We start from the raw sequence: 144179 nt of genomic DNA on the forward strand, positions 1-144179 counted from the left end.
GTAGGCATGTGAAGTATTAACCAAAACTGTCATATTGGAAGCAGAATCAAACACATTTGTTACGTTACTTGATATTTTCAGGAGAAAAAGGCAATGTTGCTTCTTATTACTATAATACATTCAGAGTTACAGCAGTATTTGACCAACCATAACTGATGCTGAATGTACATGTCGTCATATAATATGAAGGGCTTATTTCGATAGTGGTACAAGTCCATTACCTCCACTTCTCTGTCTATAATGCTTCTGAAATTAGTGATCCAAACAAACATAAGTAAGGGTTCATCTCTAGCAAGAAGCCGTATGCTTGAATATTTTTGGTATCTCAACTGCAGATTTTTTAGCGCTCATTTAACTTTGCGACTCTGTATCTCAAATGAACAAAAATGGACTTGTACCACTATTGAAATAAGCCCTTCATATGCACACACAGCACATCGATCTCGTGAGGCACAAGGCTCTCATACCGAAGTACGTACGTCGGTCAACAGATGACACTAGGAAAAGTATGTTAACTGCGCTTTTTAGTTGCTTCTTGCGACTCTTAGTTGCGATTTGTCACAGAAATCGCAATTTGACTCAATAGTGTATCGCAGAGATGGATGTAGTACGAACTTTGACCCACAGATGGAACTGTTAACTGCGCTTTCTAGTTGCCACTTGCGACCAGCTTGCGACTCTTAGTTGCGACTTGTCACGGAAATCGCAGCTAGACTCGATACCGTATCGCAGAGATGGACGTAGTACGAACTTTGGCCAACAGATGGCACTGTTAACTGCGCTTTTTAGTTGCTACTTGCGACTCTTTGTTGCGACTTGTCACGGAAATCGCAGTTGGACTCCATAGCGTACCGCAGAGATAGACATAGTACGTACTTTGGCCAAAAGATGCCACTGTTAACCGCGCAGAAAGCAGTGCTAAATTCGACCAATAGATGGCTCACGTCTTTGAATGTGAAATACTACTTGCGACTGCTAACTGTGACTGATTCTGTAAAGTTGCTACTGTGATATCTGTGACTTTTCAGTCACTGTGATTTCTAACAGATACGCGATTTCCTGCCCACCACTAGTAGCCATGATGGCCGCGGTAATGTAACGGAGGAGTTTGGTTGCAGTGACAAGTTGTGGTACCTATTTTCAGTTTATTGTTGAGTGGAAAGATTTATTTAATTGGGACCATTTGTCAAAACAGGTAAGCCTTTGTTTCCAGAAATATACAGTGTTACGAAAATGCATTCATTTCTATGTATACCAATATTGAGTTCAGTGAAAACAAACTTGTCAGTGTTATTGTTATCGTTCCATGCTTACTATACGTTAATTTTCCCGCATCATCCCACTTCTCAAATCTTTTTCTGTTATTAGAAAACGGAACTGGACCTATATGCTTATGCAGAGGTCTGAAGCTATGTATTCAGTAAGAAATGTCATGCCGTCACGTTAATTAAGGATAGCTCCTATCTAGTAACATTCCAGAACCTATTCGGTCTTGCTGTGTTGTGTGGTCGAGCATTTCTCAATGACCTCTTCTGACACATCTATGTGGAGGTCCGTCATTCAGCAGTACCGATTCTTTCCTAGACTCCACCAAATGCATTTGTTTGGATTTACTTGCATTTCAATAAAATGGTCTTGGCTGGTTAACGTCGATGGAACTTCTCTGAAGCATTTTGGATAGCGTCATGCCCTTAACTAGTTTAGAGTTTGATTGACACATTTAGTTTGTTCCTTTTAAAAAGCAGCAGATTCTACACATGCTTGTGGAAGAGCATTTGTCTAATGTGACCCTGAAGTACGGGTCAAGTGAAGTGTTCGAATCCAGTTGATATTGTTTTTGGTTGATTTTGGGAATGTTGTGGTTGTTTTATTTGATCGTTTTTGTCATTTGGTTTAGTGGCGTGTGTTTATTTTTAGTTTGTCCCCACGCAGAAACCCCCTATTTCCACCGCTTGTTCCGTTAGTTTGATTATATTTTTGGAGGAATATGTGTTTGATGGTTTTACGATCTATTTTTGTGTTTGTTGTCTTGTTTATGTAATGAGATCATAGTCTCGATTGGGAGTTATTGTGAATGGTTGTTTCCGCCATATTGGTGACGTCATTGGTCAAACCAGACGGGTGGAATCGGACGTTTCCTTTACAGTATGCCCCTGTTGTCTAGTCCCAGGATTTTGCAATGAATGTCATTATTTCCTGAATTTACTGCAGTGGCCGTCTGTGGTTTCATCTTGGATTGTAGGCCTGCTTCCAACACCGTTTAACAGTGATATTCAGCAGGCATGCTGTTGGTGAATATTTGACATGAGCATCCTTCCAATTGTGAAAAAAACTGTTGTCAGTGAGTTGGACAGTTGACCGATCACTGTTTAATAGTGACTGGAGAACCATCTCCTGTGTAAAAAGCTAGATATGAGTAGGTTGTAACAGTCCAGTATGCACGCAGTCTTTTGAATCGTTCTGCATAAATTCTGCTTTCAGACTTTCCCTACATCTAAAAAGATTTCAGCTGTTGACATTCATACATTGAAGTTCCTAGTGATATATTCAGCGTTCTTCAGTTGTCTTTATCAGCCAACCAGAAAGTTTACCAAGTAAACTTACAGGGCATTGGTTTGTAGCATTCATGAGGTTACTAGTGACCTTCAGTATAGGTATCACCTTTCTTCCATTTCACTTGTCAGGGAAGTATTAGGTTAGTTAGCAAGCTTGTATATTCGAGTTGGGCCTGGTGTTCCAGTGCTAGTGCCCATGCCTGGAAACCAAAATGAAGGGGGATCAAATCCTGCTTGTGTAATGGAAATTTTTCATTCTGCATTTCAGTTATTCTTTCTTTCACAATTGAATGAAGATCTACCAGGGAAGACAAATGGTTCAGCTTCCATGTTAAAACAGTAGATCCCTTTTTTCCAGTAGGATTACTAGAGTAGATTAGGTACACACAAGTCAGTGAAGTGGCTTCCCATTGAAAGAAGTGCACCAGTTGAGTCAAACAAAACATAATTATTATTGTTATTATTATTATTATTATTGTTATTATTGTCTTGTTCCCCCTGCCACCGAACTTCACTAATTCCACTATATCTAACTTTAACCTATCCATTTCCCATTTTAAATATTTGAACCTACCTGCCTGATTAAGGGATCTGACATTCCATGCTCCTATTTGTAGAACGCCAGTTTTCTTTCTCCTGATAACAATGTCCTCCTGAGTAGTCTCCGCCCGGAGATCACAATGGGAGACTATTTTACCTTCTGAATATTTTACGCCATCATCATTTAACCATATAGCAAAGCTGCATGCCCTCAGGAAAAATTATGGCTGTAGTTCCTCCTTGCTTTCAGCCATTCGCAGTACCAGCACAGTAAGGCCATTTTGGTTAGTGTTACAAGGCCAGATCAGTCAATCATCTAGACTGTTGCCTCTGAAACTACTAAAAAGGCTGCCGCCCCTCTTCAGGAACCACATGTTTGTCTGACCTCTCAACAGATACCCCTCTGTTGTTGTTGCTCCTACGGTACAGCTATCTGTATCACTGAGGCACGCAAGCCTCGCCACCAGTGGCAAGGCCCATGGTTCATGGAGGGGGGGGGGGGAGGGGGCAGGTCTACAATGGTTTTGGCAGGAAAAATGTTTGCTCACCCCAAAGTTGTGGTAAAGGTCTCTGCTTTACATAGTTCATCTGTTGACAGGCCTTGTGTTGTAGCATAGGGTTCCTATGTCTCTTTCGAGTAAAAGTTAGGTATTGGACACCCCCCCCCCCCCCTCTTCCTTTTTTTAAAATGTCACAGCTGTGAACATTAGGGTTTGCTACCAGCCAATTTGTTACTACTAACAGATTTTCTGCATTCACATTCATTGGCTTCATGAGGAGGGGGATAGTGTGAGCCAGGTCTTTGGACAGATGATCCAGTGGCTGCACAACAAGATGAAAGGCGTTCAGAGGGTACAACATATAAGAAGTAGGGAGTCGAGGAAAGGAGAGAAATGTGGAGATAACAAGAGTGACAGGAAAGAAAGAGGAAAAAAATATTTTTTTTGGGGGGGGGGGGGGGACTTGGAGGAGAAAGGGTGGTGGGAGAAGGCAGTAGGCAGTACATAATCTGACCAGGAAAGGAGTGTCTGGGCAGAAGCAATAAAGGAAAAGGTAAGAAGAGGCAGTAGGAAATAGGTTAGTGGAGTTCAAGCAAGGGGGAGTGCGAGAGTGCAGGATGTGCTGGAGAGAGAATTCCTATCTGTGTAGTTCAGAGAAACAAGTGCTGAAACACATTATGCATGTTGCCTGCATAGTGAAGCAGCTGGTTTGAAATCACTTGTGTTGTTGTGCATAGCATGTTCGGCAACTGGATGCTCAAGTTTGTGGATTGCCACGATTTGGTGGTGGTCATTCCTGTGAACAGTTGGTTACTTGTAGTAATTGCAAAATAGCTGATTTACAACATGGCTGCTTTCGTGCATGGCCCAGCCTTTTATAGGGTGGGAAATAGCGGTGACTGGACTGTGATAGGAAGTGGTGGGTGGGTGTATGGGACAGGACTATCACTTGTGTTTACCACAAGGGAGTAATCCATGGGGTGCAGGATTGCAATAGGAATAGGAAAGAATATTCTGATATTCTGGAGGTTGAGTGGGTGGCGGAGCACTAATTTGGGTGATGTGGGTAGGATTCTGGGTAGAATATGCCTCATTTCATGACATGATGTGAGTTAGTTGAAGTTCTTGTGAGTGGTGTGGTTGTGCTTTTCAAGTCAAGCGTGATACTGGATGATCAGAGGAATGGTGTTACGAGGCTGGTTAACAGGTTTATTGATGTCAAGAGAAGGAGATGGCACAGGTGATCTGTTTATGGATGAGGTGGATAGGATATTATCTATCAGTAAGGGATCTGGTAAGATTATCAGTATATTTCAACAACTCCTGCTTTCCACTGCAGATGCAATGTCCATGGGTGGTGAGGCTGTAAGGAAGTGACTTTTTGACATAAAATGGGTGGAGGTACTGTTGGTGATAGATGCACTTGATATTAACAGTGGATCTATAAATATGCCTCAGAATCCTCCTGCCCTAAGTCTCCACTAACCTGTTTCGTACTGCCTCACATTACCTTTTACCACCTCTATTCTCTCCACACCACTCCTTACCTGTTCAGATTCTCCCTCTCCACCTCTCCCCCCTCTGTCTCCCTTTCCCCCTCTACCCTCCTTCCCTATCCCCCTCTCCGTCCCTATCCCCCTTTCCCTCCCTACCCTCCCTCCTACCCCCTATCCCTTTCCCTCCCCTCTTCTCTCCCTCCCTACCCTCCCTCCTACCCCCTATCCCTCTCCCTCCCCCCTCTTCTCTCCCTCCCTCCCCCTCTTCTCTCCCTCCCTCCCCCTCTTCTCTCCTTCCCTCCCCTCTCTTCTCTCCTTCCCTCCCCTCTCTTCTCTCCCTCCCTCCCCCCTCTTCTCTCCCTCCCTCCCCCTCTTCTCTCCCTCCCTCCCCCTCTTCTCTCCCTCCCTCCCCCTCTTGTCACTCCCCTCCCCTCCCCCTCTTCTCTCACTCCCCTCCCCTCTTCTCTCACTCCCCTCCCCTCTTCTCTCACTCCCCTCCGCTCTTCACTCACTCCCCTCCCCTCTTCTCTCCCTGCCCTCCCCTCTTCTCTCCCTCCCCTCTTCCCTCCCCTCATCTCTCCCTCCCCTCTTCTCTTCCTGCCCTCCCCCTCTTCTCTCCGTCCCCTCCCCTCCCCCTCTTCTCTCCGTCCCCTCCCCTCCCCCTCCCCCTCTCCCTCTTCTCTCCGTCCCCTCCCCCTCCCCCTCTTCTCTCTGTCCCCTCCCCTCTTCTCTCACTCCCCTCCCCTCTTCTCTCACTCCCCTCCCCTCTTCTCTCCCTGCCCTCCCCTCCTCTCTGCCTCCCCTCCCCTCCTCTCTCCCTCCCCTCTTCCCTCCCTTCCCTCCCACCCCTCTTCCCTCCCTTCCCTCCCACCCCTCTTCCCTCCCTTTCTTCAGTTCTCTTAACTACTTTGTCTTGTTGTGCAGCCACTGAGTCATCTGTCAAAAGACCTGCCTAACACTACCCCTCAACTCTCTCCTCGCTTCATATGTCGTTCCCCACTCCCTCCCCACCTCCATCCGAAAGGCAGCTGTTTTTAGTAATTGCTAATCAACAGTTAGTCTCACCTCAGGTCTGTACATTTGGGTGGCTTGTTAGTAGTATGAGAGAATGTGTGTACATTCATTACAGAAAGAACAAGAATGCGAAAGCTACTGCAAATAATCTTTTCTGTTGCATGTACTAGGCTGGTACCTGAACTTGGTCTTTGTCTTGCCAGGCAATATTTTAACCAGCTTACCTAAACACGGCTGATCTGGCATACAGTTTTGATTATTTTGGAAGTTTCAGTTTTGTTCTTATCTGTCAAAATATTGTTTGTAATTTAACTTGTCTATGCACTTAGAACCAAAACTAGGGATGTAAAATTGGAGGTCAGTTAATATTTGCCTTTATTGTCTTTCCTTCTTGATACTTGAAGGCATTGTGTATTTATGGAATCATATTTTTGCAGTTTCAGCTTAGAATGGCTCTACCACCCAATTATAAACAAATTGCTGTTGTCTCTCCAGTCCAGTCTTCAGGGTCACGTAAGTACTGACTGTGTGTTTAATGTTATCACATTGTGAAAGTGATTTGTTTTTAATTCATGGTGATTGATACAATTAGAGGTACAATACGTAGCCTTCTTTTGAATTTCTAGACCTTTGTCATACCATAGTATCAAACTTACAAACAATTAACAGGATTTAATGTGTTTTAAGGATGAGTTTACACTCTTGTAAATGTCTTACGAAATATATTCCCGTTATTAATTCAGCAAACGTGCAACTTTAATAAAATTGGTTACTTGCTCAGTGGTTTCACTTCTTCAGGTGAATGTTCAATGTTTCATGCGTATTTGAACCCCCTGCGGCTTCGGGGGCTATAATAGGCCCTAGGTATTTCTGCCTGTCGTAAGAGGCAACTAAAAGGAGTCTCACATGTTTCGGCCTTTATGTGATGGTCCCCTGTAGGGTTTGACGTCCATTTTTCAAAATTTTCCCGAAGAGCGAGGCAATGGGGAAGGATGCCTTACATGGTGCATCTTGTCCATCGTGCGCTGAGACCTATCGCATCCTTCGTCGACGTGGGTCTGCACTTCTACTCATTCTGCAACTGTTGGGTGAGGTCACCCTCCTGGGTGCATATATTTCCATCAACTGCAGGATTGTTTTCTGTGCTTACGATGATAATGGACTTGTCTGCTTGGTTGCACCTAATATCCAGCACGGTAGCCAGTCCGTTGTGGTTGGGCCGCCATGCACCCTGTTGGTTGTAGCTCCCTGACCACACAGGGATTGCTCTGCTGCGCCGTTAACTCCCCATGTATGCTGAGGAGTAGATGCCCGTCACCTTGGGGCATCAGGACTCCCAGAAATGGCCATCCTGCCAGGAGGCCTTTGCTGCGGCTGGGTGGCACTTTTGGGGAGGGCCCCTGCTTGGAGTGGGTGGCATCAGGGCAGATGACATGCGATGAAGAGTAGTACATCATCTCTTGCTGGTGGTCGAACACCAGCAGTCTCTAAGTGTTCATGGGCTCAGTTCAACGAACAGAAGAATGGTCCCAAATTGTTCTCCTCCCTGTCCACACCATGGGAGGAACTTCAGGCTAAGGATGTCAGTGGCTCTTATTCACCCTTATACCTTGTATGTTCGAGAGCTGAAGGGGAATCTTTCATGATGATGAAGCCTCAGTTTTTTGTTGAGCATTTAGAGGACAAGTTTGGGGAGGTGGAGGGCTTGTCCAAAATGAGATCTGTGTCAGACACGGCCGTTACTCACTCGTGACAAGCTGGGGAATGTTTCTGTAACCATCACGCCCCATAAGAGCTTAAATATGGTCCAGGGTATCATATTTTACAATGACCTTATTTTGCAGTCTGACGATGAGCTGCACTCCAGTTTAGAGCGGCGAGGCGTACATTTCGTTCGGCGTGTTCACTGTTGTCCGAAGGATAATCAGATTGCCACCGGTGCCTTCATCTGGGCCTTCAAGGGAGATACATGACCCGAGAAGGTCAAGGTGATGGTCTGCTGCTGTGATGTAAAGCCTTATATCCGTCCCCCAATGCGGTGCTTTAAATGCTGAAATTTCGGCATTGTCTCTCCCCGCTGTACTTCCAGCGGCACATGTAGAGATTGTGGGCGCCCATCACATCCCAATACTCTGTGTGCCCCGCCTCCCATCAGTGTCAATTGCAGAGAGAACCATTCGCCTTGCTTGCCTGACTGCAGGATTCTCCAGAAAGAAAGGGAAATCATGGAGTAAAAGACCCTGGACAGACTGATCTACACTGAGGCTAAGAGGAAATTTGAACACCTACATCCTGTACGTACGACATTGTCTTACACTGCCGCTACAACAGTTCTAGCACCATCAGCTTCGCCAACCCCAGTCACTTCTCAGAGCCGAAAGACTACACCTGCCCCCTTGATGGTGGGGGCTCTTTCCTCCCGGTTGCTCCTGCACCACCTACTTCGGGAGCAACCCCCAACCATCAGGGATATCAGTCCCCACTTCTGCACCAGAGAAGCGTAAGTCTTCTTTGGTTCCTCTCGCTAGGAAAAGGTCCCTTGGGTCACTCCATTCCCAGGTTTCTGCTAGTGGGAAAGATGACACCCACCAGTGTCTGAAGAGCCCAAAAGCAGTTGGTCATAGGGCTTTACACTTACCCGCAGTCCCGGAGACTGAGCCAGTGAACACTGGACTCGCATTCGGGAGGACGACGGTTCAATCCCGTCTCCGGCCATCCTGATTTAGGTTTTCCGTGCTTTCCCTAAATCGCTTCAGGCAAATGCCGGGATGGTTCCTCTGAAAGGGCACGGCCGATTTCCTTCCCCATCCTTTCCTCACCCGAGCTTGCGCTCTGTCTCTAATGACCTCGTTGTCGACGGGACGTTAAACACTAATCTCCTCCTCCTCCTGAGCCAGTGAAGTCGTCCCAGCCAGGAAAACCCAAGGAGCAGCGAGAGAAATAAAAAAAGATCATCTCCAAGACCAAGGGAACTGCGGTGGCACCCACACCACCGCTACCTACAAGCTCTGCGCCTGCGGATGAGGTGGAGATTCTGGAGTCTGCTGAGGACCTAGATCTCACCGGACCCTCAGACACAATGGATATAGACTGCTCAGGCAATAAGTCTGTGGCAGCAGGTGACCCTGTGGCGTAAACTGCTTCGTTGATTGTTCCATGCCTTCCCAGTCTCACGATGATGTCATCCTCCAGTGGAATTGCAGCAGTTTTTTTCCACTGCCTGGCTGAGCTATGGCAACTGTTCAGCTTTACACCTGCTTTCTGCATTGCCCTCCAGGAATATTGGTTCCTGGCAGTGCGGACCCCTGCCCTCCGCACCTATATGGGATATTACAGGAACTGTAGCGACTATAATTGAGTGTCAGGTGGAGTTTGCGTTTATGTTCTAAACTCAGTCTGTAGTGAAACTGTGCCCCTTCAAACCCCTCTTGAAGCTGTGGCTGTCAGAATAAGGACGACACATGAAATAACTGTCTGCAATGTATATTTTCCTCCAGATGGTGCAGTGCCCCTGAACGCATTTCCTGCACTGATTGATCAACTCCCTAAACCTTTCATACTTTTGGGAGATTATAATGCTCATAACCCATTGTGGGGTGGCACCATGTTTACTAGCCGAGGCAGAGACGTCGAAACTTTACTGTCTCAGTTCGACCTCTGCCTCTTAAATACTGGGGCCGCCACACATTTCAGTGTGGCTCATGGTAGTTACTCGGCCATTTATTTATCAATTTGCAAGCCAGAACTTCTCCCATCTATCCACTGGAGAGCACATGACGACCTGTGTGGTAGTGACCACTTCCCCATCTTCCTGTCACTGCCCCGCCGTCAGGCCCATGGATACTTGCCCAAATGGGCTTCAAACCAGGTGGACTGGGGAAACTTTCACCTCTGCTGTCGCCATTGAATCTCGCCCACATGAGAACATCGATGTGATGGTTTGAGCAGGTGACTACAACAATCCTTTCTGCGGCAGAAAACGCGATCCCTCACTCTTTAGGGGTGCCCCCGGCAAAAGGCAGTCCCTTTGTGGTAGCCGGAAGTTGCTGAAGCAATTACGGAGTGTCGTCGAGCTCTACAGCGGCTTAAGCGGCACCCTTCCGTGGAGCACCTCATAGCCTTTAAACAGCTCCGTGCCTGCGTTTGTCAACTTATCAGACGACAGATGCAGTAGTGTTGGGAGAGATATGTCTCGGCCATTGTGTGCCATACGTCACCTTCCCAAGTCTGGGCAAGGGTCAAACATGTTTTCAGGTACCAGAACCCAACAGGTGTTCCCGGCGTTAACATAAATGGCGTATTATCTACCGACGCAAATGCGATTGCCGAGCACTTTGCTGAGCACCATGCTCGAGTGCCTGTGTTGGAGAATTACCCTCCGGCCTTTCGCACTCTCAAACAGCGGCTGGAAGGGAAAGTCCTCTTGTTCACTACATGCCGCAGTGAATAACGCTCCATTTACAGAGTGGGAGCTCCTCAGTGCCTTTGCTCATTGCCCCGATATTGCCTATGGACCAGATCGGATCCACAGTCAGATGATTAAACATCTCTCATCTGACTACAAGCAACATCTCCTCATCATCTTTAACTGGATCTGGTGTGAAGGTATCTCTCCATCGCAATGTCGAGAGAGCACCATGATTCCAGTGCTCAAGACAACGGTTCAATCCCGCATCCGGCCATCCTGATTTAGGTTTTCCGTGATTTCCCTAGATCATTTCAGGCAAATGCCGGGATTGTTCCTTTCAAAGGGCACGGCCGATTTCCTTCCACATCCTTTCCTAATCCGAGCTTGTGCTCCGTCTCGAATGACCTCATCAACGGGACGTTAAACACTAATCTCCTCCTCCTCCTCCTCCTCCAGTGTTCAAACCTGGTAAAAACCTGCTTGATGTGGATAGCTGTCAGCCCATCAGGCTCACCAATGTTCTTTGTAAGCTGCTTGATAGTATGATGTGTTGGCGGTTGCGTTGGGTCCTGGAGTCATGTGGACTACTGGCTCAATGTCAGGGCAGTTTCCACCAGGGTAGCTCTACCACTGATAATCTTGTGTCCCTCGAGCCTACCATCCGAATAGCCTTTTCCAGATACCAACATCTGGTTGCCGTCTTTTTCGATTTACGAAAAGTGTATGACACAACCTGGCGACATCATATCTTTGGCACATTATATGAGTGGGGTCTCAGAGTCCTGCTCCCAATTTTTATCCAAAATTTCCTGTCGCTTCGTATATTCCATACCCAAGTTGGTGCCATGGCTTCCTCACCTCCGTCAGTTTAAGCGGAAGTGCTGCCAGCACCTCAATGCCCTCCACAGCCTGAGCAACACCAACTGGGCTGCAGATCGCTCTACGCTGCTGCAGCTCTACAGAGCCCTTGTTCAATCCCGTGTTGACCATGGGAATCTGGTTTATGGTTCAGCGGCACCCTCAGTGTTGCGTTTACTCGACCCAGTGCACCACTGTGGCATTAGCCTAACGACAGGAGCTTTTAGGATGAGTCTGGTGACCAGCGTCCTTGTGGAGGCCGGAGTCCCTCCATTGCAGGTTAGGTGTGCACAAGTGCTGGCCAGTTACGTTGCACACATTCATTAGTTCTCCTGTGCATTTGAATCACTGTCTCCTTCTCTCACCCACGGCGGTTCATCTCCCGCATCAGCAGCCAAGGTCTGGGCTTCCAATTGCAGTTCGTGTCGGATCCCTTCTTTCCGAACTGGAGTCCTTGCCTTTACCACCTATACTTGAGGTCCATTCATGTACACCTATGCCGTGGCTTCGTTTGGACGTTTCACTTGGCCCTAAGGACTCAGTTAACCTCACGGCTCTCCACTGCCACTTCCTCTGGATTCTTGACATCAAGAGGTCAAGAAGTGGTTTACACTGATGACCCAATGGCTGATGCTCACGTCGGCTTCATGTATGTCCATGGAGGACATATTGAATAGCATTCCTTGCCCGCTGGCTGCAGTGTTTTCACTGCTGAGCTGGTGGCTATATCTCGTGCTCTTGAGCACATCCATTCATGCCCTGGGGAGTCGTTTCTTTTGTGTACTCACTCCTTGAGCAGCCTACAAGCTATCGACTAGTGATACCCTCTTAAGCCTTTGGTAGCGACCATCCAGGAGTCCATCTATGCCATGGAACTGTCCAGTCGTTCAGTGGTGTTTGTCTGGACCCCAGGTCACATCGGAACACCAGGCAACGAACTTGCCAACAGGCTGGCCAAACAGGCTACAAATGTGTGGCAGTCCTCCATGTGGGCCTCTCAGAGAGACTCTGTGGTTCTCTGCCACATTGGCCACACTTGGGCAACCCACGGCTACCTCCTGCGCCATGAAGACCCGCCTGAGTGTCGATGCAGTACCCTGTTGACAGTGGCCCACATTCTGGTGCGCTGTCCCACTTTGATTGCCCTGCGTCGAAATATTCTGTTACCGGACTAGCTGTTGCTAATTTTATCTGACAACGCCTCATCGGGTGAGTTAGCTTTACGTTTCATTTGTGAGGGTGGGTTTTATCATTTGATCTAAGTTTTAGCGTGTGTGTTTTGTCCCTGTGTCTTCCACCCTAGTGCTTTTGGGGTGGAGGTTTTAATGTGTTGCAGAGTAGCTGTCTTTTCCTTTTTATTCTCATGGTCAACAAGCTATTGTAATTTGTTTTGCCGTTTTAATCTCTTCTACCTGTTTCTTGCAATTCTGTGCATTTCTTCTAGTATTTCGTCCATTTAAGTGTTTGTTACCCTTCCGTCATTCTTGTGGTTTTTTTTCTTTCTCTCCGTTTTGTGTCGTCAGTCTCGCTTGTTTTATTGTCACCCTTGTGGCATTGTTTTATTCAGAACAAGGGACCGATGACCTCACAGTTTGGTCCCCCCCCCCCCCCCCCTCCTCCTCCTCCTCCTCCTCCTCCTCCTCCTCCTCCTCCTCCTCCTCCTCCTTCTTCTTGTTTTTAAAGCCAACCAACCAACTTATTTGAAATGACAAAATTAAAATACGAGTCATTACAGAGCAACATCTACACACTTCAGTTGTATGCTGCAGGAAACATTCCACTCTTGCTGTAACTAATACTTTTTGTGATGGTAAGGACATCTTGTAAAAGAGTTCAAGTGAAATAATTGCCAACTGTCAGTGGATGATTGCTTATTAATAGTGGACCATATCATACTCAAGGCAAATGCTGAAGAAAAATAAAGGAAATTTCAACTAAGTATCAAAAGATCTTCTGACAAATCAAGGCAAAGAGGTATACCCATAATTTTTGTTGGTTGTGTTGCAAGTTAAAATTGTCCATGACTTTGTAATTAAAGACAGTTATCTGTGACTTAGTAATTAAAGACATTGCAATCCAAGAACTGTATGTTAACAAAAAAAGTTGTGAGCAGTCAAATTTGAGATAGTTTCTGTGTTGGGAAGAAGATTACTCCTATCACAAAGGTGAATGTAAAATTTTTTTTGGTCATGTGACGGAATGTCATCACAGCCAAACATGTGCATTACAGCCAGATCTTGGATATGTAAAGTCTAGGTCATGCCATATGCCACCTCAGTGGTGACAAGGGCACTGGAATTTTTGTGTGCTGTAGCGTCAAGGATTTATGGCATGTACCATATTTAAGGAAAACCATCACCATTATTTATCTATTCAGGGAAACTACGTATTGATGGCACGGGGTAATCATCAACTGTAACAGACTCTAACAGAGCCAGAAATATTGAATTTAATGGTACCACCACCCTGCTTTGACCAATGAGGCCATCAGAATGGAATTAAAGTATGTACTGCAACATGACTTAGTTATTTTCATTACATTATATTTGTTGGTTTTATGAGGTAAGTTACAGATAAGTATCCCATCGCCAAGCAATATGGGGTGGAATGAGCATGTGAGAAGTGTGGTAGGGAAGGCGAATGGTCGACTTCGGTTTATTGGAAGAATTTTAGGAAAGAGTGGTTCACCTGCAAAGGAGATCGCATGTAGGATGCTGGTGTGACGTATTCTGGAGTACTGCTCGAGTGTTTGGGATCCATACCATGTCAGATTAAAGGAAGACATTGAAGCAATTCAGAGGCAGGTTGCCAGTTTGTTACTGATAGGTTCGAACAATACGTGTTACTGAGATGCTCTGGGAAATCAAATGGGAATCCCTGGAGGGAAGGCAAAGTTCTTTTTGAGAAACATCATTGGGAAAAATTAGAGAACCGACATTTGAAGCTGACTCCCAAATGTTTCTACTGTTGCCAACATACATTGCACATAAGGACCAAGAACAAGCGAAATAAGAAATTTGTTGGTGGAACAGGAAAGGACAACCAGTTAATTAATGCTACAGAGCAGCAAAATTTTCCCTCATGTACCATCATTTTCAATCATTTATTCTTTGGGGTGTTCTTGTGTGTCACACAAACAGTATATTTACTCCTGTTCCGAATAATTTTTTTTCTAATTTTGGCTGATATCACTATCAGGTTGTAGAGTTGACTATAAGTTATGTCACTGATATTAATTTATGTAATAAGAAACAACAGACTTCAGTCATCAAATAGGTTCTCTCATGCAAATCTTCTTCCAGAAATTGCTATCCCATCAATGAAATAATGTAATTGGATAGATACAGAAATCTACTAACCAAGGGGTGGCGGAGGAAAAACACACAAAGGTTAAAGAAATGTGCAAGCTTTCGAAGCAAGTGGTTCCTTCTTCTGGCAGAAGGGTTGGACAGGAAGGAAGATGGATGAAGAAAAAGCCTGGCGAGGCTTGGGAAATGGGATGGGGGGGGGGGGGGGAGTTAGTGAAAGTTGCCCATATTCCCTGGCGCGAAGTTCTGAGTGACTTTTCAAAACTCTCCCCCATTTCCTACACCTCAGAAGCCCTTTTCCTTCATCCCTCCTCCTCCTCCTTCTTCTTCTTCTTCTTCTTCTTCTTCTTCAACCCTTCTGCCAAAAGGAGCCACTGGCTCCAAAATCTTGTATGTTTTATTAACCATTGTTCCCCCTGTGGCTCCGGGGTTAGAATAGGTCCGAGGTATTCCTGCCTGTCGTAAGAGGCGACTAAAAGGAGTCCCTCCCCCTCAAGGGGGTAGTTTGTGCCTGCGTCCGGAGACGGACGGTTCAATGACTTACATTTGAAGTCATTTTGGTTTTTCGCTCATTCTGGTTTCTTCCTTCCTTTGTTTGTTTCCTTTCTTTGTCCTTCTCCCTCTCTCACTGTCTTCCTTACTTTTTATTTTGCCTTATTCTCCTTGCCTTATACACCCTATGGTCTCCACCTTGGCATTTGGGACAATCTGTCCTTTCTCTCCCTCTTTCCCTTTTTCTTCCTATTCTTCTTTCCTCCCTGTGCGTGCCTGAAGGCCGATCCACGTGTTCGCACGCCTAGCCAGTGAAAGGGTAAAGCGTAATTCCCCGCCCTGGGTATACAAGTAGGGCCCGTGCGTACCCCCTGGTAAAGGCCAGGCCCAGGGAGGGGTGATTGCCCAAGCTGACACCTTCCGACCATGCCGATTGGTCCCTCCATCCGTTTATCGGGAGGTGTGACATGAGGTGTAAATATTCACTTAAGGCGGGTGCGCCCTCCGAAAGGGTTCCCACTAGGAAGGAGCGCACCTTCGGAGACACTGGCAATCGTGGGGGATTCATCAGCAATGGATTTCTCTTCTTCTTCTCTCTCGACTTTTGCCCAAAACCAGAATCCTGACCAGCCACCAGTGACAAAAGTACTATCGCCTGCCCCAAAGTTCCTCATAGTTTCTAGATCTGAGGACGGAAAGGATTTTTCATCTGTCAACCCTTTCGTTATTCAGAAGGGCGTAGATGCCATAGCCGGAGCTGTCAGGTCTTGTACCAGGATGCGTAACGGTACCTTGTTGTTGGAAACTGAGAGCCCCTTTCAGGCACAGAAACTCCTTCGGGCCACACTCCTGTACACGTTCCCTGTCCGGGTGGAGGCTCACCGCACTTTGAATTTGTCGCGTGGTGTTGTATCTACTAGATCACTCGATGGATTGACTGAAGAGGAGTTTCAGTCTTTCCTCGCTGAGCAGGGCGTGACGGCTGTCCGTAGGGTCATGAAAAAGGTCGACAATGACCTTGTACCGACCTGGACACTTTTCTTGACTTTTGATAGTGTTCAGCTGCCGTCACGCGGCAAAGCGGGCTATGAGGTTATTTCTGTTTGCCCCTATGTCCCGACACCTACGTGCTGCTACCAGTGTCAGTGTTTTAACCACACCCGCCAGTCTTGTTCTAATGTGGCTAAATGCGTCACTTATGGCAGGGACGCCCATGAGGGTGACTGTCCACCTCCGTCTCCTCGTTGCGTGAACTGTCAGAGTGACCATGCAGCATCATCTCGCGACTGTCCCATCTACAAAGATGAACGCTGTATACAGGAAATTTGGGTCGAAGAGAAAGTGTCCACCTCGGCTGCTTGCAAGCCTTTTGCTAATAGGAAGCCCACACAGCTCCCCGCGAGGAAATACAGTACCGTCCTCGCCTCTCCTCGGCCTATCAGGGCGGTATCAACGCAGACATGCGATCTGACCTTTAGCGCTACGGTCGTCCGTTCAGCCAGTCCTAAGATCAATGTCTCCTCTTCCTCCCATCACCCCTACGACACAAGAACCTTCATTAGCTTCTCCCAAGACTTAAGACCCAGAAGTCAGATGCACAGGCCTTCAAGAAGGAACCGTCCCGTGAAGACTTCTTACGTACCCTGAACTCCCAGCCATCGACCAGTACTTCGACTAAACGACCTTCCAAGAAGGCTCATAGGAAGAAAAGTTCTCTTTCTCCGCCATGGCGCGTTTCTTCTCCTGCACCACCCAGCAGTTGCCGCCCAGGCCATCATCCATTTCGCCTGGCCGCAGCACTGGTAGCCGAACATCTGGCTGTTCACCGGCGGAGGAAGCTCCCTCTCCTGACCATCTTAACATGGCGGCAGACGATCCTATTGAAAAAATGGACGATGACTCTCCGCCTATTGATAGCGGCAGCAGTGCTTGCTCGAAGCCAGGCCCTCAGCGGCCTTCGAGGTGACCCATTCTTGCTTCTCCTTTTTCTTCTCATGATGGCACTTCTTCATTGGAATATTTGCGGCATTCGCTCCAACCGAGAGGACTTAAAGTTGCTGCTACGCTTGCATTGTCTGCTCGTAGTAGCTCTCCAGGAAATGATGCTACGCCCATGCGATCGTATTGACTTGGCACACTATACTGTGCGTTTTGACCTACCCCCCTGTGGCAGATATTCCGGCTCATGGAGGGATTATGTTGCTGGTCCGGGATGATATCTACTACGATCCCATCACATTGCACACCGATCTGCAAGCAGCTGCCGTCCGAATTACTCTCCCCACTTTCACATTTTCCGTTTGTACTGTTTACACTTTGTCGTCATCTGCCGTTACTAGGGCAGACATGATGCAAATTATTGGTCAGCTACCTGCACCATTTTTGTTGACTGGAGACTTCAACGCCCACCATCCCCTTTGGGGCTCTCCAGCATCCTGCCCGAGAGGCTCCCTGTTAGCAGACCTTTTCAACCAGCTCAATCTTGTCTTCCTCAATACTGGCGCCCCTACTTTTCTTTCGGACACAACTCACACCTATTCCCATTTAGACCTCTCTATATGTACTATCCAACTTGCACGTCGGTTTGAGTGGTACGCACTTTCTGACACGTATTCGAGCGACCACTTCCCTTGTTTTATCCATCTCCTGCATCATACCCCCTCTCCGTGCTCAACTAGTTGGAACATCTCCAAACCAGACTGGGGGCTCTTCTCTTCCAGCGCGACCTTTCAGGATCAAACCTTCACAAGCTGCGATAGTCAGGTCGCACACCTCACAGAAGTCATTCTCAGTGCTGCTGAATCTTCCATCCCTCATTCTACTTCTTATCCACGTCGCATACCAGTCCCCTGGTGGACCGCAGCGTTTAGAGATGCTGTACGTGCTCGCCGATGTGCTTTACGCACCTTTAAACGATTTCGAATTGTATTAATTACAAACGATTATGTGCGCAGTGTCATCGTGTTACTAAAGAAAGGAAGAAAGCCAGCTGGGCTGCTTTCACTAGCTCCTTAACAGTTTTACTCCTTCCGTTGTCTTGGGTAGCCTGCGCCGGCTATATGGCACTAAGGTCCTTGTGGCCCCTGAGGTTGTCTCCAATGCCTTCGGCCTATTTTTCGCAGAGGTTTCGAGCTCCACTCATTACCACCTTCCTCCCCCGAAAATAAGGCCACCTAACTTTCGCTCCTCGAATCATGAAAGTTATAGTGCCTCATTTACCATGCGGGAACTCGAAAGTGCACTTGCCTGGTCACGGTCCTCTGCTCCGGGGCCTGATTCTATTCATATTCAGATGCTGAAGAACCTTTCCCCTGCAGGTAAAGGTTTCCTTCTTCGTACTTATAATCGTGTCTGGATTGAGGGTCATGTTCCCACATGCTGGCGCGAATCTATTGTTGTCCCGATTCCTAAGCCGGGGGAGGACAAGCACTTGCCTTCCAATTATCGACCCATTTCCCTTACCAGCTCTGTCTGTAAGGTGATGGAATGAATGGTTAACTCTCGTTTGGTTTGGCTGCTCGAATCTCGACGCCTCCTTACCAATGTACAATGTGGCTTTCGTAGGCGATGCTCTGCTGTTGACCATCTGGTTACCTTGTCGACCTTCATTATGAATAACTTCTTGTGAAAGCGCCAGACTGTGGCTCTGTTCCTTGATTTGGAGAAGGCTTACGACACCTGTTGGAGGGCGGGCATTCTCTGCACCATGCATACATGAGGCCTTCGCAGTCGCCTCCCTCTTTTTATTCATGTATTTCTAATGGATCGACAGTTCAGGGTACATATGGGATCTGTTCTGTCCGTCGCCTTTCGCCAGGAGAATGGGGTGCCATAGCGATCAATCCAATAATGAATTGCCTCCCAGCTGATATATTAAGCTCCATTTTTGTGTATGATTTTACCATCTACTGCAGCGCGCAGCGTACATGTTCCCTGGACTGCTGTCTTCAGCGTTGTCTTGACCGTCTTTACTCCTGGAGTGTCGCCAATAGCTTCAGTTTTTCTACTGAGAAGACGGTCTGTATTAACTACAAAGAGTTTCTCCCACCGTCCTTACATCTCGGTCCCATTCCTCTCCCATTCGTGGAGACAACAAAATTTTTACGTCTTACATTTGACAGGAAACTTAGCTGGTCTCCACGTCTCATATTTGGCTGCCCGTTGTACACATTCCCTAAATGTTCTCCGTGTTCCCAGCGGTACGTCATGGCGAGTGGATCGAACCGCCCTACTTCACCTATATCGGTCGATTGTCCGCTCAAAGCTGGATTATGGGAGCTTTGTATACTCCTTTGCACGGCTGTCCATCTTACGCCGCCTCAAGTCTGTACAACATCGGGGGCTATGTCTTGCGATCGGAGCGTTCTATACTAGTCCCGTCGAGAGTCTTCATGCTGAAGCCGGTGAATTGCCACTAACCTACCGGCGCGATATACTGCTTTGTGGGCATGCCTGCCGGCTATTATCAATGCCCGACCACCCGTCTTATCGTTCCTTTTTTGACGACCGTCAATACGGGTTGTATGTATCTGCCCTGTTACCCCCTGGAATTCACTTTTGTCGCCTCCATCAGCAACTTGATTTTCCACTCCCTGCAACCTTTAGAGTGGGCTAGAGCCAAACGCCACCTTGGCTCCAGGCTCAGGTTCGCGTTCACCTTGACCTCTGCTCACTCCAAAAGGTGGTTACCCCAGCTTCGGTATACCGCTCGCAGTTTGTCGAACTTCGTTCGAAGTTCATTAATATGATCTTCATTTATACAGTTGGCTCTAAGACCAATGACGGTGCGGGTGTTCTTTTATTGTCGGGGCACACAGTTTCACATACCAGCTCCATGACCATTGTTCGGTCTTCACAGCTGAGCTATTCGCCCGCTATCAGGCTGTTCTTTACATCCGCCGCGACCGACATTCTGCTTATGTCATCTGCTCCAATTCCCTGAGTGCCATCCAGAGCCTCAGTGATCCGTATCTGGTTCACCCTTTCGTGCACCGGATCCAACACTCTCTTCAGCAGCTGGCGGATGACGGTTCTCCGGTTACCCTTATGTGGGTTCCTGACCGTGTTGGTATCCCTGGGAACAAAGGTGCAGATACTGCAGCCAAGGCTGCAGTCCTCCAGCCTCGGACAGCTTCTTGTTATGTGCCTTCATCTGATTTTAGCAGGGTCATTTGTCAGCGCATTTTATCGCTGTGGCATGCCAATTGGTCTACACTTACTGAAAACAAGCTTCGGGCCTTGAAACCTCTCCCCATGGCTTGGACGACCTCTTCACGCCCTTCTCGGCGTCAGGAGGTCATTTTAGCCCGGTTACGGATTGGACACTGCTGGTTCAGCCACCGCCATCTGCTGATGGCTGCGCAGGCGCCGTTCTGCCCATGTGGGCGATTGCTGATGGTACGCCACGTTTTAACGTCCTGTCTGAATTTTAATACACTACGCATTGATCTTGGCCTGCCATGTACTCTGGATGAAATTTTAGCTGATGACCCATGACCAGCTGCTTGCGTTCTTCGTTTTATCCACTTGACAAACCTGTCTAAGGACATTTGATTATGCTGTTTTCTTTTAATCCCTTGCCTGTTAATGTGCCTTTTATAGTGTTACCCTTTCTAGTTGCTGTTTTAACATTGTGCCTCGCAGTGCATTCATAATTTAGTCTGGGCGCTAATGACCCCTGTAGTTGTGCGGGGGGGGGGGGGATGTGTTTCCTCCTGTCACCACCTGTTCATTAATTTTTTTATTTATGTGATTATATTCTCAAAAATAGATTGTTTTTGTTTTATATCCTATCAGATTTGTATGGAAACAGATGGCAGTTATCAAGAGTTGAGGTTATGAAAGGTAAGCAGTGGCTGGGAAGGGAGTGAAATAGGGGTATAGCCTATCTCCGATGTTATTCAGTATGTGTGTGTTGAGCAAGCAGTAAATGAAGCAAAAGAAAAATTTGGAGTAGGAATCAAAATCCAGGGAGAAGAAATAAAGACCTTGATGTTAGCCAATGAATTGTAATTCTGTCAGACACAGCAAAGGACTCGGAAGAACAGCTTGCGGTGGCCCGGTGTAATGTTAAGCTCTCTCTATACAGCTTAAGCGTTTTCGTGGACTTACTTGTTGAATGCTGGTACTGCTTTCTTGCAGTGCCGATGTCTTCTGCTAGCACCGGACACTTCTCCAAAGATTTCACTGCTAGGAAGGGGAAATTTTCACTCTCTCGCTCTCTCTCTTCTTATTTAAAAAATACGCTACTCTTGGAATATCATTGAATGCACCAGAACATATTTATTTCCACTTTGTACAAAAAAAAAAAAAAAAAAAAAAAAAAAAAAAAAAAAAAAAAAAAAAAAAAAAAAAACAACTAAACTTTATGACGTAAGCCCACACATTACCGGGCACCCAGAATCAGTTAATTACACATTTTTGAACACAATTAATACATAAGCTTTTATTATGGCTGACTATCCATGTCCAGTCCACGTACTCTCAACAGCAGTTCAACGTCTAATAAACATTCACTATTTCGAGTCTCTCCATTTGTTTTTTAACGGTACAGTGCTACATTACTCTTTGCAGCCGGCCATGGAGCTTCCGGGCCGTATTTGCTTATTCTTGGGAGGTCGCGCTGAACGCTTGCCAGCGCCGACGAATGATCTCCCTTCCAGTTTTGCCTGCACAAACAATAAATGGGTGCAGTATCCCATGCTCATTCTTACGCCCTGCTTTAAAATAACATGTGTTCGAAACGGCTGGAACACAAGTGTCCCCAGACTTTCGTAAAATTCTGGGGGCACTACAAGTTGAACGAAACGGACAGTGTCTTGAAAGGAAGATATAAGGTGAACATCAACAAAAGCAAAATGAGGATAATGGAATGTAGTCAAATTAAATCTGGTGATCCTGAGGGAATTAGTTTAGAGAATGAGACACTTAAATTAATAGATGAGTTTTACAGTTTGAGCAGCGAAATAAATGATGATCTGAGTAGAGGATATAAAATGTGGAGTGGCAATGGCAAGCAAAGCATTTCTGAAGAAGAGAAACTTGTTAACATCGAGTATAGATTTAAGCGTTAGGAAGGGTTTTCTGAAACTGTTTGTATGGAACTGAAATATCGACAATAAACAGTGTGGGCAAGAAGAGATAGAAGCTTTTGAAATGTGGTGCTACAGAATAATTCTGAAGATTAGATGGGTAGATCACGTAACTAATGAGGAGGTACTGAATAGAATTGAGGAGAAGAGAAATTTGTGGCATAACTTGACTGGAAAGAGGGAACAGTTGGTAGGACACAGTCTGAGGCATCAAGGGATCAACAATTCACTATTGGAGGGAAGCGTGTAGGGCAAAAATCATAGAGGGAGGCAAAGAGATGAATACGCTTAGCAAATTCAGAAGGGTGTAGGTGCATTAGTTACTCGGAGATTAAGAGTCTTGCACAGGATAGAGTAGCATGGAGAGCTGCATCAAACCAGTCTTCGGACTGAAGATCACAACAACAAATGCAAATTATGAACTTGGCATTCAGATGAACGTTGCACATTGTTTGGAACAATATTTTACTGATGTTCTCTTTTTATTCTGCTGTTGCTGTCTACACTGTAAAACAAAAAGACTGAGGAAACGTCATTAAACTGCAATTGAAATACTCATCTCTTGTAAAGGTTCTTTAACGAGATGGATAAAATAGAATCATACTGTTGCACTAAGGATCTAAGAATCAAACAATGGAAAATTCAGGATGGAATGTAACAATAGGGTGAAAAGGAGAGTTGCTACTCACCATGTAGTAGATAACAGTATTTTTAATTTAATAATTCTTCTGTTGAATGGCAGTGTGAGAACGTCTTTTTACAGTAAATGTTATACTTAAACAGTATAACGAGTTACAATTTTTTATTCTCTATCAACAAATGTGAATTCTTTGCTCCATCATCAGAAGGCAATGATATTGCTGTTCAGAAAGTACACAACGAAGATGTTTGAAACTGCAGATATTTCGGGTGCATTGGTTTCTTAGGAGTTGTTCGCCTGAGCTAAACACTGGAAATGCCTTCTGGTGAGGGAACAAATCCTCCAATATGCATCAGAAAATAGTGGCTAGTTGTATTCTGTCTTTATTTGTATTTTGAATGTTATGCAGTAATTGAGTGTATCTTCATGTAAATAAATTGGATGTTATATTTAGTGACAAAGAAACTGTATTCATCAGAACTATTTATATAATTTATTTAAATTTATGTATTGCAGGAGATCTAGGGGTTAAGTGATAGATGTAGTGTTGCCACCAATGTTATAAATGTCTTTTGGGATCATTTCACATTTAAAGTACTAAATGCAATATCTTAGTTTCAGCATAAATTTGGAGTATGGGGTACAGCATAATCTTATGTGCTAAATTTTTTTATACACTGTTTTATAATGTCTGAACTGGCTTTGGAAGATCATGTGTATAATTAGTGTATGGTAGAAAGCAGATGTGTTACTTCATTATACACCACTTACCACAATATTTGTTCCAGTTCATGAGTGATTTATATACTCTGACATTTAAACACTGCTTCTGATGATGTATGGACTTACATATTATGCTTGTGAACATCCATAATACAGTTTATATTTCAATAGAACATACACATTTCACCATATTTAAGTTGTGATATTACATCATGATTTTAAATTCCAGATAAGGGAAGCAAAGGTAATATGCTGGGTGATTATTTGGTTTTGGCTGGTGTATTACATGTTGTTGTGATTCTGTACATGATAAATTGTGATAGTTTTGTATGACAGCTGGTGCTCAAGTGCAACATATTTGTTCAGTACCAATATGATTTAGAATGCTCTAACATCAGTAAACAGATCAAGTAATATACTTACCCAAAATGTGCTACACACACTGATAGTGTGATGTACAGAAAACCACTGCAGATGCGCACGCTTAAGACAATCCTACTGCTTAAAGGGAAGATCTAAAGAAGTGGAAAGCCTTCAGTACAATTGAATCAAAAAGTATTAAAAAGGGCAAAATTACATTGGATATTAGAGGTTTCTGTTAAAAAATGAAAAAGGTTCTCCTTAGGTATCCAACATGTCTGCAGAAAGTACTTTCCTCCATGGGTCTCACCACTGATCGGTGAATTCGCACTTGGCTACCATGGGGCCCCAGCCTGTGTAGCATCTGTTCCCTTTCCATGCTGCATGTCTATCTTCCTCCTATTCTTTTTCCCCTCCCTTGGGAAACATATCTGAGGTATTTTCGAGAATGATTTCTGAAGTGTTGGTAGCAAGACATCAAAACAGTCCTTCGTCTGTTTTTTTGGTTGTTTCTTTGTTCTCCATCTCTTCCCGATCTGCTGATTCAGCTTCTGAGGTCTCTTTTTGTTTCTTCTTCCTCAGTGTGTGCTCCTGAAGGTTTGCCAACATGTTTGACATGTAATGGATGACTGGGTAGTATGTAATTCCGAGCCCTGGGTCGACAAGTTGGGAACACACATACCCCATGGTACAGACCAGGCCCAGGAAGGGGTGACTGCCTGAGCTGTTACCTTCCCAATTGCCTAAAGATCCCTTTGTCTGGAGTTAAAGAGATATGGACTTAGTGTGAACAGTCATCTAAGGCAGGTGAGGCCCGTCTGAGGAGGCCCCCCAGTCGGAAGGAGTGTGTCATTGAAGGCGCTGGCGGTCCTGGGAGATACTTTCACAATGAGCCAGTCATCTTCATCTCAGTTACATCTAATAAACACAAATGAAAATAAGCTAAAGATTCAATGACTCCCAGCCTCACTTCGGTTCCTTGTGTGGGGTCATGTACCGAAGGAGGTCAGTCTTTTGCTACATTTAAACCTTTTATTATTCAAAAATGTGTTGATGCAATTACAGGCCCTATGAAGTACTGCTATAACTTATATAATGAAACTTTGCTTCGGGAGACCAATTGTAATTTTCAAGCCCAACGACTCCTAACTGCTTCACTCCTAACTGCTTCACTCCTAACTGCTTCACTCCTAACTGCTTCACTCCTAACTGCTTCACTCCTAACTGCTTCACTCCTAACTGCTTCACTCCTAACTGCTTCACTCCTAACTGCTTCACTCCTAACTGCCTCACTCCTAACTGCCTCACTCCTAACTGCCTCACTCCTAACTGCCTCACTCCTAACTGCCTCACTCCTAACTGCCTCACTCCTAACTGCCTCACTCCTAACTGCCTCACTCCTAACTGCCTCACTCCTAACTGCCTCACTCCTAACTGCCTCACTCCTAACTGCCTCACTCCTAACTGCCTCACTCCTAACTGCCTCACTCCTAACTGCCTCACTCCTAACTGCCTCACTCCTAACTGCCTCACTCCTAACTGCCTCACTCCTAACTGCCTCACTCCTAACTGCCTCACTCCTAACTGCCTCACTCCTAACTGCCTCACTCCTAACTGCCTCACTCCTAACTGCCTCACTCCTAACTGCCTCACTCCTAACTGCCTCACTCCTAACTGCCTCACTCCTAACTGCCTCACTCCTAACTGCCTCACTCCTAACTGCCTCACTCCTAACTGCCTCACTCCTAACTGCCTCACTCCTAACTGCCTCACTCCTAACTGCCTCACTCCTAACTGCCTCACTCCTAACTGCCTCACTCCTAACTGCCTCACTCCTAACTGCCTCACTCCTAACTGCCTCACTCCTAACTGCCTCACTCCTAACTGCCTCACTCCTAACTGCCTCACTCCTAACTGCCTCACTCCTAACTGCCTCACTCCTAACTGCCTCACTCCTAACTGCCTCACTCCTAACTGCCTCACTCCTAACTGCCTCACTCCTAACTGCCTCACTCCTAACTGCCTCACTCCTAACTGCCTCACTCCTAACTGCCTCACTCCTAACTGCCTCACTCCTAACTGCCTCACTCCTAACTGCCTCACTCCTAACTGCCTCACTCCTAACTGCCTCACTCCTAACTGCCTCACTCCTAACTGCCTCACTCCTAACTGCCTCACTCCTAACTGCCTCACTCCTAACTGCCTCACTCCTAACTGCCTCACTCCTAACTGCCTCACTCCTAACTGCCTCACTCCTAACTGCCTCACTCCTAACTGCCTCACTCCTAACTGCCTCACTCCTAACTGCCTCACTCCTAACTGCCTCACTCCTAACTGCCTCACTCCTAACTGCCTCACTCCTAACTGCCTCACTCCTAACTGCCTCACTCCTAACTGCCTCACTCCTAACTGCCTCACTCCTAACTGCCTCACTCCTAACTGCCTCACTCCTAACTGCCTCACTCCTAACTGCCTCACTCCTAACTGCCTCACTCCTAACTGCCTCACTCCTAACTGCCTCACTCCTAACTGCCTCACTCCTAACTGCCTCACTCCTAACTGCCTCACTCCTAACTGCCTCACTCCTAACTGCCTCACTCCTTCTTAGATATCCTGTTCATGTCAAGGCCCATTTTGCACTGAATTATTCATCTAGTGTTATTTACACTTCACTGGTAGATGGTAAGACCAAGGGGGAGATCCGACATTATCTCTCTGGTCAGGACATCACTGCAGTCAATCGGCTAATGGAAAAGGTTGATGGAAACTGAGCGCTTACACACACTCTTTTTCTCACATTTGATTGAGTTGTGCTTCCATTGGAGATAAGGCAGTCTATAAAGTCATCATAGTCTGACCATACATTCCGAACACAATGCGTTGCTACCAGTGTCATTGTTACAACCACTCTTGCATGTCCTGTCAAAACAGTGCGAAATGTATTACTTGTTACAGAGGTGTTCATGGGGGCAACTGCCCCCACCCTTCTCCCCTCTGTATCAGTTGTAATGCCAACCATGCCACCTCATCCCATGAGTGTCCTGTGTATCTTGATGAGCAGTCTGTTCAGCAGATCTGGATGAAGAAAAAAGTACCTTACCCTGTCACTCACAAGTTGTTGGCTAGTCCAAAGCCCAGCATTTTACCATTTGGCAATTTTAGTACCATTCTTGCTATGCCTCGCTCTACGAAGGACATGACCATGCATACTTGTGACCTCCAACTCAATACTGCAGTTGTGAAATCACCCAGTATTATGGTAGTGTCCCTATCTCCTCCTCCTACAGCTGCACAACAGGCCACCAGATCTTCATGCCCAGTATTTCGTTTTAGGGGGGGAGTCGTGCTGCTCATTCAGGATGAGGTCCATAGCCAGACCATCTCATTGAACATCTGGCTGCAATCTGTTGCAGTCTGCATTTTCCTTCCCCGTTTCACCCTTTCTCTTTGTAACAGCTACATCCCTTCGTCACTTGGTGTCACCAGGGCAGACTTACTGCAGCTTATTGGTCAGCTCCCTCATCCCTTTTTGCTGCTTGGTGGCTTTAATGCCAACAGTCCCCTTTGGGACTCGAACCTGTCTGTGGGATTCTCTGTTAGTTGACCTTCTCAGTCAACTCAGCTTCATCTGTCTTAACACTGGAGCACCCAGGTTCCTGTCAGACTCCACACACACTTATTTCCATTTAGACCTCTCATTTTGCAGTGCCCAGCTTGCCTGTTATCTTGAGAGGTTTATTCGCTCCAACACATACTCGACCAAGCATTTTCCATGTGCTATCTGTTTGTTGACTCCTACCCCATCTGTGTGTTAACCCATTTGGGAACTTTCTAAGGGCACTGGAGATTTTACTCCTCCCTGGCGACCTTAGATGAATAATGATAATCAGGTAGAGTACCTTAATGAATGTTATCTTTCCTGCCACAGAATGTTAATACAGCGCAGTTTTTGTTTACCACGCCGTGTCGCAGTCCCCTGGTGGACTGACATATGCTGTGACGCAGTTCGCGCATGGAGATGTGCCCTCCATGTTTTTAACTGTTGTCCTACGATGATGAACTGTATTCATTATAAAAAGTTGTGTACACAGTGTCTTCGCATTTTTGAGGATATCAAAACAGGTAACTGGGCTTCCTGTACTAATTCTTTTTTATCAGTTTCACTCCCTCTTCTGTTGTCCTGGGCAACCTCTATTGGCTCTCTGGGACCAGGGTTTGTTCCCTGATTTCTGGCTGGACTGTAGCAGTCGATATCATTGTGGACCCTGTTGCTATCTCCAACACCTTGGGCCGCTATTTTGCAGAGATATTGAGCTCCATGGTATCATTCTCCCCTCAGAATCGTGAATTCTGCCGTGCCGCCTTTATTATGATGGAGCTTGACCATGCTCTTACCTCATCCTGATCTTTCACCCCAGTGCTGGGTGATGTTCAGTCAGATGTTGCAGAGCCTCTCACCACTTTTGGGCAGATGGTATATTTCTCAGGTGCTGGCGTGAAACCACTGTCATACCCATGCCTAAGCCCGGTAAGGACAAACACCTTCCTTTTAGCTACCACCCCATTTCCTACACTGGCTGTTTTTTCAAAGCGATGGAACACATGATTCATGGGTGGCTACTATGATGGCTCAAGTTTTGCAATCTACTAACCACTGCACAATGTGGATTTCGTGCACACCGTTCTGCAATTGACCATCTTGCCAATTTGTGAACCAAAGTCACTACAGAAATACCAGACTGTGGCTGTATTTTTTGATTTGGAGGAAGCCTATGACACCTGCTGGAGGACTGGTATCATCTGTACTTTATACTCGTGGGGATTCAGAGGTCGCCTGCTCCATTGCCTTCACGAATTAAAAAAAAAAAAAAAAAAAAAAAAAAAAAAGTATGTGTGAGTTTGGCCTTGTTGGGCACCTTTATTCAGGAGAATAGGGTGTCTCAAGACTCCATCATGTCATCATCCTCTTTGCTGTAGCTATTAACCTTATTGTGGTCTGTCACCCAGCAGGCATTTCTGGCTCCCCTTTCGTTGACAACTTTGTGATCTGTTGCAGTTCTCCATGGACTAGTCTCCATGAGCGGCATCTTCAGCAATGTCTCAATCTCTTTACTCGTGGAGCATCGGCAATGGCTTTCACTTTTCCCCTGAGAAAACCATTTGTTTGAATTTTTGGCGGAGAATGGGTTTTATCTACTGTCTTTACATTGTGAGCCTGTTACTCTTCCGTTCTCCGACACTACGAAGTTCCTTGGGCTCATGCTTGATAGGAAGCTTTCTTGGTCTTCCCATGTGTCTTAACTGGCCACACGCTGTACCGGGTCCCTCAGTGCCATACGTGTCCTAAGCGGTACTTTCTGGGGAGTGGATCCGACCACTCTCCTCTATTTATACTGATCCCTTGTCCGCAGTCCACCATTGTGGAATACGTTTAGTCAATGGAGGCGTTTACACAAGGCTGGTTGAGAGTCTTTATGCAGAAACTGCTGATCTAACACTGTCATACCGTCATGATATCCTCCTCAGCAGATCCACATGCCGTTTGTCTCCCATGCCTGACCACCTGTCTCGTGCCATCTTTTTCGATGACTCCCTTGACCGCCAGTATGGGGCGCGCCTTTCTTCTCTGTTACCTCCCAGAGTTCACTTTCAGCTAGGCCTACTGGTTTGGCAGCTTAACTTCACGCGGCATGTCACATTCCCAATAGGTGTGGATCCTGACCACCTTGGCTCCATGCAGCAGTCCATTTTCATCTTGGACATCATTTGCTTGCCAAGGATACTACTCTGGATTCGACCTCTTGCTGTAAGTTTCTTGAGCTTTGCATGCAACTTAGCACTAGCACCTCCCTGAACACTGGTGGCTCTCAAACTGACCATGGTGTTGGGTGTGCCTTCGGCGTTGGCACTGACTGTTTTTGGTATTGGCTTCTATAACAGTGCTTGATTTTTACAGTAGAGTTCTTCGCCCTCATATCAGGCCACGCAGTACATCCAACAACATGGGCTTTTTGATTGTGTAATGTGCTCTGATTCTCTCAGTGCCCTTCCAGAGCCTCTCTGTGCTGTACACTGGCCATCCCGTAGTGAAGCGAGTCCCAGAAAGCTTCCACTTTCTCACCATTGAGGGAACCACTGTGATATTCATGTGGGTTCCTGCCCATGCTCCAGTCTTCCTACCTCGGCCTGCTAGCTCTTCCATCCTCTCAAATGACCTCTGTGTTGCCACCTGTCTGCAGACGGTGTCAGTTTGGCATCACGACTGGTCTTCTCTTCATCGGAATAAGCTCCGGGGACTTAAACCTCTTCCCATGGCTTGACTGACACCCCCTTTCGGCCGTCCTGTCACAAGATCGTTTTAAGTATGTTACGTATTGGACACTATCTTTTTAACCATCACCATTTGTTGAGTTGTGCTCCCTACCACTTGTCATCAACCTTTGGTGGTTCAGCATGTCCTGATACTTTTTTTTTAACTGCTTATGTTACAGTGTATATTAGCCGTCTGATTTATTGGCTATTTCTTTGATTAGGGACCTCTGCTGTCTCTATGGTGTATTTCGTTGACTTTTCTCCAAGGGGAAAGTCCTTCTTTTTAGCTCTTGATCGTTTTATCAACTGGGCTTGGTGTATAGTCGCATCTAACTTCTTTTACCTATTGGTGTTCTAAGATTGACATAGGTGCTTATAACCTTGGTCGTTTTTGTGCCCTGAACCCCCCCCCCCCCCCCAAAAAAAAGGGAAGGAAAGTACTTAACATAACAAATAAATTAGCAGGTACATAACAGAAGAGATTCTATCTCCTCTCAAATTGTGTCAGAATATATCACAAGGCCGTTCCAATCTATTGCAAGGCACGAGCAATCATCTGGGCCCTAAGACGGCAGCTGGTGAAGCCAGCACAAGGACTGTTGCATAGTCAGTGGGGTGTGTTTCTGAGTTTCACAGATGCGTGTAGTACTGCACCTGCTAGGGCACCCTAGTCAGTTTGGAAATTTTGCGAACATACATACTTGGGGGGGAAAAAGGTTCAGAGAACTGACTGAAGAAGGAAGACATCCAAAGGGTGAGGAGAACCACAGGACAACCTGTATCAAAAGTATGGCTCCTGTAGGAGTGGCAGCATTCCTGGAGCAAAGCAACAGCGGAAAAATAACTTCACTGTTTCCACTTGAAGAAAGGGAAGTGGCCCAATTTAAAACACAAGCAGCCCACTTTGATAGTTAATTACTATTCAACAAACATGGAGCATACCTGTGCTGTCTCACAAGGATAAACCAGAGATCAACCAATACGCTCTGATGCCCTGTTATGCATGTGGCTGTAAGGGACTTCGGCTCATGTGATGTGGGTGTGTAATACAATCAGTGGAGACAGATGATGTCATGAATTTTTTCCCATATAAAATTGTGCTTTTGATGTTGGGAGGTGAAAAGTTATGGCACATATGTAGTGAAAGTTGCAGAGTTTCCTGGAATTGTCAGAAAATGACCTGGAAGAAACAAGTGGCAGCAGTTGTGGAAAAAACCAGGGCAGGTGCTGCAAGAGTTGGCCACAATGCAAATCATAGTGTGAAGAGATGAAACAGTTGTGGGACTGATGTACGATAAAAAGATTACCAACACAAGAGGTCACTGTGTTTGAGAGTACTTGGGCATAGTGCTTCTGCTGGCTATAGCAATTACCTCTTGTGGAATGCCACCGTGTTACGGTTCTGGGGACGTCAAGTGGCTTTGGCATGTATGGTCACAGGGAGTGTTATGGAGTGGCAATGTAGAACTTTATTAAAGACAAGAGGGCTGCACCAATCGCATATGTGGTAAGATGAAGGACATAGCTCATCTGCATACAGATCAGACACAGTCTCTTGGACTCTACTTTTTGTGTGCGTGAAGGCGAGTTTGGGGGGGGGGGGGGGGGGGGGGGAATTGGCGAAGCCCTTAGATACCTTTTATAATAATACAGTAAAGTCCTGGTTAACCAAACTTGAGTTAATCGAAACTTGGGTTCTATAAGTATCAAAAAGATAGACTATGGCAGATAGTGCCAAATGAATTGGCGTACAGTGAACAGGGGCCTATTACAGGTACTATAAAGCAAAAATGATCTCTTTCTTTGGTCACATTGTGAGGACATCAGAAATCAGATTACCGAGAAAAATCATAGAGAAACTTTGGGACATGAAGCAACAAGTGGGATGGATAAGGAAATTGGAGAAGATATTAAAGAGTTAGAATTAACCCTGGACAATTTTCAAAACAAAACAGAGAATTTAAGGAAACTGAAAAACATAAAATTAAGATTTAAACCAAAAATAGGCAAACAACAAACAATAAAAAGGACATTGACAGATGAGGAACAACAAAAAAGATCATAGCAAATGAAAAGATACTGGGCAATACAGAAAGAAAGCCTATTGAAAAAGGTGACCAGGAAACTATTGACTGAAGTGGTCTAGTGAAGCTGGGAAAGCAGAATCAGAAGTAGAAAGAATATACGACCTCTCAACAAAGAGATTCTTTAAAATTTGTTTGACGTTCATAGCTTTCAAAAATACATACAGTACATACTATTGTGGTACACATTAGATATTCATAGCTTAACCAAAAATATTGGTATCCAAAATGGCTTCCATCACTTAATTTCAGTTAACTGGCGTTCTGGTGTGTGTGTGTGTGTGTGTGTGTGTGTGTGTGTGTGTGTGTGTGTGTGTGAGAGAGAGAGAGAGAGAGAGAGAGAGAGAGAGAGAACACAGTAATTCTATTTTGGTAATCACATCACAGTATCATCAGTTATTATTGCACGTTTTCTAAAATTATTCCCCACTTAGCATTTATATAATTTTCGTTACATTTATTAATTTTATATTAACTGCTTATAAGTTGTCAGAAAAAAATTCTGGCTTTAAACATACGTTTCTTGGGAACCAGGGAAGGCTTTTTTTCTATGAACAGAGGAAAATGTCTCATCTGTAGTTAGTTTCCTGCCAAATCCAATAAAGCAAGTCTTCTTGTATGATAACTACTTCTATTATCCGTTGTCGCAGGTCAGCTTTTCTCGGAAGCAGAGCAACGAACACTCTGTCTTTAAAACAACCCTGTGCCCAGCAGTCCACTGAGTTAAATCAGGTGATCTTGGTGATCAGGGTTTGTTCCACTATGTCTAATCCAAATTGTCCAATCCCTAACCCACTGTCCTGTGGGATGCACAGCCACTTTTGTTGAAGCAATTGTACAAATTATCAACAGTTTGTCTTTGAGGTGGTGGCTTGTGACATTTAGTCTTGAATTGTCTTTGAACTGTAGTGGCAAATTTGGATTCATGAAACCATAAAAAATGCAGTGCACACTCTGCACCATTATTCGACTCCATGATGACTGTTGGAATAACCCATTTGTGCATGGCACGTAGCGGAAATATCTGGAACTAGCAGATTTAGGTGGGCATAAAATTCAAAAATGTATTGCATTCATTGCTGTATTAAACATTTGTGTAAACGATTTACCCTTTTCACAGATAAAGGTTACTTTTGTATATGTCATTTCGAAAAACACTGATTAGCCTGTTGGGTCCAGCATATGAAGTTGGTAATGAAATATTGGAAAAAATGTAACGTTGGAATTGATATAATTTTGTTACATAAACATGATGTATTTCGAAAATACTAATGCTTTACACATAATGGTTTCTTTTTGCACCAGATTGTGGTAAATCAGAAAATTTAGTTCGAGCTACTGATGTATGTGTTGATTTTGAAAAGGCTATACGGACTGCCCAAAGTTTTTATAGAAACTTGAACTTACAAATAATGCTAAATATGAATCAGTTAGAGGCACTAAAAGCTTAAAATCTGTTACAAGCCCTTTCGTGGCATTATTTGACGGGTAATAGTATGCTATTAAATTAAATTGGAACAAGATATAAGAATGTAGGCTTCCGCAATCGTAGGCAATCATATTAGAGGGCCAATTAAGTTTTAAAACAGTGACGTCAGACATCGATAGTCTGTAATAAATAGAAGCACCAATCCCCATGCAAAACCAGTCGTGCCCTGAGGAAGGCCATTGCGATTTGGCCGAAACGTCGGTTTTAGTTTATTATTGTTGTTAGTTTTTAGCAATGATGCGGCATAATACCCAGAAGAATTTTAATCACTATAAATTGGAACAAGTATACCATCACTCTGATTTGAACAAATGTCCTCCAAATGTTGTGCTGTTAACTGGATCTTGTATTTGATAAGCAAAAGAACAAAAAGAAGAAAAATACATATCAGAAAAAAACCACAATCATAGCTCCCATAGTAGAGGACACTTAGGGAATCCCGTGATAGCCAGGTAGTTAAACAAGTGCCACACGGTGTGGCACCGTGAAGTAAATTGTTATTTGTGATAGATCTAAAAAAAAAAAAATTAATTCCATCCCCTTCAGTATAGATGCCAGACTGAGATTCAATGGAAGTATCTTAAAGAAATGCAACTGACCGATTCTTGAGTATTGTTCATCAATCTGCAACCTTACTAGGTAGGACTGATGGGGTGGGGGGGGGGGGGGGTGAGGAGAGGGGGGGGGGGGGGGTGAGGGCAGGCTCCAACAAAGAGTAGCCATTTCATCATGGGATCGTACAGTCAGCGCAAGAACGTTATGGAGAAGCTCAACAAACTCCAGTGGCAGACACTACGACAGAGGTGTTGTGCACCACAAAGGGTTTTACTATTGAAATTTCAAGAGATTACTTTCTGGAATGAGTTGCATAACATATTATTTCCTCCCATGTACATCTCGCCAAATAATCATAACGAAAAAATTCGAGAAATTAGAGCAAATACAGAGGCTTACCAACATTCATTTTCCCCACATGAGTGGAACAGGGAAGAGGGGATCAGTTACTACTACCAGAAGTACCCTCCGCCACATGCCGTCAGGTGGCTTGCGTAATATTGATGTAGGTGTAGACGTATGTGCTGCAATACATTGCACACTAAAAAATATGACTGGAAATCATAAATTACTAAAATTCTGTAATATGATATACCATATGGATGTGAAAACTGAACCCTCTCTTGAGTGAAAAATTGAATATACAGACAGTGGGAAATGAAAAATTGCTCTGTGATACACACTTAAGAATGACAGTATAAGTGCTTAATATATTAATGCCAAATGATAAAAGGTTGGTATGGAACAATAAAATTTACTTCTACTATTTTAATTTGTAAGGAGATAGTTACTTCCTTTGGGTTAGAGGGCTGTTCAAAAAATAGAAGAATGTTGGTTATATTACAGCTGTTTTTGTGCACTTTCAATGAGCATTTGGTGCCCTATGTCTCAGTTAGTAAAAATAGGAGGGAATCAGTCCACTAGAGTTTTTTTTATTCAGTAGCTGCCATTTGTACTGATCACATTATGTTCTGTACAGTAACATTAGGCGAGTCAGTGGTGATGCTGAATTTTACTGTGTGCTCAACTTTGTGTAAGGCATTTCCATTGACATCCAGCAAATTGAATGTGAGAGCTCAAGCTTTTCTTAAACTACGTTCCTGGTGAATAAAGTATTCGACACTCTAATGTTAGTCACTGCCCGCTACCTGCCTCACAGGGTTGGAACCTGTATCACATTGCAGGTATCTTTTTCTGTTGCATTTAATGCCTACAAGTGAAGCAGTGCATGGTGACAGCTGAGTTGCTTGCCTACTTCAAATGAGTATAATGTTGACATTAGTAATTCCTTTGTTCTGCAATTTTCATAGGCTCTCCAACACATCACGTTCTACACTTGCAAGCAGTTACACACACACAACAGGCTGGATTGTATTTTTTATATGTATATGTTTCTGTGTTTTTATATGTATGTTTTCATCATATAGCCATATATATACATGATGATATTGAAATCCCAACATTAGCCACATCTGGGCATTGAAATAAATTCAGTGGCTACAAGTGGAAATTTTTGGTGAACCAGGACTCGAACCCGGATGTCATGCATTATGGAAGTGGTCGCCTTAACCACTTTGGCCATCTGAACACACTTCCTGTTCAACTCAAATTCCAAAGTTGTCGTGTACTTCATACATAGCAATCCCTGTCCATTACCCTCATTGCTTGTAGCCTGATGCTGATTCCTGCAAGTAGGTGGATGAAGAGTGCATCTGTATTGCATGATCATTGATGCCATCAAGGCATATATATTTTTTATAGTGTGATGTCTGTTCTTTCAGGTTTGAGTCCTGGTCCGCCACAAATCTCCAATTGTCACTATTGAATTTATTTCAGTGCGTGGTTGTGGCCAATTCAGAGTTTCATTCCTCATAGATTGTATTTAATGCAGCATTTCAGTTCTGTTAGAGAAATCTGTATACATTGGATGCCATATTATTGATGTGTTCTGTTGATGCTTCTGGAAATTGCTGTTGATCTTTCTGGAAATTGTGGTGGTGTATGTTGTGGTATAGTTCAGTAAGGGACCTTTGGTAAAATAAATTGCCTTTATATTGTATTTCCTTTTGCACAGTGTCATTTTCTATAAGTGTTTTTTTTTTTTTTTTTTTTTTGCCTTTAACTTAGTGATTTCAAACAGTGCTTTTATTAGTACTGTGAAAATTTTCATCTTATCTGTCTGTCAGTTGTAACGTCTGAATCCTAGTTGTGCCCTTTGGGTCTCTTGTTCATGGTTTTGAGGAAGGAGTTGATCAAAATTATGAAAACTATAGCGAAAGGTATTTATTTTTTAACTGAGCTTATGTAAGCTGTGTTCCAGGTATTAGTTTTAGAAGTAGGTGAGTATAAACTCCTATTTTGTCTCAAATGGGGTATCATTCTTTGTAGTGTACCTGTAGTAGTTTTTCGCCTCAATTTACTGTAAAACCGTAACATGTTTTTGCAGAATTTATGTTCCTAACTAATTTACCAGAAGAATGTTCTGTGTTTGTTAGTGCTTACCTGTGGTTTGTTTTTGTGCTTTATAGTGTACAGGTAGCATGTCAAAACTGAACAAAATGTTCCATTGAATCATGTATTATTAGTCTTGCATACTTCTAGTTGCATTGTAGAATGGCATGCAGTGTAGTTTCATGGCATATCTAACAGCGCCAGCTTAATTAGTTCCAGTGTGGAAGGAATGTGTAGAATTTATCTGTTTTCTTCATGTACAGTCTATAAAAATAAGAAAATGTCAATTTGTAATTCAGTGCAACAGTGGTGTTGGATTCTTATTTTTAAATTAAAATATATTATATCAGTGTGACCTGAAACAGGCCATTTTATTCACGTATCTGTGGAGCTCTGTTTTTTTTTGTCCTGTTCATTTTCTAATTTCAGTATTTTAAAACTGAAACATTGACCATCGACAAGAATTTTGATAGTCGCAGGCATTTGTCACTCCTGAGAGTGAATTTTCTTGTGTGCTGTGTTATCTGCATCTCATTGATAACATAGATGAAAATACATGAAAGCATATCCCTATTTAAGAACACTACTGACCATTTGTGTTCATAACGCACTTAATTTTTATGAGGAAGTACACTGTGTGCATTAAAAACAATTTGGGCCAAAAAAATATGAAGTTTAGTCCTGGCTGGAATACCAACAATTGCGAAAGGATGACCCATTAAGCTGCAGACAAGCTCAACAAAAAGGCTTACAAACTAAGCATCTGGCCAACAAGGAAAGGACTTTTGAAGCCTTATTCAAAAAAGAAAATGTGAAGTATTATTTATTAGTCTCTTTAAATACAGTGCACAGGTAATTAGATCTGCTGTACAGAAGACACGTCAAGTTGGAAAAGGTTATAAAGATTTAAAAAAGATCTTTTTACATTGTTATTAGAAAGTTACACTTTATAGATTAACAGTGATGCAAGTACATCTAATAAAAATACATGTAACACTACAACATTTCTTACAACATTAGTTGTCTGCATTTTTCTGTTGTTTGAAGTGTAAAACTGTCTTCCATGAGTTCTTCAGTGGTATAGTTGTGTGTTTCTCCTACAATATTATGGAGTAATATTTTCAAAGAACCAAGGTCCATGTTTAATATGTTCCTACCTTGTAGATTGTTATATATTTTTAGCCCTGTGTGCAGTGGTGTTTGAGCTTAGTTTTAAGTGATATGAGAGAAGTTGAAGTTCTCCTTGTGATGAGTACCATAGTTACGGTTAAAGTGGTACTTCTCAAGTTTTTATTGGTAACAAGGAAAACACACATGCGTTCTCACGAGGAGGCACACCTCTTGCAAGCATGACCGCTTTATCCAGCTGCTCTGGCCAGACTGCAACTGTTGATCTAAAGCAGCAATTGAGAGTGGGGCAGAGAAGGGGGGGGGGGGGGGGGGGGGGAAGGAATAGTAGAGTTCAGGCCATCTGGAGTCTTTCTCTGCCACCAGCTTTCCTGAACTGCACAGATGGGAGTTATCCTTACAACACATTCTCCACACCCGAAATTATCCCATCCTCAGCCTATGATAACTTATTGTCCCTGCACCCTCCACCCAAAAATTTCCACTCCTTCTATCCTATGACTTCCTCCTAAAGTCGTACCCCCTCATCCTCATTGTGTGACACTCTCTGCCAGTGCACTCGTTAGTCTTTCTCCCTTCTCTGCTCCTCTCCTCTTCCGCTCCTCCAAGCCTGCTGACATTGCACCAGACAGCCTTTTCCTGCCACCATATAGTCTCTTCATACTCCACATGACAACACTGACATCTCTGTCCCCAACCATACCCTGCTGTCTCACCCCTTCCCAGCCCCACTCCAAATTGCTGCTCCCGTTTGACACGACACAGTTCCATTCTGGCTGGAGTGGCCGGAGATAGTGATCGTGTGTGGTATGTGGTGTGCCTGCTTGTGTGATGTGTGTATGTGTTTTCCTTTCTCTTCAGGCGAAGGCTTTAGCTGAAAGCTTATTTTGTAACAGTCTTTTTGTTGTGCCTGTCTGCAACTTAGTGCACATGCCATTTTTATGGCGGTAGTAATATATCCTTTTCACAATTGTTAATACGTGATGTGTAGTATACCTATCGCTGAAGTAAGCTACTACATTGAGATGGTCAGAGTAATGGCAAGGTCCTCCTTTTCAAATACTCTTCTTAGATAATGCAGAGATGACTTGTTTTCTTCTACGCTTACTAACCATCTCTCTTTCTTCGTTTTTTGGAGGAGTGTCCAGCCACAGGAGGAATGTTTGGAATAATTTAGCAGCTAACTATGTAGAATCCGTTAACCCCAGAATTTTCTGTCCATGTTACAGGGCACAGAATAGCCAACGTTAAGGCTAGTCATTAATCAGCAATTCTGGTATACTAAAACATGTTGTAAGCAAAATTTCTACGTATATAATGGTTTCAGTCACTCTGAAACTGTTAGTCTTACTCAGCACTTTAACAGCCATAAAATTTTTACTTTGTCTGTGAATGTTACCCTCTTCCATCTTGTATGTATGTAAACACAAGTCTTTGCCAAACATTTGGTGAAAGTGTTTTCCTTTATTCATTATTTCTTTACGATTTAACTCATTGTTCTGTGCACAGTACAAACAAAATTGGACGAAACATAGAGTTACAACTAATTTCACCAAAAATGGTGTGGAGAATGGTGTTTACCCAGGCTGCTTAGGGCTTTTGTAGTTCATTGCTACATTTTGAAACTACTAATCTTGTTAGTGCACAGCTGTGACTTATACAGTGTTTCATGTTGTTATGCAAGACTGGTTTTTCCTTTTTAATTATGCTTTGCTTGGGTTGAATCTTGGGCAAAAAAGCAAATATACAATTTTTAAGTACATTTGTACCTTAAAAATTACCAGTTTTGTTGAATATGAAGTGTTGCAGATAACTGGAGAGAGGGGGTCTAGGAATCTGTGAAATATGATACCCAGTCATTCATTACTGCCTTTAGTTTGTAAAGCCTGCATGAAAAAGATTTACAGCTTCTTCTTTCCCAATGTATTTAGTTATTTCATGAACACAGACCAGGTTTGCGAAAGAATGGCCCAGCCTATTGTATGTAGTTTGCATTGTATCATTAGGTGAGAATGATGTGCCCACTCATTACTTGTGAACTTAACATATTTCAAAAAGAGGCTTCTGCATCTGTACACACCTAACATTGTTTTCTTTAGCTAATGAATTACTTCCTTCCTGTAGCTCAGTTTGTTATGAAATGCTTTTTTGTATTTCTTAGATTTGCTGTCAGCTGGACCTCCTATGAATTTAAACATTTTGAGAGGTAAGTTTTGGTTTGCTGTTGCTTTTTCTTGTCAGTGAGAAAAATTAACCATTACCAGTGGTAGTAATGGCTGCACTTTATGTTAATTTATTTGCAATTAATGTTTAACATGAAAATCTGTCAGCTATCATTACTCAATGAAAAAGGAAATGAAAAAATAAAATGGCTTCGGTGTTGGATGTGAGTTTGTCATCCAGTAAATAATGTTATGCCTGCATTAGGTGTGGTGTTGGGGATTTCTTTGCTTCCTTTCTTTCCTTTCTATGTATAACTGTACAAGGTGTAGAAAGTGTTTAACTTAAATGGGACATTGTGATTATTATCATCATCTTCTCAAACTACTCATGTTTAGCACGTGCTGTTTCGTATGTTGTGATTGTCATATTTTTACATTAATTTGAAATTTACACTTTGTGCATTTTTCCAAAAACAGTAACTGAAAGAGATTGTTAATCTTGGAGAAATGAGGCAGTTTAGGTTTAGTTTCAATCTGTTACTGAAAGATGCCAGTAATGTAAATGACAAGCAGTCATAATAATTACTATTCTTTTTTCACACTGACACACATGCTTCACTGTTTCATTTACTTTACATGTTGCTAAAAAGTAACAAAAAAAAGTATGTTTACAGATGTATGTGGTAATCACTAACAGGTGGAAAGTTTCCTAATGTATTTCTCATACTGCCGCTGTTAAGATGATGTGATATTATTGAAAAATATATTTGATTGCTGTTATTAGTGACAAACGTACAGCATGTGCATATTAATGAAAACTGTGATAAAGTTATTATTTATGGATTTCTGAGGGAGAAATATTGTCCTTGTTAGTATAGTACAGATAAAACTTATTCCGAAAGAGGCCAACACTGCAAGATTTCAATGATCAGGTAATAAACACATTTTCAGTTGAGAATTGCTGACATTCGCTCTGCATGTGCAAGAATGTTTTTAGTTTTTAACATCTGCATGTATCTTCTTTCTTCTAATGTGTAAATATTATGTAAGTTTGGACATTTAATTTCCCTGCAAGTATAATGTGATGAAAATTAAATTGAAATTATGGCCTTCGTCTTAGATAAACTCCTCATGTACATTTGAAATGTTGTGACAGTGCATTGGAGTTCACCTATAAGAATAAATTGTTATTAAAAATGAATATAGTATTGTGCTATGTTAATTTCTGCAGGTATGTTACTATATTTTGGAGATCTAATGACAACATTGTTTTCTATAGGCATGTGTATCAGATTTTTGTAACATTTTCTAGAAACAAATGGTAATTGTCCATTTTCCTTTTTGTCTAATTACAGAGCGGCTGAGACCAACTAGTGCTTCAAATTCTTCATCTAGTTCTGGGGTAAGAAAGAAACTATAATACTTTAAATTAATGGAGCATTATTTTCTCTTATGGTGTGATTATCAATGAAGATGCTGTTTTAAATGAAAGTTACTTTTTCAGAAAGATGCATCTGCGAATCAGAGTCCATTCATCACAACACCTCATGGACATCCAGGATTTAACCCACAGAAAGTTGGAAAAGGAGCTGGTGTAAGTGATCTGCAAGATTTCTTTTGGTTTATTGTTCAATTGCAGTATATAATGGAATACAGCTTGATGTAAACATTTTATTACCAAACAATATGGTGGTGATGGCGATGGCTTCTGTATCAGGTGGGGTAGTTTGCTTGGTTGCCCACTTGTGTTATTTGAGAGGCGTAAGATATATTCTCATGTTGAGATTCACCCTCTCTCTCTCATCTATTTCACAATCAAGAATGCGAATATGGTACTAGACTCCACGTACTCTACATTCATCCATTCCCTGTGCTAAACAGGCAAACCCAATGTGTGTGAATAAAGAAAGCCTTTCTGAGTTAGGCTACTGAACTCCAAGGGGTGTCATAGCCATCAAAACACATGAAATTCTCAGGTACATTCTATTGTTAAAACAGTTAAACATTGTCTAGAGTTTCATTGAATTGTACCGAGCAGATGGGAGGCCAGTTTCTTTAGTAATGTAACAACAGTTTCCTTCGCTGTTTGTTCCTGTTGGATTTCTGATTCTGTAAGTTCATCAGTGTTGATAGGACTTTAAACTATCAGTATTGCTTCCTGTTAGGCAATTACTACAATCATTTTAGATCATCTTCGTTGCTCCTCCTCTTAAAACAAGTGTCCTGTTTTCAGTCAGTTTACAATCATTGGGACATTTAACATGAAGAGAAAAAGGAAATAAATAAAAAGTTTTTGACTATCACTATTTGTGTTTTCAGTATTTATGCAAATTGCTGCAATAGAGACTTAGTATTTATATTGCATTGCTTTACATTATTGAGTAATTAACATTGTCTTCTGGAGTAAAAAGAGCCAAGCAATCAAACGAATTACTGGGTCGTAATTGTGTTATTTAAATTACAGGTTTCTTGATATTAATGGAGCATATACAGGACTAAAACATTTAAGATAAGTTAATTGAGTAATGCATTACCTGTAAAATGCACTAGTCTGGGTGTGAGACCTGCTCCAGAATCAAGTTTTAACTTGTCATATTTTTTCCAGTCTCATTGTTTGAGGTGTAGCAGTGTTCAGAGCTTTTATTCTGTCACAAGTTTATCAATGCTGGACAACAATGCAAAGATACAAAACCATTCACTGATAGGAGTGTGGTGACAGCCTGAAATACTAGTAAACAGTTTCTCTCTCTCTCTCTCTCTCCTCTCTCTCTCTCTCTCCCTCTCTCTCTCTCTCTCTCTCTCTCTCCTCTCTCTCTCTCTCTCTCCCTCTCTCTCCGCCCCTCCCCCCCCCCCCTCCTCCTCCTTTCCCCTTGAAAGCAGTATTGAGAATGTAGGCCATTGAAAAGCAACACATGACATGATCTTTCAGTCTTTCATATCAGGAAAGGAACAGTGGGGAATGGGGGATGCATGTAGCAGGTTTTGACAGTTTTTGAATTGATGCAGTGAAATGGAAAGGAATATGGCAGAAATAGCTCAGGGAAGCCTGAGCACCTCCAGATTGGCTTGGATTAGAAAATCCACTGAGCTGTAGAGGTGTTGAGCTCAGTGATCAAGTGAGTGGTGTTGCCAGAACCGAACAATGAGGAAAACTCAATTAGCGGGTAGGTGACATTGGGAGTGTAGGGTTGTTATGCTGGGTCCATTTGTATTATAATTAACTGTTGAATCATAGCCATGGGGGTTGGCAGAGGAGTAATGACCCCGGTGGATTCTTACCAAGTGGCTTTGAATGATAGCTTTGTGACAAATGAGGATGCTGGCGTCCACCATTGTTGATGAAACTGAAACAGAAGTTGGTTATACTTTGGTTGGCTTTCATCTCAGAGTGGAATACTGAAGTCTACAAACATTTCTTATGTACACTGACACATTTTGTAAATATAATGATGACTGTAAGGTCACATACTAGAGGCACAAGTGTTTGCCATGTGATTAAGAAATTTATAAATCAGAATGGAAATAACAAGTGAGGCTTTCTACAAGACATTGATAAGAAAATTTACTGACCATGTTTCAAAATGTTTATAGTTGAAAGAAAAATTAGATTTAATTCTTTGAATTGAATGGAAAAAACAGCTGAGGCTTCCTACAAGACATTTTCTGCTTGGAAAACTTTTTGTTCCTAGTTGAAAGAAAAATTAGATTTAATTCTTTGAATTGAAAACTTGTTTTATATGTCATCTTCTTTCTTAGGGTGATACAAGAGTACCAAAGCCACCTAAACCTCCAGAGAAGCCATTGATGCCATATATGAGGTACAGTCGAAAAGTATGGGATCAGGTAAAAGCTCAGAACCCTGAGCTGAAACTATGGGAGATCGGAAAAATTATTGGTCAGATGTGGCGAGACCTTCCAGAAGAGGAAAAAACTGAATTTGTTGAAGAATATGAGGCTGAGAAGGTACAGTATGCTTATTAATAGTTACCCACTGTGTGAAAAGAGCCACGTTGTCAGCATTGAGAAGTGGTAGTAGTATGTTTTGCTTATTAGTGGTAATTTTCTCAACTTCAGTGTTAGAGTAGTTAAAAATAAGTGGATTTACTAATTCAGTGAAGACCAGTCAGTTGCCATTCGTGCTATTTCTGTTACACAAGAAGTGGATATTAATTTCTATATATCTGGTATATTAATTGAGGGCTCAGGTGTAAAACATGGTAAATGACTTGAAGTTATTAGCTATAAAATCTATGAAAAATAGAATTTTGCATTTGCAATGTTCCATTGTTTCTTCATATTTTATATCAAATATTTGAACATTAAAAAATTCACCTGTAAGGTTACAAAATCAAAACTTTTTTTAATTAGAAAAAAGAAACAGTACACAAAAATTATATAGTTGATACCATCTTATTCATGGTCATAAAATGTAGATACAGTCTTATTCATGATATTGCAAATATTTACTTACCACAAGAAAATTTGTCATTAAAATTATGGATAATAATTTAAGATAGCATATTAACTAGACAGTATAATGTAATTAAATTTACTAAGTTTGACTTGAAAACATTAATACTGGTATTCAGATTTCACTTTCATTGCTCTCATCATTTGCTTTGGATTTCTTAGCTACTTTCAATATCTTGTAAGTATTGGAAACAAGCAAGAACATCATTCAGTTTGATTGCCTCAGTGGGTCATGGACCTCTGCATACCATGTATAACACGTTAACTACAGCAGATGTCATTGTGTAAATGCGCGATTAGTGACACTTCTTACCTAATTTTCTTCCTTACAACCACTTTCATGTCTTTTATTTTCTGTCTCTTGGCAAAATGGATTTTAATCAGTCATCAAACTCTTAATCAATGCTTAATAGCCGTTCTAACACTTCAGTATTGTTCACATTCATCTTCCCTCTAAACTTTAACTTCCTCCTAGTAGTCATTTTGGCGCACATACCATGTTATACATGCAGTGGTTTCTAGTTACCAGGAAAGGATAAACTGTATTCTTCTGCTATCTGCGGTTATTTTTGAAAACTTACTCATATGTTTAACTCTAAATGCAAGATACTGCATCATATCCTGCATAAGTCATTCTTGCCCAAAATGTCAGCTACATTTTACACCCGAGCCCCTCAGCTTAGACAGTTTAAATACTGGTAACAAAACTGGTAAAAACTGTACTACACACCAATTGATGGTCCAACCAGGGAAACTGTGTGTGTGTGTGTGTGTGTGTGTGTGTGTGTGTGTGTGTACAGAGGGGGAGAGAGCTGTTGTGTTTGGGAGAGAGTTGTTGTGTTTTATGTCATTCTTTTTCCCTTGGCAGTGTCACAGTAATGCATTTATTTGTTTCCATTTGGGAAAATTATTTCCAAGAATGGATGTAGATATGAGGTGGAATCCAAAATTTTTGGGACTGGTACTGCCATCTGGAAAGTAGGAGTAGTAGATCTTTGCACCGCTAGGTGGCAAGAGCTGCACATCTGATGAGTCAGTGTGCAGAGTGGCTTTCAGCTGGGAGGACGTGTTGCGTGTCCACAGTGATTTCCGTAATACTCTGTGTTTGGTGTGCGGCGATTTTCGATGGACTCATTCAAGACCTTGTGGATGGAGTGGGTATTGCTTATGGGACATGTCAATGAATGTTGACTGATGAATTGGGCATGCATCGTGTCACCGCAAAATTTGTGCCAAGAATCTTGACTGTCAATCAGAAGGCACAGCGTGTTGAAGTGTGCACAGACTTTTGTCAGACCGCATCTGATGATCCAACCTTCTTGTCGTTGGTTATCACCGTCAACGAGAGCTGGATTTACTGTTATGACCCAGAGACAAAGTAGCAATCATCCCAGTGGAGGAGCCTGGGCTCTCCAAGACCCAGAAAAGCGAGACAGATGAAGAACAAACTGAAGACCATGATCATAATTTTCTTTTATACCAAGGGAATTGTGCACAAAGAATTTGTCCCACCCAACCAAACAGTGAATTCTGCATACTACTGTGCTGTTTTGTGACGGCTCCTTGAAAACTTGCAGCGACGACGGCCCGAACTTTGGCGTCAAGGGAAATGGCTGTTGCATCGTAACAACGCACCCTGTCACACGTCCTTGCTCACCAGGACCTTTCTGGCAAAACACAACATGGCGGTTGTACCCCACCCACTGTACTCGCCAGATTTGGCACCTTACAACTTCGCTCTATTCACAAAACTGAAACTTCAGTTGAAAGGCAGCCGATTCGACACTCAAGAAAGGATTCAAGAAGCATCGCTGGCTGTGATAAACACCCTCAAAGAACCGGACTCCCAGAAAACGTTGGACCAGTGGCAGAAGTACAAGGACCGGTGTGTACGTGCGGATGGGAACTACTTCCAGGGTGACGGTGACCATTAGTCCAAAGGTAAAGTTTTCAACAGATGGCAGCACCAGTCCTGAAAATTTTGGATAGCACGTCGTATATTGATAAACTAGTAGATTTAAGAACAAACATTGGCCCCGTTGTTTACTTCCTCAGATGACATTTCAGAAATTTTCCCAAAATTTGTCAGGTTTGTAATGAATTAATCTCGTGGTTTTCTTTGTTTGTGAGCTCAGCATGAAACCAAGTTACAATATGATAGTGCTTATGCCATGGGAGAGACATGTTTTGCTTAACTACGGCTTGTGTGAAGGGACTGGAAAAATTTAGCATCGATTTTGGGCAAAATTCATGTCTGTTTTTGTGAAAATTTGTCACATTTATTTCCTTTTTGAATGATTAGATGCACAAATTTAAACAGTTGTCTCGCTACGTAAGTGAAGACAAACAAATTATTATTTCTTTGGAATTGACTGTTTAAAAAAAATGCTGATTGGAAAATTGAATGTTCAGTTTTCCAAAAACTTCAACATTTTTTTCTTCCATAAAGGCCTTTGTTTTCTTCGTTTGGCTGCACTTAAGCTTTCAAAAATGATTGGTCCGTTGTAAGGCAGCAGCATTTTCCCGCCAGTTAAGTGAATGCGTGTCCGATATATGGTGTTTCCAGACATTACTTGTCTTCTTCTGCCCAATTTGAAGATCAAAAACATCTGCGGACTACTAATTTCGACCTTTCTTGGGCATTCATAGACCTATGGTCCATGCTTGGCAATGCTACAGATAGAACTGACAAGTCACTTAGTGTAGTAGCAGAACCGAGTGTACAGCAACTTGATTTTAATGTTACGGGAAGAATTTTGGCACTGTCAAAAAATGTTACAGGTTTTGTTTGCCAATTGCTGTTGTGCTGTAGGCCGTTGTTGCAGATGGCCATGAGTGTAAATGGATGAGAATTTTGACCACCACAGAGGAAGGAGCAGTGCGGGAAAACAAACCCCCACCTCCATTTCACTGGGCAGTATCCTACAGCAGAACTGACACATTGTAACAGGGATTGCCAGTCTCTTCCGGTGTTGTAAGAATCATAATCAAGATCCATGTTTGACCAGGATTAGTCGCTTCACTTATTTCAAAATAAGAAAAGAAAGCAACACATAGCACATAGCATTCGAGGACAGCTTTGTTAATGTCAGTAGAGTTTTGTTAACGATGTACTTCAGGCCCTGCCTCTAGCGGTATTCGATACAACTACGGTTCAAAACATCTGCCACGTAATTTGCCACATTAAAATTGTCTGCATTATACTATCTTTTGAGCTTTAGCGCACGAACAAATGTACTCATGTCTTTCATTTAAAATGCTAAGTCCCATGACTAAGTTCCACATTGCATTATGCAACGTGGAAATTAACCATACCATTCAACCGTCCACAGCTGGCATGGTACTGGATCGTTGAATGCATTGATACATCTTTACGTCCGTACGTTTTATTTTGCAAGTATGTTGCACACATTATCTTTCCAATTGATGTACAATGCCAGCAACTGCCTACATTTTCGATATTGTATGCAGAAGATAAAGCTATTTCAAACTATCTCTGATAAATAGTTGATTTGGATATAATTCACTGTGAAACAATGTCTATTAAGTACTTTCGCATTTTGATGTAGAATTCACATTTATTTCGCATTTATTACAAAATGAGAATTTTTCTGGTCCCTAGTTATATAACTGGATGTTACTATTTTCCTTGTGGTGGAGGAGGGGGAAGTTAATATAAAGTCACATGTGTACCATATCTTACGTAGTTACTTTATATATTGATATGCCAAAAATGTATGTTCAGTCAAGTCGACACGAATCAAAAAGATCCAAAACAGAGGACATCATTCTGTTATTAAGTGATATAATTTTCCGTAATAAAGTTGTTTTGTAGTCTCCCACTTATTTGAAGGCTTATCTGACTGACTGACTGACTGAAAATATTTCAAAGTTCAGAAGATAAACTTGTCTTTAATTTGTCAAAGCCAAGACCATTATTCCATGTTTCATTATTTCTTTCAGCAAATATTCTAAGAAGGGACAAAAATCTTGAAAGAAAGTCTGTTACTCTTCAGTTGTCATCCACTCCCCTGGGATATCTAAGTTCATACACAACAGCTAAAAATTGTCATTCTTAAATCATCTCTATTCTTTTTATGATCGAAGTGGATACAGGAAGTACTGACAAGAATGTTCTGTATTGCAGTGTAACTGTGAATAAGCCTGCTCCTTTATATGCTTCAAATCTCTGAAAGAAAGGTTGGAAGCTTTTATAAGGTCCAACTTATGCCACAACCTGTTCTTGTATATGATGAGATCTTCCAAATTGTCACTGAACGTTCATAATTCACATATTTTTGGCTTGATGGTTCAGTGCCAAAGGTCCAAGATTAATTTCCCAGTTAGTTCTAGGATTTCTCTCATCTTTTGCCTCTGGTGGTGATTTTCTGTATATGAAAAATATACTGTGCTGTGGGGTTCATGTTAAAACCATAACTGTTTAGGTAAATGCATTGAAAACGTACCACTTCCAACAAGTTCATGCCTAGTTAAGGCTCTGGGTATAAAAATCAGTCTTAGAATTGAGGATTTTGACTTGCATATAGCACTGCTGTCATTAATTTATCATCCAATTGAGGGGAAGAGAATTCTGTTGAAGTGTGTCACTTCTGTCAGCTAGAAGACGCTGAGCTTAAGGGCTTTTCGTCTTCCTTTATACTAACCATTTTCAGTGCTCATTTAGAAAGTCCATTCTTATTCAGTGAATCGTCTTTAATAACAAAAAGCATTTCTTTATGTTTCTTCATTTGAAGAGACAGTCACATCTCAGAAATTTATTTCAGTGGTGTCATAAAGGATGTGAAGATCTATTTTGGACCTTCTATGTATACAGCGAACACTTACAGGGAGACCACGCAGCAATTGGGTTTTTGTATTTTCTTATGTTTATGATACTTGAAGCACAGAACTTCCATATCAGTCATCAACCAAGCGAGGTGATGCAGTGGTTAGCACACTGGACTCTAATTCGTGAGGATGGGGTTCAAACCCATGTCTGACTATCCTGATTTGGGTTTTCTGTGATTCCCCTAAATTGCTTCAGGCAAATGCTGGGATGGTTCTTTTGAAAGGGCACAGCCAACTTCCTTCCCCATCCTTCCCTAATCCAATGGGACCGATGACCTCACTGTTTGGTCCCCTCCCCCAATTGAACGAACCAGCCAATCAGTTGTCAAAAGCAGTTCAGTACAGGGAGAAATCTCAGACTGAGACTGACAAAGGGAAAACACCAACATTGTTGATTTTATTTTTTCTTTTAGTGTATTACTTGGTAATTGTTTGTGAGAAAGTGGATGGTCACTAATGATTTATTTCTCCTCCTGAGCATATGAGAAAGAGCAGTGTAATTCAGATTGTAACAAAACCTTCACTTCGCTGAATTATTGTGTACAAAGTTTTCTACTTTGTCTAGAGGATTAGAGGTGATTCTACATGAAACATATATATGTTCAAATTAATGGAGCATGCTGAATGGAAGATCAAAAAACTAAGGAAAGATAATCTCTCACCTCGTAGGCAAAACATTGAATAGTAGGCCACATAAACTCAGTGATTGGACAGAGCATCTCTCTCTCTCTCTCTCTCTCTCTCTCTCTCTCTCTCTGTGTGTGTGTGTGTGTGTGTGTGTGTGTGTGTGTGTGTGTGTGTGTGGGCGCGCGCGTGTGCGTGCGCACGTGTGCGGGAAGGGGGGTTGTTCTTAAATGAAGACAGCATGTTTACTAGCTGCAGTCACTTTTATATGTCCTGCTGAACCACTGCTCATTCCTTTCCGTATGTAGTTGCTCACTTACCGTAACTTGTTACTTCGGTCAGAAAACATGTTATCTTCCATGTTTAGTGTTGTTCTGTGTGCTGAAGGTAACCTTTTAGGTGAGGCAGCTTGTAACATATGAAAGCTTTTGTTTCCAGTATTAATCCTATTAATAGAGTAAATTAAATTCTGTTTGGTTATGACTTATGAATCTATTTTGTTGAACAGGGTCACAGTATGTTTAAAAGTAATTGCTTATTTAGGTCTTCAGATGATCCAGCACATGAATTCTTGTAATTTATATCCATTATTCTTAATATTGTTGATGTCTGGTGATATTGTTTTGTGTGTGAACCTATTTCCAGGTGTTATATAACGACGCAATGAAATCATATCACAGCTCTCCAGCATATGTGGCGTGGATGACTGCAAAGACGAAAGGTAGGCCACCAGAAGTTGATGGTGGGCCCTGGGCATACACACCTCATTTTGTCTTGACCCGCTCTGTCACTGCAGGGTGGCACATTCCCTTGTGTCTGTTGAACCCACTTTGTTATAAAAACCTGCTTCTTATGAAACCTTTGAACTGGCATACATATAAACCTCTGTGTAATGGTAAAAGGTGCTGGCCTTCATGTTTGTGTTGATGACTTTCTGCCTGTAAATAATGGTTGCTTCATAGCTAGGGGTATAATTAGTCATTCTTTAATAGTAATTTGCCAGTAAGAGTGTGGAATTGTAGCTCAGTTTCATAGCTTATGTGCCTCAGAAATCTGAAAGTCAATAATACCTGATTTCATGTAAACAAGATAAAAGGCCAGTTCCTAATATACTATGTAGGAATTGCTTCTACACTTTTCCAGCAAACTGAGTGCATTGTAAGTGCTTGGATTGTGCCTTGATATAGTAGATCTTACTAGCGATCAGTTTGCCACTTACTCAGTTTATTGAATTCCACATTTTACAGAAATAGTGCATGAGGAGTCCCCTAATGGTTGACCCACTCTGCTTTAGCTGAAGATTGTGTGCACTAAGCAGATAACTAAAACTGATGCACGGAATCACAAAACTATGAAATATATACAGTTTATCAACTAATAAAGAAAATATATATAAATTTTAAAGGCAAGCAGTAAAACACTAAGCTTGCATGTGGAGGGAAAGAACAATTTAGAATAAATAATCTTTTCAGTTTTGTCCAGTTTTCCCAAATGCCATTATCAGCAGCTATTAGAAAACATATTACCATGTATTAACACACTTTTATTTACAAAGTCTGCATTTTCGATAGCTTGTGAATCTGTTGCAAATTCATTTTTTTTATCTAACTGTTTGTGAGAAATACATCAAGAGAAAATTAAAAAAAGTAAGCCTTTATAAAATAGTGATTTCTTTCAGTTTTTACCCAATGTATGATCAGTAAGTCACTGATAATGGCTAGAATTGTTTCTGAGAAAATCTGAATTTTTAATAATTGGGGTAGTGTTCTCACACAGAAGACGTCTTTCAATATTCATTTTTCAAATAAAAGGTGACAGTCTGGTCCATTTAGGAATTTGTTCTTCATTGTATCTGATTTACGCACATACAGTGTAAAATAGATGTTACTTAAAGTTCTATACTGTCATTTTATTCTGAACGAATTATGATATCTTCATTTTTTTGAATTGTTAGTATTTTCTACAGTGTAGTGGATGATCTTTAATAATGAATGAATGAAGTTAACATAATTTGAAATGTGCCATGTGAAGTCTCTCAATCAACTGCCGTCTTTACTGTCCTGTCATCAGTCTTTATTCATAGACAGTAGTTTGAAATCTGTAAGGTGTTTGAGATAATTAATCCCACTTCCCCCAACTACAATTTTCACAGTAAATGAGACAATAGTTGGTGAACTCAGGTAATTATCTTTCTGCAGTCAGTAACTGTAGCAACAAATGTATCATTGATAGGGCCAGAAAAATTAAGCAGTTTGATGGTGGATGTATATTAACAAAGATTGTTTCGAATATTAATTGTTGGATACAAACAAGTATCTTTACTTTACTACATGATGGGCCGCTTCCCATTTCCATAGTGTATGTGCTGTGTTAGAGAACCAACATGAATGTTTCTTAAAGTTAGTTTTGAACATTGATGCACATTATTGGCTATTAACTTACTTTGTGTGGAATCTAGGGTAAAAGTGAGGGGATTTCTATAAAGAATCGTTGCCTTTCGTGAGGGGAAGGTAGATGTATTAAAACTAGTAATCGCTCATTTGAGGTTCACTCCAGTTGTATATTTGACATCAGCAAATCACTTAGAAATGATGATTATCTTAGCAGTGTTCATATTCAGGCACATAAGTTGCATGTGACATGTCCCCAGTCTAGCAACTGCGTTATTAGTGTCTGATATTTGCTAGTTTTGTTTTTAAAGGACTTATTATTTTTCTGTAATAGATTCCAACTGTCGATATTTATAACATGTTCTTTTGGTCCACTCTGCATGCAAAATAAAATTTCTGAACATTTGGGACAGGAAAATAAAATAAAACAGTATTTGTGAATGCACTGTGCCTCAAATTGCTTTTGTGCATACATGTAATTTCAGTCTGCTGCAGTTGTGTATATCACTTTTAAATAAAATGAAAGCTGTGTTCAGTGATGCATACGAGTTTGTGTTTGACTTTGAGAATATGTAAATAAATTTAAGAAACAATTTTGCCTTAATATTGCATGTCTTTTGGTGGGGCCCTCGGTTTCATATAATGACATTATTTCTATCTGTATTTTGTGTAGTGATAATATTGGAATTAAGTCCCCACCCCCCCTCCAGGAAAAAGAACTAGCTATGTGGACCAAAAGTGTGCTTATTATATGCAAGCAAGCAGTTGTGAAGAAACACATTCCACAGTCCTCACATACATGGAATTTGTGAGCTATTATTGACTACTACCAAAGTGGGTGCACTGGTTGTTACGCTGAATTTAGTTACATTATCATTGTGTGCACCAATCCATTAAAATCAGTCTGGATGTAATCAGTTCATCATCAAAGTGGTCTTCACTGTGGTGCTGAGATCTGCAACATGCTAGACAATGCATAAGTGATCCAGCAGGGTTGTGTTCGCTTGCTTTATGCACATCTGCACACAGTTATTCAAAAAGTTGCTGAGGCTTAGGATGTTGTGTGTTCCTAACCCTGTGCTATAATTTGTTTATATCTGTAGAACGCTTCTTTGCACAGACTCAACAAACCACATAGATGTCCCACTTTGTGTGCCAGCGCAAGGGTTTCATTTAATGTCACTCATGCTTCTTCCTTTGACAGCATACTGACCTGGATATTCCCAGCTGATCCAAGGCCATAATTGACTTTTAATCTTCTTCATCAAAGAGACATAGTACACACTTGACATCTTCTTTTCCTTCCTTTCTTTTTTTTTCTTCTCATGTTTCAGTTAGAGTATGAGAAAAATTTGAAAGTGTATCACAATTCCCCGGCTTATGTGGCGTACATAGCAGCCAAGAATCGTGGTAAGTCCGGTAGGTCAAAAACCCATTTCACCAATTTCGATGGTCATTCATATCATACATGCTCGTGTTTTGTGTTTTAGAATATTTTACAAAGAAAAGCCAGTATGTAGCTTAGTGTATTTGCTATGCACTATCACTAGTCAGAAATGCTGTGCATAGTGGCTAAATGACGATTTCATTGCTTGTTATCTGCAGCGTTATATAGCAGACATTAATGGAATTGCTTTAAAAAAAAAAAAAAAAGGGCGTCATAAGCCTCACTTGCCAGCACAGAACTGCTCTCAAAATTAGATTTCATGCGGAGAACTTAACATAAGCTGCACACCAAGCTGTGTAGCTGTTCCTTGTACTTCCCGTATTTCCAGCACCACCCTGTCTCTTGCCTAGCCTCTCCTGCCCCACTCCATTGCTTCCCCCTCCGACTGTGCTGCCCTTCCCCTCCCTTCCCACTATCCCAACCCTCCCAATACTTCTCCCTTGTCTTCCAATACTTCTCCCTCCCCTCCCAATACTTCTCCTTCTTACTCCATCTCTGACTGCGAGGTGGCGCAGTGGTTAGCACACTGTACTCGCATTCGGGAGGACGAAGGTTCAAAACCGTCGCCGGCCATCCTGAATTAGGTTTTCCGTGATTTCCCTAAATCGCTTCAGGCAAATGCTGGGATGGTTCCTTTGAAAGGTCACAGCTGATTTCCTTCCCTAATCCGAGCTTGTGCTCTGTCTCTAATGATCTCATTGTTGACGGGACGTTAAATACTAATCTCCTCCTCCTCCCCTGCCCCTCCGTCTCTGATTGGCCCTCCATGTTGTAACTCACAGCATAAAAAACACAAGACAACACCTCCAGGAAATTTATATTTAATGATGTCACAGGACAACAGCTCGCAGCAGATAGTATATGTGGGCATGATGAGCGAGAGCAGACTGAGGCCGATAGCCGGCTGGCAATCACATATGTAGACGGTTTGTCACAGTTGGTGCAGGGAGGTGCCTGCGCAGCCATTGTGTGCCGCTCCTTGGCCGCAGTGTCTCAAACTGGCAACCATGCTTCGCAATGTGGACATGGAGTGACTGTCATATTGCGTGCGCCAGCAGTGGAGTGACAGCCAACATTGGAGACATCGACTGGTGCCAGACGTGAACCTGGTAGCTCAGTGGGTTACCTCGTACCTTCTTCCATGGGGAAGCAGCAACTGTGTCATGCTGAGTTAATCCCCGCCTGGCCAGGTGTACAGGTAGTGCTCCAAACCAGGCTTCTGTCTTCGTAAGTGTTAGATGGCCTGGCAGTGCAGGTCATGACCCAGCAGTGCAGTTGGATTCTTGGTAGCTCTGAAACTGTTACAAGAAATGACTCTACATCCATGTTAAGTTCTGGCGCGGTAGGGAACTGCAGTGCTTGGGGCAGTGCTGGCAGACACAGTACAGCAGCCTGATCTTGTGTTGTCCGGTTCATCTCGGGCAGCCTATAAACAGAGGAAGACAAAGATTTGACCAGGACTGAGAACCAAGGGCAGGATTAGCCTGGGAGCAGAACGGGACATAGCAGAGGGCCCAGTGGAAGAGAAATGAAAGGGGGCCTTGCGTGATGTGTGTCTACCAGAGGGCCCAGAGGCAATGATGGCTAGGTCCCCTTCGGCAGACGAAGCTGATTTTGATGACATGCCACCATTGAGTCCACCTCAGTCAGAGTGAACTCTCGATGTCAATACTACTGCCAGAAGACTGCCAGAATCCATTTGTCATGATGTCCCAAACCTCGCACACACGTGTGGGTGCTCGGCTGGAAGTCTGGAGACAGTGCCATGGACAGCTTCACAGGCATTGGCAGAGAGAGATTGAGGGATGTGAAGAGCTGATGGCCTTGTAAAAGCTCCCCCAAACTATTTGCCCACATTGGCGTCAGCCTGTAGGAACTATAAAAAGTGTTTGTGCGTCATCCTTAGGAGAGTCAACCACGTATTTCTTCATCTGTGATTTAAATTTTTGCATGAATCTTTCATACTCACCATTTATTTGGGGGCAGAAAGATAGAGACAATAGGTGTTCGGTGCCTTTCCTGTGGCAGAACTCCTCACAAACATGGCAGCGAAATTGTGGTCCATTGTCCAGCACCAGTGTGAGAGGAAGTCCTTCAGTAATGAAAATTCTGCTGGATACTGTGACCATAACCTTTGCACTTGTAGACCAGCAATTGACTATGTACAGAAATGTCAAGTGTGAATGAAGGACAGTCAGCCAGAAAGGGGCTCATGAAGTTGACGTGAATCCACTCCCACTGACGTGAGGGCGTCAGCCAGGGTGAGAATGTTTGGCGGGGAGCCTCTTTGTTGTTGTTCACACTGATGACAGTTGCAGACTGGATGTTGCCTTGCTGGTCTATGCATGGCCAGTACACCTGGTGCCAGATGAGGAGTTAAGGTCATGAAGAACCCCGCCCTCCCCGGTGACTTTGGTTCGAAAGCCGTACATTGTTGGGCACAGAGGTTCCAATGGAACTACCAGTGGAGACCTTTGGTCCACGGTTAGTAGGATAATTCCATCCATTAGGATTAGCCTGTGGCAGAGGTGGAAGTAATGCTACAACAGGTGGGAGTCCCAACCTGAAATGCAGTCCAACCAGCCCTGTTGTTGTAAGCCGGTGTTCTTGACCATGGCTGTAGCCACACAGTTATGGGTGAAAAAGTGTCCACTGCCTGATGAGCCTCTTCGTCCAACTGAAGCAAAAGATCTTACTTTTGTCAACCTCTGAATTGGGGCTCATCAGGAGATGGGACAGGGCATCTGCGTTAGCAGGTGTAATGATATTGCGGAAGTGAATTTTGTAATTATACCTGCTGAGAACAAGTGCGCAGTGCTGGAGTTGGTGGACAGTCCTCTCAGGTAGCTTTGCTGCAGGACCAAAGAGTGAGATTAATAATGAAGTGAAATTGAAATTTCTTCAGTGCAAAGATCTCAATGGCCCATATTTTCCATTTGTGAATATCGGTTTTACATGGTATTGAGCGTCTTTGATGCAAATGCAATTTGATACTCCGATACTTGTGTGTGTGTGTGTGTGTGTGTGTGTGTGTGTGTGTGTGTGTGTGTGTGTGTCACTGTGCCAGGACGACCCACAGCCACCATTCAGAGGTGTCTGGTGCCACCACTAGTTGTTTGCCCGGTTGAAATATGGTGAGACATAATGCCAACAGGAGCACCTGCTTCAGTGCCTTGAATCCCTGTTTGCATGTCTCCAGCCATACAAAAGACATGCACTTCTTCTGCAGATTGTGAGTTGGTGCATAATAAACAGCACATCTGGGATAAATTTTCCATAATACATTATGTTTCCCAAGGAGGAAAGGGACTCCTTCAAATTTGTGGGCCGAAGAAGTGCTTCAACCAGCTTGTGTGTGGGCTTAATACATTTGTGAGAGATGATGAGTCCTAGGTATTCCACCGACAGTTGAGAAAAGAGAAATTGTTTGAGATTGAAGCCTGCAAACTGGAGGGTGTATAACAGCCACTGCAACTTTCCAAAGTGTTCATCTGTTTTGGCTCCTGTCACCACAATGACACCTGGATACTTCCTAGAGCCCGCAATATCCTACAGCAGTTGTTCGAAGAACCTTTGAAAGAATGGTGGGGTACTGACCACCATGAAAACTAGGTATTGGGAATGACACAATCTGTGCAGCAAATTGACTGCTAGGACTTTCTGCAAATCCTCATCCAGGTAGGTAAGTTATGGAAAGAACGACCTTTGAAAAACACTGACCTCCCATGGGCGCAGTGAGTGGGTTGTCGGGTTTTCAAATGTGTCAATCTCTGACTGAGAATTGTCCGTAACATTAGTCTCCACATACACACAGTTTCCCTGATGGTTTTTCATAATAACCAAAGATTTTGCCCACTTATTTGCAGACATGGATTCAATAATGTCCAAAGCTCTCAATGAATCTAGCTCATTCTTGACATCATCACATGGTTTGAGTGGCACAGATCATCCACAGAAGAAGCAAGGTCACACTGATTTCTTTAATTTAATTGGTGCTGTGAAGTTCTTCACTTTTTGTAGAGCGCAAGAGAAAATGTCAGAGTAATCCTTACTGATGGGTTCCAATTCTCAAAGCAGTCTGTGCCCAGCTGGACTGAAAATGGGAAAAGAATCAAGGCCAGATAGATGGTCTGTATCCATGCTGTGAACCACAGGGAAGGTGTGGTGCTGTATGACACTTTAGTATGTTGCTGCGATTGTGAATTGTCCTTTAAATGGAACAGCTTCAAGCTGTGGATATAAGGGTGGCACTCCCAGTTGGAGATAAGTTTGAAAATTTAGTAGGCACTCCTGTAGAGGTGAGTGTTTTCCATCGAGAGTGTGATAGAAAAGATGCGAGATGTCCTTTCTTCTGGCGTGCCTCGCACTCTGACCAACTATCAGGGCAGTCCTCTCAGCCATGTGTTCGAAAACAGCCCTGGCATGACTGAATCCAGCACCAGTCAGGGGCTGAGACTTCTTTCATGGCTAGCGATATGGAGCCAGAGTGTAGCAGCATGTGGATCCGTCTCTTCCAGGTCTGACGTGACAACCACCACCATGCCCCAGAATCCTAATTGATTGCCTGTGACCTGTGAAACTTTGAAGGGTTGGGCCATTTTTAGAATGTCCTCCAAAGTACAGTCCTCCTAATGTAGAGCTTTCAGAGAAAAGTCTTTTCCGGAGCCACCCCTAATGATCGCACCCTTAATCCTCACCTCTGTATAAGATTCCTTATTTAATAGTCACAAAATGCCATTTCCTACTGAACTACTGCACTTCAGCCCACCAGATGTGGTACAACTGATTAGGCTGTTTAAGACACTGATAAAGTTCCACATAGGATGCAGTAACCTTCTAGTGTCTGTGAAAGTAGGTAGTTAAGACAGCAGCTCACATTTCGTCAAAGGTCAGTGGTGCCTGTTACATAGACAAGACAGTCTGCACAAAATCTGGTACATATTGGGTGAGATGCACGCGACCGAGCGAGGTGGCGCAGTGGTTAGCACACTGGACTCGCATTCGGGAGGACGATGGTTCAATCCCGTCTCCGGCCATCCTGATTTAGGTTTTCCGTGATTTCCCTAAATCGCTTCAGGCAAATGCCGGGATGGTTCCTTTGAAAGGGCACGGCCGATTTCCTTCCCCATCCTTCCCTCACCCGAGCTTGCGCTCCGTCTCTAATGACCTCGTTGTCGATGGGACGTTAAACACTAATCTCCTCCTCCTCCTCCTCCCGAGATCCACGACAAAAATGATTTTATTATGGCTCGATCTGTTACCTGGAATGTGGCAAAGTCCTACGAAAGACACTTCTCCTACGCTTCCCACTCTTCCACCATATTGTCATAAGGCGGGAACAGTAGTGGATTAGTAGTCAATGGCCAGGAGAGCAATATGGACGAGGCTTCCTGACATTTCTACCCCTATAACTGCTGTTGCCGAAATTACTGTACCATCACTTCCATTGACACACTTGGCATAGCATGATGCATGTAGTTTGTGGTTATGTTAAGAACACAAACAATGCCCAGCATGAAACTTCCTGGCAGATTAAAACTGTGTGCTGGACCAAGACTTGAACTCGGGACCTTTGCCTTTCGCAGGCAAGTGCTCTACCAACCGAGCTACCCAAGCACGACTCACGCCCCGTCCTCACAGCTTTACTTCTGCCAGCATTCTTGCTAATTATGTTGAAACACACAACATAAAACAACAAATGGTGTCACCTCCAGAACAAGTATATTTAACAATATCACAGGACAGGCATTGGCAGTGCTTACAACATATGGCATAGCCACATGCAAAATAGGTACAGTACAGTTCTAGCTACTGCAATAAGTAGTGTGACAAGCGACAGAAGACAGAAGGTGCTCGCCGGACACAAATTGCATAGTTCGTGAGTCACAGATGGCACTGGGACGCTCTCTGCAGCTGTCATGCACAGTACCCTCTCACTGCCCCTCGGTGTCCCCTCACTGCCCCTCGGCGTCCCCTCACTGCCCCTCGGAATCCCCTCACTGCCGCCATCCCTCTGACTACCCCCTCACCTCAATCCCTCGCCTACTCCTTTCGCTCCCTTGTTGAGCCTCTGTCTCACATCCAAATCTCTCTCCACTCTCCTCCTCTCCACTCTCCGGCCCCCTCCTCTGGCCCCCTCTGCCGCCTCTCCCGTTTCGGGGCCCCCCCTCCCCCTCCCACCAGTCTCCCCCCCTCCCCCTCCCGCCGCTCTCCCCCTTCGCCCTCCTGCCAGAGTCCCCCCTCGCCCTCCCCCAACCACGCCACTCACCCGCCCCCCTCCACTCTTTCCCTTCCGCACTCTTCCCTCCACTTCCCTCTCTATTATTATGTCTCTTCCTCCCCATCCCCACTCTGCCATATATACGATCACTTGCTCATCCACGGCCAGACACAATGACATTTACCAAGTGAGGTGGCACAGTGGTTATCGCACTGGATTTGCATTTGGGAGGACGATGGGTCAAACCAGCGTCCAGCCATCCTGATTCAGGTTTTCCGTAATTTCCCTAGATCACTTCAGGCAAATGTTGGGATGGTTGCTTTGAAAGGGCAAGACAGATTTCCAGTGGCAGCTGCTGTGTAAGAGTGCAAGAGCATGGAACACCCTAACTTTCAACACCTTGGTGACTTATTGGTTATTTTTCTTTGAAGGCTGTTAAGTGTAACATAGAAGTTGCAATCTGAATGATGTGGCACTTAAATCTACCATGCTACTGCTCCTTTAGTCTCTGTGAAACTTGGCAATTTGGTCACGAGCACAACTTCATTTGTGCACGTTTTAAGAAGCTTTTGCTCATGCACTACTCATATGACATAATTGCCTTATGGGCCAAATATGTATGGATTCGATAAACAATGTGCACGGTTCACTGTGTGCACAGCTAGCCCTTGCCAGGTTTACATCATTGCCACTAGGTGGTAGCACACTGCGGCAGGCCTTTATCCCCGTTCGCTTCACATAAATCCTGCTAGATTATAGATCACGCCTCAGATATGCTAATTCACACATTGTGTAATAAAATTAGATCAGACGTCAGTGTACAGGATGGAGAAAAATTGGCGTGAAATTTTAACACTGGATAGCCGATGCCAGTAGGAACAAAAAATACTAGTGTTATGTAGGTCGACAACGCACAATTTTTAAACTACACAAACTTGGCGCGATTGGCCATGGGATTGCCCTGTTGCCATTCGTCATTTGACAGGCAGCGCTATGGTTGCCGGTTCACAGAAACAAACCTCCCTTGCCCTTTCAAGCCCCAATGTGCTACGTACATGTGTAGAATAGGTCTTGCTGTTTGTGTCCACCTCATGTCAGAAGCATTCATATGTACGCTTTGTTTCGGAGTGCGCACGCGCACACACACACACACACACACACACACACACACACACACACACACACCCTACAATTTCGTTATACAGTAAGCATGGTGGCACAGTGTTCGTTTGAAGAGGTTTTTGTTTATGGACCAGCTGGCGGTAATGCGCATGAAGCTCGACGGTTGTATGAGGAACAGTACCCAGCAAACTGCCATGCCACCCACACCTGCAAATGTTTAGCGGCATATCATGGTTATGCCGGAATACCTCGAACACGATGGGATGCTGCATTTGAAGAGACTGTTCTCGAGCACTTCGACAAGTACTCGAGTAGTTGGACACGACGTGGAGGTCACTCATCTGTTAGTCTAGGAGGTTTTGAGGGATGACGGCCAGCATCCATTTAGTTTCAACCCTGTCGAAGACCTAAATCTTGTGGTGGACTATGAACATAGGCTAGGGTTTCGCCGGTGGTTTCTGTGACATTTTGCACGAGTTCCTGACAGTACCTCATGTCGTTGCAGCATGATGGGGTGCACGCACGTAACAGTTGTGCTGTGCGTGGATATTTAAATGAACTCTTCCACGGCTGGGTAATTGGCAGAGGTGCTCATAGGACATAGCCCCCATGATCACCAGACCTCACCCACCCGGATGCGAACCACCTACAAACAGAGGAATTAATGGATCAATGCCCTAGTGAAAAAAAGCCCCTTTTCGCGGCTGACACAATTTGTTAAAGGCTTTCTGTAAGCAAACTAACTGCTATTGCTGGGTTTGTTCCCGATACTTCTTATCATGGAACTACAATGGATGTGTTGGGACCCTGTCTTGATTCGCCTCCAGAGTGGAAGCCTGGCACACTACCACCGAGCATGTGGGCCACCTTGGATACATCGCTATCTCTAGCAGGCAAAGCATTCGCGGTCATGTGTTGTCCTGAGCATCCAGCAACAGGGAATCCCACGGCCAATCATAGCGCGTGGCGCCAAGTTTCCGTAGTTTAAAAATTGTGCGTTGTTAACCTACACAACATTAGCTATTTTTGTTCCTACTGACACCAGGTATCCAGGGTTAGAAATTCATGACACAATTTTTCTCCCCCTGTATGTTAAAGTTGTACTGACAGTAAACCTATTTTGTGGCTCTCTAAATGAGTTACAGTATATAAAGTTTTGAATTTTGTCATACAATAATCCATTTGGTGTGCTGACAATAGTAAGGGCCTATAGTACATCGCCGTCGATTGTGGGACTGTAGCATTTATTCATGTTTTTGAAATCTGTTTATCTTATGGTGAGTCAGGTTTATCTGTGATGTAGGCACAAATTATATGAATATTCACGAATAGCTGTATCACTGGTTTCTCTGATATTCACTTAAATGTGGGATCGGCAGTTGTGTGCTTCAGGCCCTTATGGATCTTAGTGCCTCATTTGTATTCTAGTTAAGTGACCATGTTGGTAGACATTACTGCTTGAGTTTAATCATTTCCACAAATGGCACTTTGTGTTTTGAGTTGGTTGTTTACTGTTCGGTAATTCACTTTCATGTGCAGTGTAAAACTGAACTATGTTGAATCTATTTTAAATGCTAACAGCAAAGTGTAGCTATAAGGACGGGTCATGAGTCTTGCTTGGGTAGCTCAGTCGGCACTTGTCTGTGAAAGGCAAAGGTCCCGAGTGTAAGTATCAGTCCAGCACACAGTTTAATCTTCCAGGAAGTTTCATTTCAGTGCACACTCCACTGCAGAGTGAAAGTCTTATTCTGGGAACAGAAAAGTAAACTACCAGGAAAAGTTAGCCGCAAAGGAACTAGGCCCTCTGAGAACAGATCCTTTGATTCTTTATTGAGAGAGTGACGAAATCAAATAAGTGTGACCACGAGTGAACTAACCTCCTCCCCTTCCTCTTTCGAATAACATGTGCCTGCTCTCACTTCCAGGGATGTAGTTAACGTGTTTTTTCTTTGGCACTTTGGTAGGAATGTTTTGAGAGCAGCACAGAGAGTATACAAACTCCCTTGAAGAAGTGTAATTATTGAAGTGGGAATCATCGTCTTGCTCATGTAGCTCATGAAGTGTTTGCCAACTAGATATGTCGAGGATCCCCCCGCCCGGTGCACTGTGCAAAGCAACTGTGAACGGTAAGACTGATGTACAGTGCTGGTGAATGTTTCATGTGATCAGAGTGGAAATTGTATTGCAGTTGGACACAAAGAAAGCCAAAGCCAGTGTTACTTGGCTGTATACCACCCACCTCGCACCCCCCCCTCCCCCCCCCCCTCTCTCTCTCTCTCTCTCTCTCTCTCTCTCTCTCTCTCTCTCACACACACACACACACACACACACACACACACACACACACACTAGGGAGGAAGGGATAGAGTAATACAGAGAGATTCCAAATCAGCGGTGTGATTTTCTGTAGATAAATCATGTCAGGACTGCGGTCAGAACAGTCCTTACTTGCTTTGACAAAATAATAAAGCTGAAATGTGATTTAATAGTGGAGAGAAATAATAGAAACTTGTATAATTTCTTCTGTGAATTTTATGAAGTCTTATTTGATTAGCAAATTTCACATAATATCACAAATTTGATCAGTCTCGTCTGAACTAATGAATATTGAATGTTGAGAGATCTCAGTGACAAATTCATTTCTTTCAAAGTCTACAAGGTCATCTCTGGACTTAGTGTAAAAGATTATATTTACAAGATAAACATGCACTTAGCTTTTTAAAAATAGTCCTGTTTGAGGCCAATGCACTTAGTGTAAGGATTTTACAGTGAATGGATTTCATCGTGGAAGTGATGTATCATTACGGGAGTTGTGCAAAATACGTCACTGTGCCTCTTCACAAGATTCTTAGTTTTCCAACTACAAATTTCCTTGTATGTGGCTCTCTGTGGATGTCAAAGGATATCAAATCTGGTAGTTAGTGTAGATATTCCATTAATTTGAAATTCAGATTTATCCATTTTCCCATTGCTACAGTACCTTCATGCCTAGGTGCATTACACTGTTGATATATTTCCTCAGCAAACAAAGTTTTTGTCTCATACATTTTTGCACCCTTTAAGTCTACAAGGCTTGTCATGGTAGTCAGTGGGGAAAGAATTTTAATTCACAAAACGTTGAAAATAACCTTTCAGCCAAATTAAATCTGCACAGCCTCTTTTGGTACAAGACTGCCATCTGTCATCTATAATTTCCTTCTGCAAGGAGGGGCAGGGGGTGAATCCACAGGTCATTAAAATTAGCAAATACACACACAATATCAGTTGAATTGTTTTTAAAATGGCTAATGTTTGCTGAAAATTTGATTCTCACATTTACTTTGGGAGATGTTGAATAAATGTCACATACTTCTTGCAGAAAGCTCCTCACGGTTAATTCTTTTGTATAGAAAATGCCATAGTCTTTCTTCTGAAATGTCTGATATATTATTTCATACACTTCTAATTGCCAATAACCCAGTATTGTGTTGCACATTTTTACACATTGTCATCTGTGGTTGCAAGTTCGAAGCAATCATAAGAATCACCTTCAATATGAATACAGTATGAATAAATTCAGTCACTCAGCCATTTACTAACTATTTAAAATTAAGGAGCACACACTTACAAAACTTCAGCAAATTTCCTATGACAATCACCTACACAAAATAGATTTTTTTTAAAAATATATTTATGGCAGAGTCCTTTGGTTGACACATGAGTGAATCACACTTACTTTAAATATGTGCCTAAACACAACTATTCTGCTGATTATCATGACACCTAACCATTCTGCAGTGTGTACCAATATAATGAAAACATGTCTTTTTACCTTAATACATTCCACATTGTTACACCTTCCGTCCCCTACTGTAATACTGTTGATAGCCATTTGTGCAGCTAATTGATTACTAGAGCACAATCAGGGTGTCATTCAACAGGTGCAAAGTTCTTGTTCAGAAAACATTATGTAATATTGTTGCTAATGAAACAAAGCAGTAGTCTTTCTGAATTAACTAACAATCCCCTTTTCCTCACCACCCTCCCCCAAAGAAAATTATGCAGATGGGTATAACTGGATATGTGTACTAATTCTGTGTTGTAATTGTCAGAATGAAAGCTACACTTCATCATTGCTTAAGAACTATTTGTCTTACCATACAATTGTGCAAGTGTTCTTTGGCTCCAGACAATGTGGTTTACACTGTGACAAGTGTAACTGGAATCAGTTGTCTTGGTGACAGTGCTGCCAGAAAATGTCATGTATAAAGTATGCAAATTTGTGTACATCCCAAGTGTGTTCCATTATTGGTGGTTGTCTTCGAACAGATGTCCGTTTGAGATCATAGACAATTGTGTGTGTTCATTTCTCTGTTCAAAATGTTACATGCCCTCTGTATTCCTTGAGAATGCACAGGACGTCCACCATTTCTCCTTCTGACTAGTCATAAGATACTTTCTGCATTGAATTGTCTGTCAGCTGCGTAACTGGTATTGAAAGTCCTAACTTTTACACAGCCCAATTTTTTTTTTTTTTTTTTTTTTTTTTTTAACACACACAGTCCAATCTAGCCACTGCCATGAATGATGATGATGATGATGATGATGATGATGATAACACACACACACACACACACACACAAGTCCCCAGGCAGAGAGAATCCTCAATCCAGCTGGGAATCAAACCCGTTAATAGATAAGTAGCGTCCATTGTTCCCTACACATTTGGATTGTAGGTGAGTCACTTCATAGGTTTCGAATAGGTTAACATTAAGAAGAGTCGCAAGGAGGTTGTGAAGAAAATGCAACTTGTTGAAATTTGCAGAAAAAATTGTTTTCCACATTTTTTCCCTTAAACAGTTAAATAATAGGCTTGTGCAGAACACACGTTCATGAACTTTAGATGACATGTAGTTTGTGCTGTGCAAAAAGTATGGCTTTCACCATATCATACAATATATTTAAACATTGCCATCGGAACATAATTGAGCACTGGTTTCAATATGAGACAAGTAATGTGCCCATTTGCACAGAGTTAGTAATATTGCTTCCCCTAGTGGGAAAAACGTTTCAGTTTAGAAGACTTGATAACGTAGTTGCAATGCATTAAGTTCCAGAATTGAAAACTAGAATAATCCCCACCCACCTCCATTCCCTGACTCTTTTCTTTATTACCGGTATATGTCGTACGTTGTAATTCAAATCTCAGTAATAACGAATATTACTTAGTTGCCAAAAAAGTAGACCATTGGTGTTATCTTTTATATAAAAATAAGTTTGAGGTTTGAGAATAAGTGATTCTCTTACACAAATAAAATATTCACTAAGTTACCAATAGTTTCATACTGGCTTTCTCTTTTAGAAGAAAATTCTTTTCATTGACATATCCTTCATCATTCAGTTCTTTTTAAAGTAATGTGGTTTGGGTGTAGAAATTAAAAGTATTATTGAACATAATGTGCTTGAAATTGTAAGCTACTTGCTGCTTATGTACTGTTTAATAAGCTAACAGCTTTCTCAGTTTTGTGTACCTAACCCACGTTTTTGCCTAATCATAAAATTCAGTGCAATGAAATACAGAAGTTAGTAACTTTTTATTGTCAGGCAATCTGTGCAAAACAGAATTGTTTTGGCTGTATGGTAGTGCATAATTTTTGGAATCCTTCACTTTCTAATTTTTGTGGTATCTATAAAGGTTAACTAGTTTCACTCTGTTTGGATATATACAGTTGTAACAATTTTGTTTGCTATGTGGTTTCTTGGCATGCTGTGTTGCATAATTTATATTACCTGTATCTGTGTTGTACAATAATTCCATGTTTTAAGCAGTAAATTGTTTAAATTATCATGTGTAGATATTGTTTACTTACAATTGCATGTAGACTTCTGCAGTCTCTTCAGTATGACACATAAAAAGTATCATATAGAAACAGCCTGAGACACAGTTGTCTTCAACTCAAATACTAATTCATATGAAAAATTAAAGGGTCAATTGATTTTATCTGTGGCAGATATTTGGCAAAACATCCGAAATGCCATAACAGAGAATCAACAAATAAATTTAAGGTACAGATTTGCCACTTCTCATTTACACTGATGAGGATTTATGGACAAGAATCCTTGTCTAATACTCCTGCTATCTTTGGTGGTTTATGTTCTTGCACTAATATATTCCTGAAAGTTTTTAAGAACTGTTGCTCTGCACTTTGATGATTATTTCAACTGTTGTACTCTACAAAGAGAGTGATTCACTAATAATCAGATATCGTGTATTGCAGATTTCACTGGTGTTTTTCAGGTATGACTTCTTCTCTGCACATCTTATACACTACAGCTGTAATTTTTTTGTCGCACATTATAAGCAGAGTTTCAGAATAACTGTAAATCATCTTGCAGATAATGTTTTTTTTAAGTGACAAGTCCTTAGCCATACATAGTTAAAAGAGAAAGTCAACTGGATAAATGCATCATGAGAGTGCTTATTTAACTGCATAAGACATTTGATATGAAAGTGTGTCTTTCACTCTGCTTCAAAATGTACAATGTTATGATTCTGCGTGGTACAGGTGTATGTGACATAAAAAATGTCACATGAAAATTGTAATCATTCTGTACAGTTAGTTCATGCTGTGAATAACCTTCATTCAAAATAATTGAAACTGTATGTATGCTTGCCAGTGTTTATTTTTCGTATTTGTTAATCCTGGAAATATTTCCACTGCTGGATTTCAAAAAATGCAACATAACAAACACAAATAACAACAGTTCAGAAATCACAAATACTACTCATAGTATTATAGTCTCATTCATATTGTACGTCTCTTTAACTGACAATATTTGTCAGAGGAATGATCAGCAGCTGTGGAAAAATTATTCAATTCATATCCTAAACAAGATACTCATAAAAGATTCATTACCCTCAGTGGCATACATTTATAGCATTAAACATATCTATTATTACCAATAACTGTCTTTTTGCTGAGTTAGTGCTGTTCGAAAGGTCCCTGCCGATAAGTCATTTTGAATACAACAGTTACATACAAATAAATTGAATTAGCCCCAGAAAGTTTAGTTTTCTTGTCAACAGTTTAATGACATCTTAGTAAAGATACATATTAATAATGTTATTCCAGAGTGCCATAATAATTCTGTTTTTATAGCTAATGAAATGTTCTTTATCGTAATGTAACTTTCAGTGTTTTTCCCCCGTCTTGCATCTTAAGCAGGTATACCTTTAAATGGTTAAATTAGTAAACCTATATTTTGTAACTGGCAATGAACAAAATATTTTGTTATGTAATTGCAGCCCAGCAAGCAGCAGAAGAAAGAGAAACACATGAACGAACGCCAGGCGGGCAGGCAAAACAAACTGCCGCTGACAGGCGCATTGATATTCAACCAGCAGAAGATGAAGAAGGTATATTATAGAACTGATATTGTTCAAGTTCGTCCATTGTGATGATCCAAGATATTTTGATTATCTTCCTTGATTTTTTAATCATCTTATTTATGAATTGAGCAGAAATGTTTAAAATAATTATTGGATGAAGAATTTTATCAGGAATGGGTAACAGTGTCGAAAGGATCTGAAAAAAAAAAGTTTTGTTGTTTGGAACATTTTTTAACATTTGGAACATTTTGCTTTGCCTAGTGCTTCTACAACCCCTGTGCTTCAAAAAACATCCAACAATATTTTTAAAAAATATAATTGGATAGGGTCAAGAGAAAACACACATAAAAGTTAAGGAAATTTGCAAGGTTTCAAAACCAGTAGCTGCTGCTGCTCCTGGCAGAACGGTTAAGGGAAAAGAAGAGGGATGAAGATAAAAGAACTGTCGAGGTTTAGGAAATCAGAGTTACGGAAAAGTCACATGAATCTCGAGTAAGGCGAGTGTTATCAGCAAGTGTCCCCTGACCTGGAGTTATGTGTAATGTTTCTGTAACCCTTCCCATTTTGTAAACCTTGCCAGTCCTTCTCTTTCACTCCTGTTCATCCCCTTCGATCCATGTGCCAGAATAAGGAGCCATTGGTACAAAGCTTGACATTTCTTTAACTTTCGTATTTTCTCCTACCATCAGTTGGTCGAGTACATTTTTTATCTATCCAGTTATACTTTCCAAAACTGATTATTTTCAACTGTATTATATTTCAGAATTTGTATAAACTCTCATTGAGTGTCAATCTGATGGCATTTCTAGCTATAGTTGCAGTCACGAACGATGATGGTCAAGTTTAGGATTATTCTGCGCACCTACGTCACACATTCTACGACAGCCAATGACCATACAGCAGTGTTCTGAGTGCTGTGCTGTGAGTGTTGTATGCAGTGCGACTATTTAACATGATGACAGTGAGTTATTTAGTGAATTTTTACCCCATTTGTTGTGAGTTGTCATGGCTGATGGTGACAGTAAGCGACAAATTCTACACAAGCAAGTGAGAGACATAATAAGTTGCAGGATGCACACTTACATCAAGTGCAAAGCACGCGTATGCGTGTACCTCAACTGTCGCTTGGAACCGACAACATTGCATTCCCCATCCTTGTCTCGACCTGCACGAACTGCCATCATTCGTGGATCTGACTATAGTTCAGATAGATGATACTATATTTCATGCAAAACTGGAATTATAGAGATAACTGACAAAGTTTATTTGCATGAAGATTTTTTTGTTATTGGTCTTCATGAGGGTCATCTGTAACACCAATATTTTCATAGGTAATTTAAGGAGGGATGGCAACAACTCGCAGAGCAATTCAGATACTGAGTCATTGACAGGTACATACAGAACATTACCAGCTTTCGGATGAGTCCTTCATCAGAGTATTATTATTATTATTATTATTATTATACTACAGTAAGTGCAGCAAATGAGTTCAGTGTGCTGGTTTTCATATTTTATCACTATTTGGCCACTTCCCTAATGTCTAAGACTGTGTGGTGTATCAGCGGATAATTCGTGCAAATTCCAGTAAAGTGGCTTTTTGTAGTTGGCAAATGGATATTTTATCCATGCCAATCGTTTTCAAGTGTCCACTAAGATCAACACAGCTCCCAGTGTATCAAACCAATGGGACACTTCCACTGTTTTGCACCGGAATTGCTGTCGTTTGATTTTCAAGTCATGTAATAAAGCAAGTTTAAGTTCTTCCTCGTCGATCCTGCTATCACTTGGGATGGTAGTGTTTATCATTATTGACATTATTATTGTTAAAAAATAATAATTATTGTGGTTAAATAATAACAATAATAATAATAATAATAATAATTATTATTATTATTATTATTATTATTATTATTATTATTATTTCATTCATTCTAATGTAAGCATTTGCACCTGATACGTGGAAGAAATATAGAAATACTATGTTACACAGGGAGTTGTTCTCCTGAATATTGCTCTAAGTACATTTGACGGCTTTTGCCTAACACCCAGTTATCAGATAAGTTAAAATTTTTGGTTATTCGGTTAAATTAATTTATAAGCAAGAAACTTCTTCCTGATGTTTCACCATATGAAACATACGAGGTGTATTCAAAAAGTAAGGTGACTTTATATTTTTATTAAAAAAATATTTATTTATTCATCAATATTCATGTTGTCCCCTTGAAAGTAATCCCCCTCAGATACAGTACACTTGTGCCAACGCTTCTTTCAATCCTCGAAACACTTCTCATGAGCACTTTTTGGTACAGTCTTGAGTACTTCCAGCGACGCAGTATTTATTTCATAAATCACTGAAAATCTTTGTCCTTTCACAGGTCTCTTCAGTTTTGGGAACAGAAACAAGTCACAGGGGGCCAGATTTGGTGAATATGGTGTCTGAGGCATGATTGTCGTGTTGTTTTTGGCCAACAAATCTCTCCCAAGCAATGATGAATAAGCAGGCGCAAAAGTCGTGAATTGTTTTTCCACAATTCCTGACTTTTTTTGCATATTGCTTCTCGCGAGCGGTGCGGAACTTCAGGGTAATACTCATTATTGACCGTAAAACCTTGAGGCAAAAATTCATGATGCACTACGCTATGGTAATTGAAAAAAACAGTGAGCAAAACTTTTGACATTTGATCGAACTTGGCATGCTTTTTCAGTCTTGGCTCTCTTGGATGCTTCCATTGGGACAACTGGCCTTTGGTTTCGACATGATAACCATAAACTCATGTTTCATCACCAGTTATGACCATTTTGAGCAAATCAGGATCATTATTGACGTAATTGAAAAGCTCCTGAGCAGTGATCATAGGATGTTTCTTTTGATTAAAGTTGAGAAGTTTTGGAACAAAGTTTGCTGACAAACATTTTGTGCCCAAAACATCTGAAAAAATTGCATGACATGAGCTGACCGATATGCCAACATCCTCAGCAACTTCTCGTACACTAATTCGACTATTTTCCAAAACAATTTTTTTCACAGCTTCGACATTATTATCTGTTGTTGATGTGCTGGTATGTTCAGAGCAAGGTTTGTCATTTGCATCTTCTCGGCCATCTTGAAAGAGCTTGACCCCTTGTAAACTTTTTTTATATATACTTAGAGCAAACTCACCATATGCCATTGTCAACATTTCAGGTGTTTTAGAGTACTTGATTCCACTCTTTGCACAAAATTTGATGCAAATTCTTTGCTCCAGTTTTTTTTAATAATAATCAAAAATAGCAGAGTACACTAAAACACATCTGACCTTTCTAACTGTCTAAAACAAACGAAGTATGTTGTACACTTGAAACTGTGGACATATGTTCGGGACGTGTGTACCAACATAACAAAAAAAAGATCAATAATCAAATGTGCATTGCCTGTGCAATTTGAAGTCACCTTAGTTTTTGAAAGCCCTCATGCATGTGTCGCAGTAGGCACTGCTGTTCCTAGACAAATAATTTAGTAATGAACTCAGTGTTGTTGTTGTTGTTGTGGTGGTGGTGGTGGTGGTGGTGGTGGTGGTGGTGGTGGTGTTGGTGTTGTATTAAAACTCTCACAGATTTGTATCACATTTCGGCATACTAAAGAAGCTGAAAGCATTCCACGCTAATGAAATACACATTTTTCTTTAGTGTGATTTGGTATAAATTATTGCCAAACTTTTTGGAGTAAGAGTGTTAGAGTGCAGTTTGCATGTTCCACTGCTCTCTCTTCTCCCGAGAATACTTATCTACATTTAATACTAGAACCCACACATCGTGTATTTATCATGTGTATTTCCTTGCTTGCCAACTAGTACCATATTTACTCGAATCAAAGCCGCACTTTTTTCCGGTTTTTGTAATCCAAAAAACCGCCTGTGGCTTAGAATCGAGTGCAAAGTAAGCGGAAGTTCTGAAAAATGTTGGTAGGTGCCGCCACAACTAACTTCTGCCATCGAATATATGTAGCGCTACGCAGGCATGCTTTCCAGGCACAAAGATAAATACTGGCGCCAAAACCTCTGCGTCAGTATATAAATTAAAAGAAAAGGTAGAATAATGTAAACATTATGCCGTGTATTCTTTCGTGTTTGCTGCTATCGCATTTAAATCCTGTGTGCCCAATAAACTACGAAACTAGAGTGAGACAACAGCAAAAGCGGAAGAATATACATATCGTGTCACATTTATATTCGTATTGTTCTTAAGCTGAATAGTGACACAGTCAGAAATGAAGCACGGCAACTGACTAGATTTTTAAATCTAAGATGAATCTAATTCAGAATGTAATGTAATAAAGAGGCGTCTGCAAAGATTTTCAAATGGAGAAAAATTTTTGCTAAACTCTCGTTCAGAACATCTTGTATCATACGCTGTCTATTATTTGGTTCTTGTTGATCATTATCAAAGAAAGCAGCAGTGTAAGTAACAACAAATAGCACTCTCTTGGCATTGTTTTGCTTATGAGACAATTCCTATCTTTTTTTTTTAATTGTAATCCGCAGTAGCGCACACAAAAGCAACCCATGCCACGTGCGACGACAGGTTGTAAACACTCATTATCAGAAAGCGACAAACAATGCATGACACTGTACAATAATGCATTTTCAGCATGAAGTGACGTAAACACCTATAACAAAGAGACAGCTCTTATCAGATCAAAGTAAAATAAGCAATTGATTCAAACCAGACGAAGCACATGAAAAAGGAAGGGTACCTGTATAAATATGGACGGAGCACCTGACACGTAGCAATGGCTACTTGGTAAGGCTTAACTGTTAATCTTAAGACTCTAACCAAACTACTGTAGCTGTATCTTCATCCATTCAACCTCAGTTGTGTCTCATGTTACAATGGACCAACTTTGTTTCAATTTGGAGGTGCGGTCTAAAACTTTTGTCTCCCCTTGAATTTCGAGTCTCAAATTTCAGGTGCGACTTAGATTCGGGAAAATTTTTTTCCTTGATTTTGAGTTTTAACTTTTAGGAGGAATTAACGTCCATGAAAAATAAATTCATGGCAAAATTGTGGTATTGCCAGAGCATAAGTGTGCTGTCATCTCTGTGGGTTTTAAAGCAAAACTGTATGATTAATTTTCTGAAATGCCAACATGTTTTTCTTGGCCTAAATTGTTTAGCAGTTCGTGATTGTCAAGAGTTCTAGCAGTAATTTAATCAAGTGGTTCTTAGCTACAGATATTACTTCAGTTGGTGTCACAAATGATCTTTTTACATATGTGTGTGTTATTCTTTGGCTGTGAATCACACGGAATTTCATCAATGGCTGTTTGTGGAAAGTTTGAAATTACAAGAGTAATCTCACAGACAAATAGTTACAATTAAACAAATCACAGAGGTGTTTCACTGTTAGATGCCCATCCATAGTATTGCAAATGTAAGATAAATTATAGTTTTTTGTTTAAAGAAATCTTAATTTTCAAAATTTTTCTCAAATTCTGTACCACCAGGTCTTCTAGAGTTAATCGCTTTGTTCGTATTTTTGACGCTACTTGAAAGACAAAGTGGTCTCCATTTTCTCTGAAAATAGTATCTTGTAGCTCACAACAAAAGGACTGTTTCCTGTCATTTTCTTTTTATTATCTTCCACGGTCACTGAGGAAACATTTTAAGCACCAGTTGATTCACCCCAGGATTCAGTGTTAAGTTGACTACCACTTTATGAATATTCACACACATTCCAATCGATATTGGCATCCCTATTGGATTATATTGTTATTTATTTGTATTTATTTATTTCCTAATTTTTTAAATACGAATTTTAGGATCGGAGTATGTGGACCGCAAGACGTTTTAAGAGCATACATTATAAACATCATAACATGAATTTCAATTTATTCAATTCTCAGACGTAAAATATTGTCAACTTACACACAATATTATCAAAGTTTTTACTGAAATAATTAATACAATGGCCCTAAAAATATAGTAAATATGCTTTACCTCCATGTGAGCTCCTAGTTAATATCATACCGTATTTACTCGAATCTAAGCCGCACTTTTTTCCGGTTTTTGTAATCCAAAAAACCGCCTGCGGCTTAGAATCGAGTGCAAAGTAAGCGGAAGTTCTGAAAAATGTTGGTAGGTGCCACCACAACTAACTTCTGCCGTCGAATATATGTAGCACTACACAGGCATGCTTTGCAGGCACAAAGATAAATACTGGCGCCAAAACCTCTGCGTCAGTAAATAAATTTAAAAAAAAGGTAGAAGACAAGTTTTTTTTTCCACCGCCTCGAGTTTCGACCACTGCATTTTCATACATTATCCATCGAAGTAAATACAAATTCCGTATTGTTCATCTCCGAATGTTGCAGCGTTTCAATGTACTACGAAAATCCGACTGGCGAGACTGTTAAGAGTTGGCCATATTGACAAACATACCCACGTTCTGAATTTTTTCTGCTTGTGAGAAGAGATGGTTGCTAATAGGAACTTTTATGAATTGTGAATCACATGCAGTATTCTCTTCACCATAAGAATAATACGAATATAAATATTTTGCCATGTATTCTTTCGTGTTTGTTGCTATCTCATTTAAATTCTGTCTGCCTAATAAACTGCGAAAGTAGAGTGAGAGAAAAGCAAACGCGGAAGAACATACATATCATGTTATGTTTATATTCGTATTATTCTTATGCGTAATAGTGATACAGTCAGAAATGAAGCACGGCAATTGACTAGATTTTTAAATCTAAGATGACTCTAATTCCTGTGCAGAATGTAATGCACTAAAGAGGCATCTGCAAAGATTTTCTAACGGAGAAAATTTTTCGCTAAACTCTCGTTCAGAATATGTTCTATCATACGCAGTCTATTATTTGGTTCTTGTTGATCATTATCAAAGAAAGCAGCAGTGTAAGTAACAACAAATAGCAGTCTCTTGCCATTGTTTCGCTTTTTTTTTTTTAGTTGTAAGCGGCGGTAGCGTGCACAAAAGGAAGCCATGCCGCGAGCAGTGACAGGCCATAAACACTCATTATCAGAATGCGACAAACAATGCATGACACAGTACGGTAATGCATCTTCAGCTTAGAGTGACGTAAACACCTATAACAAAGAAAACGGGACTTATCAGATCAAAGAAAAATAAGCAATCAGTTCAAACCAGACGAAGCACGTGAAAAAGGAAGGGTACCCATATAAATACGGACGGAGCGCCTGACACATAGCTGTGGCTACCTGGTAAAGCTTAACTTCTAAGCTTATGACTCGAACCAAACTACTGTAGCTCTATCGTCATTCATTCGACCTAAATTGTGTCTCATATTACAATGGACCAACATTGTTTCGATTTGGAGATGCGGCCTAATACTTTTCTCTCCCCTTGAATTTCGAGTCTCAAATTTCAGGTGCGGCTTGGATTCGGGAAAAATTTTTTTCCTTGATTTCGAGTCTCATTTTTCAGGTGCGGCTTAGATTTGAGTAAATACGGTAGTCGTGAAATTTGCAACAAATTTTAAAACTTCCTTTTGCTCTCCAAAGAAACAGAAGCTGAAGTTGTCTTTCTATTTGATCATAGTCAACAAGACTCACATCCGCTGTCTCAGGATATTTGAACAGGAATCTGAAAGGGTCATAAAAATTGTTACCTCCTCTTCAGCCCATTCATATGATGAATCTTTAGTGGATTACCACCTGTCTTCATCCCCATCACTAGGATCCTGACATTCTGACTATTTTATTTTTGTGTTAGTTTCCATGACTTCTCTTCTGCTTCTACATCTACATGACACTCCGCAAGCCAGCATGCGGTGTGTCGTGGAGGGTACTCTGTACCTCTGTTAGTCATTTCCTCCCCTGTTCCACTCGCAAATAGAGCAAGGGAAAAAATGACTGTCCATATGTCGCCTCCATATGAGCCCTGATTTCTTGTATCTTATTTTCGTGGTTCTTACACGCAATGTATGTTGGCGACAGTGGAATCATTTGGCAGTCAGCTTCAAAATAGTGTTTCTTGAAAGGAACATCACCTTACCTACAGGAATTCGCATTTCAGTTCCTGAAGCATCTCCGTCTCCGTGACATTTACGTGTTGTTCAGACCTACTGGTAACGAATCTAGCAGCTCACTTCTGAATTGCTTTGATGTCTTTCTTCAATTTGATCTGTTACAGATCCCAAAAACTGAAGCATTACTCAAGAATAGGTCATGCCAGTGTTCTATATGCAGTCTCCTTTTACAGGTGAACCAGTTTCCTAAAATTCTCTCAGTAAACCAAAGTCGATCATTTGCCTTTCCTACCACATTTCTCACATGCTTGTTCCATTTCATATCACTTTGCAACATTACATCCAGATATTTAAACAAGTTGGCTAGCAGGACAACAGTAATAGTGTATCCGAACATTACAGGTTTGTTCTTCCTTCTCATCTGCATTATCTTACATATTTTCACATTTCTTTGTTTCACAGTTGACACTGGATGAGAGATTTCTACATTTGGATGAGATATTCTGCCTTCAGTACTGGCACTAGGAACACTTCTTCTTGGCCCAGTTTCCATGTTTCTTTGCCTTTTTCGGACACCTGGTGATTTTTCACGTCATGCATTGGAACAATTTTATGGTTCATTGTAGCAGTGCCAGTGCGGACAGAGATTCTGGAGACACTGCCATACCAGACTGTCATAATAATAGTTTATTAAGCACTTTTTTTTACTCAAAAGGGAAATTGCACAGGCTCAGAATCCAGACTTTAAGTTGGCAGCTGCATCTACATTGATGGTCTCTGCTAAGAGGAGCAGGGAAAATGTCTTTTGGAACTGAAGTCTGTCTTCTGTTTGCTTTCTGGTGCCATTTTGTCAATATTAATCTCTATCCAATTTTAAAGGTCTGTAAAATGCCATGTCTGGAGGTTGCGGCAAATTTGTGGCGTTCAGAGGGAGGTATATTTCATTTTGTGCTTCTTACACATTTTCAGCACCTCTAATGAAAAATGAGAAGACAGATTGTCTTCCAGCACTGCTTTCACTCCATATATCTGGTTCTTGAAGGCCCTCCTTGTGTCCAGGTATCCCACAGCTGTTCGAATTTCTAAATGCTGGCAGGCCTTTGACATTGGCTACACCAGCAAACTTGATAGTGGTTGCTGATTTAGAAGGGTTCGTTCTTCTCTCTGGATACTTGGTTCATGGCTTGAAAATACAAACTTTTCTACCAGGTTCTTCAGCTAGATTGGTCTCATCATGATCTAGCATGTTAGGAGGCTGTGATAACCCTCTAGAGTCTCTTCAAGCTGTGCAAAATAGTTCTGTGTCAACCTGAATATATATATATATATATATATATATATATATATATATATATATATATATATATAAAACAAAGATGATGTGACTTACCATATGAAAGCGCTGGCAGGTCGATAGAAACACAGACAGACACATACATACACACAAAATTCAAGCTTTCGCAACAAACTGTTGCCTCATCAGGATAGAGGGAAGGAGAGGGAAAGACGAAAGGAAGTGGGTTTTAAGGGAGAGGGTAAGGAGTCATTCCAATCCCGGGAGCGGAAAGACTTACCTTAGGGGGAAAAAAGGACGGGTATACACTCGCGCACACACACACATATCCATCCACACATATACAGACACAAGCAGACATATTTAAAGGCAAAGAGTTTGGGCAGAGATGTCAGTCGAGGCGGAAGTGCAGAGGCAAAGATGATGTTGAATGACAGGTGAGGTGTGAGTGGCGGCAACTTGAAATTAGCGGAGAATGAGGCCTGGTGGGTAACGGTAAGAGAGGATATATTGAAGAGCAAGTTCCCATCTCCGGAGTTCGGATAGGTTGGTGTTGGTGGGAAGTATCCAGATAACCCGGACGGTGTATCACTGTGCCAAGATGTGCTGGCCATGCACCAAGGCATGTTTAGCCACAGGGTGATCCTCATTACCAACAAACACTGTCTGCCTGTGTCCATTCATGCGAATGGACAGTTTGTTGCTGGTCATTCCCACATAGAATGTATCACAGTGTAGGCAGGTCAGTTGGTAAATCACGTGGGTGCTTTCACATGTGGCTGTATATGTGTGTGTGTGCGCGAGTGTATACCCGTCCTTTTTTCCCCCTAAGGTAAGTCTTTCCGCTCCCGGGATTGGAATGACTCCTTACCCTCTCCCTTAAAACCCACTTCCTTTTGTCGTTCCCTCTCCTTCCCTCTTTCCTGATGAGGCAACAGTTTGTTGCGAAAGCTTGAATTTTGTGTGTATGTATGTGTCTGTTTGTGTTTCTATCGACCTGCCAGCACTTTCGTATGGTAAGTCACATCATCTTTGTTTTTAGATATGAAGTTGTATATGTTGTCACTTTGTGAAATGATATTTTTTTAATTTTATTTTTATTTATTTTTAAATATATCTAAAAACAAAGATGATGTGACTTACCGAACGAAAGCACTGGCAGGTCGATAGACACACAAACAAACACAAACATACACACAAAATTCTAGCTTTCGCAACAAACAGTTGCTTCATCAGGAAAGAGGGAAGGAGAGGGAAAGACGAAAGGATGTGGGTTTTAAGGGAGAGGGTAAGGAGTCATTCCAATCCCGGGAGCGGAAAGACTTACCTTAGGGGGGAAAAAGGACGGGTATACACTCGAAATTATTACTTAAAATACATATGTTTTAAGTAATTATTTCAAACGCAGAAAATAAAAATTCCTTCATACAACATAAAATAAATTGTTGCTGACTGTTTAAAACTGATACTTTTGCTCTCTTAGCAGAGATGTTTCTGGAAATTCTCATTGACAGCATGACATTTTGATGAATGAAACTGTCCACCCACTCTTCTCCAGGAAATTTGTTTCTGAACAGTTTGGCATTCTGTCCACTTTTGTAAGGATAATGTTTTGCTATTACCCAAACATTTTTCCGTGTTTTCCCATTTGTCTTCCCGTTATAAGGTCTCCCAAGGTAGTTCATGGAATTCCATATTTCTTTGCAGCATTTCTGATTGATAATGCATTTGACTGACTGTATATCATCAATTGCTTCAGCAAAATCTGGATATTTAGAAGACATGTCTATAACGTACTGCATTGCCGAGAAGACTGACAATGAAAATACAGAAATTGCAGCAGACAACAATGGTTCCTGGTCAACTATGTACTGGAATACTGTTTCTGCTTGTGATAAGTTTCAGTAACATGGGAAAAAATTATTGTAATATTTTGTTAATCTTAAAATCATGATTACAGAAATACGATTATTTTGTATTTCAGTACAGCTAAAAAGAGCTAAATTGATAAAAGTTAGACACAGTACCTTTTTACTACTTTTCCTGATGATGGCAGTAAGTTATAAATCATCAAGAACATACAGTATGTTTTGCACCACCTTGCGAGGTCAAAGGAGAGATCTTATCACAGCTAAAATGCAGAAGTGGCAACTATTAGCTAATTGTGTTTGCATAAACTCACAAATTTAGTAAGTGCACGCATTGGATGAATCTTGACATGCCAGGTTGGGTCTAAATGGTGTTATGGTATTTATTGAATGCTCAGATACAAGAGAAACTGTGTAAGAAATACACTGTCGAGTCACATCGATGTGACCGCCAATCAGAAACCTGCATAACCACCATGTAGTATGGACTGCTGCGAGAAGAGAGTCCGTGAAGTTCTGGAAGGTAATAACAGGGATCTGGAGCCATGCCAACTCCAGTGCTGTGGCCAGCTGTGCTATGTTTGGCGATTGAGTATCCATAGCGCGAACACCCCAATTGATGTGGCCCCACAGATTTTTGATAGGGTTTAAATCTGGGGAGCTTAGTGGCCAGAATAGTACAGTAAACTCAACCTGGGTGTTTTTCGATCCATGCATGTACACTGCGAGCTGTGTGACATGTTGCCATGTGCTGCTGGTAGATACTGCCATGCCGAGAAAAAAGAAACTGTATGTAGGTTTGGTCATGGTCTCCAAGTATAGATGCATACTTTTGTTGATCTCTTTTGCTGATCAGAATGATGAGATCACAAAGAGAATGCCACAAAAACACTCCCCAGACCATAATGCTCCCTCCTGTTGCTGGGTGTTTGCTTTCACACGTTTCACGTTGTACACATCAAAAAAATGGCTCTGAGCACTATGGGACTCAACTGCTGAGGTCATTAGTCCCCTAGAACTTAGAACTAGTTAAACCTAACTAACCTAAGGACATCACAAACATCCATGCCCGAGGCAGGATTCGAACCTGCGACCGTAGCGGTCTTGCGGTTCCAGACTGCAGCGCCTTTAACCGCACGGCCACTTCGGCCGGCTGTACACATCAATGACTATTCGTCCGATGGAGCAGTAAATGTGATTCATTGGAAAAAAACCACCTGTTGCCACACAGTGCTGTCTAGTTGTGATATTGATGTGCAAATTCCGGCTTCCATCATCGGCGAACGGAAGTCAACGTGGGTGCATAAACCAGGTGCATTCTGTGGAAGTCCAAATACAGCAGCAACCACTGAATGGGCATTGAGAAGACACTGTTGCCCCTTGGTTTGTCTGAGCGATCAGTTGCTCAACAGTTGCAGGTCTATTTGGCCATACACATCTGTGCAACTGTTGTTGTTCACCCATCATCTATGGCATGTGGTGCACCACAGGTGCTTCAGCACTGGTTTTGGTTAGTGCCATTTTGCCATCCACGGCACGCTTTAACCATGGCGGCACAAAAACTATTTCCAAACTTAGCCAGTTCGGAAATGCTTTCACTCTTAGGCCAAAAACCAATAATCATGCCATTTTGAACTTTAGGTAATTGCTCCACTTCTGCATTATGATAAAGACAGCACTGTTTAATAATTAGCATTAGATTGTGCAATTAATAATGTGAATTTTAAGTATGCCACAAATTTTGTAATTTCAATTATTTTTCAAACGAGAGCAATTTTAACTGTTAGTACATATTGATTGTAACACATTAATTTCTTTTCTTATACATTTTAGCCTGAAATATGATACATCGTATACAAAATCATATGAATTCTTCCAGTGAAACAGCTGAGATAAAAAAAAATTGCAAGAATCAATAACATACATGGTATCAGTTATCTCTATATATATAAAAAAAATATATCTAAAAACAAAGATGATGTGACTTACCAAACGAAAGCGCTGGCAGGTCGATAGACACACAAACAAACAAACACAAACGTACACACAAAATTCAAGCTTTCGCAACCAACGGTTGCTTCATCAGGAAAGAGGGAAGGAGAGGGAAAGACGAAAGGATGTGGGTTTTAAGGGAGACGGTAAGGAGTCATTCCAATCCCGGGATCGGAAAGACTTACCTTAGGGGGAAAAAAGGACAGATATACACTCGCACACACACCCATATCCAACCGCACATACAAAAAAAAAGCATAATGTTAGAGGAGGGTGACTCGTTATAAACTGCTAGTGCTGCCATCTGACAATTGTGTGTGTTTATTGCACATTGACTTCAGACAAAGGCGGTGGTCACAGTAATGTGACTGGACCATGTATATTCATCTATTTATTGTTACAACCATTAGTCCTCCTACCTTCATTTTGATGTATTATTTATAATGCTGTTTTAGTTTTCACTCAATTGCTTTAAATTTTTTGTTGCTTTACATTGATCAGAAATAAAATGATTAGTGTTTCATCAGGTATAGACAAGAAAATTCTGAAACATCTGTTCTCTTTTTCTTTTAGATCAAGATGATGGGTACTCAGTCAAACATGTAGCATATGCACGCTACCTTAGGAATCATCGCTTAATAAATGAAATTTTTTCTGATGCTGTTGTACCTGATGTACGCTCTGTTGTCACTACAGCTCGCATGCAAGTCCTAAAACGACAGGTTCAGTCCTTAACAATGCACCAGGTATGTGTGAATACTCCATAGAATCTGTCTTCTTATTTTCATATAGTTATCTGATGTGATACATCTGTTCTAGAAAAAATTAGAGGCAGAACTTCAACAAATTGAAGAGAAGTTTGAAGCTAAGAAGAAGAAGTTTATTGAAAGCAGTGAGGCTTTTCAAGAGGAACTTAAGAAGGTAGAGTACAGTTTCAGCTGATGTAGTCCTAGCTCTAAATTTTCTTTCCGTTCATTCATTTTGTTGTTTTGAGAGGGAGGAAGGGGGAAGGAAGAATGGTTGGCATAGGTAGCAATGATAAAAGAAGTGGACATTGTAAGAGACTAAGTTCCAATCTGAAGAGATCTGAAAGGAGTGGTGCTGGAGGATAAAAGTATTTCAGGCAGGCATCAGTCTCATGACTATTCTGTTTTCCTACAGCTTGTGTTTCTGGTATCCACTTTTTGGTAGAGCTAATTCATTTTCACTAATTGTGAGGTTCAGTGCTTTTGAGAAAATATAGGGTTTACTAGATCTTCGGCTGTAGTAGGTAGTGATGTAGTGAAACACACACACACACACACACACACACACACACACACACACACTATGTGATCAAAAGTATCCGGACACCCCAAAAACATATGTTTTTCATATTAGGTGCATTGTGGTGCCACATGCTGCCAGGTACTCCATATCAGCGACCTCTGTAGTCACTAGACCCCATGAGAGAGCAGAATGGGGTGCTTTGCGGAACTCATGGACTTCGAACGTGGTCAGGTGATTGGGTGTCACTTGCGTCATATGTCTGTACACGGGATTTTCACACTCCTAAACATCCATAGCTCCACTGTTTCCAGTGTGATATTGACGTGGAAACTAGAAGGGACACGTACAGCACAAAAGTGTACAGGCCGACCTCGCCTGTTGACTGACAGAGACCGCCGACAGTTGAAGAGGATCGTAATGTGTAATAGGTAGACATCTATCCAGACCATCACACAGGAATTCCAAACTGCATCAGGGTCCCCTGAGGTTATGAGAGATATAAGATCTAGCCATAATCCATGGGTGGCACTGAAATTCTACTGTTTCTAGGCTGAGGAAGAAAATTTTGGATGTGGAGAGTCTTGTTTCTTTACACAAGTTTTGAAACTTATAGGGCAATTATTAAATAACTTCTTCACAAAACAGTATTCTACACAACGGGTAATCCAAATTATGTTGTACTATTTTAAACAGACTGGCCTTGTATCCGTGATGGTGAAGGTTCCAATCTCTATATAACCATCTTGATTTTGGTTGTTTTCCATGGTTTCCATAAATTACTTCAAACTAATGTCAGGATGTTTCCTATTATAAGGTCACAGTTAACTATCTGTTCAATCTTGTGTAACTAGTCCTGCAAATCAGGAGGACTGCATTGCACCATTTCAACAACGTGTTGCTATTGCACATGTTCTTGAACTACATGTTCAGAAGGAAAATGGGAACTTGAAAGAGTATCTTGTTTCACATAATGTGCTGAAAACTCTGATAGGAATTCGGCGTGTAAGAAAGCACTGATGGCATTCTTCGGCAGCAGCAGGAGCACTAACATCGTAGAAGCTATAAAATACACCATATCTGCATATCCTTCATTAGTGTAGATTTGCTGCATTTTAGCCAGTATGTGTACAAACACTGTTAACCATTGCTTCTCTCTGATACTCTCTCATCCCTCACACCATTTCATTTGCAACACATCATCAACAACTGCATGTTCACTGGCAGAAAGACACGCCAAGCAAAGAGGCTGAAAGCAGAAAGGTAGTTCAGGCAAGAATAAAATGTTTAAAAGATTGGGTGACTAAAACACACACATCTGCACCACTAGCCCCAAAACAAGTGTCGATTAAATATGTTTGGTATCGAAAACTATTTGGAGTAGGGCATATGTACATATGATGTTTCTTGCTGCAAATGAGTGGTCCTGTTGTATCTCTGAATATTGACCATTCCTTCTGGGACAGCCTCTGTATATATTATTTCAAAATGCGATGCTACATGCACAAACAGTTGACATCAGGACCTCGGCTACAATGATGTCCTTTATTTTGTTACTGCAACTTCCAATATGCTTGCCTGAAAAGTTGAGTTGATATCCCTCCAACATGAATGAGATGTTGAGCTCAGAAAGAGTATAAGATGTTTGTAATATTGTTTGTGGAGATTTAGAGTAGCTTATCCAGTATAGATTGAGTGACTTTGCCAGAAAGGAAAAAAAAGAAGACATTGTAGTACAAAAGTGTGATGTAAATTGTCAGAGATGTGGTGTCAGAGATGTGGTGTTGTTGTTTACTTGCATTATTTTTCAATTTAAACCTCTGCTCTGTGTTATCTAAGTAATCTTCACTGTTCATGACGCTGTGCTGAAAAGTAATGCATCTGAATTTTTTATTTGCAGCCGTTTAAGCTTTTTAAGTAAAACAAACTTTACGAACATTCAACATCTTTATTCTTCATGCCTACATATTTATTTCTCAACATTATGACCGTGGGGACAAAAACATCCAATGTGATACCAGTTTGTTGTTAATGTCACCGTAGAATGTTTGGCTTTGTTGACATAGCCACAACCTCACCTCTGCTTGCATTGCTTTGTCACTAACAAAGTGAAGTTCCTTGAAGGTGTTCTGTAAGTTTTGGAAACAAATGAAAATCGCATTGTGCCATGTTGGGACTGTACGGAGGATAATCGATGCCAGTCAACCCAGGACTTTGGATTAGTGCAGATATCGCAGTGCTCTTGCATGGTCTTGGATTGTCATTCTGAAGGAGAGGGCGTCCCATATGTGAACGAACTCTTTGAATTTGTGCTTTCAGTTTTCTGATGGTCTTGCAGTACCTTAGAATTTATGGTGGTGCCTTTAGGCATGACTTCCGTATGCACCACACCTTGAAATCCCAGAACACTGTGAGCTTGATTTTGCGTGATAATAGCATGGTCTTGAATTTTTTTGGTGTAGGTGATCCTTTGTAGTGGAACTCCATTGAAGCTTTCTTGTTCTTGGAATCAAAATGGTGACACCAGCTTTTATCACCTGTCACAATGTTGAACCCATCACCCAAAGGCTCAAAATGCAAAAGAAGTTGTTGACAGATGTCCAATCTCCTCTGTTTAATGTTGGGATTGACCGTTCGAGACACCTATCTTGTACGCACTTTTCTGTACTCCATTTCTGCGATTATGACCTGTACAAGCACTTTTGTTATGCCACTCATGCCTAAAAGCTTTGTGTGTGTTATCCAGTGATGTTCTGTGACAAGTTCATGAGCCCAATTCTGCTGAATCTCATTGATTGCCGTATACAATCTACTTTCCAGCTTTGTCACATACGATGAGGCTGTCACCTATGATGAGGTTAGCAACACTGTTTCTTTGCTCGATTGCAGTACTCTGTTTCTTACACACTGACATAGTTACATTAAACACCGCCATTTTACAAACTACAATTCAGATCCCTCTAGCCCCAGAGGATTTAACTTGTATCAGTGAAGTGGGAAAGTTGACCTAACAATATGCATGACATGTAATACCACAACCGATCTTGAGAACAGGATGAAAAATTCAGGGGAATTATTTTTCAGTATGCCCTCGTAGAATGAATTGATTTATAAGTACTCATTGACAACATCTTAAATAAGGTTGATTTAGACATCTCTTAAATCTGATTGGGGAATGAATTGCAAAATCTTGTGCTTCAAGAGAAAATTCTGTTTTGAGTTTTATGGTTATTGTGTCTTGGTAAATTTAAGTTCAGTCCAGATATTTTGTTCCATGGTCATGAACAGAGCTGTTCATCCAGTAATTATCGAGGTAATTTTTAATATGCTTTACTGATTGTTAAATGAATTCACATGGTGTAGCTTTAATCCCCAATGCTTTGAGCAGATTACAATGAGCACTTATTCAAAGATAAGAACTGAGTATGCTCATGGATAGTATGCAACTAAAAGATACTGACTTACTTAATGACGACAGAATCCGTAAGTGCATAACATGCTGCTGAAATTCTGTTTGCAAGTATCTTTGTGTGTGACACTACATCAACCAAGAATAAATATTCATACCTAGAAATTCCACATTTACTACACAATCTGGAGAGGTACCATCTACATCTAATTTAACAATGTTGCTTTCTGTCTTCAACACGAAATTCGTGGTATTTGTTTTCTTTATGTCCGGTGTAACTTCATTGCGTATAGACCAATTGTAAACTTCCTTGACAATTCTATTTGCACCCACTGCAAGGAGTTGCCTGTTTTCTCAATTAATGTAATATTGTCTCAGTGAAGGTAATTTTTTCCCCTTGATTAACACAATTAAGAAGTATAGTGTGGAGAGTTCTAGCAGAATGTAAAAATAATTTGGGAGTAAAGTAGAGCACTCGCAGAATAGCAGAGGTGTTGAGTCATCAACAAGCACCCACGAAACATAAAGAAAACTTTTGAACTTTTGGAATAAATCCTTTGATGACAGGGTGTATATGACCTGGGAGATCCGGGAAAAACCCGGGAATTGTTTAGAATTCCGGGAATTTTTCATTGTTTTAGCTTTCAGTTAAATTTTTGTGTTCTGACTGGTAAGAACCAATACTCTAACAAAGGATATTACTGTATCCCGCTACTGCAGAATAATACTGCAGCAACAAAACATGAACGAGAGAAAAAAGAAAACGAAAATAAAACTTAAGTTGCAAAGGAAATGCACCGTATACAAAAACAAAACAGTGCTCATACAAGCGTCTGCCAACAGCAAAGTGTGTCAACGGCTTTAGGAAGACTATGCAATGCTGTATAACAACAAACTGCCTCCGATGAACGTGACGTGACAACTGTTTAAATTAGATTCGTTTGAGCTGTTGCGGGCGGGCTCTTGAGCATGCGCAGTTGAGTCGCGTATGAGTTGTACCTTCTCCCGCTTCTGGTTCCAGAAGTGTGGCTGGGCGCCACTGCTTAATATTGCCTCGGTTCGGAAATATAGTAAATCTGGGGATGATGCACAGAGCAGTCTTGAGTTGTGGTGGGGAGGTGGGCAGCGTCCACATGACCTGTGTTTACGTTCAGTGATTTTGTTGTTTCCTCTTCGTTTATTGCTCTCACGTTAAATGATAACAAAACGGATTTTTGTGGCCGGGAGCTATCAAGTGAATTAAAATTCGTCCGCATAATTACGGAAGGCTAAAATATGTTATTAGTTTCAGATTTTATTTCCACCTTCCTGACAGAACAATGAAGTTATTTTTGCCGGTTTGCTAAAGAGATTTGGCTTTTATTAAATCTTTTCTGCTGAGGCAGTCAGTTTATTTGAAACGAAGTGTTCAATTTCACACTATTGGCTAGTTTCAACTGTTCGCTGCATTTCAAGTGCACATATGGCATTATGCCATAATAAAGAACCAAACATGAGATAATACAGTACGGGTACTCCAAGAAAATGTACATACGAATGTGCATTTTAAGCCGAATTATCCGTTTTAGTATGGTTCACGAAATTTCGACGCTCTTGACGTATCATCTTATGTATTGTTTCTTTAATGCCATACGTAAGATCTTTTAATGTTTTACATGTACGAACATATGGGCTTCCTGCGTCATCGTAGCTGCGCAAGCGCGGTGATGCCTGTTATTTGGTGTTCTCTTGCAACTGCTGAAACGAACCTAATTCTAACAGGTTGTGGGAAAATATTGCGAATGGTGGTTTGAAAAGCGTTACATTCAAAGCAGATTTCCTTTTTACGCAAGATAAACTATGTGAGAGAATGTACGATGAATTTCTTAAATCACAAAGCGTTTGACTCTCATTTAAAAATCAACTCATTGAGGACGACCATTAAGAAGAATTTCCAGGCCAAAAGATCAGACATTTACGACATTTTACTGGCACATTTGTGTGATGTATCTTAAAGTGTAACACACGAAAAAAAGATCAACATTATGTGTGGAAGCTTAACTTTTCTTCCATCTTATTATTCTTCGAGACCAGTATTGTATGTGAATGTATATTAATTTACACCATTAACTTTTCTTATTTGTGTGTTCGCGTTACTTAAGAGTGATCTTGCTATTGGCTCACAACATCATGTGTCCTATGCTGCCGTCAGCTGGCGAGATCACGTGACAGGAGCTATGACTGTCTTACAAAAGCGCATCGCAATCTCGATTTCAATGTTTCGGAAAGTAACATGCGGTGTTTGGTGTAACTGAAATTTATACCTTGGTAATACGAAAATATGCAGCGCACATGTTGCTGCACATCAAAGGTCTTTCAAAACGTTTTTTCCCCACTCTTGAGTCTCGTTTCCTAAAGTGCTGGAAAATTCCACTCCTGCATATAAAACCATAGGCCTGATGAGTTTTACAGTGCCGAGGAAGAGTATACTGTCACTTAACATGGAAAAAGTGTATTTTCATCTGGGAAAAATTGGGGAATTTGTTTTCCTTGTCCACGTATACACCCTGGATAAGCCACAGTACATACAAGTGCACCCCCCCCCCCCCCCCCCCCCCACACACACACACACACACACACACACACACACACACACACACACACACACACACACACACAAAATGAGGTAGTATGTTTGAATCTGAAGAGTGTGGGATAGGCAGTGTTAGATTGCGGCAAGGCCAAGAGCAGTAGGAGGGGGAGGGGGGGGGGGGAGGAATGAGAGAGAGAGAGAGACACTCTGTGCTCCTTCGTTGTACTGGTTGACTGGTAGGCAACACAAAGATGGGATTGCATTTCAGTATATGGGGTGTGGGTTGTGTCGGGTGGAGCTGGTAGACAGAGAGAGAGAGGTGGGAGGCAGGAAGTTGTGTTGGGGATGGGTAGCTAGTGGCTCAAAGGGAGGCAGCAGGTTTGCTGGACAAAAATGCAGGATGCAGGGGTGACAGTTGTACGTGCTGACTGTGTAACGGGTGGGTGCTGGCAACAGAACGTGAAGAACCCAGTAATTATCAACCAGCAATTTGAAGCGTGAAGCATGATGAAGATGATGTGCCACAGGGTGGTCAGTGTTGTTCTTGGCCACAGTTTGGTAGTGGGCATTCATTCCGATGGATAGCTCGTTGGTTGTCATGTGGACATGGAGAGCTGTACAGTGGTTGCAGCGTAGTTGGTATACAAAATGGTTACTTTCATATATGGCCCTGCCTCCGATGGGGTAGGATAAGTGTATGACAGGACTGGAGTAGGAAGTTTGGAGTGATGGATAGGGCAAGTCTTGTAACTAGGCACTCCATAGGGATTTGATCCCTGTGACAAGGGGTTGGAAGTGGGAGTGTCAGAGGGGTGGACCAGTATGTTGCATAGGTTAGGAGGATGATGGAATACCACTTTTGGAGGGGTGTCAGAGATCTTGCGTAGGATGACTTATTTCCAGGCTTGATAGATAATCAAAGCCCTGACAAAGGACATGCTTAAATTTCTCTAGTGCAAGGTGATATGGTGTGATGATGGGGACCCTCCTTTGTAATTTTTTCTTAGAGGTGGTGGGAGTATTAGGTATGTGTGAGGATATGGCATGGATAAACTGTTTGCGAACTGTGTTTGGGGGGGGGGGGGGGGGGTGCCTGCATGTGAAGTCCTTCATTAGCTTCAGCATACCGAGCATGCAAATTCTCATTGATGTGAATACAATGTCCTCAAGTGGCCAGGCTATCTGGGAGTGATATTTGGTGTTAGTGGGATGACAGCTGTCAAAATGCAGGTAGGATTTTAATATGGAGAGAGAGGTGAATGCAGCCGTTAGATGTGAAAGTCATCATTCAGAAAGGTTGCATGTTGGGTTGAGAGAGACCAGGTGAAGTGGATGGGGAACAAGGTGGTGTTATGGAGAAATGAGCATAAGGTGTCTTGGCTTTAAGTCCAGATCATGAAGATATCATCAGTGAACTTGAACCCAAGGGATCTCCCATTTTGAGAAGCTGGGAAGGTTTTCTATAGATGGCCCATAAAACTTCGGCATAGGAGGGTGCAATGCTGATGTCCAGGGCTGTGCTTCATCGATTTGTTTATATACCTTCCCCTCAAAGGAGAAGTGGTTGTGTTCAAGGAAATAATTTGTAAGATGCACAACTAATGAGGTAGTATGTTTGAATCTGAAAGGTGTGGGAGAGGTAGCGTTAGATTGCGGCAAGGCCAAGAGCGTAAGGGGTGTTGGTGTATAGGGATGTGGCATCAACAGTGAAGAGTAGGGGTCCAGGTGGTAAAAGTGTGAGTATGGTGGGGAGTCGGTGAAGGAAATGTTTAGTTTCTTTGATGTGAAGACTAGGCTTCGGGCAATTGGTTGGAGGTATTGGTGAACAAGAACAGAAATTCTTTATGTGGGAGCACAACAACCAGCTTCAATGTGGTGTCCAGGATTGTTGGGTTTACGGATTTTGGGTAGCATTTAGAAGATGGAGTGTGGGTTGTGGTTGGGATAAGGAGTTAACAGTTGGCAGAAGCCGTCTGTCAGGTAGTCAGTGCGATTCATCGCAACAGTGGCAGAGACTTTATCTGCAGGAAGAATGATAGGTCAGAGTTTGTTTTGAGATGATGTATGGCTGTCCTTTCTCCCACCTTGAAGCATCACTATCCATCAACATGTATCCTGCCCGCAGTGAACCCCCTTGTCAACCATTTCAGTGCCCAGACCCTACCTAGCTGATCTTCACAATTTTCCATGTCCTCTAAAACTCTCTTACCAACACTCCACAAAACTCATAACCCGAACAAACCCAAAACACTGCTGTTACTTTTCCACCAAAAAACCTCAGTCATATAGAAGTTTGTCTTGTCCAAAGGCTTTACATTCAGCTCTACACCCAAGTTTAACCATGTTGCACTTGCTAAAGACCCATGCTCCTTCTACCATCCCCTACAGTAGAAACACTTCTTTGCTGCCAATCCCACCAACCAAAGCCAAGCTAAACCTAACATTTAACCTTGCCTTTCCCAGTTCATATCACCATCCAACTATGAACCCCCCACCCCACTGAATCATTCCTTGGTCACCTTTAACACCAATTTGGTCTCACCATCCTTCCTCAAGTTCCCTCCTGAGAACACTAACCTCTCAACAGAAGAAAGGACAGCTATTCATAATCCCAACATAGATCGTGATCTAACCATCCTCTCTGGATACGAAGGCTCCACCACTGCCATGATGAATTGCAGTGGGTACCTGACAGAAGGCTTCCCCCTTCAAAATCCTCCATAATGATACCATCACAGAACTACAACTTAACCTCCAATGCTTTGGTCCATCCCAGAACCTCTCCCCTGAGTCCATCTCCCTCTTCACCCTAACAACATTCCATTCACGCACACACCTTCTACATGCTACCCAAAATCAACAAACCCAGTAATCCTGGATGCCCCATGGTAGCTGGTTAATGTGCTCCTACCAAAAGAATTTCAGCTCTTGTTAACCAACACCTCCAGTCAACTGAATAAAGTGTAGCCTCCCACATGATCTGGACTCAGGGCCAAGACACCCTATCCTCATTCCTCCATGACCTCGACACCTTCTCTTCCACTTGCTTCGCATGGTCTTCCTCAACCCAACGTGCCTCCTTTCTGGATGTTGGCCTCCACCTCTCTGATGACTCCATCCATACCTTTGCCCATATTAAACCCTAGCTGCATTTTGACAGCTGTCACCCCTTCCACACCAAAAAGTCACTCCCGCATGGACTGGCCACCAGAGGACAAAAAATGTTGGAATTATGTGAACAATATTCTTCACCAGTGCCTTATCTATCATAGTACAAGGAAATGAGGGACATTCTCCCACCATGTCTAGAGTGGCATTCTATCACCCACCCAACTGACATAGCTTCCTAGCCAATCCCTATCCCCACTCCCACTCCAAACCCCTTTCCACAAAGGTCATATTCTTATGGAAGACCCCGTGCAAGACCCGTTCATTCCACCCCTCACCATCATCACTTCCTACTCCAGTCCTGCCACAGACTTACCCTATCCCATCAGAGCGGGCCACATGTGAAAGCAAGCATGTCATATACCAACTCTTCTGCAATCACTGCACAGTGTTTTATGTCTGTATGACAACAAACCAACTGTCCACCAGAATGAATGGCCACTGCCAAACTATGGCCAACAACTAACATGATCACCCTGCAGCATAACATGCAGCTGGACACAACATACTAGAGATAATGGATGCTTTGCAACCAGTGCCATCTGGATCCTCCCCTCCACCATTACTTTTTCTGAACTATGCTAATGGGAATCACCCTCACAACACATCATTCGCTCCTGCAACCTTCGTGGCCACAACCTCCACTACCCCACTGTCCCCACACACTCCATTCAACATTTCCCTTTCTTCTGTCATGTCATACCCTTCTAATTCACACCTTCATGTCACCTGCATTGTGTGCTACATTGTTACAGGCTCCGATACCAGTGTATCACAAACCTGCTGCCTCCCTCCACACTGTGAGCTTACCTATCCCCAAACCCTCTTCCTACCTCCAATCTCCCTCTCCCTCTCCCTCTCTGCCTCCTGAATGAAACAATCTCTACTCCACCCCACCCCAGTACATCTGCCGAAATTCAATCCCGGCATTGTGCGCCCAGCCAGTACCATGTAGGGGTGCAGGTGTGTGTGTGTGTGTGTGTGTGTGTGTGTGTGTGTGTGTGTGTGAGAGAGAGAGAGACTTTCTTGGCAACATGTAAAAATAAATAAATTATTGCAGATGAACTTCACTGATCTCACTATTAAAAGGTGACATGTTTTTGTAGCATTGTGTGCGTGCTGTGGATGATGAAACCTTCCAACGTATGGTGGAACGTCAGTATGAACAGCTTCGCAAGGAACGCATGAAGACGGAAGAGGCACCTCCAACTGCTGAAAACACAACAGAAGATTCTCAGCCTAAACCTGAGGTAAATAATTGCTTTTATTTATGTGAAATGATTTTGTATTTTGAGTTGCAGTGCAAATTGTTGCATATTCTGTTTGCTAGTTGTCTTGTTTTGCTTCTTTTGTTCTGAATTGCATCAGTTTATAATTTCTGTAGCTTCCATTTTCGCAGTGTAGCATATAAAATACACACAATAACAATTTTTAATCTAGACAATGCTTGTTAAAGATGAAATTGCCCAGAGCTGCAGTTTTATACTTCATGTTTTAGTGCATACCACAGTGTTATGCATTTCACACCATATATTTCATTGATCTACCTGCACAGATTTCATGAAATTGTTTTCTCTATCACTCTTCATTTTCTGCCGTTTAAACTATTTTACTCACAAAGATGTGAATTCAAATTTTTTAAAAATTCAGGCATAAAGTAGTATTGAAAATAACACTATTGTGAAAAGGATAGTTTGCTACTCACCAGATAGAGAAGGCGTTGAGTTCTGGACAAGCACAATGAAAAGGCCACTAAATATTTAAGCTTCTGGCCAAAAGGCCTTCTTTGGAAATAGAAAGCATGCACACATTCACAGAACCATGCACAGGCACGGCCACTGCGTCTGGATACTGTCGCCAGGCTGCGGGCTCTCTTAGAGTGCGTTTTCACCTATGCACCTTACAGCTAGTCACCGTGTAACTGTGTTTGCCCCACGTGCAAGTAAAGGCACGGGTTTATGTTCATGCCTCTTTCTCAACATGTGCATGCAAGTGGTACCATTCACACCTGTGTTTACACTCGGTGCCTCATCATCTGTGTGGAGCAAGCTAGCCATACAGCTACCAGTACCTAGCCGCAAGGCACACAGGTGTAAGCACTCCTTTATTGTACCCCTCTTGCTGTACCCCAGTTATTGTAAGCTGTGTGCATGCTTTAGTAATAACCATTATCTCCAACATTGGGAAATTGCACATTATAAAGAACTTTGAATTATGTTGTTTTTAAATTTATTGTTGCACCCATATAGTATGGGGAGGGGTGGGGGATGACTTGCCCCACCAATTTGTTTAGGCTGTTGTGCAGCATCAGATGCCCCTCAGCCAACAAAGCACAAAGGTTAGCCTCCATGATCACAAATAACTAATAGTTGATGGGGATATTTATAATAACTGAGTGTGACAAAATATAATGATATTTATAATGAGAGAAGGAAATAGTGAGAATCTGCCAGAATTCTACTTTCTTAATGGCATGTGTGTGGTTTCTAAATCTGATGAACGATGTGGTGAGTAGGATGTCATCCTACCATTTCTGATAGTTGTGCATTGTTTGACTATTAACAAAGAATGGCTGTTATTACTGCTCAACAGTAGATTGGCTGTACTATATCATGTCTGTTTAGAAGTGTGGTAGTGTATCATAACCTGTGGGCCTTGTATCCTGATCTAGCCATTCTGATTTATATCTTCAAAAATTGCTTGAAATGAATCTGGGGTAATGTCAGTGAGGTTTTCGATTTCCCTTGTTGCTAAAACTGTTGAGTCCTCGTCGTCAATTGTGGAGTCCTGCCCACTTGTCGCATATAGGGTGCCTAAGGGATACTGCAGTCTCAGAATGCTATACAATTCAAGCAAATAACATTAGTAGTTTTATTTCAATAAAGCAGACAGACAATACTTAAATTTGAAATAACAAGGGTCTCACAAGCGATGAGTGACATGCAAACAGAAGTGTTCTCCCCTATAGACAACGCCCCAACAAGCAATGGATATGGATCACTGATAACTGTTCTCGTAGTGCTCTGCTAGGCTGTGCTAATACTCTGTGAATACTATCCACTAATATCTGGCCAAGGCTGGCAGGAACAGTGCTCGTATTCACTTCCACTAAATGCCGCTCCTGGTCAGCACGCTATTGGCTGACAGCTTCTCACCGCTTTCTATGGTCTTGCATTCTTCATCTTCATTCCAGCACTTGTGGTTATGCCAGAACGAAAACTCGGCTCGAATTTTGCACAAAAGTTTTGCTGAAATTCTGTGTAAATGAAGAATGTGTTGGAGCGGCGGGGGAGTAAGATACAATGTTTGTGAATGTGGTGTCACATTTCTTGCTTCTAAGTAAACTTGTTAATGACACTGAGAGCTTTTTTATTTCAGTTACAGGTCCTGAATATTTGACTTTAATAATGACAAAAGAATAAAGATCAAAGAGGGCATGTGCATATTAAAATGCACCATTACTGTCTCAAACTTGTTTTTTCATTTGTAAGAAACAATTTTACATGTAGTTATTATTATAGTTAATCAGTGAATGTGCATCAGCATTACTCTGAAACTTAAAGAGAGTTACATTTTTGGAAACTGCTCACAGTATTTTGAATATTTGCAGTTGACAATGCTCTGAAACCTTTCTTTAACTACATTATTATCACAACCTTGAATTAGTGACAGGATCAGGACATTGTGTAAACATAAGTTAAACCACGTAGTGGAATCCAAAAGTGTGCTAATCTTGTGTTTTTGTCATTTGTAAGTCATTTATCCTTTTAAGAAAGAAATTATCTCAAGTAGTCCAATTTTATTTTTCCAAAGAGACGAACTTTTATTTTAAAATATAGAAATAGAAGTCAAATCTCTGGTGCTTCAGTATCATTCATATGGATGCAACATAGATTATTCACTTATGTAACTGATTTAAGAGCACCACCTTTATAGTTTTGTTAGTATTATGTGCTGCATCATTATTGAATTCTTAGTATTTGGCTGGAAGCATCTTACTTTTTATGATTTATTTTCAAAGTGCTGTGCTACATGTTTCTGTTGTGACTCTGTCAGTCATCTTACTTCCAGCCCCAGATGGTTTAAGACTTTCTTTCCAGTGCCGAGTTTAGTACTTTTCTTGATTCTGTCTCTTAGTCTCATATGCTGTGTAAAGCATGTCACATAATTTTGCTTTTACTTCATTTTTCTGGTCTCTAGTCTGAAGAAATTTTGTGCACAAATCAATATATTAGCGATTTTGAAGAGAGTCTAAAGTTTTATTGCTGTCATGTTGTAGCCAATGGATGTGCAGCCAAGCAATGAACCTGAACAACAGCAGCAAACAACACAGCCGCCACAACAACCACCACCACCACCACCGCCGCCGCCACAGCAGCAGCAGCAGCAGCAACAACAACAACAACAACCACCACCATTGCCACAGCAGCAGCAAACGTTGCCACAACAACAGCTGCAACAGCCGCAGCTGCCACCACAACCCCAGCAGCAGCAGCAACCTCAGGCACAACAACAACAACATCCACCACTGCAATTACAATCTCAGTTGCAACAGCAGATGCAGCATCCTCAACAGCAACACATTCTTCAACAGCAGCAACAGTTGCAGCAGCAACAGCAGCCAGCACCGCAACAAACTGAACCTGGTCCTATGGCACCAACAAAGTTGCCCTCTGAAATTACTCAATCCCCAGCACTTCCCTCTGTACCACCCCCACCTCGTAAAGTATCGACACCACCAACAGTAGGTTTACCACCGGCAATTGCAGCCCAGCAGCATACACCCCACATGCCTGCCAGTCATCCAGCAGGTCAGCCAGGGCTGCCTCCCCCTCATCAACAACCTGGAGGACCACCTGGACCACCATATCAAGGTTATCCACCACCACCACCACCAGCAGGACCAGCTGGTAATCCAAATGCACCACAGACAGTGCCAGTACCACCTCGCCCACCACACACTCACACTGGTTATCCCCCATACCCTCAGCAGCAACCTGCTTATCAGCCATACACACAGTATCCTCCACATCCTCATACATATTATCCTCCTTATCAATACCATATACCTCCGAGACACTATCATCCTCAACAGCATCCAGATGTGGCATCACACCAGGTACAAAACATTTAATATTATTTTCTGTCATAAACATTGAATATCTTGGAGGAGTAAATAGTCTCCCTAAAATACTGCATACAGTGCAGCATTAATTCAACTGATGTATGTGTGACATAATAATGTTTGGCATAAACAGCAGATTCTTTATTTTATTATTATGTAGGGCCATAAATAATTGCAGATTAAGCTGCACACAGCCAGAGTAAATGGTAATGGTGCACTCTATGCTAAGTATCCTTATATTCTCATTTCAATATACTTCAACACTACGCGGAGAACCTTTTATTTTGCAGTTGGCAGGATCTGTTTTTGTACTCTCTTCATATAAAATTTGGTAACTTTTTATAACTAATCATTACAGAATACCATTCATAAACCTCGTGATCTCGGTAGCAACACCTCCACTACTACCGCCACCACAACCACCACCACCGCCATAATTGACAATAGGTATTTAAAGTACACACACCTTCCATGTCGCATAAAAGCATATACATGTTGTATTTTCTCCACTGTCACAAAATGTGAATTAATAAGAAGTGAACAGGTGTAAAAACTATTAGTAATAAACATCTTGTATATTTTCAATCTGTTTCTTTTTATTTCCTATTTATTAATTCTTTCAGGGCACTTTCATATCCTTCTCATTTTAGATTATTTTATTATTATTATTTTTTTTTTTTATTGATACTCACTTTACTTCCTCCCTACATGTATTGAGGGGCAATAATGTAATTTTTTTCTACCTTTTATAGCTTTGAAAATTTGCCTCTTTTTAAGTTTTCTCTGTAAAACATTTTGGATTCAAAATATTTAGTATATGTTTTGATTCTGTAGGATCGACTGCCCCATTTGTATGTGGTGTTTGTTTTTGCGGATGTTACTTCTTCTGAACTGCAAAGAAAAATGAAGTAAATAAATTTATTGCTCTTTGTTTATAGACGCTATCAGCAAAAAACAACAGTTGAGATAGATTCGGCCATTTTGTAGATGGCACTATGGTGACATGACTCAGCAAAATGCACTAAAATTATATATGGAATAATTGCTCACAAAAAAATCACTTAAATTTTTTTCCAGCCTTGATCACGTTATAAATGAAACATTTTGCAGTAGTGAATGGTTCCTGTGCCTGTTGCTTCTCCCTCATATTAACTGCTTATTGAGCAAAGGAACTGAAGTGAAGAGCTGTATTTTAAAGTCGAGATAACCCAGAAAGAAGTGTGTCACATAATCAAAACACAGTTCTTCCCCTTCCGCCCAGGTATCAAAGTTTCATTCAGTGGTTGCAAAGGTGCTTTTGCAATGTTTCTGTTTCCCTGGCGGTGCATCTCAAAATTAAAAAGAAGACTTTTTCCTGATACTATAACAATATCTTAAAAAAAACTGCTTTCTCCCAAATTGTGCCTGATTATTCATCAGCAACATTTTTGATTGAAAAGTTTTAAAACGAGGCCATTGGACCAGATTTCAAGAATACTACAGGAGCAGACTATCACATTTTTTGTGACACTTTTGCCACCAGAAAACGTCAAATAAGACTGAACAGGAGAGTGGTGGCTTGTAGAAATTTTACACAATACTAGAGGAATGAACATTTTAGCAATATAAAAAATATTTCAACTCTTATAGCTAATAAATATGAAGTATGTGAGAAAAGTAATGATACAGACAGCGCTGCGAGCGATCTGGCGACACTGTGTTCATCCCTTCCAGATGCTCAGTCCATGTTTCAGCTCCATACAGCCATTACAAGATTTTTGAGAGTGCCATCAGTGAAATTGTGTTTTTGTTGTGTGTTAAAAAATGGAACATTGGAATTTAGAGCAACATTGTGCAATCAAGTTTTATATTATACTTGTTGAAAAGTTAAAACTAACATAAGGTGCACATTCCTTATCAAGAGCACAAGGTTTTCACTGGCACATGTCTCCTTTGAAAGGCCGAGAACACCTTGAAGATGAACCTCATTCAGAGAGACCTTCACCTTCAAAAACCAACGAAAATGTCAGACATGTGCATGCTCCTGCTGTTTAACAATAAGGATGATGGTTGTTAGAAACATGCCCTTGGAAGGCTCAGAAAAGGGTGAATTGAGTGAGACCAGATGTTGCAGACAAGTGGAGGCTGCATCATGACAATGACACTTCCACCACGGAATTTCTGACCTCAAAAGGCATTCCTGTTGCTGCACAGCCTCCCTAGTCACCAGATCTGAGTTCTTGTGACTTTTTCCTCCCTGAAATCAAAAATGTCTCAAAAGGATGTCATTCTGGGACTCTGGAGAGTATTCAAAAGAACATGACTGACATGTAAAGGCCACATCAGTTGAAGCCCTTCAGTGCTGCTACCAAGTGGAAATGATGAATGAAAAGGAACTACTTTTAAGGGACAATATTGTTGTTTGAAAAAAATAGAAACTTTGATAGATAAAAAATCGGTCTCGTTACTTTTCTTGCACACCTTGCAAATACAACAATTAAAGGAAGCTTTCACTACTCCCAAGTGTGTGTATAAGGTATTGTGGTTTCATCTTAATACATTGATTAGCCCCGTGTTGTTAAAGGATGAAGGAGGGGAATCATAATCTGAACAGTTATGAAGTATTCATTTGGCTTTCGAAGCTATCACAACTTATCTTAAGTGAACAACATTCTGCACAGGAAGTGATGAAAATAATTTGAGGAAAAATTATCTATATATGTTGCAAAATAACTGTATAACTGTTCATTTTGTAACTTTGTTAACAAGTCCTAACTATGTTCTAAACTACTGCAGGTGACATGTACACAGTGTTTTATGTAACTGTGTGTGTCTCTCTTCTTACTGTTACTGTTGTTAGGTAGGAGGCCTACCTTATACATCACACAGTTCAATACAGCCATTATTTGGCATTATATTGTTTCCAGGTTAATCTCAATTTCCTTCTAATCTTTTTTTGGTCTATATAATTAATCAAAGTTGTTACTTTCGTACTTGTAAGGCTTTTAAGAAATTGTGCTTGTGATGTTGTTATTGAACTCACACGCTTAAACCTTAAAATGCCAACCATAAAAAACAGTAGCTTTATTTATTGCTTGATTCGGTAGCTTCTCGCAGAAATAAAGCAATCACTATATTTTATTTCACTCTAGATGAGCCAATAGATGAAGGATGCGTAAAATATGTGAAAGATTAAAACTAAATAACCAAATTGAAGTTTCAGGTAGGATGCTAAGGTAACCAAAGTGAATTAAAAAAATAACAACAAACATGTTATTCATTTTAGATATGACAGAAACTCTTGGTTCCTGTATGTCTTTCTATGTCAAGAGTGATCTGGAATACAATCCTGGCTCTGATTTACATTTTCACCCTATTGAAACAACAGTGCAAAGTTTGGTTGGAAAGGTGGAGGGGATAATTTGGTAACCAGATAATGTGTATCCCTTCCTTATTCTACTGATGAACATTGCACAGAATGGAATTGTACATGGATCCCAGATACTTTAACATAACAAAAAGTGGATTGTGGGGAAAGCATACTGAGGGAGGGAAGATCTGTCCAGACTGTTTTCTGATAATACTAGAATATTTTAAAATGACCTTGCATGTGATGCACAGTTCCTATTTTTTATTGCCTCTGTTTGTTATTGACATATGCTTGTTTTTTTTAATAACTATTTTGTTTCAAACATATGCTCTCACCATGAATTACACAGGTATTATTTAAATCTATGAACTTATTTTGACTTTCCAAGGTGGCAATACTTATAAATGTATTGTAGGTATGTCCTATCGTAGATAATTTACAGGTCCCCAATATAATCAGACAAATGCTGCTTTGGTTTTTCCCTTTCCAAGGTAGCAGTATTAGGGCCATGTTTTGCGTTTCACGCAAAAATGTCTGACTATTGTTATCATTTCAAGTCTTATGTAACTCATTTTGTTGTCAAACAGTAGGTCTATGCACAATAAATTGCATTTGTACGTTTTTGGCACTAGAGATTATTGCGAGTTACTATTTGTCTTACATTGCTCCATGGTGAAAACAAGCGGTAGCCTTTAACTATAAAGCAGTATTTTCCCAGAAGTATGAAACAAACTACATTTTTTATCATGGCACTACCAGATAATACTTTTTCATGGGTAAAAATACTCCCGAAGGTGATGCAAATATTTTACCGTGCTCATACACTACTGGCCATTAAAATTGCTACACCAAGAAGAAATGCAGATGATAAACGGGTATTCATTGGACAAATATATTATACTGGAACTGACATGTGATTACATTTTCACGCAGTTTGGGTGCATAGATCGTGAGAAATCAGTACCCAGAACAACCACCTCTGGCCGTAATAACGACCTTGATACGCGTAGGCATTGAATCAAACGGAGCTCGGATGGCGTGTACAGGTACAGCTGCCCATGCAGTTTCAACGCAATACTACAGTTCATCAAGAGTAGTGAGTGGCATATTGTAACGAGCCAGTTGTTCAGCCACCATTAATCAGACATTTTCAGTTGGTGAGAGATCTGGAGAATGTGCTGGCCAGGGCAGCAGTCGAACATTTTCTGTATCCGGAAAGGTCCGTACAGGACCTGCAACATGCGGTCGTTCATTATCCTGCTGAAATGTAGGGTTTTACAGGGATCGAATGAAGGGTAGAGCCACGGGTCGTAACACATCTGAAATGTAACGTCCACTGTTCAAAGTGCCGTCAATGCGAACAAGAGGTGACAGAGACGTGTAACCAGTGGCACCCCAGACCATCATGCCGGGTGATACGCCAGTATGGCGATGACGAATACACGCTTCCAATGTACGGTCACCATGATGTCGCCAAACACGGATGCGACCATCATGATGCTGTAAACAGAACCTGGATTCATCCGAATAAATGACGTTTTGCCATTCGTGCACCCAGGTTCGTCGTTGAGTACACCATCGCAGTTGCTCCTGTCTGTGATGCAGCGGCAAGGGTAACCGCAGCCATGGTCTCCGAGCTGATAGTCCATGCTGCTGCTAACGTCGTCGAACTGTTCGTGCAGATGGTTGTTGTCTTGCAAACGTCCCCATCTGTGGACTCAGGGATCGAGACGTGGCTGCACGATCCGTTAACAGCCGTGCAGATAAGATGCCAGTCATCTCGACTGCTAGTGATTCGAGGCCGTTGGGATCCAGCACGGCGTTCCGTATTACCCTCCTGAACCCACCTATTCCATATTCTGCTAACAGTCATTGGATCTCGACCAACGCGAGCAGCAATGTCGGGATATGATAAACCGTAATTGTGATAGGTTACAATCCGACCTTTATCAATGTCGTTAAGGTGATGGTACACATTATTCCTCCTTACACGAGGCATCACAACAACGTTTCACCGGGCAACGCCGGTCAACTGCTGTTTGTGTATGAGAAATCGGTTGGAAACTTTCCTCATGGCAGCACGTTGTAGGTGTCGCCACCAGTGCCAACCTTGTGTGAATGCTCTGAAAAGCTAATCATTTGCCTATCACAACATCTTCTTCCTGTTGGTTAAATTTCATGTCTGTAGCATGTCATCTTCATGGTGTAGCAATTTTAATGGTCAGTAGTGTAGTATCATATCTCTGTTTTCTATAGTCCATTTGGTTTCTGTATAAAAGGGGAAAAATTATAATTTGCTTCTCCTTGGTGTGTATGTACCCAAAATATTGAATGTATTTTCAAAGTTGTGTTTTAGCAGGAAATGTAGCATCACACAATATCCAGTTTAGTGAAGAAAAGAATGTCTTCTTGTGCCTGATTTCTTTTTTTCTTGCTAAAATTCATCTGAATATACTTGTGGCAAATTATTGTGCGTGTAGCTTTGCACACAAATGAAAACTCATTTTTCTTTCCAAAATTACTCTGTCTCATTTACAGGCTGTAAATAGTTGCCCCACCATATTATTATTATTATTATTATTATTGTTATTGTTGTTCACCTTATAGTTGTCAATTAATTTAGTTTTGTGCCAGTTTCAGTTGTTGTTGGAACACTTTGTGGAAGTCTGACAGATTTTGTAAGTTTTGTGCATTTAATTAATGTCGACGTGTTTATGTGATAAAATACCAGAAGCTTTTTTTTTTTTCCCCCCACGGGGCGTAAATACAATAAAATTACAAGTAAATAATACTTCTTGCAGAATATACAGATGTATCAAACTAATGACATCCATCTTTCAACTGTCTCAAGGGATGATCTGTTACAGCTTGGACATTAACTCCAGTCTAAAGAGATGGACATCCACTTGGTTGGGTATAAAATACCTAAAATGGCAAATTATAGATGCTATAAATTGAAGACATCACTGTAATAACTTTTGAATTTCCTTTCATGACCCTTTATTAAGAAGCTCTGTTTCATTACCAAAATGGGCTGTTAGCTACTTTTCCGTTTGGAGTTTAACATGCTGTTTTCTTTACTATATCAGACACACACATCACCAGTTGTACTCCTTAGCAACATTGGCATCTGTGCATGAAGTCAGAACATGCCTCAGTGATATGAACAGTTCAGTCTAGAGATTGAAATATGAAATTTGAATATGTCATAGATATGTTTGTTTTATATTTTTATTCAAGAAATTATGCTCTGCATAAATAGATAACTAGTAAAATTTTTCCACAATCGGTTGCTAGCATTGGCGTATGCAACGTCCTTAAATTGTAATGGTCAGTGTGTGTTGTACTACATCAAATTTTCTTATATATGGTTCTTTAATCAGCAACTGCTCTTAAAAAGTTGGCAACCTCTTTTTTAAAAGAGGAAGTAGCGTCTATCCTCTGATAACAATCAGATGCCCTGTTAAAACTAAATAAAGAGAAGGAATGAACAAATTTCCATTGTAAGCAATGGCCCAGTGACCTTTGTTAAGAAGCAATCTGTTAATGACAAAAACCCTTTAGAGGCACACAGTGGAGAAGTATTTTGTACACATATAATTGCATACTATTAGCATTATTTCTTCATTCAGAAATATTTATCCTGATAATTGATAGGCTCATACGTATAATAATTTCAAGAAATATTTAGACACATGTTCTCGTTTGTTAGTATGTAGATTTATTTTCCTTTGGGACATAGTAAAAATGGAGTGAACCAATTGTCATATTCTCTTCTAAATTTGATGGCAAATAATTTTTACTGCTCAACACCCTGACTGACTTACTGGATACCTCATCTGTGCTTTCACTATTCAGATGATATTGTAAGACCCTTAGTTGCAAAACTGTGATTTACCTTTTGTAATTGATTGTCAAAACTAGCTCGGCTGCAAAGAGTAATAAGTGCAGTATATGCAGTCAATATTTCTGCATTTTCAGATTTCGTCCTCCAGTTGGGTGCTTGTTGTTTTCTTACAGGGTGTTGATCCAAGTGTTAGTTATTCACCAATGGCTGAGGTTGACCGGCCTCCCATGGATGATGCTAATATCGATCGTGGAGCATCAGTGGAGCAGTCTGCTGATGGTAACATTCAGATATGAGGAAATTTAAAGATGTTATCATTTAATGCTTCATTTTTGTACTCTTAATAGGCATGCATTTGACACTGCTTTGTATTATTATATTTCTTTTACTTTTACGTATTGTATTGCTTTTTCTGAAACAATGCTTTATAATTACCACACTGCTAAAAAGAAGTAATAATCTTAATATTTACCAATAAACTTTGTGCACTTGTTTGAACCTTAATGGGATTCTTGTTAGTTGTCCTTACCTCTTTATTGACAGTGTAACGTGGAATACTTAAATACAAAGACAGGTTAAAAAATGAATTTTTTCAAATTTTGATGTTGTCTGAAAAGTTTTCCTCCAACAATCTCAAAGGTTTTTGAAAATCATTGCAGTTACATGGATAAAAATTTTTCAGATAATAACAAATATGATTTGCTGTAATTAAGGATAATAATAATGGTGTGTGTGTGTGTGTGCGCTGCGCGCGCGCGCGCGAGCCCCCACACACACACACACACACACACACACACACACACACACACACACACAATATTATTCCATATCATTGAGTGTTGACAGTGGCACAGCATATTGCTGAAAAAATGCTCAAGGTAATAACTACAATTGATTGTACTTGTTTTTGCCCTACAGATCATTGTTCTTATACCCTGTAAAAATAAAATACTGCGGAAGCAATGGCCTCCTCCTTATTAAGAAAACCACGGCTATTGGATATAAAATGCCTTTTAGTTTATATTCTGAGATTCAAAATACAATATTTGTTCTTTGTAGTACACTTACACGCACATAAGTTTGTTAACAAGTATCTTACGTTGCAAAGATGCTTTTGTATGTGTGTGCATGACTGTGAAAAGAACCAAACATTATTTTGCATGAAAGACTACAGAAAGCTTTGATGTATTGTACAGTATTTACAAGGAAACAACATTTAAGAAAATGTTTTCATATTTTATGAAAGAGTAACGTCTGTTAAAATTGTGCAACAAAGATCTACACACATTTAAAGACGGAATTATTTTATCTTTGCTTGATAGTAATAGAACAGTAATGCTTGCAGTATGTTAGCCTTTAGGAAGTAATTCCTCCTTGGTAGCTAATATTGTATATTGAAATTAAACTGTAATGATATGAAAATCCCACTTGCCAGCTTCATGCAGAGATCTAATCTTTGATTGTTGCTATGCTTTGTGGCTAGTGTAAGGTGGTGTTACAAGGAATGTGCATGGTCCTCATCCAGGCATTATCAAAGTTGAGCATGCTTGTAAGGAAGAGAAATTAATTGCATAAACAAAGAAATTTTGCTGTTTCAGATACTGTTGTAATGAAAGGAATGCCAAGTGACATTGACCATGCTTCTGATAAGAATAAAGATGGAGACTGAGCTAGGAAGGCTGTTGTATTAACAACAATTCACAGATTTCAAAATGAGTATCAATGTATTAAATAAAGGTTTGCTGCTTTAACACAAGGACAGTTCTGTGTGTTTTATCTACATAAATCTATTTGTTACTGAGATCTGATGTATGAATGATAATTAACTATAAGAGTAGTCATTTAGTTATCATATTCTCACATGAGAGAAGAGAGATGGACATTTTTGTGAGATTTGTTGTGTGTGTATCTTGTAGTTGTAATACAAAAGCAAATAATATTGATGTATTATACATGAACTTAAGGGCTACACTATGTCAGCTCATACAAATAAAATAGAACAAGGAAAATAAATGTATCTCAACAAATTCCATCTTGATAAAGTTCTGTGCATTTATCAGAATTGACAATTATACCAGTAGTGAAAGTAGGTGTTATTGATTTTCGGCTGATGAACTGCCAAAAACTTGACTTTAGTTTCTGATATTTATTCCATGGTCCATGAATGTGGTCTTAGAAAGCTAGTTAGCAGCACACACATTTATTTAAATCCTCTGGACACCTTAAGTACTGATGCAGCTTTCAAGAAAAAAAAGAATATTTCTGATGTCAAGCACAATAATGAGTATGTGGTATTAAATCTGCATTGTTTACTGTTATTGTTACTCTTTTTTAACAATTGTATAATTGTGTATTTTAGTTATTTTCTGCTGTGACATCACAATGATGGTTTCAAATCTCACCAACAGAATTTGCCACAGGCAAGACATCAGCTTTCTGCTTCTGTATAATGGCACACAAGAAATCGTTCCAGGTTAGGGTTCTCATCAAAGGATTTTTGTTGTGTGAGGTGACCAATATTTATGAGAATATGTTTACAGATGTAAAGATCTCAGAGCAAAAAGATGAAGCTGGCGCCTCTTTAAATGTTTGCTGAAGGTGCTAATCCACAGTCCTCCAGCATGTGAAACATTATTAAATATTTACACGTACAATCTAGTAAAATTATACTTTAAATTCATGAATACATACTGCAACAACTTTTACTGGGGATGGGAATAAGCAAGCATACGTTCCAAATCTGTTATACTTTGAAAGGACTGTCAACGTTTTTGGACATTATTTAGGCTAAACATACTAAAATCATTTGGGCCATTATGCCAATATTGCAGGATATTTTAACCATGATACCAGTGATTCCCAAAAAAATCAATGTTTGATCCCTAACCATGGAAGGTACCTCAGAGAGAACAGAAGCACATGACTTTGATGTACAGCCGATGCACTCTGTAGTGCACTACAAAGGTGCAGTTTCATTCCAGTTTACCCGTGCATAGGTAACTTAGTCCGGAAATTCAAATCAATATTACCATTACAGTTGGTATTGCCAGCACCTGAAACCTGATACATTCTAACCTCCTTATCATTATAGTTCACAATCTCTTATGTCTGTAAATCTTACTGTAGTGTCTACTTGTGGCTGCCATAGCACGATTCTTGTTCAGTATAATTTTGTGATTTCCCGGTTTCCAAACATATTTTCCTACTACTGATTTATTCCCCTTCTCCCTGTCTCCCCTTGCTCTTCTTTCTGTGGATGTTTTGTGTTTATGTTTTCATTAGTCAACACACAAATTTTGCTGCCAGGAAATCTTAAAATGTGATAGAAATATAATATTAATATAATAGAAGGAAACATTCCACGTGGGATAATAAATATAATATTGGTAGATAAAAAGTCTACTGAACAAATGGTGGCAGGAGAAAATGCATAAAAGATGTTGAAACACTCAAGTTTTAAGGGCCCTTTCATCTGACTGAAGGGTTGAAGGGCAAGGAACAGGAATGAAGGTAAAGGGCGGGTGAAGTTTAGAAAGTGAGAATAGATATGGGAAATTTGCCCAGCCAGAATCCCAGGCCTTGGGAGACTTACTGGATGGGATGAGAAGGAAAGACTTAGACTGTTGATGACTGCACCAGAAAAGATTTGAAAACCTGAGAACTTAAAGGTCGAATGTAGAGGCAACTGGATGAGTGGGGAAAAAAAACTCCTGAAATAGTAAGAGTGGTAAACTAATTGCTGACAGTATCTAAATAATGTAGGAGCAAAGAAGACCCCTCACCAAACAGCAAAAGTTTTGAGTCATTGACAGACTTACCAAAAGATTAAGTTTATTTGTTAGTTTTCGAAATAAATCCTTTGTCGAGCAAGAGTTACTCAATCACTCATTCTTACACGTGTCCCGACATTGTGCTTATCTAGCTTGACAAAAAATTCATGTAGCTTGACCTAAACAAACAAATATACCTACTCTTTTGTGTGTGCATGTCGATGTTTCAATACTTTTGCTATTTAGTAAGTGGTCTCCTTTGCTCTTATTTACATTCTGCAGAATCTGTGTGTGCTGTACATAGTACACAGGTGTGGGGTTAGAGAGAAGAATAGTTACTTTGGAAATTCAAAAAATAAATAGAAAAATGAAAGGGATGAAGAGGAGGAGTATTAACAAAAATTTAGCACATGTTCTAAAGCCGGTTTCCAACTGTGGAGTTCAGAGAAACTGGTGTTGGGAGGGAGAATCCATATGGCACATGGTGAAATAGGCACTGAGGTCATGGCTGTCATGTTGTAGAGCATCCTTTGCGATAGGATATTGTGTGTGCCTAGTATGGACTGCCTGTCTATTTCCATTCGTCATAACTTATAACTTGGTGGTACTCACACCAATGTGGAAGGCCTAACAGTGTTTATGTAACAACTGGAACTCAACCTGTATAGTTTTGCAGGCGGTTCTCCCGTTGAAAGTATATGTTTTGGCGGTTTTAAGGTATGACCAGGATATTTCGGAGATTAAAGGGTGATGAAAAACTATTCTAGGTGGGGTTGGACCTCGCTTCTGGGCAGGAGTTAGGAAGTCAGCCCTGCTGAAATACATTTAAGTTTACTAAGACATTCATATGTATTATAAGTGATGTACCTTTTAGGTTGGTATGTGTTGCATTAGGCGTGCATGCACGTGCCTACACACACACACACACACCACACACACACACACACACACACACACACACCCTTGGGTTTGTGAACAACATGGCAGGCTCCTCTTTTTTAAAAAAAAATATCACTGAAGGGAGACCTGCAACCAGCCACACTCTATTTGAGTGTGTGGTATATTTCAACTTAACTAGTTCAGTCCTTGGCACATTGTCAGAGGACAGAGAGGGGTGTTCTTACACTAACTGCCTGAAACTATGCATAGTTATGGTGAAATAAACTGTTCATTCAGTGTAGCTGGTTGCACTTTTTTCTTAAGTGATTCTGTCATGTAACCATGAAGTCAATATACATGGTATCCCTGTTAATTTACAGTTTCCTCATGGTAGAAAGGTATCACCGTAAATACATTAATACGAAAATTTGTGATATTGTCCAACATGCACCCTAAAAATGTTTGCAACGTTAGGACATGCCAAAATGCTGTCTTTTTCTCATATACAATGAGATACATTGTTTCTTACTACTCTGTATCATCTCACTATCCACCTTCTTAGCACTGAATTTGCAGATGTAAAGTGAAAGATTTGAAAGCTTAGATCTTTTGTTTGCATGTGCAAGGCCAACCTAAGGCCAAAGTAGTTAAAAGAACAGCCAAGATGTAATTGCAGGTACTTGAAGTCCTGTGGAATTTGCTTTAGTATCTAAATATAAATACAACATTTCTAAGGTTGAATAACAAACGCAATGTTAATCAGTAGAACAAAAACAGTGTACCTGTTATTTAGCTTAAATATGGAATTCTTCTCTCAAGAAGTAATGGAAGAATCCATAAATAAAATAGTTCTTATAGAATGGACATGTCCTTGTAATCATTAAGCAAGAAATTCAGTGGAGAAATTATTACATTGTAACAGAAGCTGTGGTATGCAAGCAGCTCTCTTGATTGTTTTGAAAAGAACTTTAATGCTTTTGCTGTAGAACAGAAAGTCTATCTGGAGCAGACAGCTTAGTGGAGAGATTTGTAGTTACTCCACTGAACAGAGGAAAAAGAAAAAGTGTTCAAAATACATTTATTACAGCAGCCCCCCCCCCCCCCCCCCACCTTTTTTTTAAAATACTTGTTCCGTAGATCATGAACACGACACTTCGTAACGCTGTGGAACATGTCAGTTTAACAAAAGGTTTCTTTATATGCCATAATTCAAAATTTTATTTTTAGTTCTAAGGTTACTAATTGATAACAAAAAATTCATCGATTGAGAGTAGGAGAAGGCATTCAGAAATTCTTTCAATTTGTTTTTTTAAAAGTTGGCCAGCTAATTGTCAGAATTTTGATGCTATTTGGTAAGTGACCAAAGACTCTTGTCACAGCATAATTCACCCCTTTATGTGCCTAAGTCAGATTTAGCCAAAAGTAGTGAAGATTGGCCTTTCTCCTAGTGTTGAAACCATGTACATTGCTGTTGCTGTTGAATTGGGATTTGTTATTAATAACAAATTTACCTTTTTCTTTTTTTTTTACTCTGATTACACGCTTTTGTGTAATGAAAAATTCTTTCCTTAGTGACGAATTATCACAAAATATGATGCGGTACAAAAGCAGTGAATGAAAATAGGCATAGTGAGCTAATTAATAAGAGACTTGAAAAAGTAATGGAGGAGAATCTTGGCAAGGAGCTGTTTGGCTTTAGATGGAATACGGGCACCACAGATGCAATAGGGCTCCTACGAATCTTGGGAGAAAGGTTTATTGAAAAAGGAAGAGACTTATATATGTGCTTCATCGATCTAGAAAAGGCATTTGACAATATGGTTTGGGACAAGCTGGCAACTATAATGAGGGAAAAGAGAAAGGACTGGAAAACCAGAAGACTTGTAAACTCATTATATCTTAATCAAAAAGTTTCAGTTAAAGTGAGAGGAGAGAGTACAAACTGGATAGGACTAGAAAAAGGAGTAAGACAAGGATGCTGTCTATCACCTACTCTTTTCAACCTCTACTTGGAAAATATGATTGACCAATGCTCATTAGATGACAAAGGCGTAGAAATTGGAGGAAAAAGAGTAGGATGTTTGAGGTTTGCTGATGACATGGTCCTTCTAGCCACAGGGGAAAAAGAATTACAGGATTTGGTGGACACCATTGAAACTAACGGGAAAAAATATGGAATGAAAATTAACACAAATAAAACAAAAGTATTTGCACTAGGAGAAAATAAGGAAATAAAAATTATGCTGAATGGAGAAATACTAGAACAGATGCAAAATTTTAAGTATCTTGGATGCAGGATAGACACCGACTGGAAGTGCACCACAGAAATTAAAACAAGGATAGCAATGGCAAAAAAGGTGTTTTATAAGAAAAGGAGAATTTTCTGCAGCGGTCTGGACAGAGAACTTAGGAAGAGACTCATAAAATGTCTTGTGTGGAGTGTTCTTCTATATGGTGCTGAAACATGGACTATGAGGAAGAGAGACATAGAAAGGCTGGAGGCTTTTGAGATCTGGACATGGCGGAGGATGGAAAGAATAAGTTGGATGGACAGAGTAAAAAATGAAGAGGTATTGAGAAGAGTGGGAGAGAAAAGACAGTTACTAGATGTAATAAAGAGAAGAAAGAGAAATTGGATTGGGCATATATCAAGAAAGAATGACGGACTGATAAAAACAGTTTTAGAAGGTTATGTAGAAGGGAAAGGAAGAGAGGAAGGGAGAGATTCCAGATACAGGATGACATGATGGATGGTACAACATAAAGCAGCCTTAAGAAGGAAGCAATGGATCGCTGAAAATGGAGAGGCAAAGGACCTGCTAATATAGCAGATAGCTGATGATGATGATGATGACGATGAGCTAATTTATGTATATGTTTATTGCCAAAAATTTGCAGTAACCCTATTATGTTAAGTGGCTGAACTCAAAACGTTTCCACAGATCGTTATCATTATCTTTGTAGGTATGTAAGTGATTTGTGGTATACATGTTTACCAAAAGTTATTTCTTTTATGTTTCATGTGTAGATATTTTATAACTTTCTGTAGGGGAAAAAAGAACTACGTATAAAACATTTTGTACTGCCTTGTAGTAACCCTCTTGGTCTTGTTGAAAAAGAGCATATATGCAGTTTTGAGCAGAATCTTTGGATCATTTTAATCAAACACCTTTAAAAATACACAGAAAATTTAGTCTTTGTGCTAAACACCTAGCATTGGCAGTTTCAGTATTTAAGCAAAGTTTTAAGTTGTTACCGAGAATTCTAAGTCACATCAAAAGACCTTAGTTATTAGAGCCTACAGATGACTTTTCACTAGCCATTGTATAGTTACATCGCACGACGAGAGAAATGCTATCTTCTGTCAAAAGAAGAAAACTATTTTTGTCAATCTTTAAATTATGCTTTAAATGTTAGTCAAACATTTCAGTTTTCAAATTCTCAGTACACAAAATAATGCTTAAAATTGTGTCCTTCAGTTTTCGGTGATTTACCTAAATTGCCTAAGACAAATACCTGTTGGTTCCTTTAAAAAGGTAAGCTGACTTGTTTTCTCCAATCCAAGCTTTTCTCTGTCTTTAATGATTATATCATCGATGGGACTTAAAACCCTAAACTTCCATCCTTCTTTCCATTGTTTTGGGGGAAATCTGGTAAACGTGTCATTCTGTAATGCCAATGCAGCATTATATCTAGATATCACAATGAAACTTTTGAAACTGGATGAATAGCCACTGCTAAGCAGTCCTCAAGAGTTGAGAAATAACATTGTGACTACCAAGTAGCATTCTGTGTGAGCGTGACAAACTGATTGTTCCTCAATTTAATGACCATCACAATCCGAAGGTTGCAGTAGGCAACCCACCTCTTGTAAACAGTAGAATAGGAATTGTCCTATTGCTGCACTGCTGTGCAGTCTACTAGGCACAAACCTGTCTAGTTTCATCCAGCCCACACTTGCTCCTCCATCCCTCTGTCTTTCTCATCTCAAAATTTTATTAATTCTTACTTTTTTACCACTTTATCTTCTGTAGGCCTCTTTCTGTTCATTACATATGCTGCTTGTTATTTTTAAACTAGGCTTCTCATTGCTTCACCTTTACTGTACGAGGGTGGACCCAGAAGAAACCGGATTGTTGTCATAAAAAATTTATCGATGACCTTTTTACAAAATTACTTCAGTCACCTTCAAAATACTCTCCATTACATGCGATGCACTTGTCAAGTCTCTTTTCCCACTGTTGGAAGCATGTTTGGAACTCTTCAAGTTTGATATTGTCCAGTGCCGTTTGCGAAGCTGTTTTTACCACCTCGACATAGTCATAACGCTCCCCTTTTTAGTGTTTTTTTCATTCGTGGAAATAGGAAAAAGTCGCACGGGGCTAGGTCCGGCAAATATGGAGCATGGGGAACGACAGACCACCTCTGAGATGCCAAATAGTGGGTTACTCGTAAGGCCGTGTGTGCTGAAGCGTTGTCGTGATGTAGAAACCAGTCACCGGATCGCCAAAGTTCCGAGCATTTCCTCCTCACATCCTCTCGCAGACGCCTTAAAACATCCAAGTAAAAGTGTTGGTTAACAGTCTGGCCGGGGGCTACGAATTCCCAATGCACAATTCCACGAACATCAAAAAAGACAATGATCATCATCTTCACATTTGACCTCACTTGCCTTGCTTTTTTGGTCTGGGAGAGTTGGGAGTTCTCCACTGGCTTGACGCTTGCTTGACTCTCCTCCCCTGTAATAACTTTGTTCAAGAAGTTTGGATCACATGCAATCTCTGTTTTCAAGTCATGACACACATTCATGTACATGGTTTTTTGCTCCTGTGTGAGAAGGCGCGGAACAAATTTAGCAGCAACACGTCTCATGTGCAAATCCTCACTCAAAATCCACTGGCACGAGCTCCAACTGATTCCTGTCTCTGCTGAAATTTGGTCGATCGTTTGGTAAAGATCCTCGTTGATCTTTTGGCGAACCTTTTCAATGTTCTCCTCATTTCGCGATGTTGAAGGGCGTCCATAACGAGCTTGGTCTTCAACACACCTCACCATGTTTTAAGTGCCCAAACCACTCGAAAACCTGTGTGTGGCTCATAGCATCCTCCTGGAAAGCTTCCTGAAGCATTTGGTGTGTCTCCGTTGCAGGTTTTTTAAGCAGGAAACAAAATTTCACACACACTCTTTGTTGCCATAACGACTTCGCAGAGGTAACCCGCCAACAGTCAAACACAATACCACACTTGCACGTTCAGCTCTACACTGATGCTGTCTGCACAACTGTTTCATGAAGGTCTCTACTAACACCATCTAGCGTGAGAACCCTGCGCTATGCCTACGATTGGCAGTGCCCTCGGTGTCCAGTTTCTTTTGGGTCCCCCCTCGTATTTAACGTAATGTACCTTCCTTCACTAACCTTTGGGGGCTCCCCCTGTATCCCATCATCTTGTTGTGCTCCTACACATGTTATGCAAGGTGAGAGAAGGGGGCAGAGAATGGGGGGTGGGGAGAGACAGACAGACAGTGAGTGAGTGTTTGGATGGGTCACATCGCTTAAAGGAGCATCACTTTTTCAAATGGTGGAATGCATTATAATACCTTGGATTATGACTCAGGAAACTATACAGGTATTGTTTTAGGGCCTACCTGAGCTTTACAATTAATTGTTCATTAATTACCTGCAAGATGATACTTATTATGCATTGGTCTGTCCCTTAGTGTGCATTTATTTATAGTAGGCCTCACAGAAAAATAATCTACCAGTCAGTGGTGAAATACATTATTATAAGGAAACTTTATTTATTTTTTGAAGTAAATAAAAGGGAAATTCTGTATAAAGACATATTTTAAACCTGAAGTATCACATTGTAGAAATCTTTCTGTCGTAGAAGGTTAGTAATAACATAATGTAGGGGATAAAAAATTAATCATTTAAAGTCATATTTAAAAACTGAAAAGATACTTAACCAATGTTTTCCTTATTATTTGTTTACAATAAAGTGAAAGTGTCACAGTATATCTTGCTCCTCCTCCTCCTCCTCCTCCTCCTCCTCCTCCTCCTCCATGCTAATACACACGTGTGATCTTTCAAAGTTATGCCTCTGCATTTTGACAGTGGTACGAGTCACCTCTTTTCCTCTTTGGTTTTGTTATGTGGCTCAGTATAATCTAAAAGCCAAAGATTTCTCTGTGTGACACCTGTACCAGTCTCCGTGCTACTAGCATATATTCTCACAAAGCATCAAGAACAGGTAAGTCCAAAGCTAAATCTTATAGTTAAATTAATATTTACATTGATGAGACGTGCTGTTTTTCTGTTCAAATGGCTTAACACTTCATTCCATCATATAATAAAATACATATCCTCTCAATAATATTATTAGGAAAGACAAAATCTCTCCTCTAAGAAAGGAGACTGGGTGCCTTATTTTTTTCTTTACTTTGTAGTGATTAAGCATTATTCATCTTAAAAGGAGGATTCTTATGTACTTAATATTCTTGGTTATTCCTCCTGAAGAGATAGGCTATTATTAAACATTATTCCTCTTAAAAAAAGTAGGTTTCTTATCTACTTACTTAATATTCTGGCTTATTCTTCCTGAAGAGATTAGCTATTATAGTAATCACCTACTCAGTTGTTAATTGGCCTCGCAATACCCATTTTTGCTGCGACCTGATGGTAAATGCATGTCTTGTGCATGTGGACTCCGGTTTAGATTTTGGGATATCTCCAGCTGACTTCTCCAAGGGAACCCTTGAAGAAAAGGCTGAGTATGAGTAGTGCTCAGATTCTTGAGAGATAGTACATTATGATAAAATGATGTAAAGTTTGCCAGATCTCGAAGATTGTCTGGTTGTTAATATGACACCTTGCCTCCAGACAGATCATATGCAAGCTCTATATTGCTTATAATGCAGGCATATCTCATATGTACAAAATGAGCAGGAGAGGGGCCTGGTGTCACATTGAAACTTCTAAGTCGTCCCAAGCCTAAAATATGCCAATCTCACCAGTGAAATGTTCAGTAATCAATGTTTCCAAGTGATAATGGGCAAAAAGATGAGTACACACATGAAGCTAAACAATGGGAAACAAGATTATTTCACAGGTGAAGCGAAACAATGGGCAGCCACAAGGATCTTCTGTGGCCCCTCTCCTATTCATTTTGTACATATATATGCCTGAAACATCATCAGGGAAATTTGGGTGTGCTGACAACAGGGCATTCACAATGAGACAGAGAGATCTTTAAGTTACAAGATAGGCACTGACCAATGACTGAACAAATATTGGTGAAAATTTCTGCAAATGAAGGTTGTAAGGAAGTGTTGCTAAGACAGAAGTCTATGCATTTTGCCTAAACTAAAAGTTCACCAACAAAGAACTCTGTCTACTCAGAAATAACAGAAACCTGAAATATCTAGGGGTCACACTTGATAAAACACTGTTACAAACATGTACTAAAAGCAGCTGCCAAAATCAAAACTCGATATAACATTCTTCAGAAGTCAATGCCAGTTTGTGGGGATCCTCTGCATCTTCACTCCATACTTAAGCTCTGGGCTTGGTTTACCCTCCTGCAGAATATTGCTCCCCAAAATGGATGAATAATACAAGACTTGTCAACACAGAGCTCAGCCATACTGTGCGTCTTATAACTGGTATAATTAGACTTACACCTACTTTTGGGTGTACCCATACTTAATTGCATACCAGTTCCATCTCTGCTGGAAAAAGTGCACTTGCCTGGGACCACAGAAAACTCCTCACCTCCATCATGCACGCATTCCAACTGTTAGCAAAGAAAGGCTTTGTTTTCATCACCCACCCTTGGAATCCAGAAGGATATTAGTTGACAACAGCTTTGATATTAATGAATGCTGCAGGAACACATGGTAGGTTAATGCTACTACTGAACAACTAAAAATGCTGTGCATATCAACCAAGCCACCTAGGTTTGAATTGCCATGCAAGAGCAGGTTGGTTGTTAACCAAATAAGAAACTACAGTGGAAGGTGTATCAGCTCTCTGCACAAGTGGAGGAAAGTAACTTCTCCAAATTGTGACTGGTGCTGAAAATCCTGTAGAAAGCAGACTCCCAGTGAATTGCACCAGGACTATGAACTGAATAGTACTTTACATCCATGCAGGTTATTCGAAAATTCATGTTAAAAACTTCTAGGACTTGTAGAGGGGAGTGAGTACATAATATTTTGAATAGGAACTTGTGTCTGGAAATGTACAGTTTCCATTCTACAACGGTTTCAATCCATACGTGTAACATGTCCACGTATGGTGCACTAGAATCGGTCAGACATCAGCTGGGATGCCTCATAGGTACAAAGCCTGCAACAATCTTAGTGGTCACCACATCAAGCCGCTGTTGTAATGCATCTGTACTGTTCTGTATGTATAGTATCCGGGTTCTGTTTTTGTTTCAGAATAATGTAAACATGTACTGGAAAACTGGAAATTCTCAGGTAATTGCATTTTACCGGGAAAAATCAAGGAAATCTCAGGGGATTTTGTAAAATTGCAGGAGATTCTATGTTTTTAATCTAACATTGGAATTTAATTTTATTGAGGTTTGTAAATCAGAAATTTTTGAAAGTGTGTTAATTATTTGAATATTAGATCACATAAGTTGCTGATGTTTAAAAATTTTAGAATAGTTGTTATTGTAAGACTGCTGCTGCTACCATCACCTGCTCACCATTAATTTATCAGGAGATTCGAATGACATCATCTCCCTCACCGTACCTGGAATTGACAGCAAAATTTATTTACCTATTCCCTCCCCTCTACAAGTAATGGGAATTTCTGAATATCCTGTATACTCCATTCACTACAGTGCCTTTTGAAAGCAATCCCAGAAATCTGTAGTCTTTGTTAACCTCTCATAAAATATACAAAATGTTATACAATTGCAGGATAACCTATTAACTTGGTCATACATAAATTAAAATTTTCTAATAAGCTTGATAGATCTCTGTATATAATCAACATCAAAAGACCCTTCACATTGTTCTGATCAACTAATGTTAGAAAGCTTATGTTATCATTCATCCAATAATTTTGAAAGTTAATTCAGAATTTTATGTACAAATGCTGTAATCCCTTTTGTAGGAGCCTTTTTTCATATTCAATACTGTACAACCGTTTAACCTTTCAGGTTACAGTGTGCGTCAAAACTAATGCCTTAGACTGTGGCATCCCCAGAATGGATTTTCACTCTGCAGCATAATTTACATTTATTGGAAGTTTCTTGTCAGATTAGAACCGTATGCTTGACTAGGACTTGAACCTGGTATCTTTGCTTTTCATGGGAAAATGCTCTACCATCTGAGCTATTGAAGCATGTCTCACAACCCACGCTCACAGCACCTCTTATCCTACATTCCAGATTTCACAAAAATTCTCAAGTGTACCTCATGGGACTAGCAATCTTGGAAAAAAGAGGAAACAATTTCGTCATAGACTTGGGGATTGTTTCCGGAATAGATTTTCACTCCGCAGTGGAATGTGCACTGATTTGAAACTTCCTGTCAGTCTAAAACTGTGTGCCAGGCTGGAACTTGAACCAAGACCTTTGCCTTTCACAGGCAAGTGCTGTTGTAACTAAGCCCAGGCTGTATACGATCCGGGAAAAACCCAGGAATTTATTCATCCCGGAGAAAACAGGGAATAGTTTAGAATTCCGGGAATTTTTCATTGTTGTAGTTTTCAGTTAAATTTTTGTGAATTTGGCTGGTAAGAACCGATTCTCTAACAAAGGATATTACTGTATCCCGCTACTGCAGAATAATTCTGCAGCAACAAAACATTAACGAGAGAAAAAAAGAAAACGGAAATGAAATTTTAAGTTGCAAAGGAAATGTGCCATATACAACAAGACACAGTGCTCAGACGAACATCTGCCAACAGCAAAGTGTGGCAAAGGCTTTGGAAAGACTGTGCAATGCTTCATAACAACAAACTGCCTCCGATGAGCGTGACGTGACAACTGTTTAAATTAGATTCGTTTGAGCAGTTGCTTTTGGTTACAGAAATGTGGCCGGCTGCCACTATCTAGTATTGTCCCGGTTCCAAAATGTAGATCCGTGGCTGATGCACAGAGCAGTCTGAGTTGCGGTAGGGAGGAGGGTCGTCTCCACGTGACCTGTGTTTACGTTCAGTGGTTTTTTTGTTACCTCCTTGTTTCTTGCTCTCACGTTAAATGAAAACAAAACGGATTTTTGTGGCCGGGAGCTATCAAATGAATTGAAATACGTTAGCATAATTACAGAAGGCTAAAATATGTTATTAGTTTCAGATTTTATGTCCACCTCTCTGACAGTCAAGCATTAATCGCCTTGCAGAACAAGGAAGTTATCTTTGTCGGTTTGCTAAAGAGATTTGGCTTTTATTAAATCTTTTCCGTGGAGGCAGTCAATTTATTTGAAACAAAGTGTTTAATTTCACACTGTTGGCTAGTTTCAACTGTTCGCTGCATTTCAAGTGCACGTATGGCATTATGCCATAATAAAGAACCAAACATGAGATAATACAGTACTGGTACTCCAAGAAAATTTGCATCCGAATCTGGACTCACGAATGTGCACTTTAAGCCGAATTATGCATTTTAGAATGGTTCACGGAATTCCGATGCTCTTGACGTATCCTCTGATGGGCACTTATGCAGTTTAGCAGGTACGGAAAAAATTTTTCATTTTTTTTCAAAATTTGATCGATTATAGTCAAATTTGATACGCTGATTACGAATACGATATTTATTTTCGCCCCAGTCAATTATTTACATTTCGCCCCAGTCAATTATTTACATCAAAAAAATTGTTTTAAATTTTTTAAAAATTTTTTTATTTTTCAATATTTTGTCGATATAGTGAATTCTGATGCGCTGATTTCGAATATAACATCCATTTTCATTTCCCCTTGACCGTCGGCGATATCTTCTGCCCGATAAGCGCGGCGCTGCCGATGACGCAACATTGGGAAATACAGAAGCGTCCGATCTTACCCATCGGCTTTGACCCATGACGTCACAAATATGGCGGAAACGACCATAAACGACAATTCCAATATGGCGGATATAAAAACATCGCATACGTATCATAAACAATGAAATACACAGGTTTCACAAAAAGCCTAATGACTGTAACGGGAAAAGCGTGGGAAATTGGGGGTTTTTGGGTGGGGAGAAACTAAATATACACAAATGTAGCCACCGACCGCCATACAAAACCACGCAAAACGACGAAAAAAATCAACATCACGAAACTGACCAAATACCAAAAAACACATTCTTATCCAGAGTCAGACACTTCCCTTGACCTACATCGATCTACAGTAACTCCCGATCCCATAAATTAGGATCGAACACTTCCCTTGACCTATATAGCTCAACAGAACCTCCCGATCACATCCCCCGATACAAAACTCAAAAAACACTTCCCTTAAACCTACATACATCTACAACAGCTCCCGATCCCATAAATTAGGATCGAACACTTCCCTTGACCTATATAGCTCAACAGAATCTCCCGATCCCATCCACCAATATTCATGCGGTCTTTCATATCCATTCCTGAACAAAAACCACAACCGAATACACTCAATAACAAACTCACCCGACGTACAGCAATTACCATTACATTAACCATCACACAAAACCGTTAACTCACTAATACAAATTCCGCTTCAAAACCACGAACACAGCACTCACCACTGAGCAACAGCAAACTGACCCCAACAAACCAAACAAACATAAACCATGAACACACCACCGGAGGGCACGACAAACACCCCCACGACATCTACAAACACGCCACAATCACAAACCAAACTCCGCGCCGTAATGACGTCACACACCACAACACGCTTACGTCACGGGTCAAAGCCGACGAGTAAGATCGGAGGTTTCTGTTGACCCCAACATTGCGTAATACACTAACTAATCAGTATTTTCAAATCATAGGCGGCCGCTGCCGCGGCCGCATTCCAAAAAAAAAACTCCCAACCTAACCTCAAGTGGGCTACGCTACAGATCAATTTATGCAGTTTAGCAGGTACGGAAAAAATTTTTCATTCCAAATGTATCTGGCTTGGAGAGCTTTGTGGGTGAATATGTAAAGTTTGTTGGTGATTGTACTTTGTATTTTCATAAATAAAGTGATCTGTAGCGTAGCCCACTTGAGGTTAGGTTGGGAGTTGCTTTTTTGGAATGCGGCCGCGGCAGCGGCCGCCTATGATTTGAAAATACTGATTAGTTAGTGTATTACGCAATGTTGCGTCATCGGCAGCGCCGCGCTTATCGGGCAGAAGATATCGCCGACGGTCAAGGGAAAATGAAAATGGATGTTATATTCGAAATCAGCGCATCAGAATTCACTATATCGACAAAATATTGAAAAATAAAAAAATTTAAAAAAAATTTAAAACAATTTTTTTATGTAAATAATTGACTGGGGCGAAAATAAATATCGTATTCGTAATCAGCGTATCAAATTTGACTATAATCGATCAAATTTTGAAAAAAATTGATAAATTTTTTCCGTACCTGCTAAACTGCATAAGTGCCCAAGTTTCCTGCGTCATCGTAGTTGCACAAGCGCGGTGACGCCCATTATCTGGCGCTCTCTGGCAACTGCTGAAACGAACCTATTTCTAACATGTAGCTACTGGTGGTTTGAAAAGCGTTACGTTCAAAGTAAATTTCCGTTTACGCAAGATGAACTATGTGCGAGAATGTACGATGAATTTCTTTAATCACAAAGCGTTTGACTCTCATTTAAAAATCAACTATTTGAGGATGGCCATTTAGAAGAATTTCGAGCCCAGAAGATCAGACATTTACATCGTTATTAAAAATTTACTGGTACATTTGTGTGATGTATCTTAAAGTGTAACATGCGCAAAAAGATCAACATTATATGTGGAAGCTTAGCTTGTCTTCCAGCTTATTAATCTTTTTATGTGAATGCTATGTATATTAATGTAAACCATTAACCTTCCTTACTTGTGTGTTCGCACTACTTAAGAATGATCTTGCTATTGACTGACTGCATCGCGTGTCATACGCTGTCATCAGCTGGCGAGATCACGTGACACTGGCTTACAAAAGCGGCATCGCAATCTCGATTTCAATGCTTCAGAAAGTGACTTGTGGTGTTTGCTGGAATTCAGATTTATACCTTCATAATAAGAAAATATGCAGCGTGCATGTTTCTGCACATCCAAGGTCTTTCAAAACGCCCCCCCCACCCCCTCCCGAGTTTCGTTTTTCTAAAGTTCCAGGAAATTCTACGTCAGTATGCAAAACCATAAACATCTAAACATTCAAAGGATTGATAGGTATTACAGTGCCGAGGAAGAGTATACTGTCACTTAACGCAGAAAAAGTGCATTTTCACCTGGGAGAAAGTGTATTTTTAACTGGGAAATCCGGGAATTTTTTTTCCTTGTCCACGTATACACCCTGTGAGCCATCCATGTACAACCCACATTCACTGCTCTACTTCTGCCAGTATCTCTTTTCCTATCATTCAGATTTCCAAAGAGCTGTGAAGCTGAATCATCCTTCGATAGGTCAGTCAATAGAGCACTTGAACCAGCGAAAGGCAAAGGACCCAGGTTTGAATCCCGGTCCAGCATACAATTTTAATCCCCCATAAAAGGTATTTGCATGCCAAATGTGTGGCTCATTCACTACTTTTTCAAACTTTTGCACTGTTATTGGATGACACCCTGTTAGGGCATCCTGCTTCCTTGAATTACTTATTCTTAATCCAGTTTATCATGGTTCTAGCATTTGCTTTTGGGAAGGGGTGTAGTGTCACCATCTTTGGCTAGAATTCGAAGATTAGTAACAGGGAGGCTACTGCAGTGCCTTGAGGTAATCAACCAAAATGTGCATTGCCAATAAATTCCACAAATGGTTAGCATTAATTGGCTAGAGTTGTGTCATTGGATCAGAACTTTTGTTTTGCCCTTGAACTTGTTAATTTCCTTCTAATTCTTTTCACTCCTCAAAAAATGTCGTTCATGACACATTCAGGCTGAATGATATATTCTCTGTTTACAAGTTGTGTTATTTCAAATAAAACATTCAAGCTTTCAACAGCTCTCTCTGCCATCATTTTCAGGACTGCTGGGGCTGGCACGGTGTTCCACTTATGTAGGTTTGATTGCACAGAGAGGCTGAAGTTACTCATGGATGGAAAGACGAGTTGCTCAGCTTGTAGCAGCTCTAGTGTATTACACAGTCGATGACAAGTGGAGCGAGGGCCCGTGCCACATTTGAAACTGCTGCTCGGACCTCCCTACAAGTGTTAAGCATCTGTCTTTGCTTTTGCTCAATCTCCAAACACCATCTTTCATGACCTACTAAGTGTTTACCAAACCTTTATTAAAATTAGTGTGGTTTATCCTAATCTCACCATCTCCTTTATAACAGAATCCCAATATCATGACACATCTTTCCAAATTGTATTTTGTGTCCAGTGATTTGTTCTTGTTTCAAATGAGAATGAATTGACAGCAGCATAGTGTAGTGACTCGAGAATTTTGGGGGAAATTCTAGAGACCCTCGTATTTCCAACATCCCGAGCACGCATTATTTCAGAGATGAGTGTGGTAAAGTAGAACTGTGTCTACTGCGCCGCAATTATGTGTGTGCAGGACGGGCGGATGATGGGTGCGGTCAGGTAGTTGCCGAGCCCGCCTAACAAGTTACACATCCAGCACTAGGAGTAAACGAGACGGTGCGACGTTATACATGATTGTGCGAACATTTGAATGTTGTTGAAAGAAGAGACAATTACTTATTCATTCCTTTTCTTACTTTTGTAAGGTCCGGACAGTTGTCTTGTTAAACTTGGAGAGATTTGTAGACTGTATTTATGGAAAAATGAATGTGATAGTTTCTGATGGACCGAAAGGTGCCGAGCTTACGAAAAATGTTTTAGTTGTATGAAAACTGTTATGTGTGATGAAAATACAGTGAGATTGAGCTCAAAGTATTCTCGAGTGTATGGCGTTATCTTAAAAGTATAAAAAAATTCCTCCACAGTAGCACCGTATCTTCGGAGAAGAAGTTGTGCAGGACATCGCAGCTGGCTATCCCGAAAAGAAGATCGGCGAAGCAACTCCAAGTAAGTTTGATAGCCAAGGGGGAGTGTGATTCTTGCACACCAGTACCACACTGCCACCCTTAATCGACGGTAACCGGCAAAACGTGGTGACCAAAGAGAGCAGGACATGAAAAGGAGGAATTTTTTTGATGAAGATTGAGATGAGAAAAAGTTTAGAGTTTCCATAGCAGACGAAAAAATTGGTCTGCAATATTCGATTAAGAAGATTTGGTTATGGGTAGGAAGCAACCCTCACACACGCAGTAACCAGCCGACGCCGAGCACAGTAACCAGATGATGCAGTCGCAATAACCTGCCATCATTGCTGGTTGCTGTTTGAGTTGCTAACGTTGCGCCTGCCGCCGCCAATGCCAACGCTGCGACCAACATTTGACTCTGCCAGCACCTGTGCAGTTCACTAGTGCTGTTTCTACACCTCACTGATGCAGCCTACAATCCTATGCTGGGTAGGCTCAAGATAATAACTATTTGAATGTAAACTAGGGTGGTCATTATTTACAGAGGTGATTTTTTTTAATGATCACAAAATCGAAGAAAATTAAGACTATGGAAAAGGAACAACAACCTATGGAACCAGCCATGCCGATGACAGTGACTAAGGTCATGCCAGACTGGACTGAAGTAGCAAATTTAATTAGAGGACTAGGCCTAAGTCTGAAGTTGGACTCAGTGAATACTCAGTTAAATACTAAGTTAGATGTACAAAGACAAGGACTAAGTGACCAAAATATTTCTTTAAGTGAGAACTAGAAACACAACTAAGTGACCAATATGTTGCTTTAAATGAAAAACTAGAAGCCCAGAGTGCTACTTTAAGTGAACGGTTAGAAGCACAGAGTGTAACTTCAACTGCTCGATTGCTCATTTGAGAAATAAACTATGTACTACTTTAAGTGAAAAGTTAGAAGCACAGGGTAAAGCCTTAAATTCTAAATTTGAGATGTTAAATGATAAAGTGGAAAATTTACGAGTAGATTTAAAGAATGAATTAAGTAATTCTTTAATTGTACAAATGAATCAAATGTTTACGGACTTTGACCAAAAGTAGGATGATTCATTTCAGAAAAAATGGTCCAAATGGCTCTGAGCACTATGGGACTTAACTGCTACGGTCATCAGTCCCCTAGAACTTAGAACTACTTAAACCTAACTAACCTAAGGACAGCACACAACACCCAGCCATCACGAGGCAGAGAAAATCCCTGACCCCGCCGGGAATCGAACCCGGGAACCCTGGCGTGGGAAGCGAGAACGCTACCGCACGACCACGAGATGCGGGTTTCATTTCAGAAGTTGACCCAAAGATTAGAATTTGATATTGAGGACAAGTGTACCAATATAGAGTCTGAATTTAATGAGAAGTTAGGGTCATTTCAAAGTATGTGTAATATTACATTCGACACAGTGAAACAGAGATTACATACCTTAAAAGATACCATTGAAAGACAAGACACACTGATCTCTATTGTCCAATCGCAAATTGCAGGGGTCAACACTCGCTTAGATGCGGTAGGGAGAAATTTTAATGAAAAGCTAGCAACCTCTGACACCATAAATATAAGCAGTCTGGAGGGACAGGTAGACGAATTAATCGACCGTAAATTTACGAAAGGGTAAACACAGACAACGTTCCACCACGTTTAGCATAGGAACTTGGTACTAAAAAAGGCATAGAAGATTTGTGGAAGGAATTTAAACTTACCCAGAATAAGATAGAGAATGGGGTAGCTTCACAGAATGTAGTGTTGACTAGTAAAGTGGTAATTGTTTTGTTGAGGGGAGACTTTCACACAAAATGTAATGAGAAGTGCTGGTCTGCACTTGCTCAAGTGAGGTTAAGAGCATATCCATGGGATTTGGGTGGAGTCGCATTATACCCCAGGGACGTTAACATTCCGTGATAATGGGTAGAGTGATGACAGTCGGTTCCTGAGTTGGGCTCGCTGTTACTTCCACATTAGTTTTCCTACACCGAATTTCCTTCAAATCTTCGACTATTCTGTAACCTATTAATAACCTCTTAAACTATTATGTCATATTGGTATTTAAGTGACCGAACATAACTACACAATTGTGACTAATTTAGGGAATCATGAATAACCAGTGATCTCTAGACATAACTCGGATCAAACAGAATAATAATCTGTTGGTAAGCAGAGTGCTATCTTGATGACATAAAATAAATAAGAGTAGTATATTTAAGAACGATATAGTATGAAGTGACTAGCTGAAAAACTATTTGATTATAGTGTATAATTTTATAGAATATTTGATACCTTTTGGTGAGATATCATATGAATGGGGAGGGTTTGTATTGATTTTGAAAGGGTGTGGGTAGTGTAGGTGATGTGACTTGGCAAGACAGCCAAGCCACTAGGAGGTAGCAGAAAGGCACGCGTTTAAGCTCACGCAGGCTGCCGTGAGGTCTGGAACAGTTAAAGGAGTTGAGTCTAGTAAAAAAAAGTACGTAGCTTCTGGAATACTTAACTTTAATCCATAATTGGTGAACATCGCTCTTGATGATACATGAATTACAAGATCAATAGCAACTGATAATGGCGCCTTGCTAGGTCATAGCAAATGACGTAGCTGAAGGCTATGCTACTATCGTCTCGGCAAATGAGAGCGTAATTTGTCAGTGAACCATCGCTAGCAAAGTCGGCTGTACAACTGGGACGAGTGCTAGGAAGTCTCACTAGACCTGCCGTGTGGCGGCGCTCGGTCTGCAATCACTGACAGCGGCGACACGTGGGTCCGACGTATACTACCGGACCACGCCCGATTTAAAGGCTACCACCTAGCAAGTGTGGTGTCTGGCGGTGACACCGCAGTAGGTACACAAGTTTAACACTAACCGCACACACGAACTACACACACCTTTCACACAACCCTCGCAGGCAAGTGTGACTGATTCTTCACCATTTGCCATTCCATAGGAATTGCTAAGATCTTTCTTCGGGGACTTCGAAGGTGACGGTGAGAATGTCAGTTCTGCAGGATACGTTTAACATCATACCTCCTCTGGCTTCTCACTCAAGTACCGGTGAAGTGGGGATCCTGGGGAAAGGGGGGTGGGAAGGATTTCCTGTCTATGGGACTATCTTCTTTCATTTCTTCGATCTTAGCAACCATTTCTACTTTTTCTTTTCTTACTTCTCTTTTGAGTACCAGTCTATCTTTCCGTCTGTCCATATGCATATACTTCTAATGGCTGAAGTCCTTCTCGATTTGTATGGTTTTCTATAACCTTTAACTTATTTTCCATAAGTTGACCGAAGAATCAGGCTACATGACTACCCATATGCATACACACAATGAAACACAAAGACACAAACAAGAAGAGTACTGTTTAAGGTAATGTGGGACCGCCATGTGTTTGAGGGGGAAATTGTGCATAGAGTGATAGGTATGCACACCTGGGTAAGTGAGGTGACAGTTCCACATCACGTAAAGATAAGTACAGGGATATATTTTTATATGTAAAAACTAAGAGTATTTATGGTTATGATTCCGGTATTACACTAGTATGTGTACATGAGAGGAGGAGGAACATATTGTGGTTCGTTATGCTACATCATCTACTTAAGTGGACAGAATTGGTGTCAGTCTATCTACTATTCTGATGAATTGTAAGATAATGGGACAAGCAGAGCATAAGTAGGAGTGCGGTGTCTATTGGGAACATAGAACTGGAAGAGTAATGGAGGACTCTAAAGGGTTAAAGAAAGTATTGAGAAGCGAGTGTAAGGAGTGAAGTAGGATGTTAATTTCTCTAAGAGGTATTCGAATTCTAGGGTACATAAAGATCTATGCTAGGACAATGGACTATGAAGCCTACTCAGGAAGGAGGAGGAGGTCGTACCCACCATTGATTGGATGGAAAAGGGCAGGTAGGCAGACCCAAGAAAGGCTGACCTATACTGTGTGGGCACGGGACCAAGAAGGGGATTGACCTGTACCATAGTGTATTAGGAATTTGTTTAAAGGGGCATACCTACCACAACATAAGGAGGAAGTGCTTTCATAGTATCAACCCAAATGTGAGGTATAGGTACTGTGCCTAAAGAAAAAGGACAGTATCATGACAAAAGTCACACATTTTGTAGAGATTATTCTGGTAAGTTTGAATTCTCGTTTCCACTCGCATTATTATGTTTGTATGAAGTTACGTGATTGAAAAGAACACCTTTATTTACCCAGGGTTCCTCCAGGTTGTAAAAGGTTTTGAATAAATCCATATGTAGAAAAAGTATTACGCGAAGTAAGAGCAGATATCAGCATATGCTTGGGTAATGCACACTTGGAGTTTACGCTTGGAAAGAGAACAGAAAGATTCTTGTCCTTACAAAGCTTACATCGATGATAAGGTCCATGATTATAATGATGTTAACATGAAAAAGGAAAAAGAGCTATATATGAAGTACCCGATGGCTAAAAAGAAGTTATATAAATTGATGGAAACACAAAGTAATAATATGTGAATACAATATTGATGTACATAACGAACATGTATATATTAACAGAATCTTCCGTCGGTTCTTGGTAGAACAACATTATAATAATAAATGAAAAGCACCAGTTTGCTTTTGTTCTACAATATTATTTTTATTGCTAACCGGTTTTCGGCTTACAAGGCCATCTTCAGGCATTTACTGAGTATTATCACCAAAGAAGTTAAATGTTAGCAGACAACACTGGAAGAGAAGTAACACATCTAGAGTGAAGTAGAAACATACAGTGAGTAACATCTTTGCAATGAAATAGTAAAAACTGAACAGTACATAAATAACAATTTAGTTGACAGGAAAACCTTTAGCACAATATAAGAATAACATGCCTACATAACAGTATCTATTGATAAACAAAACTATTGAAATAAGATAAACTTAGTACTAGGCAAGGCTGCATCAAGAGGTATGAAACATGGAGAGTGATACACAACCAATTAAAAAGAGAAGAGACAGTTGTCAATGTAAATATAGAATACACGAAGAACTTAAGCTACATCAATACGATAAACAGAAATTAATAAATGCAGGAAAATTGAGGTGTTTGAGGGAACCTACAGTTTGAGAGTGTGGTGGTACTGCATTTTAACATTAACTTTATAATCAAAGCAGTGGCTGTATACCAGTTTACATTAAATAAATGAGCAAAGTAAAATATGAACAGTATTTGATGAGACAACTACAAGGGGAGTTAAACATGGACAGTAATACAAGTACAAGTTAAAAGCAAACCCTTAACTATTGAGACTACAGCATATGTGGAATACAAAGACAATTGCAACAAATAAAACAACTTAATGACTATAGGAAAATGGGAATATGTAGGAAGAGAGGGTGTGGGAAGTAATGAAGAACAAAGATGATTATATGAAGTTTAGGAGAGGGGAAGTGTTGAGTTGTGTCTGGTCATTTAGGATGAGATCTGGACTGTGAGCAAGATGTTTGTTAATTTCCAGGGCTTCCAGCAGGTTGAGTTTATGGCCTTTGTTTGCTAAGTGAAGTACATGGGACACTGGCTGGTAGTTGTGACCCTCACTCAGTACATGCTCAGCAAATGCAGAGTCTGAATTCTGCAACCTCCAGCTGCGTTCATGTTCAGCCAGCCTAGTTGATATGTCTCTGCCTGACTGACCAATGTAAAATTTGTCACAATCAGAACAGGTGATTTTGTATACACCACTGTTGGCTAATAACTGGATCTTGTCTTTGCTATTAAAAACACACTGGGCTGTAGTGTTCCCGACATAGTAGGAAACCCTATACTTGCAGGATTTCAGTGCTTTGGCTATAGTCTGTGATACCTTACCTAGAAATGGTAGAGTACACCATTTCTTGCAGACAGTGGATGGGGAAGCAGGTGGGGCATAGAGGAGGGGTATAATTTTCCGTTTTTGTTTCCTGTGCAAGATGTGGTCAATAAGAACTGGATTGTAGCCATTGGCTGAGGCAATAAATTTTATTGTATCTAACTCTGCTTTAAAATCATCTCTGGACATGGGGATGGATATGAGACGGTGTACCATTGAGTGGAAAGCTGCATGTTTGTGAGCTATGGGGTGTTGTGAGCAAGAAGGTATTACTGTGTCTGTAGTTGTTGTTTTTCTGTAAATTTTGAAACAATGTGTGTGTGTTTACAGAAAAACAACAACTACAGACACAGTAATACCTTCTTGCTCACAACACCCCATAGCTCACAAACATGCAGCTTTCCACTCAATGGTACACCGTCTCATATCCATCCCCATGTCCAGAGATGATTTTAAAGCAGAGTTAGATACAATAAAATTTATTGCCTCAGCCAATGGCTACAATCCAGTTCTTATTGACCACATCTTGCACAGGAAACAAAAACGGAAAATTATACCCCTCCTCTATGCCCCACCTGCTTCCCCATCCACTGTCTGCAAGAAATGGTGTACTCTACCATTTCTAGGTAAGGTATCACAGACTATAGCCAAAGCACTGAAATCCTGCAAGTATAGGGTTTCCTACTATGTCGGGAACACTACAGCCCAGTGTGTTTTTAATAGCAAAGACAAGATCCAGTTATTAGCCAACAGTGGTGTATACAAAATCACCTGTTCTGATTGTGACAAATTTTACATTGGTCAGTCAGGCAGAGACATATCAACTAGGCTGGCTGAACATGAACGCAGCTGGAGGTTGCAGAATTCAGACTCTGCATTTGCTGAGCATGTACTGAGTGAGGGTCACAACTACCAGCCAGTGTCCCATGTACTTCACTTAGCAAACAAAGGCCATAAACTCAACCTGCTGGAAGCCCTGGAAATTAACAAACATCTTGCTCACAGTCCAGATCTCATCCTAAATGACCAGACACAACTCAACACTTCCCCTCTCCTAAACTTCATATAATCATCTTTGTTCTTCATTACTTCCCACACCCTCTCTTCCTACATATTCCCATTTTCCTATAGTCATTAAGTTGTTTTATTTGTTGCAATTGTCTTTGTATTCCACATATGCTGTAGTCTCAATAGTTAAGGGTTTGCTTTTAACTTGTACTTGTATTACTGTCCATGTTTAACTCCCCTTGTAGTTGTCTCATCAAATACTGTTCATATTTTACTTTGCTCATTTATTTAATGTAAACTGGTATACAGCCACTGCTTTGATTATAAAGTTAATGTTAAAATGCAGTACCACCACACTCTCAAACTGTAGGTTCCCTCAAACACCTCAATTTTCCTGCATTTATTAATTTCTGTTTATCGTATTGATGTAGCTTAAGTTCTTCGTGTATTCTGTATTTACATTGACAACTGTCTCTTCTCTTTTTAATTGGTTGTGTATCACTCTCCATGTTTCATACCTCTTGATGCAGCCTTGCCTAGTACTAAGTTTATCTTATTTCAATAGTTTTGTTTATCAATAGATACTGTTATGTAGGCATGTTATTCTTATATTGTGCTAAAGGTTTTCCTGTCAACTAAATTGTTATTTATGTACTGTTCAGTTTTTACTATTTCATTGCAAAGATGTTACTCACTGTATGTTTCTACTTCACTCTAGATGTGTTACTTCTCTTCCAGTGTTGTCTGCTAACATTTAACTTCTTTGGTGATAATACTCAGTAAATGCCTGAAGATGGCCTTGTAAGCCGAAAACCGGTTAGCAATAAAAATAATATTGTAGAACAAAAGCAAACTGGTGCTTTTCATTTATTATTAGAACATGTATATGTTGTGCCTCGAAAATTTCAGGGTAAATTCTGGAGACCCTCGTATTTCCACCGTCTCGAACACGCATTATTTCAGAGATGAGTGTGGTAAAGCAGAACTGTGTCTACTGCACCACAATTATTTGTGTGCACATGGACGAGTATCGGATAGATATCGGCGCGGGCAGGTAGTCGCCGAGCCTGCCTAAAAAGTTACATGTCCAGCACAAGGAGTAACTGAGATGGGTGTGACGTCATACAATATTGTCTGAACATTTGAATGTTGAAAGAAGAAGAGAGACAATTACTTTTTCATTCTTTCTCTTACTTTTGTAAGGTCCAGACAGTTGTCTTGTTGAACTAGGAGAGATTTGTAGACTGTATTTATGGAAAAATGAATGTGATAGTTTCTGATGGACCGAAAAGTGCCGAGCTTACGAAAAATGTTTTAGTTGTATGAAAACTGTTATGTGTGATGAAAATAGTGAGATTGAGCTCAAAGTATTCTCGAGTGTACGGAGTTATTTTAGAAGTAGAAAAATTCCTACAAAGTAGCATCTTATCTTTGGAGAAGAAATTGTGCAGGATATTGCAGCCGGATATCCTGAAAAGAAGATCGGCAAAGCAACTCCAAGTAAGTTCAATAGCCAAGGGGGAGTGTGAGTCTTGCACACCAGTACCACACTGCCACCCTTAATCACCGGAAACCGCCAGAATACAAATATTTTTTTGCTGTACACTGAATAGGCTTAATAAATGTGGCAAGTTCAGAATCGAAGTAGTCTAAGTCACTTCTTTTATGGAAATTACTTAACTCCATACATGGACATATGATCACGTTTTCTGATATGTGAAAAAGTGATCCAAATCAAACTTTGATGTTAGATCAACAGATGGCAGCATTATTTGCCGTGCTGAATGAAACCTAGAAATAGTTGATGTTAGAGTGATCTAAGTCAGACATAGACTAATGTATTGTAAAAATCCAGTCTCAACAATCATGTCTAAAGAAAGACGTGTATCCCGTGATGAATTATTGTACAAGAAGAAGCAGCAGTACCAGTACCAGTACCAGTGAAGAGAGCTGTGACAGTGACAAATATCGAGAGTATCACTCTCATGAAATCAACTCAGAAGGTAAGCTAATTTAAGCAATAGCATACTAAAGGAATTTACAGTGTAATAAATTTGTACAAAGTAAACTACTTTCTTGTTATTGATTGAACATTATTTACTCTTCTGCTTTAGATTTGTGCCTGTGTTAATGTTCTCATGCTTTGCTGTACATGGCATACACATTTTGGACTGTTATCAAAATTACTTGGACCAGTTAGCTGTCTAGTTTTTTGCAATGGGCGATATTGCTGATTTGTATGATATGACTAGTTACAACTTCACTGTTCACCAAGACCTACATACATTGTATATTTATTTTTTATTGGTCCTGTGAATCATACACTGTACAGGGGTAAATAATGATATAGGACAAGTCAAATAATTTGCAATAAAATTTAACAGAGAAGCTGTTGTATGGTTTTCAGTATATAGCAATATAACTAACTCTAACGTATGGGTATAACATTTCACAAATACACAAATAAATTTTACACACACACATTTCATAATTTTGGCCTTGATTATACAGATGCACACATATATGTAATAGACCACATATAACACACAGATAAATTTATATGTACACATTTCTTATTTTGGCCTTAATTGTATAAACTATTTAAATTTTTCACATATTTACATTGTAGAGCAATCTTGCTATTTACATCGACGATTTTCCTTATAAACATGATTGTTTCTAGGATATATAGGCATGGTAATGTAAGAATATGAAGCTTTTTAAATGAGGGTTTGCATGAAGATCGATTGTATTGTATTGTATTGTATTCGACACTGCTTTGTGTTTTGTGGCCTTTGAGACATTTTGTGCACAATTATGCACTTTTTTAAAAATGAAGAGAGGTGAAAAGAATTGAAAACATGTCTAGATATTTCCTTTCAGTATAATAATATATATTTTGCAGCAAAATATATTTTTCTCTAGGTTAAAATAGTTCAGGCTCAAATGGCTCTGATCACTATGGTTCTTAACGTCAATGGTCATCAGTTCCCTAGAACTTAGAACTACTTAAACCTAACTAACCTAAGGACAGCACACTACACCCAGTCATCACGAGGCAGAGGAAATCCCTGACCCCGCCGGGAATCGAACCCGGGCGCTGGAAGCGAGAACACTACCGCACGACCACGAGCTGCAGACAAAGCAGTTCAGGTCTGAAGGGGTTAAAAAGAGGCTGATTTTTCTTTTGAGTGATAATATTCCCTTTGTGTCTTTCTAATTGTACATGTTAAACAATGTTGGGAGCTCTCCTTGCAGTATATCCTACATTTTCATTACCCTCCTGGCCTCAATCTAAGTTGCCCAACTAGCCCCTAACTCTGCTTCCATTCCAGCACTACACAGTCCTCTATTTCACCAGCACACCCTCAGTTTTTTTTACTTCTCTCGTTTTTCACTACCCCCACTCCCACTCTCTCTTACTCTCCATCTAATCTCCCGACTGCACCTAGCTGGCCAACCCTCTCTCCACCTCATTCCTGTACACTCCCACAAGCAGCACTTGAGCATCCCCCACCCTTACCCTGTTATCCCTCCCCCTCCCTGCCCCAACCTCCTCCTTTCCCATATGACATGGTTGCCTCTCCCATCACGCACTGCTGCTCACAGTCTGATTTCAGCAGCCAAAGACTGTGGTCACGTATGTGTGAATCGCTTTTGCTTGAGTATGTATGTGTATGTAGTTTATTTTCGATGAAATTCTTATTGGCCAAAAGCTCACTTTCTGACAGTCTTTTTGTTGTGCTTATCTGCGACTCAGCATCTCTGCTGTATGGTGAATGGCAACTGTTCTTTTCATAATATTGTTAATTGTAAATGTTTATTCACAACCTTAGCATCATCATATTTAAAAGTAAATGAGATAAAGCATATTCTGACTTACATACAAGCACATCACTGTCAACTTTTTGTTACCACTCTTCACAATTTTCATTCTGCAACCACTTTTCATGGAACGAACTTAGATATCGTCTCTTAATTTCACTGTTATTAGTCACTATTCTCAATTATGGAAGCTAGTCTATTCATGCATGATCCAAGCATTCCAACAGTTGCTGTAAACTGATAAGTTACAATGAATGAACAAACACAAAAAATAAACATTGTCAGTTGACATGTTGCTGCGACTTAACAGCATTTCTTTAATATGTTAGTCGAATATTATAGACACAAGAATGAAAAGTTGTCAGAATAAGAATAGAAAAGTAGCGTTTTTTACAATAAGAAATTAACATTCAAACAAAATTATTTGTAATTATTAGAGAATAAAGGCACCTTCAAGCTTGCAGATTTAAGTCATGGTGTATACATGGAGAATTCATTCCAAACCTGGGCAGTTCTGATAGCACCCAAGGATCTGGTAATCCCATCACTTTTAGTGCAAACAGCACATTTGATCCTTGAATTTCAGATGGTGCACCCAGATCCACTTTGTCTTCACTGGTTTCTGAATTGTAAATCCTCTTGAAGTCTGTCTACTTGCGCTGAGTCGTCATATGCCTCCCATGTTCCACCTATCATTGCCAAGTTGATACAGTTTGAAGCAGCCAATGGCAACGGTGACAGTACAGGCCCTGCTAACTTTATGTAGTGGTTGTGCAATGTTGTGTATCAAGGTGAAGAAGTGTGCAATTCATACAGTGATTGCACTATGATTTCATCTTTTTGACACTGTCTATTTCTAGTTTTATGTAATTATTCTGTTATTACTTTTTCATGTTGATGTATTTTCAGACTGCATTGTATCAACGTGCAAAGCAATAAATTTTGCCTTAAAGTTAAGTTCTCATGAGTCGCATCATTTTTGGTGGTCCCGACATAATCATAGGTGAGAGTCAAAGTCAACTAACATAGTATCCATGTCATGTTGCTCTGAACATCAAGCACAAATTAACCATGTGTCATCCACATACTGCATTGCTGACATACTTTGAAAGTCAAGAGGCAATCTACTGCATCAGTCATGCCGTGCACCATCCACGTATTGAGATATAGCAATGTCAGACCTGGCACCATCTGTCAATGTGCCCCTGAATGCTTCAGTTAATCAGGTCACTGTCAAACCCCGTTGAATGGTTTGCACAAATCGAGAGTCAATACATGCTCACCAACCTAAGAGCTGATGAAACTAAGTACTGTTATGTCATCGCCGCTCTTAATGAAGGCATTGCTAATGAAGTGTACAATATTTTGGCCTTAACACTGATCTCTGAGTGATACAGGACTTTGAAGAATGCTATGGTCACGTGTCTGTCGCAGTCTGAGGCAAAACAACTTGAGTAGTTGCTGCTAACATATGAATTAGGAGACTGCATTGCCTCGCAGGAGATTGCAATCTCTCACAGCTGCTGCACCTGTTATTAACAATAGCGAGCAATGCTGTCAATGAAGACATTCTAAGGAACATCTAGCTTCCACATCTACCTCAAGTCACACAGAAGATCCTTACAGTATGCACCAGAGACCTTGACACATTAGCATAGACTGCTGACTGTATCATTGAGACAGGCCCATTGGCAACAGTAGCAATTGTTAACCCATCACCCAATTCCGTTATAGTATCACTACAGATACAGATCGTGGAGGTCACTGTGCCAGACTCTGCACTATGAACATGACATTCAAGTAGTCAATCACAGGGTGAACCCAGCTGATCACCTTCATCACAGAAGATCTGCTGGTACCACAGAAGGTTTGGACGTCAAAGACAAGAGATATATTACGCCATGTGAGATGGGAACATGACAGGAAATCAGTGATGATGGCGACTAGCCATCTAAAGAGCAGTTGTCGATTGTTTGTCATCAGTATCTACACCAATCTCCAGTTCCTGATGGATACCGGCGCAGAAATGTCTGTTTATGCATCTACTCCTGTTTCTCATCATAAATGTGATGGTGGTCACCTGTTTGCTGCCAATGGATCTACAATAAAATCATATGGGCGTGTGACACGTACACTAAATCTAGGCCTATGTCATAAGTTTGAGTGGCAATTTATAGTAGCGAATGTGACACATCCCATAATAGCAGCAGACTCTCTGTCATTTTATCACTTTCTACATAACCTCAGACATTGTTGACTGCTAGATACCAGCACTAATCTGGCCACTCGAGTAAGCGTACATTGTCTGGATGGTCCTGCCATTAGGATGATCATGACTGACTCTCCCTACTTGGAACTTCTTAAACAGTTCCTGAAGATCATCAAATAGTGACCAACACTAGCATCAGTATGCCATTTGACAGTGTATTACATCATCACAACACCCAGACTGCCAATCCATGCTTGACTGCACCACCTGACAACCAAGAATCTAAAAGTAACTAAGTGATAATTCTCTTTCATGCTTGAACAGGACATATTCCGACCATTAAGCAGCAACTGGGCCTCACTGCTGCATACAGTGCCTCAGAAGAACAATGGATGGTGTCTTGGCGATGAAAAACAACAGCTAATTGCAAGGACAATCCCAGACCACTACACCATACTGCACATTGAGGACTTTACATTTAATATCTATGGGAAGCACGTATTCTCCACCTTAGACTTCATGTGTGCATATTATAAAGTTTCAGTAGTGCTAGAAGAGATTGCTAAAACTGCTCACACCACTCCATTTTGCCTCTTTGAGTATACAAGAATGCCTTTTGGATTGGACAATGCCTCACAAACATTCCAACATTTCACGGATGAAGGTTCAGAATTCCATTTCCTTGGCTACACAGTCAATGCCCTCACAATTCAACCACCTCAAGACAAGGTAGACCCAATGGTTAATTATCCACGACCATTGACTGTTTGTAAATTGTGGTGATTTCTAGGTGTCACCAATTTCTACCATCATTGTGTATGGAACCATGCATTGTTAGCTGCTCCTCTGAATGATCTTCTATGTGGGTTGCTCAGTTAAGCGCCAGAGTGCTGTGGAGTAGTGAAGCCGAGACAGCTTTCAGCAATGTAAAGACGGCTATTGCTGAGGCCGCTCTGTCGGTGCACCCTGTTCTGCAAGCACTGTTGGTGGTAACAGTTGATCTGTCAGCAACAGTAATAGATGCTGCACTAAAACAGCAGACAGACATTCAGTGGGAGCCTTTAGCATTATACAGAAAAAAGCTATCTCCTTCATAGCAGAACTAGTCTACCTATGACCATGAACTGTATGCAGAATATTTTTTCCATCAAGAAATTCAGACATGTGCTCACAGGTAGACAATTCATTCTCATTGTGGACCACAAACCAATAACATACACATTTTGTCAGTCACCAGACAAAGCATCATTGCATTTGTCATTTAGACTTCATAGACAGTTTACAACCAAGGGTGCCAACTTTCCAAAATTTTTGTTGGTGCATATCAATGGCTGAATGATTAATATGTTTTCTTGGGAGTATTAGTATTTTTTTAAATGATTACCTTGCTTCACACATCCCTTCAGTAGACCCTCTTTTTGTACTAGCTATTAATGCGGTAACACCCCTTCACCCTACAATACAGGCTCCTGCATCCTTCAATGCCATTGTCTCAACAAACAAAACGATAACAATCCAGATTACATAGAAGCAATTTCATTGAAATCTTATACTACACCACTGTTACATTTAAAAAGAATAACTAATGAGGGAGTCGGTAACAATTGGCTTCCTTGTATCTCGCATTATTCTTTATTACTGATCAATATTGGCAAGCAGATATTTAGAACCAATTGTTGACAAATGGAGTGGGCGTATTGTAGCGTGTCACTTGTACGAAAACATGAAAACAAGCTTGAAAAGTACAACTGCTATTCTGGGGAGTGCCTCTGGCTTGACCAGAGAAAGGCAAGGAATGGGGGGAGTGTCTTGCTTGGTTGCGTTTGCACAAAGACATCTGAAACAAACATGTTTTAGAGGTCAGAAATTTTAACTTCCATCTCAGGTCTCAATAGTATTACTTTTTGATAAAGCCAAGTGAGAAAGTGAGGTATATTTATTTTATTTTGTCTTTATCAAACTAAAAATTCTGTGGATGTGGCACATCCACAAGATTATGTATGATGATGCTCGAGCCCCAGAGCACCCACAGTCAGTGCAAATGTTTATGACCAGTGTTGTCCATGTTTTGAGACAACTTAATGTCCCAGCAGACACTCGCTCTCTTGTGTTGAGTGATCTCGAGTGCAATCGATTATGAGGCATTAGCCTTTATACAACAGCCCAATGTTGAACTGCAATGGTGAAGCCACAACCTTTTCTCTCTCATGGTTTCGACAGCAAGCAATCACGTTGCTGTACGATCTGTCGCATCCTGATGTCCATGTTACAACACAGTTGGTGAAATGAACTTTTGTGTGGCCTAACATTGACAAAGACTGTAAGGCATTTGTCCACCACTGCATGGCATGTCAGTATAACAAAGTAACTCAGCACATTCATTCGCCATAATCAATGATTTGAACACATCCACACGGACGTTATTGGACTGCTGTTGCTATCAGAGGGATGTACTTACTGTCTTACCGCCACAGACCGTAGGTATTCTCCACGTCCAATATCACTGCTGAGGCCATCGCAACTACATTCTTCCAGGGATGGATTGCCTGGTTCAGTGTATCATTGTGCGTTACCACTGAGCAAGGGAGACAGTTTGAATCATACCTGTTCAAGGCATTTGCCGCCACTTTAGGCACAAATCTCATACAGACAACTACTTATGACCTGGCAGCAAATGGTTTGGTAGAATGCTTACACATTTAGCTCTAAGCCTCCTCCATCCCTTCGGTGTCACAAGTCACAGTGTTGGACTGAGATACTACCAAACTTCCTGCTGGGCCTCCACACAGCCATCAAGGGCGATCTGAAAACAAATACAACTGGTTTGGCCTATGGTCAACCAATTAGGCTACTGGGTGAGTTCTTCTGCAGTATGCCAGACATTATTGGCGATGCGTCAGACATCGTCAGCAAGCTACACTCGCAGATATGAAAACTCTGGCCTATTACAGCAAGGGAACAAGATACTAAAGAGAACAAGAGTCTCGCCACCCATTCGTCTTTGACAAACAAGATTTCATTTGACACAACACGGTATATGAACCTCTGCAACAACTGTATGATGGGCCATATACGAGGGTAATCCCAAAAGTAAGGTCTCCTATTTTATTATAATTACATAGAACTGTTTATTTCTACAGTGGTTTACATCAGTTTATAGCTTGAACATTTAGATATTTTTCGACATAATTACCATCTCTGTCAATGCATTTTTGTAGACGCTGTGGCAGTTTTTGTATGCCCATGTCATGCCAGCTCGCCACCATGCTGTTCAGAAAGTTATGAACCTCTTCTTTCACCTCGTCGTCAGAGCTGAATCGCTTTCCGGACAAATGTTCTTTTAACCGAGGGAACATGTGATAGTCGCTGGTCGCCAAGTCAGGACTATAGGGTGGTTGGGTGATTTTTTTCCACTGAAACTGTTGCAGGAGAGAAACGGTTTGCCTAGCGATGTGTGGGCGAACGTTGTCATGGTGAATGTGCACGCCCTTGCTCAACATTCCTCTTCTCCGGTTCTGAATTGCCCGTTTGAGTCTTTTCAGAGTCTCACGGTACCTGTCGGCGTTAATTGTGGTCCCAGTGGTCATAAAGTCGACTAACAATACTCCTTTCCGATCCCAAAAAACGGTTGTCATGACTTTACCGGCAGACTGTATTTGTTTGAATTTCCACGGCTTTGGCGAAGAAGGATGCCGCCACTGGCGTGATTGTTGCTTGGTCTCAGGTGTAAAGTGGTATGCCCAGGTTTCGTCACCCGTGACAATTGAGTCCAGAAAGTTGTCCTGTTCAGCTGCAAGGCAGTGAAGAAATGCGCTGGAAGCATCAAGTCGTTGATGCATGTGGTCCTCAGTCAGCATGCGTGGCACCCATCTTGTCCACATCTTCTGGTAGATCAGTGTTTCCGTTAAAATTCTGTGAGCGGTGCTTCGGGAAACCTCAGGAACCAACGTGCAGAGATCATCCAGGGCGATCCGCCGATCTTCACGCAAGCTTTGCTCAACCTTCAACACTGTCTCCTCAGAAACCGACGGTCTCCCGCTCCTTTGTTCGGCGTGAATTTCGGTCCGACCAGCTGCAAACTCTCTACATCACTTACGAACATTTTTGACATGTATGCACGACTCACCATACACTTCCGTCAATTGGCGCGCACAGTTCGCACTTGGCGGTAACATCCAACGTGAGCTCCATTCTTGTTGGAATTGTGTGAACAATATATTTCGTGTGTGACGGCGCAAAGTGCACTGTGTCAAATAGACCTCTTTGGCATTGTCTAACACTCTTTGTGTGCGCTAATTATTCTGTTGTGTTCGCTGTAAATTTTTTATTTTTATTAAAAAAAAAAAAAAAAAAAAAATTGCTCTGAGCACTATGGGACTTAACATCTCAGGTCATCAGTCCCCTAGAACTTAGAACTACTTAAACCTAACTAACCTAAGGACATCACACACATCCATGCCCGAGGCAGGATTCGAACCTGCGACCATAGCAGCAGCGCGGTTCCGGACTGAAGCGCCCAGAACCGCTCGGCCACCAGCGGCCGGCTTTTATTCTTGAATGTGCTAATATAGTTATTAGTAAAATGTCCTTTTTTATCCTTAATACTTATTCAGCTGCGCAAATTCCAATAGGTTATGGACCCAGGCTGCATTTGGAATAATAATATCAATAAAATAGTAGGGAGAAAGTATTGGAAAAGTTCCAATTTACGTGAAGTGCGAGTTATCCTTACAAGACGATCGCAATTTTTTTCCACATTATTTTTCGGTGTTCTTTACGGCAATAAAAAGCAAGTTACCGTTAAGAATGAGTGTGGCACAAATTCCACAGATTGAAAGACTTATATGTCGTCAAAACTACGCATCCTGGCAGTTCGCAGTAGAAGCGTATTTACGTTTAGACGACTTATGGGACGTGGTAGATGGGACAATGAAATCCACAGATCAGAATTATTCAAGTAAGGATAGGAAAGCAAAATCAAAATTGATATTACTGATTGATTCGGTGAATTATGTTCACGCTGAAAAAGCTGCTACAGCGAAAGAAGTCTGGGACAATTTACGAAGTGCATTCGAGGATGGTGGTCTTACAAGAATAGTAGGATTATTACGCTAGTTAATTACCACTCGTCTGGACAAATGTAAGAGTGTAGACGAATACGTTAACAAAATAATAACCACGTCGAACCGACTGAGAAACATCAGATTCGAGATCGCTGACGAATGGATAGGAACATTGCTGTTGGCAGGATTGCCCGAAAGGTATGCACCTATGATTATGGGACTTGAAAGCTCGGGTATACCAATCACAAGCGACAGTGTTAAGGTGAAAATCCTGCAGGATGTAAAGAGTGCTCCAAGCTGTTGTACATTGGAGAAGGAAGGTGCGTCTGCTCTCTACTCAAAAAACAAAAAGGAGAAATCGGTGAGGTGCTATAAATGTCAGAAGATGGGACATATTGCGTCTCAGTGCAAAGAAAAAGTAAGCCTAAGATCAGACACTCAGCAAAAGAGGTATGTTACTGATAGCCCAGAGAGAAGGACCAATAACAAAGGTAAGGCACTCTCATGTTTTTATTCCTTTGGTGGGATGAGTAATCGTGATATGGAATGGATTTTAGACTCAGGTGCAACTGTGCATATCGTTAAAGATAAATTACTTCTTTATGACATCAAAGATAAGACTCATATGGGAATATCTACTGTTGATGGCAACAAGCTCCAGTGTCACCTGGCTGGAAAACTAGATCTACATGTAAGTGTAAATGGTGAATCAGATATGGTTACAGCACACAATGTTCATTATGTAAAAAATGTGGCAACTAACCTGCTGTCTGTAGGGGAAATTGTCAAGAAAGGAAATACAGTCACTTTTGACATGCAGGGTGCAAGAGTAATCAGTGAAAGTGGTGAAGTTATAGCTACAGCAAGTAACGAAAGGGGTATTTTTAAGTTGGATACCATTGACAGTAAACATAAAAATGTTAGTGATTCAGTATATTCAGCAGAAGATTTTTTATGGCACCGGAGGCTTGGACGTCTAAATAGAAAGAGTGTGTCTATAATAAAGGATATGGTAAAGGGAATACAGAATTTTAGTGTGTCCAAGGATCCTTGTCAGACATGTATAAAGGGAAAACAAGCAAGGTTACCCTTCAAGACTAGTAAGAGTAAATCCACAGAAGACTTACAGTTAATCCACACAGATGTATGTGGCCCGATGGAGTGTGAATCCATAGGTGGGAGTAATTATTTTCTTATGTTTATTGATGATTACTCACGATATACTCATGTTTATTTTCATAGTTCTAAAGACCAAGTGAGAGATATCTTTGAGGAATATTGCAATATGGTTGAAAGGTGGATGGGAAAGAAGATCAAGATCATCAGGTCTGATAATGGGAGAGAATATATTACCCAGAAATTGAAGAAACTTCTGGCAGAAAAGGGAATTAGGCATCAAACTACCATAAGGTACAGCCCAACTCAAAATGGGTTGCTGAGAGGGCTAATAGGACCATTGTTGAGAAAGCAAGGAGCATGATGACTGACGCTGAATTATCCAAAGATTTTTGTGCAGAGGCAGTGTCAACAGCTGTATATTTGAACAATAGATCACCTACAAAAGAACAGAACCCCTTATGAGATATGGATAGGAAAGAAACCTGATCTAAGCAATATAAGGGTTTTTGGGTGTGATGCAATGGCACATATTCCAAAACAGCTAAAAGGAAAATGGGATCCGAAAGCTAAAAAGTATATTTTTGTAGGCTATTGTGAAAATTCAAAGGGCTACCGATTAATGGATCTATTGACTAAAAAGATTGTCACACGTAGAGATGTAATATTCTTTGAAAATAGAAAGGACTCAAAAGAGGGCAAAACCACTAAGTCAACTGCACTTAGTTCAGAAGGTAAAACCTTGTTTGAGGAAATAGAAAGTGAAGAAGAGGAAGACGACAGCCAAGGACAAATGGATACAATTTATGATGAC

The 144179-nt window shown here is 40.8% G+C and overlaps 1 protein-coding gene across 5 annotated transcripts; it reads left to right on the forward strand.

Annotated features, from left to right (window-relative positions):
• The first annotated feature begins 978 nt into the window (after window positions 1–978).
• Window positions 979–106585, forward strand: LOC124622618 (SWI/SNF-related matrix-associated actin-dependent regulator of chromatin subfamily E member 1). Of its 5 annotated transcripts, none has more exons than XM_047148382.1 (14): window positions 979–1195; window positions 6543–6618; window positions 40166–40210; window positions 41522–41568; window positions 41671–41760; window positions 43923–44129; window positions 53833–53917; window positions 68573–68683; window positions 82368–82540; window positions 82614–82715; window positions 93316–93459; window positions 96489–97328; window positions 104704–104809; window positions 106129–106583. In XM_047148382.1, the coding sequence occupies exons 2-14, from the start codon at window positions 6555–6557 to the stop codon at window positions 106197–106199; spliced, it is 2085 nt and encodes a 694-aa protein (XP_047004338.1). In that variant the 5' UTR covers window positions 979–1195; window positions 6543–6554; the 3' UTR covers window positions 106200–106583. The 5 variants fall into 5 exon arrangements, with proteins under 5 accessions (XP_047004338.1, XP_047004340.1, XP_047004342.1 ...); XM_047148384.1 differs by having other exon boundaries at window positions 980–1195; window positions 53833–53908; XM_047148383.1 differs by lacking the exon at window positions 53833–53917 and adding an exon at window positions 50754–50829 and having other exon boundaries at window positions 983–1195; window positions 106129–106580.
• Window positions 106586–144179: the final 37594 nt, after the last annotated feature.

Source organism: Schistocerca americana, chromosome 7 (assembly GCF_021461395.2).
Source record: "Schistocerca americana isolate TAMUIC-IGC-003095 chromosome 7, iqSchAmer2.1, whole genome shotgun sequence".
NCBI classification, from domain to species: domain Eukaryota; kingdom Metazoa; phylum Arthropoda; class Insecta; order Orthoptera; family Acrididae; genus Schistocerca; species Schistocerca americana.

Excerpts from the sequence above, each read along its gene's own strand:
- LOC124622618 (XM_047148382.1), top strand. The coding sequence starts at position 6,555 with ATGGCTCTACCACCCAATTATAAACAAATTGCTGTTGTCTCTCCAGTC. Across the intron at positions 41,761-43,922 it reads AAGTTGGAAAAGGAGCTGGT|GGTGATACAAGAGTACCAAA; the intron begins GTAAGTGATCTG and ends CTTCTTTCTTAG. Across the intron at positions 82,716-93,315 it reads TTCAAGAGGAACTTAAGAAG|CATTGTGTGCGTGCTGTGGA; the intron begins GTAGAGTACAGT and ends ATGTTTTTGTAG.